Here is a 136,435-nt window from a genome sequence, read left to right as displayed (position 1 = left end):
ATCCTGCAAAGGAAGCAGACTTTGACCCAAGAGAGAAATTAGAGAGAGAGAAATTAGGAACTAACTTTTACCTGCAGTTCCAGATACTTGTCTGAAAACCTTTGCATCCTGTGATCGATACTCCCAAGGTAAATCATGCACTTTTATATTTATGCTAAGAAATGAGGTTAGTAGAGGGGAATGTCAGACATGATTTGCTGAGTTGTAGACTAGTTGAATTTGGTTGCTAAGCTAGGATATTGCATAATGTGCTTTCGTGATTGAGACTTTTTAGATGTGGTTTGCGAAATTGTAGAGGTGATGATTTCTATGTTTTATATCTATAAGTTGCTACTGTTTTCAAACCTCTTTCAGAGAGGCTGCCTGTTTGTTTTGCTGGAGGACAAGCAAAAGGGTAAGTCTGGGGGAGTTGATATACCATGGATTTGATCCATTTTTACCCATGGTATATAAGTATTTTACTATCTATATACTATATATTCTATCCTATTAGGTATGTTTTTAGGTTCAGAAGTATCTTGGAGTAAAGTGATGATTATGGAGCATTTAGGAGCTTAAATGAGATTTCATCCGAGCTGACCACTAGAGGTCGATACGAAGAACAAACAATCGATCGATGCACATCCAGTGTCGTCGATCGATACAGAAGAGAAGCCTCGAAGATTGAAGATTATGATCGATCGATATACATCCTGTACCATTGATCGATGTCGAGACGCGGAAGCACGACTTGGTTCCAGCCGACTTTAAACCCAAGACTTCACCAAATTACAAGATTAACCCTGACGAGTTTTTAACCTAATAGTTATATACTTGCCTAAGTGTTAGGAGGCAAGAGAGCTTTTGGCCACCTTTGTATTCTTATTTTCAGCAGAGAGTTTTAGGAGAGAAGATCATAGAGAGATTTGTGATTGGAACTCCATTGATTCATCTATTCTATTCTATGCACTTTTTATCTATATTTTGTGTCATGAATTGCTTAGCTATGTCTGAGTATTTTACTTGTTAGATTCAGGGTTCAAATAGGTTAGAGGGATTAGCCCCAACTATAGAATTGCTAAGTTGTGGTATTCATTGATTGATTGTTCTTAATGCTTGTTCTAGATTATCTAACTAGAATATTGAACCTAGGAATCTGCATGAGTCAAGCATCCTTGACCATCCAGTCCTGAATCTAATCTGTCATACTAGGACTGCTAGAAAAAGGCTAACCGCTGAATTAGACAGCTAGTGAGCATTACCAACCTGCGCCTAGGGCTTAACTAGAAGCATCGATCGATATTGTCTTCTGACAATCGATCGATATTTGTGAAAGGTGTATCGATCGATATCCCTATAGGACCATCGATCGACACTTTCTTGTGATCAACAGATGACAGTTGAGATCCAAGATCTAGTTAGTTAACCAGTGAAACATTGCCATCGCTGATCACTGTGTTTAAAGGGTTGAACTCTAATATATCATGCATGCAACTGATAGGCATCTATAGGATTATAATCTCCAACACCTTAATAGAAACCATGCATCTAATACCTTTCCAATAAGTTACACCTCCAATCATCTTGTTAGTCGAGCAATAGACTTGCTCAATTAGGATTTCTATTTACTTATAAACCATAAAACAATAGACACTTAGAATTAATAAATTACTAGATTTAATAGGTTCCCTAACTCTTTGTGCCTCTTATTTGAGAGAGCAATTCACTCATTAGGATAATTTGAGTGGTATCAATACCAAGAAGAAGGACTATCCAACATGAAGACTCCCCTCCAAAGGGTCACAACATGATGGTTCTGGTAAGACCACATCGCTGTGACAATTCTTTTTCTCACAACCTATAAAAACGACAGAAAAAAACGAGAGTTGGGGGGGGGGGGGTGGGTGGTGTCCAAGCTTCATATATCAAAGATATACCTATTTTATACTCAAATACATTTGTACTCAGTTAATTGTATCAAAATCCATTATCAATAAGATATACTTTTCACCTTGAAATCATTAACAAGTACTTGATTTATTCATCACTCGCTAGATATATTAGACAAAACTCTAACCCTAATTTATGAGTGGATCATGTCATCATTTGGCGCTAGAATATGGGAAGAGGAGGGGGGAGTGATTAAAGATTAAATAACTCTCTGAAGATTCAGGTGAAAGACACGTTCCAATGACATGAGTAAACGCATCTGGTCAGCAAGAGCATGAAACCACTCAGGTTCCACTCCGCAGGATGTGCTGTAGTTCAACCCTTCCACCACCAGCAGCACAAACCACACAGGTTACAACGTTTGAAGCAAATCACCCAAATCTAGGCTGACCAGTATGTTCAAATCAACTCCCTAATTGGCCCGTTGCCATGAAGCCCGCAAGATCCAGTCCTAGGAGTACAAACAAAATCAACGGATAATAATAAATCCTGCAGAAACAACCATGAATCCATTGCATACGATGAAACACAAGGCCCGGAAAATGAGATAGGCATCCTCAACGATAGCCCGAGCTACAATCGAGAATCCCGGACCTACCAGCTCGGCCCCTGAAGCCGATAAGATCATCGAAGAAACACAAAAGACGTCATTCACAGATTACATCGTCACGATCCAATCTCAAACATCAATCTAAAGATCCTTTCATACGATGGGAAAACAGATCCACTCCTCAAATAACAGCTTTCTACATCGCAATCGGACTAACACTCTTCAACGACGGAGAGCAAGATGTCGGATACTACCGATTTTGTCAAAATATGGCAAGAGGAGCCCTCAACTTGTTCTCTCGACTGGAGGCTAACTTGTTCGACAACTTTAACCAAATATCTACAATATTCTAAAACATTACTCAATGTCCATTGAAAATGGTCATTCATTGGAAGGTTTCAGGAAGTCCTCTCCAATATTGTCGTAAACAACGACAAAGCATGGATAACATCATTTAAAAAATCTTAGTGGCAAGAATCATATTCCCATGAAGATCTCATACTCGATAAACCTGTCACTCTCAAAGAAGCTCTCCACCGAGCTTCAAGATATATGGATATGGAAGGGGAGAAGAAATCATTCCTTGAAAAATGGTCCGACATCAAGACCGAGTGATAGAACCCGCAAAGAAAATGAAGACCAATGAAGAGGATGTAGAGGACTGAGAGAAGACGGAGGCTCTTCCAAAGATCGAACATGTAAGGTTAGTGAATGAGGAAAGACCAAGAGCAAAACAGAAAATATACTATAAAACTCGATCAAGCAGACCAAGATCAAATACTTGGAACAAAGAAAAAACTTGAAAAATACAACTCCAAAAACTACTATAAATTCCATAAGTCTCATGGACATACTCCTAGAGAATTTTACGGATTCCGAGCTTACTTGTTCTCAAAATACCAAGAAGAAGGACTATCCCAACATGAAGACTCCCCTCCAAAGAGTCACAACAATACAGAAACCCGAAAACAAGATCGTGAAGGAACTTATACGTCATAAGGCCCCCGACCTCATGTAAGAGAGTTAACATGATAATAGAAGGAACCCCTACTGCGACGACTCCGTGCGAGTGATCAAAGGATACGACAGGTGGGTAAATTTGGTAACTACATGATCCCGAGAGGTGTTAGATGACAATGTGATTCTAAAATTCAAGAACAAGAATCATAGAACCTGGATTGGCTGCATAACGATGCATTGGTTCTCGAGATAATCCGAGCATTAATTGAGACCGGCAGCTTGGTAAACGTGATCTACAAGGAAACACTTGAAAAGTGGAGCTCCGTAATCTTTAGATCAGGCCATCTAAGCAACCTAAAACATTCTTCAACAGAGCATCGCAAACAACCGTTGAAACTGTGACACTTCCTCAACATCTACAACGTCATCCTCATAACGCCTTGTATCCATGCCATACGAGCTGTCCTATACATATCACCAGTGCCTCAAATTTTTGACATTAAAAGAGTAATCACTATCCACGGGAGCCAAAGGTGTTGGATAATTCCAAGCTTGTGGAAACTTAACATATTATTAGATGTTTAATATGTTAAGATACACACAATAAGGAAACCTAGAAATAGGAAAAGAAAGTTTCTATTTGGGTTAGGTTTGTGTTTTCCATATCACACATGTTAAAGTGAATTGTCTTTCATATAAATATATAAGATCAATGGAGAGGTGTTCCATAAGATCTAAGAGTGAAACATTGAGAACTTTAGTTTTGAGTAGTTTCTAAAGCTAATAAGAAAAGTTGTTCTTATAAATTCTTTGTTTCCTAAAAGATTTGAATTGGTATCAGAGCCAGGTTGAGATGTTGCCATCATTAAATAGCCTCATGTTGGAGACTCAATCTAAGCTTAAGGTGAAGCTTAGATCTTGGCAACAGGAGGAGATATCACGAAAGCAGATGGCCGACGTGGCTACAGCTGCGCCTCGCATCAAAGACTTTGGATCCGCATCCATCCATTGTTCGATGTTTTCATTGACAAACTTCCAGGTTTGGTCGATGAGGATGAAGGAGTTACTGCATGGAGATTTGTGTGGACAAATCACACCACCAACGCCAGCAAGTAACCATGAGGCTTTCTATCAGTTCAAAAGAGTTTGCATCGATAGAGGATGAGAGTTTGCCTCAGCTGAATTCAATCTATTCTGTGAAGAGAATAGAGTTGAAGCTATGGCAGTCGAGGTGGATTCTATCACAAGAAACAAGACGTGTGAGCTTGTGGATAGATCGGCTGGTGTTAAACATACTCGGGTATGTGACACACGGATGGAAGCGTGTAACACAATTCACTTAGGTGTTAAACATACAAGTGTACGTGACACAAAGATGGAAGCGTATAACACAGTTCACGTACCAGTGGAGTCAAGGTTAAAGATTTCAAAGGCTGAAGACGAACCAGAGACACATGCGCCGGGTGTTGAGCAGAAGGTCGACATCCCTACCAGAGCTGACGTACGCAAGATGGTGGACGTGACCAAAGCTCTTGTCGCAGTGAGCTTCAACCACAAGACTCATCGCAACTTAAGTGAAGAGGCCAAGAGAAGGTTTTACAAGAACTGGACCCATTCTAAGAATAGGTGGTACGGAAACGAGTAGAGCATCCAGTCTAACCTTGAGAAAGATGTGAATCCAATGGGTAGATTCGCACACCATGGTGTGGTGAAGGAGGATTACTTGATGATTATGTTCAAGCAAATGAGGAGCTTAATCGGAGTTCAAGAAATTGATCTCCCTAACTCATGTTTGAATTAAGGGGGTGAATGTTGGATAATTCCAAGCTTGTGGAAACTTAACATATTATTAGATGTTTAATATGTTAAGATAAACACAATAAGGAAACCTAGATTATGAAAAAAAGTTTCTATTTAGATTAGATTTGTGTTTTCCATATCGCACATGTTAAAATGAATTGTCTTTAATATAAATATAAGATTGAAATATGATTTAAGAGTGAAACATTGAAAACTTTAGTTTTGAGTAGTTTCTAAACCTAATAAAAAAAATTGTTCTTATAAATTTTTTGTTCCTAACAGATTTGAATTGGAGTCAAAGGGTGGCTAGATTATTCTTTATAAACAAAACAAGCATCGACATGCTAATAATTATTTGAATTGGAGTCAAAGGGTGGCTAGATTATTCTTTATAAACAAAACAAGCATCGACATGCTAATAATTAGCAATTACATAGACCCAGGCCAGGCCAATGAGCTCAATAATAAGAAAAATATAGAATGCAAGGAAACGACAAACAATATCTAAAGAAGACCAAATGAGAGAGAGATACGAAAAAGAAAATCACAGGCGATAAAGGAACTAGGTAACAGAACAAACACCTAGGATCTTTCGGCGAGAATAAACCAAGAAATCAACAACTTCTCGACATAGCCGCGGATTTCTAGATCTACAAGCACTTACTTAACTAGGAATACTCTTTAAAGAACCCAGTCTATCAAAAGACGAGCTAATAAAAACACGGTTCATTGAACCATACACTTTGTAAAGTAAACTATGGCAAGACTTGATCTCATTCAGGATACGTAGGCAACCCAATGAGTCTTGCTATTATTAAAATAAAAATTTATTTTTCCAAATAACCGAGCTCTTTAGTTCACTTTACAAGCTCTTTGGCTACAAGAGGAGCACACATGGACCAGAATTCAATTTTTGGTGTTTTTTTAAAACACGGCTTCCGGATACTTCCTCCATTAAACGTGGAATTATACTCTCGTATTTAGAACAAAATTTAGGGGTCGTTTCTATAACTGGATAACTAGAAGTTCTAGTGGGCATATCGGTTTAGTTTCGGGTTCGGTTTGAGTTCGGTTTGGTTTGGTTAATTTGAGTTTTATAAAACTCAACCCAATTAAAACCAAAATAGCTTTGGTTTGGGTTCGATTTGGGTTTAGTTTAGTTCGATTTAGTTCGGTTTGGTTTAGATTTAGTTTGGTTTTCTTTAAAAATCTATGAAACAAAAAACAATTTAAAGCTCGATGACAAAACTCTTAACCACGTCGAAGGAAAAAATACATAATAAGCAAAAAGCGGACTATTTGTAATCTAATTAGCGTAACAAAGACTTGTAAGCATTCAAAAACCTATTAACTAAAAGACTATGTGCATCTACCTTTTTGTTTTTATTGATCCTATAATAACTTTGTTACATAATTTAGAGAATGAAAATTGGAGAATATGAACGAAACGAGATGGCTACGATTTAGATGCTTATAGTTTTTAGGTTTTGTTTTCAGTACAATTTTTAGGTATTAGGATTATTTGAATCACATTTGGATTTTTTTTAAAAATATATGAAAGTTAAGAAAAAATGAAAAACGAAATTTTAACTAAAATTTACAATATGTTAACACACACACACACACATATATATATATATATATATATATATATTTATAGATAAAATATATTGGATTATTGGTTTGGTTCGGTTTGGTTCGGTTTGAATCCAAACCAAACCAAACCAAATCATTCGGGTTGAGTAAAACATGAACTAATTGGGTTATGTAAAGAACACGGTTTGGTTTGGATCGGTTTAACTTCGGTTGGTTTGGTTTGGATCGGTTCGGTTTGGGTTTTTTGCTTACCCCTAACTAGAACTGTCATATATGTATCTGACCAAAGACCTTTTTAGAGAAAGTGAACTCCCTCGAAAAGTGTAAATGGCAAATCTAATCCGAAGTCTTTAAGTTGAACTTGGAAAACCCTATCCCATTGCCGATGGAGAATCTGCTTTTGGGTTGTGACTCTGCTGCCTCTAGCGCATGGATAACTAGAACTGCCATATATGTATCCCACCAAAGACCTTTTTGGAGAAGGTGACCTCCCTCGAAAAGTGTAAATGGCAAATCTAATTTGAAGTCTTTAAGTAGAACTTGAAAAAACCCTAAACCATTGCCGCTGGAGAATCTGCTTTTGGGTTGTGGCTCTACTGCCGCTAGCGCACGGATCCAGTCAATAGAGTAGAAACTTAATAAATTAATATTTGATAAATTAATAAACACGCTAAACTAATAAATATTTTTGGTTTCGATTAAACCGGTTCAAAATATAACACAAATCAACAAAATAATAAAATAATCCTATGTAAATGTATAGTTCCACAAAAATCATAAATTAATAATTTATATATATAATATTTATATAAGTACTAACAAAATATTTTTTTTTATATTCACAATGAAGTTCATCTTCTTTTGCTTGACACTTCAATGTATTTTGTTAAAAAAAAATTTTGTCAGTATTTTGTTAATATTTAGTAAAATTATATCTAAAACTATAATTAAATTTTATAAAATATATTTTATATACACCAAATAGTAAAAATGATACAGATGTTGAATTTCTAAAATTTAATTAATATACATAAGACAAAATTAACTATTTTCTTATTTTTTTTAAAAAAAATAATTATTATAAGATTGAGAAATTAAAAAAAAAAATTGTAAATTAAACACTCTATAAATTAATAAAATTTCATTGTTTAACATTATTAATTTGTAAAAAATTTACTTACCAGTAGTTTATTTCAAAATTTAGTTATGTACTTGTTTCACCAATTATATGCATGCTAAAAGTATCCTTATTTTTGGAAAAAACAGCACATCCCAAGTAGATTCGTGTCATAACCTCCCTCTACACGTGTCAAAATCTTGTCATCCTACATCCTAATAATAGAAACCAAACTTAAAATAAAGTAAAAAATTCAAACTCTATGTCTAAACGAGTAAACAAGATTGGGCCATGTGTCCTGCGTCTCGTAGCCTTAGGTTACACGTATACTGGCAAATTACAGACATATGTGTCCGTTACCTTTAATCGCACCGCAACTAATAGCCACTCCTCGCTCTGCGATTGGCCGTCACGCCCTCGTACCGAGTCCTTTGTGTGACCCCAAAGTTTCAACCGCAAGACGCCACGTCTCTCTCCTATCGTCCAATCACAGGGTTGCGCTGTTCAGCCTGTTGTCTCGCACGTGGCTGTTTCTCCAAACGTGTCGACGTAACAGTTTTCTCTTTATATACGTACCGGCGAGCTTCACGTTAATTCAGCATCTTCATTTCATTTGCTTTAAAAGTAAAATTTCGCAGAAAAAATCCCTTAAAAATGAATTTCCGGGGAGGCTGTTGTATAGCGAGATACGGAGGCAGTGGTGGTGATATGTCAAAGGTGGATAGGATTATGCTCCGGTACCGTCCGATTGCTCCGAGACCAGATTCCGGCGGATCTTCTTCGCCGCCGTTGGATTCCGTATCGCCCAAGTCGCGGAGAGGAAAGAGAAAATATTCGAAAGAGAACAGTAGCAGCAGCGTCAACGGCGGGGGATCTGTTAACAGTAACGGCAACAGTAAACGGAGGAGAAACGAAGAGGCTAAGAACGGATCTGAGACTGTGACGTTGCCTCTTCTTCCCGAGACTCCTGAGAGGAGGAAGGAACCGCCTAGGGTTTTGGTGCCTGCGCCGGAGTTCGGTGCGGCGGCGTCTTCGTGGTTGAGTTTCGGAGATGACGGACGTTATAAAGCGGCAAAGAAGAGTTTAGATCTGACGGAGGGATTACTAACGGCGAGAACGGAAACAGTTGTGTCGTCGTTGTTAACGGTAGAGTGCGTAACGGAGGGGGAGTACGAGATAGGGTGTACGGACGAGGAGAAGAAGATGAATCTGGAGAGAGACACGTGTCCTGGTTTTATATCGGACGGTTTAGGGAGAGTCGTTTGGACGAATGGTTCGTACAGAGATTTGGTGATTGGGAAGGACAAGTGTTGCAGTAAGATGAGTGTGTGGCTGGTGATGAAGGAGAAGCCTTTGCTAACGAAACGGACGTTCACATGTAGAATGAGACTGCAGTACACGTGTCGTGATAACGAAGTGAGTTCGATTATTTCGCCTTGTGATGGTTGGAAGATGAATGACGGTGGCTTCGCGTGGCGGCTTGACGTTAACGCTGCACTTTTTCTTGGCCGGTGAGTTTTGGCCGTTTGATTTGCAGGATCGAATATCTACCGTTAGATTGACATGATGAGGAGAGAAGGCTTAGTTAACTAGAGGCTAGAGCCATGCAGTTCGAGATCTTTGATATTTTCACTTAGGAATGTACATATTTGCAGTTTTATTTTCTGTTTTGGAGCTTTTGTGTTTCTTATTTTTTTTTGGTCGAAGTTTGTTTGGTAATCGATTTAGGTGCTTTTCGTACTTCGATGAATGGCAGGTAGCTTATGTTAATAATAATAATGCATGCAGCTCAAGCAGTTATAAATTCTCGACTTATCAATGGGCGATAACAGTTGTCTTCCATTGATATAATCCGGCCACGTGACATAAGGGAAAGGGATTTTTCGCCGTTGCCGGAGACTCGCAGTTTCATCATTTCTTCAATGTTTCTCTTTAGCACTACCTGAAGACTTCAAATCATACTTCTGTCACATCCAGTTTATCACAAATCGCTTTAGCTTGTACCGATGATCTTCAATCAACATCTTCTTCTTTTTTTGCGCTAGAGAGCTTGAAAGATCAAAAGGTGGATCATATGTGAGACGTCTATCATAGTAGACCTTAACTTTGCTTAATCTAAATTCGATTCTACCAAAAATCTTCCATCTGTTCAATACGCAACTAAAAGAATATGAAACCCACTTTATTGGTCATAAAGTATGGAGATTTATAATCAAATGGAAGGATCAAGCAAGAAAAAGAAATAACACGACACATAACGGTTAGGGATTATAATTAAAGCAAATGAAGAGTCCGGTCAAAGTTGGAATAGAAGCAGTCTCTTTGATTTCACCTTTCTCTGTTTAAACTAAAATTCATTAGCTGGAGCGAGCAGCCATGAACTCCAATCGAGAGATGGTGGGAGAGCTTTGCTAAAAACAACAATTAAACTGCTGGACATGAATTTTGATGATGATGAAGTTCTGAGTCTGGTGGAGAAATATGGTATCGAAGAGACAGAAGATGCTATAAAGAAGATTCCTCCCTCCAAATTTATGAATATATTTTCACCAATGCAGAACGAAAATTTTCTCAAAGATATTTTCAATTTGAATAAAGACACCCAAGAATACCTTGACTCTCGTGGATTAAGCATAGCTTTGAGGAGTCTCGGATTCGTTTTCTCGGAAGTGAATGCGCACAACTATAATGTCAAATGGTCGGTCCATGGTCCAAATGGGCATGACCAAGTTGGAGCATTTCAGTTATGGACACTAATGGGGGGTCTATATTGGACAATGCTCCAAACAAATGTCCAAGACTAATAGAGACTATGTTCAAATGGGCATGCCCATGGACACCCAATAAAATTTATAATTATTTTTTAATTATTAGTTTAGATCTTATTTCTAAAGTTTTAAAATTATGTTTACTTTCCAAAATTATAAAAGTATTTTTTTCTTGTCAAAACTGTAAAACTAAGTTTTCCTTTCAAAATCGAGAAATTTCATTTTTCCGTCGAAACCGAGAAATTGCGTTTTTCCGCCAAAAGCAGAAATTACATTTTCCTGCCAAAACCGAAAATTGCGTTTTCCCGCCAAAACCGAGAAATTATGCTTTCCCACCGAAACCGAGAAATTGTGTTTTCTCGCCAAAACAGAGAAATTGTGTTTTCCCGCCAAAACCAAAAATTACGTTTTTCCGCCAAAACCGAAAAATTGTGTTTTCCCACCGAAACCGAGAAATTGTGTTTTCCCGCCAAAACCGAGAAATTGCGTTTTCCCGCCAAAACCGAGAAATTGCCGAAAATTGCGTTTTCCCGCCAAAACCGAGAAATTGCGTTTTCCCGCCAAAACCGAGAAATGGCGTTTTCACGCCAAAACCGAAAAATTGCGTTTTCCCGCCAAAAAACCGAGAAATTATGTTTTCCCGCCAAAATCGAGAAATTGCGTTTTCCCGCTAAAACCGTGAAATGACGTTTTCACGCCAAAACCGAAAAATTGCATTTTTGCCAAAACCGAGAAATTGCATTTTCCCGCCAAATTAATGAAATACATTTTTCCGTCAAAATTGTGAAATTATGTTTTCTGTCAAAATCGTGAATTTTTTATTTTAACGATAAAACTATTGTTTTGGGTTAAATTGTAAAGTTATGTTTTCTTTTGTTAAACTCATAAAAACATGTTTTAGGAAGCCCATGGACACCTATTGTCCATTTGGTCTTCGCCCAATTGGACCATATGTACCAATTAGTCTTTTGTCCAGTTGGACAATTTATTAATTGGGCACGTCCATAGCCCGCCCAAAATAAATTGGACTGGGCTAGCCCATGGTCAGGCCGCCCAGTTGACACCTCTACGCACAACCTCGCACACGGCCTCATTGGGTCTGGAAGTGCTTTTGGTTTTAACTACCGTATCCGGCTGTCTTTAAGATCTTTCTGCGAAATAGCATGTCTTGCTTGCATCCACATGAATGTGGTTAGGGAAGTTCCCGTTGGTACCGTACGTGTTGGATCATGGGATGACATTGTTTTGTGCCTCCACACTGTCATAGGCGCAATGATGGTGGCTATGGTTGGGTTCTTACCCAAGCCAAGTCCAAGCCCAACGGTGAGCGCAAGCAGCAACAACACTGCTTCTCCTATTCCGCCCCTTCTTCCAGTCATATACAACAAGACAAGAATCTGGGAAGCATTGTTTTGATGTCCTTACTATGTCTTTACCCTTTTTATGGGCAGGTATATAGTCATATTCCTGTCCAAACTGAACTTTGATGTCCTTATAATATATACTTTTGCATTGTATGTGCAAGGTACCTTCATCAACAGTCGACAGTGTTGTTGCTGCTTGCGCTCACCGTTGGGCTTGGACTTGGCTTGGGTAAGAACCTAACCATAGCCACCATCATTGCGCCTATGACAGTGTGGAGGCACAAAACAATGTCATCCCATGATCCAACACGTACGGTACCAACGGGAACTTCCCTAACCACATTCATGTGGATGCAAGCAAGACATGCTATTTTGCAGAAAGATCTTAGACAGCCGGACACGGTAGTTAAAACCAAAAGCACTTCCAGACCCAGTGAGGCGGTGTGCGAGGTTATGCACACTCACTTCCGAGAAAACGAATCCGAGACTCACTCAAAGCTATGCTTAATCCACGAGAGTCGAGGTATTCATGGGTGCCTTTATTCAAATTGAAAATATGTTTGAGAAAATTTTAGTTTTGCATTGGTGAAAATATATTCATAAATTTGGAGCGAGGAATCTTCTTTATAGCATCTTCTGTCTCTTCGATACCATATTTCTCCACCAGAGCAGCCATGAACACACCAATCGAGAGATGGTCGGAGAAAGCTGGCCAAAACATGAGTAAAAGATCAAACAAAACAAAAAAAACAAAAAAAAGAAGCTTTTTCGTCTTCCATATCTCTGTGAAAGTTTTGGAGAGAGAACAGAGATGAGAGAGAAAGTTAGGAATATAAACCGTTGAACCTCTCTTGTTAAACATTTATGAATTCACTAAAAATTTTTATCACGTACACGTTTTTTTCTTGGTTAAACTGCTCTGAATTGTATACATATTTTCAAATATTATTAGTTTCTTGCAATGAGAATTAATAAGATGTAAAGTAATAAATAGGAAAAATCGCATTTTAAATTTTGAAGTTGTCAAAAGTTTGCACATTAAACCTTAGAGTTCAACAGATAACATTTTAAACAATGAAAATAGTTTTAATAACCTATTAAACATTGAAGCGAACTTACTTGTTCGCCTCGTCAAAATTATGACCGGTACTATTCGTTATCCGATCAAAATGATGACATGACAGTTACTTAAAAACTATTTTATTATTTTAATCAACATAAATGATTGAAATAAATAAAAATAATATTAAAATTGAGGAAATTATAATTTTTCAAACGAGACAAACTTTCAAAGTTAGAAATTTTTTACTTTAAATATTTTATAAAATATAGAAAACAAAAAAATATTATAAAATTTCAAAAATCAAAGATTCATAATTTGTCATATGCTTGATTTTTATTGAGCTTTAAATTTTTAAATTTCTTAAAATTTGTATATGCTCCTTTTTTTACAATCTGAATTTTTTAAGCTTTAAATTTCTAAATTTCTTAAAATTTGTATTTGCTTCCATTTCAAAATTATGCTTAAATGTTTATATAAAATTTAAAATTTAAGGCTTCGAAAATTTGAGCATATGACAAATTATAATTTTTTATTTTTTTAATTTATAATATTTTTTTATTTTCTATATTTTATAATATTTTTAAATCAAAAGTTTATAGTTTTGAAAATTTTGATCATTAAAAATTATAATTTTGTTAGCTGTTGAGCTCTAACGTTTAAAATGTAAACTTTTGCCAACTTAGCCAAGTTATTGTAAAAAATGTAAATAGTTTGATACACTATTTTTTACTAAACTATAAAATTAAATTTGAAGTAAATATACACACCAAATAATAAAAGTTAATTGATTAATTTTGCAATATATTTCAGTAAGGATGAGCGTTTGGATACCCGTTTCGGTTTGGGTATTCGGGGTATTTGGATATTTAAGTATAGGGGTATAAAATCCGTTCGGGTATTTTTAAACCTCGGGTCATGTTTGGGTATTTGTTAATCGGGTTCAGGTAATTTGGGTCGGGTTCAGTTATTTAAAGTTACTTTAAGAAAAAAAGATCGGGATAAAAATAGATCATGAATAAAAAAAAAAAAATTGAATTTAGGAGTAATGCGTACGTTGTAAGATAAAACAATATAATACTAAGCAAACAACAACAAAGTAGATTGTTAACTAAATAGCGGGACATCAAGTACTCAGAGATGAAGAAAAATAATTCACCAAATAAAGTTTAGAAAATAGTGTATCTTTCAGTAAAATTGAAAGGTGCAGAGAAATCAAAAACAAAACCATTAAGTCCACGGTGGAGACGGAGTTAGAGCAAGAGCATCAGTGAACCTCCCTTGGGGTTCATCTTTTAAATTTTTATTATTAAATTTTTTTTCTTTTTCTTTCTGATTTAAATAAAAAAAAAAAAACTAGACCAATCGCGGGTCGCCACGACACGTGGGGCCCGCGCTACAGTGTTGAACTTTAGGAGAGAGGTTCAGCCGAGAGAGGTTCAGCCGAGAGAGCTTTAGGAGAGAGAGGTTCATGTGATTGAGTTATTATTATTTTTTTTTCTTGATTTCTGTGTGAACTCCCCCCCCATAAACCCTCAATGCGGGTGCTCTTAGGTTTAGCATGAACTATCAGTAGGAAATAAATGAGTCTAAACTATTAAAGATTTATAGTTAATATATATATTTCGGATATCCGTTTGCATATCGAATACTACCCAATGGAATTCGGATATCCAATCTCCTCTAACTAAATATCCGTTTGAATATTTTTATAGATCGGATCAGGTTGGAATTCGAATTTTTCGGATCAGTTTTGGGTTCGGTTTCGGATATCGGATAAAATTTCCAGGTTTATATTTCAGTTTTAAAAAACAGTATTATTAAGAGAAATTTTAAATTACTGATAATTAATACATATATATATATATATATATATAATACTTTTTTACAAATATGATTGTGTGTTATTAGGGGGTGGCCACTTCGGTTTTTTTCTCGATTCAGTTCGGGTTTGGTTCGGTGTGGTTAGTTCGGTTTTAGTATTTTTCCAACTGAAGTTAACCATAGTTAGTTTGGTTCGGTTTATATTCGGTTTAGTTTGTATTTGGTTCGGTTTGTATTCGGTTTGGTTTGGTTTGATTTGTTTTTGGATCGGTTTAATTAGATTCTTCTTAGTTTAATTATTCTAAGAGAAATTATGTTTTAAAACATAAATTATTAAACATAAACTATGTGAACTAAATTCTATATAAAACTGAAGCAAAAACCTTTAAGAAGTCACAAAAAGTATATAAGAATTAAAACAAATGAAAGTTAACTAAAGTAAAAAAAACAACATCATTAGTAATGTCTCTTATAGCATTAAAATTAAAAAGCCTGCAATGAATTATCTTCCATGTGATATCATCAAAAACACTGCAATAAATCAATAACTAGTATATGTTATACACAAATACAAGTATGTATTTATATCTTTGCTACTCTAAACACATGATTCCTTTATCATAGACCTAGTATATTCTTTTCACTTACTAGAATTGCAAACAGAACATTTCAAACTAGAATTACATATTAGGTTAGAAGAATATATGTTAATGAATGAAAAATGAAAAATATGTGGTTTACTATTAGAATTTTAGTATATTTGTATTACTAATATTTTTAATTTAAATAATTACAAAAACACATCGGTTTCTTGATTCGGTTTGGTTTAAAACCGAACCGAACTAAACCATCCGGGTTGGGAAAATCTTCAACCGAATGGTTTGAAATAGACTTTGGTTCGATTTGAATCGGTTTCATTTCGGTTGGTTCGGTTTGACTCGGTTCGGTTCGGTTTTTTTTTTCCACCCCTACGTGTTATAATACGGTTAGCACCTTACATATATTTGACATTTCAAAAAAAAATATTTTTATTTATAAATTTTAAATTGAAATCTAAATTTCTCCTGAAACTTCTTCTAGTTAGTAGCGATGAATTAGAATGAGAGAATCTAGGTGTAATAATAATTATTTTCTATTAAAATTTAAATAACTGAATTAGAATAAAAATTTACACATGGCATATGTCTGAATTCTGCCAAAAACTTAGTTCACTGAAAAAAGCTAATATAAATTTTATACGCACATTTTAAATATGAATCATATGTACAAAACATAAAACAGATAAACTATTTATAAAATTAATTTTTTATTTGATAAAATCTGATCAACTAAACAAATACTCTTAATAAAAGCATGGATCAAAATATATTATACATAAAGAAGGATTACAAACATTTCGTGAATTGTTTTTGAAGTGTATAGTCAGGAGCTACTTTGAAGCTTATAGGAGTACCTTTTATCTTTTGGTGTGGATATATTATATTACTTATTAAAATATATTGGTTAATTCATTCAAGATTGATATGAACGGCATCATGTCAATAGGAGCTAGGGTATGAAGTCGCGCCTGTGTCTGTTTGAGGCTCGACCACACAACAAAGCATTTTTAGGCAAAGGATATTCATCTCTGGTAGAGTTAGCCGGAGAGTGAACTCGGAAGTAGAATTGTTGACCTAAGTATTGTCTTGCCCAAAACTCACTTCTGAAATTCCACATCCCCACATTATCTAAAGCCACATATATAGCTGTCCAAGATTTTGGATAGACCTATAATAATATACACATTTCCAACATTAATTAAGAACCAAGTGAATAATTCCAGTCTTGTGGTACTATTTAGGAATACCAAAAGGGTCTGCTGCTTAGATCCTCTAATGTGAATTTCAGCTGGGAGGGTACATGCCCCACGGGGAATTGTATGAGTTTGCATAAAATCTATTGACAACAAATTCCAAAAATGTATAGATATATGGAGAGAGTTCACGTCACCTGAGTAGTGGAGCGAGAAATAGCATCCCTGAGGTTATACCCTCCTCTGCTCGCCTGTGACCATGTAGACCATCGATTACCAATCCTGTTGAGAAGTCACATACGTCAATGACCTTCAAGGCTTAATATGATTACCATACTGTATGATTAAGTTATTGTTCTCACCCGACAACCCAGAAGTTGTATCCATCGAGATGGTAAGTCTGGACGAACTTCTCGCGGTTTTGAAAGACGATCTCAAGAAAATCCTTGTGGTTTACTCCCATCACTGCTGTTTCTAGTCTGATCCCTGCTCTTCCAGGCTTATCTGGGATGCTTCCTACTTTGAAAACACCTTTGATCTTAAAGTAATCTGCTAGCTTCAGTGGAGTATCAGCAGGAACGAATGATACGCCATTTATGGCATATCGTTGCTTCCTGTTCACAACGCCTGCTGAGCTTTCAAGTATTAATGTCCTGGAAATCTTGATTCGACCATAATGGTATGAGCCCTGAGCATCTTGCCTTTGCCTGGAGGCAGTCAGGTTAGTCTTAATGGACCGAGCCTGTTTAATCGAAAAGTCTATGTCATTGTCAGGTTGTCTATTAGGGACAAATTTAGAGCTTTTGGAGTTGGAGTAGTGAAGAATAATTATATTCGTAGATCGTGTGTCAGTGAATCTCGTCCCCACGACAATCGAATAGTTTTGGGGAGGCTGGTCCATGGTGACCAGGACAGAGTAAGATTGACCAACGTGAATGTCGAGTGAAGTGAACTTGGTTTGGATTGTGTAGGTTCCCTCGACCTCAACGAGCTTCAACATATGACCTAATATTTCGAAGTTTAGGGACAGTTGAAGCCCCACATTTGATATTCTGAATCTGTACGTTTTACCTGTTAAAAGTGATGAGATCGCGAAAATGCTCTTCTTTGTAACAAACATATTAGAGTTTGGAGTTTTAAAGATTAACCTTTGTCGACAGTTAAAGAAGTAGAGGCGGTGTCTCCATTGCCATTGGTCAAAACACTAGAAGGCCTAGGTATCATGCGTCCTCCATCCAAACGTGCCTTTAAATCCTACGTGTGGGATTAGTAATACTTTTAAAAAACAAACATTATTTAATAAAAAGGTCTAGAAATCCAATGTGAATCCAAAAATAAAATTAAAAATCGCCATGTAAACCCACAATAATCTTGAGGCAGCCGTTGTGCTAAGCAAACATGATAAGTTAATAATTAAGATATAAACCTTGTGGTCTTTCCCAGTATACCAATCCCCGATGAGGAGGGTGAAGTCTCCGGCTGGTTGCGGGAAAGGGACGGGAATGCCAGGGCGACTGAGGATACGGATGGCACCAAAACCACCGGCGGCTTTTTGAACGGCCAGCGAAGGGAAGTAGAAGAAACTTCCGATCTGGTCTCCGAGATGGAAGGCATAAGTGTAATTCTTTCCAGGTGGGATTGGACAAGTCGTCCCATACACTCCATCTTGGTAAGAGTTTCTCTTTAGATGCAAGCCGTTCCTCCATTTATGAAAACATTTTTGGTGTTTATTATATTTATGATATATTTTTTTTGATACTTTAATTAGGATGAAACATTGACGTCTAATATTACCCAACAAAAATAAAAAGACTGGGAAGAAACGACAACATATGCAAATGGCCTTCTTCTAACATAACTTATAAGTTCTATACATGCATATATATATATATATATATATATATATACATATATATATATAATAAAATTGCATTGCTTTTTAAATGAATGTAGAAATATTTCATATGAATCGGGTTCAAATTATGTTTACGAAAAGGTGAAACTAAAGATGTAAAGAAATAGATACCAAGACAAAAGAAAAGGCTCGTCTAGATCATTGTGAACATTGATGATCAAATTATCATTGGTGACTACGTAAAGCTCCGGTCCGGGAAATTTTCCGTTTATTAGAATTACCTGCATGTCGATATGCATGTGTATTTTAAATAAATAAATTTTACATTCATTCAAAAATAAATAAATAAATACACACACATATATACTACGAACACAGAAGTAGCCATATTGTTGAAAATGTACCCGTGTTGGAGGAACGTACTTATTCACAGAGACATTGCCGTAAGTGACCCTCAAGTCGAAGAAGCGGTTGGAATCTTCGGCTTGAACAAAAGAAATGATGGTCATCATCATCATCATAAAAAAACCGCCGTCAGGCCACCACGCCATAGTCGATCTCGTAGCTGCCTTAGATCCTGATGAAACTTTGGTAGCGAGAAAGGACAAGAAACAAACGTTGGAAGAAATAGCTTGAAGTTTGTAACAACCCAACTAAAGGATTCGGTGACGTATTGAAAGTCTGAAATCTTTCCAATAAGCTAATTCCGTAATTCATTCAACTAGCTTATTCTCATGCTTTTTTTTTTTATCATCTAGAAATTTCATCAAACCTTATTCTCATGCTATGAATAGTTTATTTTTTTGTAAACTAAAGACAAAGAAAATACAAATAGGATTTAATCAAAAGCCATTTAAACTATCCATGTCAGATTAAGTATTCAAAGTTAATGAGAAGAGCCAGCTCAGCTTAGTTGCCATGTAATCTTATTCTTTTTTTCTTTGGAACTTACTTTCACTACTCATCAACTTGTTTCAACAAAATAGGTAGAGGGAGTTATCCATCTTCTTTGATAAAAACCATAAACTACAACAACATAAGATACAAAGGATACTTCTTCAAAAGAAGTTGACATCAAATTCGAGAAAGAGCTTGAATGCGTCAATATAGTCTTCACGACGGAGTTGGACAACAGAAAGATAGTCACAAAATGTGACGTTGAAAACCAGGTTTCACTAACGAGAAAAACATAAATATTCTCGATTTCGATTTCCTCTTCCGGCCCCACAGAGACCTTTACACAAGAAGACAAAAAGGCAATGGAGCTAAAGTCAAAGCTCGGCAACGAGTCCGAGGAAACATCTCCTTTCATTGAAAAAGGTGTGGTGGTGAAATCCACTCATCGGTAGAGAATGATGATAAACAGGTAGACAAAGAGAGAGACCCAGTGAACCCACCGAGAAATTAGTTGAGCATGTATGCACCCAAGGATAAATTAGAGAGACCAACTCATTTACTGCATTCCATCTTATATGGTCTAGCTTTATTCGAAATTGAAATTCTATTGTGCAATATTAGAGTTTTTGTTGATTTGACCTTAAGTGCTACAGTAAACTTTTTATTTGAGAGCGTATCCTGAAGAATAATTTGAGCATATATATATATATATATAAACATAGTTTTGGTCTATATATTAAATTTTAGATATATGCTTATTTGAAAACTTAATATAACTAATATTTTAGATATATAATATAATTTAGGTAACATGGCCTTTTTTTAAATATTATTTTATTATAATAGAAAGTTACATGCTATGACCGTAGTCATATACTCTTTCTGATTTTGCAAACCATTTAGAAACATGATTGGGAATTGTTACCTTAGGGGTAGCCCTGGGACGGATCCGGATATCCGGGAAATTTAGGGTATCCGGATCCGGATCCGTCGGATCCGTGGATTTAATATCCGGATCCGGATTCTTGGTTTCCGGATATCCGGGTTATCCGTCTCGATATTCTATTATCCGCGGATATCCGGATCCGTCAAAATAATTAAAAATAAATTTTTTAACAAAAAATACTAATTTTTTTAATATAATACATAAATTAAATATTTATAAATATATTTATATATGTTTATAATATTGTAAAATCTAAAATATAATATTATAAGATTAATTCATGTATAAATATTAATATATCAAATATAAATATTAATAAAATTTTAAAATTTAATGTATTTTAAAAACACGGATCCGGATCCGGATATCCGGACCTAAAAATTATGATATCCAGATCCGGATTCGGTTTGCACGGATCCAAAATTTTACTATCCGGATTCGGATCCGGGCACCCCGAATATCTTATTTTCGGAACGGATCCGGAGCGGATCTCGGATCGAATCCGGATCTCGGATAATAAGTCTCAGGCCTACTTAGGGGTACCATTTTCCATGTACTCCGGCATAGTTACTCAAGGTTCCTGGACTTCGGGTTCAGTCGAGCAGTCCAAGGAAAGCGTTTCTTATCAGTTGGATATGTTGCAGTAGTTGGTGGAATAGCGTGCGCACGTGGTCTTCTTTTTGTATATATATTTTGCAGCTATGTGACTCTTCCGTGCAGTTTTTTATTTTGTTTTTTTTTTTTTTTTTAACCAGGTGTTGACCTTGCGGCCCACCACCTAGGCCCGGCGCCAGCCTTTGTCTGTACCTTCTTACGGGCCCTGGACACGCCTCCCCCTCCCCGCGAGTCGAACCGGTCACCTCCCCTCCCCAAGGAGGATACCACTGGACTACGAGGTCCTGGGTGTTTTTTATTTTGTTTCTATCTAGTTTTAGTTTTTTCAGATATATATATATAGAAACATTAACCATTTGGGTATTTAATTTGATGTCCAGATTGAATTTCCATATTTCTAATGATGAAAATGATGATATACATAGTTGAGCATTTATGTCTTCTCTTTCGTTGACATATAAATGAAATTCCCTCAAGCGTCAGTCATTGGTGATATGTGTAACTTAAGCGGACAGTTTGAAACATAATTCCTTACAAACCCGAAAACTATTAAGATATCAGAAATATGATAGTCCACCAAAACTGTCACAGCCAACCAACCTTATGCATCCATAAATAGTATGATGATTATGATGTACATAATTGTGTCTGCATGCTTTCTCCTTTGTTGACATATAAATAAAATATCCTTAAACACCAATCCTTTGCGATATGTGTAACTTAAAGCGGCAGACTGACCGACTGAAAACATAGTTCCAATAAAAACATGGCAAGCTATACTATATCAGAAACAGTATAGTCCACCTAAAAATATTGCATAATTTAACATTCAAATGTGATGAGTTGTATATGTCATGTAAATTACTTAGTACAGCACCTACATTACTATACTGTATTATACGTAGTACCAAAAACATTCACCCAAACTATAATGCAATGTGTATACGATTCAATACATTGGTCAATATACAAAACATATAGAACATGTCAATCAATACATAGTGCTCACCATTTCAATAAAACATGAAGGGTTAAAAAGAAGATATGTAGCCTTTAATGCTGACATTGAAATGCTTAACGTCAACAAAAATAACTTCAGTGATAAATAGATACTTTAGTTTCAGTCATCAGTACATGGGGTGGGAAAAGAGTTAAACATACATTATATAGTAGCAAATGATAAGTATAATACAACAAAGAGAAAATCATAGCATCTATATATGAGGAAACTGGATGCACTATATCGATTACGGCAGCATCAGTTGATGATCGTGGTTGAAGGTAGAGAACGCCTTAACTATTTTTCGATGAGATGCAATTCCAAAGTAGTCGTATAGAAAGCAGATTATATACTGTATAAACTACTTGTGAAAACATTAATCACAAGCATAAAACATAATTCATATGGCTTCACAAAAAAATAATATGCTCCTTATATGGTATACTATATTCAAATTTACAAAGACGTTAAGGTTCCTTATGAATCACTGATTCAAAGATGTCTAATCAAACGTTGAAGATAAATAAAATATACATGAGTAAGACTATTTTGGTCTTACTGCACTATAATATATAACATATAGTAACATTTTATTTTATGTGTAAATGGTTAATATATATTTTTTGTATTACATAATGTAATTCCTCAAATAACATTCGTTTTAAAAAAATACTTTAATCAACTTCGAAATACTAAATCCTATTAATCTAAATGTAATATAAAATTTGTATAATTTACTATTTTACATACTTTAAAAGAATAATTTTAAAAAGTTATGGACTTTGTGGAAGTTTTAGTTCCAATGGTTTGACTAAGGGTTCATTAATACTTCTACACCAGCAGGTCCAGTTTTCAATTCCCGGAAAAAACAATTTATTAAACAATTATGCAAAGTACGGAGGAAAGACTTACAAGAGATATTTAACATAATCTTTTTCATAATTGTAATATCATAATAAATCTAACGTTTACAAAAAAAAATTCTTCTTAAGAATGTTTTTATATTTTATTCTATTTGTCCTTGAAAATAACTAAACAAGTCGCAACAATCATATACTTCCTCTTTCCTTAAAATACAGTATGTTTTAGGCTGTGAGCAACATTTAATGAAAATTAAAGAGGCAAACATCGTTTTACAGCTCGTTGTGTGCATATCTCTCCCTCTCTCTCGTCGTTGTGCCTAGGCCTTGAGGGGAAGCCACAGAATCATTGGCTTCCGGCCTTCTATATTATTAACAAATATCGGCCTTTATTTCAATGAACCATCTTTAGTGTAGTGGTTTACTTAACAGTGTATTAAGGGGCTTATGTTCGATTCATGGTGGCAGCCTATTTTTTCTTATTTTGCTTCCAGCCTTGTGAAAGTCAAGACAGGTGCTGTGCCTACATAATGTCTTTGGCAGGATCTTAGGTCTAGAAAAGGTTACAAGTTACGGTTTACTGCACTGCACCAACATACATTCAAACAAAACTCCATACAGCTACATGACCTTACCATTTCACAAACAGTTCTACAACACCAAAAGCAGATAACAGACGTACAAAGTCAATCAAAAAGAAAGTGTTTGAAACCAGCTTCTGATTGACTCTACACAGAAGTACGTAGGTCGATAAGTTCATGTGTTGGCTATTCGAGGCCTTGTAAAATGCGGAGCTAGTTTCTTCTCGAGCTCAACCAAGCTGGATGATGCGTAAAACAAACATTAGTATAACCTTCAAATGAATGGTTAAATAAGTTTATGTTTACTACACAGAAAGTGTTGAGAAATCCGACTCAAATCCATTTCTCTTTGTTTATGTCAGGAGCATCAGTTGATGATCGTGGTTGAAGGTAGAGAACGCCTTAACTATCTTTCGATGAGCTGCAATTCCAAAGTAGTCGTATAGAAAGCAGATTATATACTGTATAAACTACTTGTGAACACATTAATCACAAGCATAAAACATAATTCATACGGCTTCACAAAAAAATAATATGCTCCTCATATGGTATACTATATTCAAATCTACAGACGTTAAGGTTCCTTACGAATCACTGATTCAAAGATGTCTAATCAAACGTTTAAGATAAATAAAATATACATGAGTAAGAATCTTTTGGTCTTACTGCACTATAATATATACCATATAGGGGGTGACTGGTTGTGGCTGCAGATGTTATGCCGTAGAAAACCAAAATTTAGTTTAAAGCGATGCATGTCAACCAATCATGTTTTTCTTTCTTTTAAAAAGCTACATCAAAAATATCTTTGAAAATCCAAAAAAAAAAGCTGTAGAGAACTTTATTTCTAGAACAAAAAAAATAGTGTTTTACAAAGTTACATCAAAAATAGTTACAGCAAATAAATCTACAGCTATTATTCTAAAGCCAAAAAATAAAAGTCACAGCACTTACCAATCAACCCTATAGTAACACTTTATTTTATGTGTAAATGGTTAATATATATTTTTTGTATTACATAATGTAATTCCTGAAATAACATTTGTTTTAAAAAATTACTTTAATCAACGTCGAAATATTAAATCCTATTAATCTAAATGTAATATATATTTTGTATAAATTTACTATTTTACATACTTTAAAAGAATTTTTTAAAAAAGGTATGGACTTTGTTTCTAATATAATATAATTAATATATATATTTAAAGATATAAGTATATATGTTTAAATTCTTCTTAAGAATGTTTTTTATATTTTATTCTATTTGTCTTTCAAAAATAACTAAACGAGTCGCAACAGTCATATATACTTTTCCTCTTTCCTTCAAGCTTCCTCTTTCCTTAAAACACAGTATGTTTTTTTAGGCTGTGAACAACATTTAATGAAAATTAAAGAGGCAAACATCGTTTTACAGCTCATTGTGAGCATATCTCTCCCTCTCCTCTCTCTCTCTCTCTCTCGTCGTTGTGCCTATATAATGTCTTTGGCAGGATCTTAGGTCTAAAAAAGGTTACAAGTTACGGTTTACTGAACTGCACCAACATACATTCAAACAAAACTCCATACAGCTACATGACCTTAACATTTCATTAACAGTTCTACAAGACCAAAAGCAGATAACAGACGTACAAAGTCAATCAAAAGGAAGTGTTCGAAACCAGCTTCTGACTGACTCTACAAAGAAGTAGGTAGATAAGTTCATGTGTTGGGTATCCGAGGCCTTGAAAAATGCGGAGCTAGTTTCTTCTCGAGCTCGACCAAGCTGGATGATGCGTAAAACAAACATTAGTATAACCTTAAAATGAGTTGGCTGTTTATTACACAGAAAGTGTTGAGAAATCCGACTCACATCTCGAATCTGCGTTTAGCTTCTTTAAGTTTTGTACGGTAGAGGTCACTGTCTTTTGGTATATTGCTCATGGGATCAGCTAAAACATTAAGAATGACACTACATCACTAACAAAGAGCCCTTTGAATCTAAAACAATCATAAATAAAACAATTACAGAAAGCGTTTCTATACCAGAAAGTGTGGCATTATGGTGTTTCTCCCCAAATTCTTTGTGAACCTCCATTGCAGTTTCTCTACTAAGGCGGATCAATCCCTGATTCAAATGCAAGCAAGTCGAAAACAGATGAAAAACAAATGAAGAAAATTGCAAAGAGAGTTTTGCTTTTTACCTTCTTCTCCTTTCTTTTAAGTATCTTGAGATGGCATTTTTTGACATAATGAGTCAAATGATAACGAGAATGCCTCGAAGACAGCTCTTCTTTGACCTCTGGATTCGCATCGAGCCACTCAGAGATATCCTTCGATTTCACCAGCTCTCCACTATCCAGAGATTCTAACCACGAATACACTGGTAACCACTGGTCAGTCCTCTGAAACCGAGCCGGATGTTGATCAGCTTGGCTCTCTAGCTGTTTCGTTAAGAAGAAGAACAAACATCAGATAAATCATAAACACATTCCAATTCATCAAGAAGAGACACGTACCTCGTTCTGTTCAGATGCTGTTTGTCTCATGTACTGTTGCATGGAGAGGAAACGGTCGACGAGGTCGGAGAGGGGCCTCTGACGGAGATCCGCCGGCAGGGATTCGAAGTTGGAGCCGATCCAAGTCTCGACTTCACTGGCGCTTACCACGGACTTGGCCTCGGGGAAGGCGGCGACCCAGGCTTGAGCCATGGTCTCCCATTCCTGAGACGGCTCTGTTCGTTGATTATTACAGATTTTGCCATCGGATTGCCCTTTTTCATCTTCCAGGGTTTCGTTTGACATCTTTATTTTTTCTTGGTCAGGAGTTCTATCAGATTTTGTTTTCTTTTCTTCTAGTAAATACCACTTCCTTGAAACATTTAACAAAAAAAATTAAACAAATTAGAAGAAATCCAACTTTATTATGAAGCCCATGATTGGCCCAGCAACATTTAGGATTAATTAGTTTTCAGTATACAGACACTTGATAACATCTAGAAAGCACTCTTGCATATTACAAAAACAAAACTCCTTTTTATCACAAAATTACACAAAAAATAAATAAAATAGAATTTTTGAGAACTGGCATGAAATAATCCTATTACAATTTTTTTTTCACAAACTAGCACTCAAGAATCAAATTGACCAAATTTTTATTAATGTACATGACAATGATGTTATTGCTCGATTAATGTATAAAACAAAGTAGTTTTGATTTTTTTTTTTTTTTTGAAACTGTTCTTAGAATTTTTTTCGATAACTTCTTCTTGTAAAGACAATTTTTCTTACAAGATATTTAGAAAGAGTTTCATGAATATATATACAATGTCTTCCTGAATTTGAGTTTACAAAACCTTAACTATATATAATATTTTCATAAAATCTTAAAAACTTTCATAAATATGTATTTAAAAGACATTCTTAAATATGTATTGAGTAAGATATTCATAAATATATATTTATGAATATCAACTGAAGTTGAATTAGAAGTATGTTTAGTAAGATATTCTTAAATATGTATAATATTTTTTTAGGGTATGAATGGTGACCAGAGAACGGCGAGGAATAATGCATTCTCTAATGTTCATAAAAATATCACCATTCACAAGGAATAAATTTTTCTTCTCATTCTCTACCATTCTTTTTTTTGTAAAGAAATAAAGAACAAAAATATTCCTTGTTAAATTTGAGAAGGAACAACCATTCCTTTTCATTCCTGCAATTTTATTCATTTACGTTCTTTTTCTATTAGTTCCTCTTGTTTCTAGAATGGTCTCCAGTCGAACCCTTAGAGTTTTCGGAATACCTTCCTAAATTCAGTATCTATATTTTATAAAGATACTATACGTACAAGAGTCTAAATAAATTTTCGAAAGATGTGAACCATAAAGTTTATGTGGATTTAATCTTTAAACAATACAGTGATCCTCTTAATTGAGAGAATATCTTGAAAGTTAATTTGATCATACAGGTGAAATCATGTCAGCCACAATTTTTTGAGATTTATCATTGTTACTACAATGGCCAAGGAAAGCAAACCAAATTTTCGTATGAAGTATACGATTTTAACTCTGGTTTATGGAGGAAGTGATGCACTCTACACGATGTATAGAAAGTGTTGACCATAGAGTTTCTCTCAAATGAAACGCTTACTGATGGGCTACAGAAAGGAACTGATACGTGGGACACAATCCATCCTCCTCTTATGTTTCAGTACAAGCGCAAAGCCCACAAAGCCTGAGCGGAGCGACTGACATTTGGCCCAGAAGTGTTAGAATGGATGGGCAGGTTCTAGAAGAAGAATAAAGAGCTGATGACCTGTACAAACGGTTACGAGCTGCACATGGGGTGTCGTCTCATGCGTAAGCAAGTTGCGTGGGGTAGTGGCTTATAAATAAGGAATAAGGTTGTTAGAGAAGATTATCAAGTTGTTTAATCATCTTTTGCATGGGAAGAGAGAGAAACTCCTAATAAAAACTCACTTTGTAATCGTTTTGATCAATAACAACGTACTCTTTTCTTTGATTCCATTGTTCTTTTATCTTTGATACCTAAAACGTATCAATTTGGTATCAGAGCCTTGCGATCCGAGGGAAATGGCACCAAAAAAATTCGATCCGAAGGTGAATATAGAGCAGATCCAACAGCAGATGAGCAAACTCGTAGTGACGGAGATGGAGCAGACTCGAGGACGGGTTGACTCCATCGAACAGACACTACAGACGATGCAGACCCAGATGACCAACGTGTTTGGCCGTTGGGAGGCGAAGATGAAGGAGAAGGAAGACGCGAAGCAGAGGTTACTCGAGAAGGCTCGCGGGAAGCAGATCGTGGGTGACGATGAACGCACGGAGGGTTCGATCGCGCGAAAGGGTGATCCAGAGACCGGCGAGCTGAGTCAGTTGGTGGATCAGTCGCCGATCACCGCGCGAGAGGAGCGTTCTGAAAACCGACGATCCTCGCGTCGCAGATCTGAGTACTCGGAGGGAACGTACGGAGGGCGAGATCGATCGCTAACTCGGAGGTTGGAGTTACCCGTGTTCGAAGGCGAAAGAGCGGATATTTGGGTATTGAAGGTGGAGCAGTACTTTGAGGTGGCGGAATACTCGGAGGAGGAGAAGCTGCGTCACGTCAGAACTTGTTTTGACGGTGACACCTTGTTGTGGTATAGTTGGGAGCGAGAACGAAACCCTTTTCGGAGTTGGAGTCAGATGAAGCTCCGGGTGTTAGAACAATACTCCACCAACCGAGACACATCGGCGGGGGAAAGGTTGTTGACACTCCGGCAGACTGGATCTGTTCGAGATTACTGTCGCGATTTCAAAAACTTAGCCATGAACGCCCCGGAGTTGAGCGAAGAGGTGTTGGAGCTGGCATTTATGGTGGGATTGAAGTCGAAGATTCGAGCTGGAGTGAAGATGTTTGAGCCACGGGGGCTCCAGGAGATGATGGAGATGGCCAAGAAGGTGGAGGACTGGTCCACCGAGGAGGAACCGGCAACGGGTAAGGGTAGCAAACCCAATAACGGGGGCCAATCTGGTGTCACGATGAAGCCCAGTTATGGAGGTTTTGGCCCAAATAAGCCCAAGCCCATTCCGGCCCAGACAAACCCTAATGCGAAAGGGGCTGGAAAGGGTACGACGACTCACGGGAGATTGAAACCGCCTTTCCGACGCTTAACACCGGAGGAGGTGGAGAAATGGATCACTGAAGGTCTCTGTTTCAAGTGCGATGAGAAGTTTCATCGCAATCATCTTTGCGCGAAACCAGAGTTCACTGTTTTGGTGACTCACGCGAATGGAACAGAAACGGAGTTGACTGAGGAGCCGCGCGAGTTGGTAGAGGAGGTGGTTGAGGACGAAGTCGAGGCGGTAGTGGCGGAGGTGTCGATCAATTCGGTGGTGGGCTTGACCTCTCCGCGCAAAATGAAGTTACGAGGGAGTATTGGTGATGAAACGGTGGTGGTGCTTATCGATAGTGGCGCTTCCCACAACTTCCTCTCAGAGAAGTTAGTGGCGAAGTTGGGGCTGTCCACTAACGATACATCACGCTACGAAGTGTTGGTAGCTGGAGGAATGAAGGTTCATGGGCGTGGTATTATCGAAGGGGTGGAGCTGAAACTACCTACTTGCGACATTGAGACGAGTTTCTTGCCATTGGAGCTTGGCATCTCCGACATCATTTTGGGGCTACAATGGCTTGATACTTTGGGGGAGATGCGGGTTAACTGGAAGTTGCAGCAAATGAAGGTTTGGTTGGATGAGAGGTGGGTTCTCATACAAGGGGAATTTGATCTCCACTCCGCCAATGTCTCGCTTAAATCTCTGTGGAAGGCAATTGGGAAGGAGGGAGAAGGTATGATAGTGGAGTTTGGGGGACTACAGAAGGACGAGATCGCCTTGTCAGTACAACTTCAGGGGCCTATGGAGGACCTGTTGTCTCAGTACTCACGGGTCTTTGAAGAACCGACGGGGTTACCTCCTTCACGAGGGAAGGAGCATGGCATTGTGCTCGAGGAGGGAGCAAAACCTGTCAGCGTCAGGCCCTTTCGCTACCCTCAGATACAAAAGGCGGAGATCGAGAAGCAAATTGGGTCAATGTTGGCTGCGGGAATCATTCAAGAGAGTGGGAGTCCCTTCTCAAGTCCGGTGTTGCTAGTAAAGAAGAAAGATGGCAGCTGGAGATTCTGTGTTGATTATCGAACATTGAACCGAGTCACCGTGGCAGACAAGTTTCCGATTCCCATGATAGACCAACTCTTGGATGAACTTCACGGAGCACAAGTCTTTTCTAAACTCGACCTATGTTCCGGTTATCATCAGATCTTGGTGAAGAAGGAGGATGTTCCCAAGACGGCTTTCTGCACTCACGACGGGCATTACGAGTTCCTTGTAATGCCTTTTGGTCTCTCCAATGCGCCAGCCACATTCCAGTCGCTCATGAACCAAGTGTTTCGTCCTTTCCTGCGGCGGTTCGTCTTGGTGTTTTTGACGACATCTTGGTCTATAGCAAGACGGAAGAGGAGCACAAGGATCATTTGGAGCAGGCGTTACGCGTGTTGGCTGAGCAGAAGTTGTATGCTAACCGCAAGAAGTGCCAATTTGGCAGTAGACAAGTGGAGTATTTGGGGCACGTCATCTCAGGCTCGGGCGTTGCAGTAGATGGCGAGAAGGTGCGAGCGATGCTGGACTGGCCTGAGCCTAGAACGGTCAAGGAGCTACGGGGTTTCCTTGGTCTTACTGGTTATTACCGTAAGTTCGTTAAACACTACGAGAGTATAGCCAGACCACTTACATGGTTGCTGCAAAAGGATCAATTCTTGTGGAGTAAGGAGGCCACTGCCGCATTTCAATCCTTGCAGACAGCTATGACGACCGTTCCGGTGCTAGCCATGCCGGATTTTGATGTGCAGTTTGTGGTTGAATCAGACGCATCGGGGATAGGGTTGGGAGCGGTGCTGATGCAGAACCAACGACCCATCGCATACTTCAGTCAAGCACTCACTGACAGACAACGCCTCAAATCAGTTTAGGAGCGCGAGTTGATGGCCATTGTCTTTGCGATCCAGAAATGGCGTCACTACCTCTTGGGGTGTAAATTTGTGGTTCAGACTGATCAAAAGAGCCTGTGTTTTCTCATGGAGCAGAGAGAAGTGAATCTTAAGTATCAACGCTGGCTTACTAAGCTTTTGGGTTTTCGACATTGTCTACAAACCGGGACTAGACAACAAGGCAGCTGATGCTCTCTCTCGAAAGGTTGAAGTGAAAGAGTTATACGTTGTCTCTGTATCTACCGCGTTGCAATTGGAAGAAATTTCCAGTGAAGTTGATAAGGATCCGGAGTTGCAGGAGATCATTCACGTGTGGAAACAAGATCCTCAATCACAGCCAGAGTTCTCAGTGGTACAAGGGAGGTTGCTGAGAAACGGGAAGTTAGTAATTCCAAAAGGATCTTCGTTGGTGGGTGTTATCATGCGAGAGTATCATGACGGTAAGATGGGAGGTCATGGTGGAGTGGTTAAAACACAGAAGAGGATTGCAGAGTTATTTTATTGGGTGGGTATGATGACTGATATTCGGAGGTTCATCGCTTCTTGTCAAATCTGCCAACGACAGAAGTATTCAACCTTAGCTCCGGGAGGGTTGATGCAACCTTTACATATTCCGGAGAAGGTGTGGGAGGACATCTCGATGGATTTTGTCGAAGGCCTTCCACGATCGAAGGGAGTGAACTCGGTGCTGGTGGTTGTGGACAGGTTGACTAAGTACAGCCACTTTGTGGGGCTCAGTCACCCTTATACTGCTACGGATGTTGCGGTGATTTTCATACAGGAGATCGTCAAGCTCCACGGGTTCCCTCGTACTATTGTATCTGACAGAGATAAGGTCTTTACAAGCCTCTTTTGGAAGGATTTGTTCCGCTTGTCAGGAACGCGTCTCTGCTTTAGTACCGCCTATCATCCTCAATCTGATGGCCAAACGGAGGTGACTAATCGCGGCATGGAGACCTATTTGAGGTGCTTTGCGAGTGAGAAGCCCAAGACATGGGCGTCGTATTTAGCTTGGGCAGAACTCAGCTACAATTCATCATATCACTCTACGCTGAAGATGACCCCATTTCGTGCTCTCTACGGGCGCGATCCACCCTCGCTTATCAAGTATGAAAATGGGTCGACTGTCAACGCTGAACTGGAGAATCAGTTAAAAGACAGAGATGCCATTTTACACTTGCTAAAGGAGCACTTGCACCATGCGCAGCAGGTTATGAAACAGAGGGCCGACAAGAGTCGTAGAGAGATTGAGTTTAACGTGGGGGAGTTGGTGTATGTCAAGCTTCGTCCGTACAGACAGAAGCCGTTGGCAAGGAGGTTGAATGAGAAACTGTGTGCACGATTCTACGGACAGTTTGAGATTGAGGCTCGCATTGGTAAGGTGGCCTATCGCTTCAAGTTACCAGAGGACTCTAAGATCCATGCCACTTTTCACATCTCGCAGTTGAAGAAATCAGTGGGGGAACCTGAGGATTTCATTCCGATCCCACCACAACTTACAAGTGAAGGTGAGATGTTGGTGGAACCTGAGCGCGTCTTGTCGAATCGAACTAACACCAGTTCAGGTCAAGAAGAGCTTCTGATCAAATGGAAGGGGCTACCTCAACATGAAAGTACTTGGAAGTGGAAGTCAGCGATCAAGGAGCGTTTTGACCTTGAGGACAAGGTCAATTTCGATGAGGCGGGTATTGATATGTGGGACACAATCCATCCTCCTCTTATGTTTCAGTACAAGCGCAAGGCCTACAAGGCCTGAGCGGAGCGACTGACATTTGGCCCAGAAGTGTTGGAATGGATGGGCAGGTTCTAGAAGAAGAATAATGAGCTGATGACCTGTACAAACGGTTACGAGCTGCACATGGGGTGTCGTCTAAGCAAGTTGTGTGGGGGTAATGGCTTATAAATAAGGAATGAGGTTGTTAGAGAAAATTATCAAGTTGTTTGATCATTTTTTGCATGGAGAGAGAGAAACTCCTGAGAAAAACTCACTTTGTACTCGTTTTGATCAATAACAACGTACTCTTTTCTTTGATTCCATTGTTCTCTTACATTTGATACCTAAAACGTATCAGGAACTCAGTCGAAGGATGCAATGATCTGGTTCTGCGTCTGCCGTCCAGATACTTGGATGGCTTGTGACTCTATCTGATGTTAAAGAAGTGAAGCTTGCGGCTTTATAACGACAGAACGAGGTATATGGATGTTTGTTTGACATATGGATATATGGTTCATCTGACATATGGACATGACAACATTGACAAGAGTCGCACCCTATAGGCTATATTATAACTGTTTAAGAAGTGTGGGAAAAAAATGTATAGTTTTTTCTCTAGTTTGGGTAAACTATGTTTGCTTTTAGTTAGGTTCGTTTGATTTAAGGATGCTATGGTTAAATTTCGACTAAGGTCATTTGGTTCAGATTCCGTCTAAACTAAATTCGGTTTAGATACCAACAGTCCTCATACAAGTTACAAAATCAAAAGCAAAAGTGAAGACTCTAAATGTTGAAACGATGATCTAAGGAAAAATTCTCCAGTAGTAAAGGCAGCGGTGGAAAAGAACAATTTTATAGTGACTCAAGTCTTTAAAATGCAAATTTCAAACTTTTATTGCTTGAAGAGAGACAAAAACGATACATTTGGATTGAGACAACTTTATGTAATATGTATCACTTGTCGAGAAACCGAGGCTCTTTCTTCTATCGATTCACACTGTTATCTCCACACCATCATGGAAAAAAATAAAAATGGAAAAAAGTATCCAAAATCGGATTTCTCTAACTAAATACGACTCAACTAGAATAAGAGAACAATGGAATGTGGGAATAAAACAAGTTCGTAAGAAAAAAATGTATGCTTTACTTATTCATCTTCTGCTATGAAGTTTGGTTCTTCCCCTCGACATAGGTACTCATCGCACATAGAAGACGTCCCCCAATCTTTCCTTAGCCTCAAGATATCCTCCGTGAACGTCGATCCAGAGGCTCCAATGAAGACGCTGGACATGGCACATATTGTTTTATCCAGCATTGCATCCACCTACGCATTTACAATAAAAAAATTACCGGTCTATGACTCATGAAGATGGTAACATGCAAAGTTTGATACATCATTAGGCATTGTCTAGTCTTCTATAATAAACATTTTAGTTCACTTACCAAATTCAGACCGCACAGAACCAAGTTTAAAGCGAACAGCATTTCAAGAGTTATGGTTTTTTTAACCGTAGACAAATTGTAGAAACAGTGAGATTCATACCTGAGAGTCATCCTCTATACCATGCCGATATAACAATGCGTCCCATTTCTCAGCTGAATTACGCGGTGGACGTTTGACAAGTGGCACAATTTTTCCATCGACCACAACAAGTGACTGAAGGAGACTTGTTTCACTTTCTGCAGCATCTGTTGAAAGATAGATTACTGCACCGTTGGATCTTTCGACCATCCTCGCAATACACTCCGCAGCTTGTGGAATCGGATAGAAGCAACTTGGCGCTTTTGCATTGCTGCGAATGAAATATATTTTCAATTTTAAATATGACTAACCTGCAATGCCCCCTTATAAGCAAAGATGAAAAAGCCATACCAAAATTTGAGGAACCCATGTCGACGGAAATGAAGCGCGATGAAATTGTTTCCCAAGAAGGTCTGTATGAATCGCTGTGCGGTCAGCAAAATAAGCTTATTGGGTTCAATCAACGTCTTGCATTTGTGGTTAATAGGTCCACCTGGCTGCATCACCCAATCCTGCTCCATATCAGCATAGAAAACATCCCCAATTGCGATCACATCATCATCAGACTTGAAACTTCTCTGCACCTCATCCACATTTCTCTTGCTAGGTTTCTTTATATCTTCGCTCCAAGGAGACTCGAGCTTCCGCTCGACTGAAACCCCCAAACCTTTCAGCTTCTTGATATGCTCATCATCTACATAGCAAAGCTGCGGCGATGAGAAGTAACAAATGAAACGGTCGATACGAGGAGGACGACTCTTTTTAAACTGATCGAAAGAAACGACAACGTTTCTTCCCAAGCAAGTATTAATCCGCTCAATGTCAATCACTCTGTCGTACTGGTAATCAAACTTGGAGCTGGGGATCACAAGAACCCGATCCAGCAACGCGGCGAAGAACATGTGCTTCTCTAGGCAAATCAAGTGGTTGCTCATTTGTCCCGAGAGGCATATAGCGAACAGAAACTTGTCCGATCTCGGTTTCCACTCTACTGTTTTCCGATCTGACAACTTCTGATCCACCTTCACGCATCTCTCGTACAAGTACAAGTTAGCCACCGAGCCGGAGTAGTTCCCGGTTTTGTGTGGCGACAGAAGCGCCTCTTGGATCTCCTTATTCAGTGAGATCTGCTTCGCGACGGCGACTCTCACAGAAGAGTTCGCACTCGTCGTACCGTTCCAGATAGAGAGAAGCTCGACCTGTTGCTGCCTGAGGAGATAGAGCGCGCGGAGCTCGGATTCTTTGACGCGACTCCAGAGCGGATCTACCTTGAAACTGGAGAATTGCTGACGGAGATCAGTGAATAAGAAGATGAGACCGATCGAGATAGTTAGCGAGACGGCGGCGAGGAGGTAACGCTTGTTGAGCGAGATCTTCCTCCGCGACAGAATGTCTTCGATCTGGAAAGATGATCCGCCGTTTGTGGCGGAGGAGGAGGAGGAGGATGGCGGATCTTCTAGGTGGCGGCTGCGAGTGTCGTTCTGAGGGATCAAATGCTCGTCGTCGTCTGAGGAGTTACGCTCCATTGCAGATAGACTGAGGTCGTGAGATTCTGCTCCTTGCTTTCAGGAGAAATCAACTACATTGAGTAATGAAGTAGTGAGATTGGAACGTGAAGGAGAAGATATAATAATTTCGTCGGTTGATGTGGCCAGTGGGTGGGTGGAGGAGAACGACTCAGTACGAGTCATACCGGGTTTTATTCTGTATTAGTGTTTGATTAGATGATTTGATGATTGACATGTTTCACTTGTACTGCTCATTGTAAATTTTGTAATCTTACTCTTTTGAAATAGAGTGTGACTAAATGGGGATTGACCTATAGGGACCAGATCGGATTGACCTATACGGATAGTATGGAGATTGAACAATTTGGACTGCAAAGCTGTTGCAAAAACCTTTCGGCTCTCCATGCTAAGATGGGAGGATTACTATGGACAATATCATGCTTACCGAATTTATAGATTACTATTGTCCAAACATAAATATATGGCTAAAATTTTATGGAAATGACTGTTAACTTAGTTGTCTGGCCGGTCTTTTCTTCCGAACTAGTTCATTCCGGATTATACGAGAAGGTTTCTCTGGATTTAGCATTGCTCATATCCCCATGGCTAGGAATCTGGTGAATGACATCAGTTATTTATCATTGCTCATTGCTAGGTTTTCTCCGAATTAATTCATTAAATTTTCATTTTCTTAAACCAGTTAAAAATACAGGTGAATGACATCAGTTATTTGGGTTTCTAAATAGGTTCTCAAAGGATCTGGTGAATGATTGTTGTGAAATTTCACCGGCGTATCCAAATTTGAGTAAAATACCTTTGCTAGATGCAACATGATTATTAGCTTTCTGATAGGGAGATCTTTGAATTTGTTTTTGAGAAATTTGGTTATTGGTTCCTATAACTGGTGAATAATGAAATTCTTTGGCTATATCCAGAGAAATCCATCTAGGATAGATTTTCAACTTCATCATAAGCCTAATATGAGAGGGATCTATTTTGCTTGCAAATCTTATCAAAGAAATGGAACATTTTACACCTTAGTATCTTGTCTAATTAGATCATGCATATATACTAACTCGTGTAAGAAAATAAGTATAGTGCACACTCTTCAATCGATGGTATTTTTTGTCGTAGTGTATGTAACTTTAGGAACATTAATTTATCATAGTTGAGAGGTAAGAATGTTTAAGGTTTTGCGAAACTTTAAAATGTTTTAGATGTTCCTATCCATGTGTGTATCACAAAGGTTGTAACGAAGAACGTAGAGACTAATTGGAGGAAACATCATTACACTAGTAAAAAATATTGCCATGTTAAATCGTTAAAAGCTAAAAACAAGGGATAGAAAAACTCTAGAACTACAATGAATAACTCTACCATGAATGAGTGAAGTCATGTAAAGCAATATGCCAGTCATGTAAAAGCTATTCGAATAAGAGACAAGTCCAATGAGATTATGAAGAAGGAAAAATGATATCGATGACTGTGCTTACATTCATTTATAGAAAATCTGATTTTCTATAACTGTCGAAAATCGACCATGGTCATTCTGCAGCAACAAAAAAATTGCTTCATAAGAAATCGTAGATGAATAACAACCAAAGAGCTTAAGTAATTCCATGTAGTGATTATGTCCTTACTGAACCATAAAACTTTAAAACAAATAAAAGTATACTATTAGCCAGCTATTATAATTTAGTATAAATATTAATGTCCTTGCTTATGCAAGGGTGAATCACCTAATTATGTATATGGGGGAAAAAATGTAATTAGCATAGAGACAAAACACAACAGTTGATGTTACCTCCAACTTTCCCCTACTAATATTGATATACAATAAACATATAATTTTCATGGCTGATACAACGTGTATACATGTGCTTGTTTGAATATGAGGATTCTGCTCAGTGAACGTTCCATAAACTACTAAATTAAGATGAAAAATTAAATATCCCAGCATCTGAAAAAACTTCACGTGATCAGATCTCAAAAAGTCTCACGAACAATACAAAGCAAACAACCTTTACAACTTGTCTTTCTCTTTAATTATATAAAACGTCTCTACTCAAAAATTCCTCATAAAAAATTGACCAAAAATAGAAATTACCAATGAAGAGATTACATCCATCAAGATCGGTCTCAGTAGCTCTGCTTCTGATTTTGCTAGCTTTCTTTAGCAGCAAGTTTCACACAGAAGGACACATAGATTTGCGGATAAGCATGGAGAAATCTATTGGAGGTAGCTTACGAAGAATCCCAAGAAGTCGATACAGTCCTATACAGAACAAGTAAGTGAAATCGAAACACTACACAATCAAAATTTCATTCGATATTTATCCACACCCAAATCTCTTTTAGATGTATTTTGACATCAAGATTGTGTATTTCTGTACCAGGAGAGATCCAAGTAGGAAACAGAAGATCACTTCAAGAGAACCATAGATCTCTCTCTCTCACTCTCTCTCTTTTAAGTTAGATCTTCTGAGGTTTTTTGTTTGTTTGGGTTGCAGAATAGTATGCATACACTTGTTTGTGAATGCCGCAGTGTAGAGTTTGATACATTTACTGTTTTAACTAGTTTACTCTGCCACTGTTTTTGAGTCAGGACTCATTGTTTAATGTTTAGACCTCTATAAGTAGTGTTTACTGGGATTTGTAGATTCTGAAACATCTTCGAGTTTCTATTTATTTACTTGAATTCAATATGGATTTTTAAATATCCATGGTATATTTCTTTTTCCTTTTATTTTAGAAAATTTCAAGGATTTGAATGTTTATTGCATATTCTGTAGAAATCCTGGAGCAAGTTTAGCTACTCATCACTAGAATAACTGAATTCACATACCGATCAAACAAATAATTTTTTAATCTTTGTTTAACATTTACGTGTACTTCAGGATCCACTTCTAAAATCGCCTAAAATGGGAAATTTAAATACAGCAGTAACAAACTAAAACTCCATCGAAGCTAGAAGGTTTACTCTTTTTCATTTACAAAAATGCTTGGCTATAAACAAATACTTGGACAGATTTTAAGAGATACCCCATCATGGACTCGAGATACTTTATGTCTCTCTACATTATCAAAATCTGTTTTTAGTTTTGTAAATTGGTAAATCAAATTCTCATTTTTTTTGCCTTGTCTTTCACCCTGACACAAGTTGCAAGAAGAGTTGAAGTCCAAGATGATTTGTGTCGCTGGGATAATCCATTGTCTTCTTCGTCATGATTGTTCTTACTGTTCGTTCTTAGAATAATTAACTAGAAATTTGATTTTAGGATAATTGGAATAAAAATAAAATGTGACTAATTTTCTGATCTGAATTCTACAGAGCAAGGTTTCTATACACAACAAGAGTTGTCCTAAATAACTTAGTGAACATATCTAAATGAATTTTAATGGATGTCTAGGAAAATTGGTCGCGCTATGAAAGTTGGCCTTCGAAGATGTAGACTTAGACAGTTCGTCGCGGCGAGAGTTACACAACTGATAACTGAATTCGAATTCTAGGATTGAACTTAATAAACCCTTAGCAACAATTGATCTGAGTTTTGATTGCATGTTTGAGATCTCTGATTCTAGCATTTTTCCTATATGTCTACGAAGCGATATCTTTGTTCTGTTTGATTTACTGCTTTTTATTTCTTTTATAGCTTTACCAATAATTGTAAGTCTATTGTGTTATCCATGCTCCTTGTGAATTTGATCCCCAAGTATTGCAATTGACATTTTATTTGAGAGAGTGCTTTCGGGGTAATTTGAGCATATCATGTATCTACAACAAGCATTCTCCACGTTGATGAAATACATCATGAAGTTCAATCTGTCCAAGTGCTCCTTCGGGGTAAATTCCTGGAAATTTCTAGGGTACATAGTCACACATCGTGGTATCGAGGCTAATTCAGAACAAATAAGAGAAATCCATGTGATCACTTCACCAAAGAGCCCAAAATAGGTTCATAAACTATCATTAAGAATGGAAGCCCTAAGTAGATTCATCTCACCACTATCAGACAAATCTCACGCGTTCTTCAAAGCCCTCAAGAGGCCAAAATAATTCAACTGGGTTGAGAAGTGTGAAAACGGTCTCACTAAGTTAAAGGAGTACCTTACTATGCCCCCCTGCTATCAAAACTCTATAATGGAGAAATATTGTTGCCCTATTTGGCGGTATCAGAGTATGCAGTGAGTGCCATCCTAGTGCGAGAAAAAGAAAATAGACAATACCAGATGTACTACGTCATGAGCAAATCATTCCTTGATGCAGAAAAATGATACAATCACCTTGAAAAGTTGGCTCTAGCCCTGGTCGTAGCATCAAGGAAACTACACCCCTATTTTCGGGCTCAACTTGTTTTCGTGGTAACATCTCTACCCTTTAAAGCAATACTCCACAAGCCAGAAGTATCATGCCGGTTGTCCAAATGGGCAGTATAACTCGGGAATATGCCATAATATTCAGACCCGCAACAACAATCAAGTCGCAAGTACTAGCCGACTTCATGGCTAAATTCTCCTCAACTATTCTCCCTGCAGTGGAGGAAGAGGTAAACATCCATAAAGATAATAATCAAGTAGGGGAATGGAAACTCCGCCTAGACGGATCCAAAAACGTGAGAGGGGCATGAGTAGGCATCATACTCATCTTCCCATCAGAAGACACGTCATCAAGAGCCGTAAGATGCAACTCCAAAACGACCAATAATAAAAGCGAGTATAAGGCTTTAAAAGTTAGACTCACCCTAACTAGAAAAAATGGGAGCAGAAAACCTTCAGGTATACAACGACTTGCAACTAATTGCTAACCAAACGCAGAGAGAATATCTGGCAAAAGAAGCAGTATGGCTAGATATTTAGTGCTAGCCAAACACATGATCGACAAGTCCAGAGTTGCAAGCTAACACAAATCCTAAAGGAACAAAACTCCCAGGCCCGATGCCTTAGAAAATCTTGGCTTCGCCTTGGAAACCAAAAGTCAGCCAAGTATCTCCTTGTTCGTGCTTTAGTGGGAAGCAACGAATGAGTAATATTTGCCATCAAAGAATTTCGAGGCTAGGATGATGGTGCTGTACGGATGAGTTTTGGAATGATAAATATTTATTCTATCGGCAAGGTTGTTTAGTACACTTGATGGATGTGAAGGTTTAATGGGAGCAAGAAATACAAAAGGTAGTCAATCACCCTTGTATGCGCAATTTGAGGCTTTAATCTGAATGATGAAATGTATAAAAATTATGCGACAAATCCAAGTAAATTTAATTTTACAACATATTGTTCTCAGTTAGAAAATATGGTTTTGGAATAAGAAGAATGATCTGTTCTTACAACTTATTTGAAAGAAATACAACAAATAAAAGAAAATTTCAGAATGTCCGTAATATCTTACAGTTGGCAGAAACAGAAGCAATCCTATGGAATGAAGCACAAGTGACAATGCCACAAATGGACACACAATTATCATCCAATACAGATGATACTAGAAAAATCTCCCCAAAGTTAGGAAGATAGTGCTTTACGGATAAGTCTTGGAAAGATAAATGTTGGTTTAGTACACTTGAAAGATTTGAAAGTTTAATGTGGACTAGAAATACAAGAGGTAATCAATCACTCTTGCATGCGGAATTTGAGGCCTTAATCTGGGCGATGGAATGTATGAAATTTTTCGACTATTTCAAGTGACTTTTGCGACAGGTTATTCTCATTTGGTAAATATGATTTCAAAATCAGAAGAATGGTCTGCTTTTGTGACTTACTTGAAAGAAATATAACAGAAAAAGGAAAGTTTCAGCATGTTCGTGATCACACACGTACCCTGGACTCAAAATACAAGAGTTGTTTGGATTCAACCGTCCTATTTTGCTCACATGTACACGGTTTCCAGCTTTCTTAGCAAAGTCTTGACTGAGTCTTTTTATGTTGATGACAAAAAAAATTTAATTTTTATTTAAAATTTTACTTAATAGTTTATTAAATATAGAAAATAAATAAATATTAAAAATTCAAAAATAATAAAATCAAAAATATTTTTTTGATTTTTGCCAATATTGTTTTCAAAAGAAATTCAGATTTTTTTTTTGCTTTTTTTTTTAAAACGGTTTTTCTTAAAATAAATTAAAGCAGACCTTTATGAATGTGTACGATATTTTCTTGAATTTGTAAAAAAAAAAAATACTGAATTCAGTAATGCATTCATAAATGTGTAACTATGTAATTTGTATGTATATTTAGGAAGATCTTCTTACATGTGTATGCATCTTTCGAAATACTAGAATTTTGTTTCTTAAGTATATATTTACAAGCTTGATATTAATTTATCCAACAATTACAAATGTTTTCCTATATTTTATAAAGATATTACATATTTAAAAATATCTTCATATATTTTAGAAAGATGTTATATATTCAATGATATTCCTAAATAGGCATACAAGTTAAATTCACCAAGATATCATACAAATTTAAGAATATTTTCCTACAACTTTAAGAATAGTTTATACATATTCAAAAATATCTTACTAAATATATCTAATTCAAATTTAGTAACGTATTATTAAATATATATGCATGAAAGTTTTCCTAACACACATTTAAAATGTATTTTAAATATACATTTATGATTTTTACCAAAATTGTATGAAAATATTACAAATATTTATCAACATTTTCCTAAATCTTAGGACGATATTATATACATTCATTAATATTTTCTTAAATATGAATATAATTCAAATTTAGGAAGAAATCACACATTTCAGGAAAGTCTTCTTAAACTTCTTTTTAAATAAAAAATTGCCATTCAAAATGAAAGAAAATTTTGAAAATAAAATTCAAAACGTTTCAATTTGTTAAAAAATATTTTTTTTCTTTAAATAAATGGATATAATTGTTATTTACCTTTAATAAATATTAGATTGGTCATTTTGAACCTTGTATATTAGTTAGGGGATGAAACATGTTTTAGAGTTATTTAAGACAATTTTATTATATTTTTGAAACCAAACAATTTTGTGTTAATTTATCATAAAAATAAAAATTAAATTGGTTTACAAATAAACAAAAGCCAAAATCTAATATTTTTGTTTCATAAAATTTAATTTTGTACAAAATATAATGGTGAGAATCTAATATATTTTTATATAGTTTGAAAATAAAATGTTAATTATGATCATAAATGTTATTTTAGGCATATTAGTAAAGTAAGATAAAGAACAAAAAAAAAAACATGAAAAGATGATCGATTATCAATAACCAAAAAAAAAAGTCAAAAGGTTACAGAGACAGACTGCTGGCAAAATTAGACATTTTCTGATTTAAGATTTAAAAACTAAAAAAAGAGGCAGAGCAGTTATCGAGCAGCATGATTCTCAACTTCCACAGCATCAACGTCCTCGTCACCTACGCCGATCGCCGCAGCCCCAACCCACAGATCTAACGGGGCACATTCCATCTTATGCTTCACTCTCCAATCTAACGCCTGACATCCTCTCGAACAGTAGTTCACTTTCCCACAGACCGAACATCGCCGGAATTCATGCGACCTAGTCTCCGGCCTTCCGCAACCGCCGTGAGAACACATCCTCAACCCCTCCGCCAAAACAACCCGACCCGAATCAAACCAATCCTTCAAAAACCGGTTTACTGGACGAATCTCATGAACCGGTAATCCGTTGAGTTCGGTTAGCGTCTCGTCCCCGGATTTGAGAGAGAGGTAAGAGCGTAGAGAACCCGCGAGCTCCCTCGCGTTCGCTTGAATCAAAAGCCGACGACCTTCGGCGACGTCGCGAGGAACGCCGTAACCGTCTTGCAGGCAGTGACCGAGCTCTCGGAGCGCGTCGACGTGGCCGAGGTAAGCGGAACGCGCGCAGAGAGCGACTCCGGCGCGTAGATTCTTGTCGGATTTGTTACCGCCGCTCCCGTTAAACTGAATCACCGACAACGAGTAAAGCGCCGGCGCGTGAGACTTAATCGCCGCTCTGGCCATTAAAGAAGCGCCGCTCACTGGGTTTTGAAGACAGTAAAATCGGATCTGCGCAAAAAAAAAAAACAAAAAATCAACACCAGAGAGAGAGAGAGAGGGAAGATTGAAGACGAACCATTCCGAGAGCGTAGCAAGCGTCAATGTTTCCAGCATTAATACAGAGTTTGAGTTCCCGCTCTGGATAAAACCAGAGGATGCAAACCCAGTCGATTCAGTCTCTTGCATCTGAAACGACAAAAGAGAGTTCATCAAAATAAAGAATCGGGTGGCTTAAGGAAAAGGCCTGACTGACTTACGTGATGAGAACGTTGAAGAAATCGGCGGGACAAGAAGCGGAGGAACTGAGTTTGCGGAGGATAGAGAAGACGAGATCGTCAGGTAAGTCGTCGATGTGGTTGACCGTGAGGTTCTTCTCTAACCTGGGTTTTTTGTTGAGATGCGTCATCGGAAATGATAAAAATCGTTGGAGGAGAACGAAGATGAGAGGATTTGTTTCTTTTGTTGGTTAATGTTAATCTTGAGAGTGGAGAGAAAGATGCCAGAGAAGGAGGAAGAAGAAGATGTGCGTTACATTTATACACAGAAACACGCTCGTGATTATTAAATAAAACTGTTTTTTTTTTTTGGCGTCAAGGCCTTGTGCCCTCGTGGCTCTTTCTTTCTCGTTACTTTTTTTTTTGGCTTTAACGTCTATCGAAAAATCAGGATCAAACGGTGAGTGTGTAATTAAGATTAAGGTGGATAGTGATTAAACGCGAGAAATTATAAATACTGATATTTTTAACTATCTTCCAAACTATCAACCAGACCTTGTTTTGTGTATAAATAATTAAATACCAAGTTAATGAATATATGAATAAATCAAACAGTTTCGAATGTATTTGTTAAACCAAGCTATTTGTCTGTTCTTCATCCCATCCCATTACTGGCAATGTTCTTGCTTCATATATTGAATGGTGAATATATTGTGATAACATAGTTTACAAAAAACAAAATATTTTTTTGATAACATTAAATATGTAAACAGTAATCTCAGAGATTATTTCCTATATAAAATCGGAATCTTTTTGTTTATTTATAATGTATCTAGCAAGCTGTTAAGAATTCTTTTTATTTTAGCATCATTTACAATAGTTTAAAACAATAATTTATACATAGATACAGAAAATTTTAGTTCTTAAATTTAAAATATATCTTGTTGTAAAAAAGTAAAAAAAAAATGTCCAAATTAAAGATAATTTTACTATACATATTAGATTTTAACTATTAATATATTTTATACATAGATAATAGTATATGATAAGTAGATGATGATAAATAAAATTTGAATTGAATTCATGTAAGAAAATATAATTTTAGATTAAGAATTTTTCATTATTAAATGTTAAAAGAAGTGTTATATATTTTAAACATTTGTAAGATTGATTGTAAACTTCGTATTTAATGGCTAAATAGTTTATATTTTATATACCAAAGATGAAGTTTTATATGGTTGCTTATGAATATGCAAAATAAAAGATCTTATCATTTTTTATTTCGGGTCATCACATTAAAAAAAAACAGAATCAACTCTAAGATTATTTATCCAATTTGATGCAAAACCTATAATGCTTTATTTTGGCACAAATTTTACATTAGTGTATCCCCAGAAACACATCGTTCTGAGTTGACCTCTATAACAAGTGAGGTCGCATAGAGGAATAACGAATCACGGCTTTACTCCGCGAAATCGAACCAACGAACTTCCTAGGCAAGTTGCAATATTCGTGGAGTTGTATTTTGAGTCGGCCACAGGTAAGGAGGTCAAGATCATTTATGCTTTTGGAAGCTCGATGTCGGCGAGACTGGGACATAGAATCAGCTCAATTTTGTTTCAACAGTACCGATATTTGTGCTAACGAGGATGGATGCAGTTTCGAAATTAAGAATCGAGCAACAAGAAAAGGGAGAAGATATCGGAGGAGGCTAACGATTATAAATAGTGTATAATAAGGGGAGGAGAACGGAAAAGAGGGGGACACAGACATATTCATTCCCGCTTACACACCTATATAATCACCTTTATGAAGATGTATATTTTGTATCAGTTCGTGAAGTACTGCATGAGGTAGTACATGCGTGTGTCATGAAGATGGGCTTGGTTGAAGTTCGTATGTTGTGATGTCCGTAGGTTTGTTAAGCCTGGAGAAGAAACAATATGTTTATTGGAAGATTTACATTAAGTGTAATGGATATTACTTGAAGAGAAAAATACAAGAGAGTTATTCTTTGGGAAAAAAAGAAAAGTCGCTTAAATTGCTTTTGGAAAAACTTGAAGAACAAGTTCTGGTTATGTATACATGGAGGACGTGCCTCTATGAAGAGATCAGTCTCTGGAAAAAGAAAAAATCGAGAGATCACTGTTTTGTGCTTGTGTAATCAAGCCTTTGGTGTCACTGCACTGCGCTAGGTGCTGACATAGTTGGTGAAGTACTTCCGAAGAGTTGGAAGATTGAAGTCTAGATTCAGGGGGAGTTTAGCTCGGGTCGGAAAGATTATGATAAACAAAAGTCTAGGTTCTAGGATGAATTTTAGCTTAGGATTGGGGTAATCCTAAAGAATTCTTGTAATAGAAAAGATTGGTGTAAGACTTTCTTGTTCTAGTGAATTCAAAAAGAGAAAAACTTGTGTCTTGTTTATTTATGCATTTTACTCTGGCATCACTGCATTAACACTTTACCTCGAGCTTTAGTTCCCTCAACGCTTCGAACTTGTTTTAGATCTTGTTCTTCATTAGACTAGTCTTATTTTATTCAAAAACACTTGTAAACTCGTTAATATCATTATACAAATCTATTTTATTCTAAGGATAATATTACCCAAAAGATCTTGTTCTCTAATTTACAAATAATATTCTAAAATATCTAGTGTGGGTTTTAAGACTCACAACTGTCAAAGCCGTTCAGAACCTAAACAATGAGAATATGCAACCATCCTTATTTCGGTTTATTTCAGAATATGTAGAGACTGACTTAATTTGGTCAAAATTTTACAACCCGATTTAGCTTAATGCAGAGGGAGATATCAATAAGCAAAGACTGAGAGGGAGACATAAGTACGGAAGACCATAAATCATGTGGCCGTCACATACGAACACATATGGTTTAATTGTAAGCGAAGTTACTAAACACGTTTTCATTTGTCGTTTTTCCCCCAACAATTATCTAGTTTTGGAGTGAATTTGTAGAAAAGGGCATCTTAATCATTACATATGGATGTAGACTAAGAAAACAATATCAACCTTCAAGAAATGTTATCTCTTCAGATAAGAATATGGAATATAATATCCCTATATTTATGTCTTATAAAATGTAAATATATTAGTCAGCGTTAAGGGTTCAAATAGTCTAAACCTATGGATTAGGACATAAACTTCAAGATTATAAATGTATAATGCTAAATATAGCATACTTAAATAATTACTAGCATCAGACTATAACTTGATCTTTTAACTATCAAATAGAAGGAATTCCAAGATTGTAGTACACTTAAAACTTTTTAAATCAGATTTATGATACATTTGTTAGTTTTTTTATGTAAGCAAGAAATTCTGGACCTTTAATATGTACTGTATGGACCAAAGACCAGCTTCTAATAGTAATCAGATCCGGTGAACTTTAAGACCCCTCTAACTAGTTGAGCAAACCACATTTGTAGAATACCTTTGTAAGTTAGTATATTTAAGTCTGGAACCAACTTTTATTAAATCGTAAATTTCATAATCCTTATCTAAAACACGCATAGTCCAAGTTGAGAGACGAGCAGTGGAAAAAAGAGTTTTGGAAAACAAGTTACCAATAAGCTAAGCACATGAAAATGATTACAATATATATGTATATATATTCGTTTTCTAATAATAAATAGATGATAACAATAAAAGATATTTGTTAAATTGATTGCCATAAAACTAGATGAAAATGACCAGATTAAGGATTGCATGTGGATAAGATTTGAAGGATGAAAATCGCAGATTGGAGTAGGTGGAAGACTCATCCTTTTCACGACCACCAGAAATGTGAGAAGCTGAAATAAAATGATTTTTTCTTCTAATAAAAATATATTCTCTTTTTATTTTCTTTGAAGGGTCGACGAGTTTGGTTGATAATGAGTGTCGCATTTTGTTCCCACACTGTACCATTTGCATGCCATCATCATCTTTTCTTCAAACTCTTTTCTTAAGTAGAATAAATTAATTATACACAAAAAGGTTTGCTTGCAAGGACTGCAATGAACATAATTGCATGTGGGATCAACTTTGGTTTAGTTCGCTGAGTATGAACGATACGCATTCTATATTTAGTGTTTAAAATGGCTTAACGCATAATTATATGGTAGGACTACATTTGCGTCTCATTGTGCTTTACTTTAATAAAGTTAATTATAAGTTAAATAGAAAAAAAAGAAAAACACTCTAAAAGCATAGTAAAACAATCTACATTTCGTTAGATCCAAAAATTAGTATTTGGAAAAACGAATCACGAACAGGCTCTGCTGGTTGATCCAATCGGAAATCATAGTAAAGACAAGACTTAACTCGTCTTCATGTAGGTACTACCGACTTTGTCACCTCGCTCCAGGAGGTGCATAAATTGGTTGGTCGGAACTTGGAGACTTCGGCCCTCGCCTATAAGGAATGAGCACACAAGCGCAAATGTGAGTTACTCTTTCAGCCTGGTGATCAGGTTTGAGTCGTAATGACGAAGGATAGAATTCCTTCACATGAGTATAATAAGCTCATATTGCGAAAGATAGGTCATGTGTAGGTTTTGGAACGCATAAATGCCAATGGCGTATCGGGTACAACTTCCCCCTCGTATCAATACATCCAATGTCTTCAGTGTTAAGTGCATGTCTTTGTTCCGTGGTGACAATGAGGTTCCAGATTCAGGGAAGAATCTTCTCCTACCCGGGGAGACCTGATGCAGTGCATCTAACCTTTAAACCGACGTGCTGGCTATAACTTTTTTTTTTGTATCCATCGAACCTGTTTGGTTTTATTTCTTTATAAATATGTTTGGGATTATTATAGTGGCGTCTCAATGAAATCCTCCGCCACAAGTTTCTAAATTAGTTTGATCTACATTCAAGATGAGTCCAGTTTTTCAGTCGTGAACAAAATGAAAGAAAAAAAAAAGAGAAAGAAACAAATGAATACGATTACATAAACATAACGTGCGAATTGTTGAAAACAGCAAAGCTCTAGCTTTCATTTCTCAAAACTAGTTTTTGCCTTTCTCCCATTTTGTTCTTTGCTCCCTGAAAACACACCAAACAAAAAGACTTAGAAGAGTAGTTCCCAAAGTAAAACCAAACAACAGTTTTCACATCATCAGGTACTGAAAACAAAAATTTCTTCCTCACAACCAAACAACTAGGGTTTCTATCTAATTTATCAATTTCTTATTGAATTTGAAGTGCTTCAGACTCAGAAACTGAATTTACCAACACCATATATAAGCTTTCTCCAAACCGAAATCAGAACAAAATGATAGAAACCAAAATATAAAAAATTAAAATTTTCACAAAAGTAGCAACTGAAAGAATTACAAGTAGGTTTCTCACATTCGTAATCTCATGCTAATTTTCAATCTGATCAAACCCTTTTTATAAATCAATCACAGGAGAGGCATGATGGGACAATGAAACACAAACAAGGACTAATGCTCTGATCCAATCAACTTAACTATTGTGATGAATAGGAAAATCATCATCATTCACATAACTAAGTGGCACCGACGATTATGTTGTTGATTGGAATAAAGATGAGCTTCACAAAGAAGCCAACGAATCCCATCACAACGAACCCAATCGCTGTACGAACAGCAACTTTCGTGAATTCTACAAAAACAACCGCAAAATCAAAACCATCGTCAGAAAGCCAAACACACAGATCTAGCAAGATATCATGAAGAATCAAAAGTATGGTACCTTTGCGATCTGGTTTGTGACAACGCTTAACGAGACGAATGCTATCCTTAGCGAAGTCTCTGAGAGGATCCACGACGGAATCAATGGCGTCCATGGCTTTGCTTTCGATGATCTCTCAATCTCAATCTCACAGCTCTTTTTGTGCTTCCTTTGAAAGAAACGTCACAGAGTTTCTGATAACCAATCACAACGCTAGGAACAATAACAGGTGGACATAATTGCCGCGTCAGCTGACATTTCAGATTTAGTATTGGGCTTTTATTATTTGTGGGCCCATATCCATTAATGCTAGCTTTCATCTCTTTTTAAAAACAAACAAATGAGTAGATACCGTAAAAGTAACGGAAAAGTCTATCTTTATTCATAACATAGAAGTTCTTTATATAGGAGATTACACCGCCATAGATAAATGAAAAGATTACAAATCATAATATAATCTCTTGGTTATGAGCCATCCACAATCTGATTCATAACACTACCCCTTTGATGCGATAACAATTTAGAACTTGTAATGTGCTTTAATGTTGCCTCATTAAAACCTTACCAGGAAAACCCAATTGGGACAAAACCATGGTGAAGGAAAAAGAGTACAACACACATTACTTCCTCTGATTTGGACATTACTGAAGGTTGGACCTCTCCAATTTTCTGCAATCCGTGGGTGATGAAGATCTTGGGCATAATATGCTTTGTCCTCGAACATGATAGTTGGTTCTTCTTTACCATCGGCCATGCCACAATCTGATCGAACATATTGAGTCATCGACCTCAAATACACACACAAAATCTTGGATGATGTTGCTGTGATATGCGTGTACCACCATGTGTAAAACATAACCTGTCTGAAAAACAAATCAACAAAACCAAATAACTCCTCTTTGGGCTTATAAAATAAACCAAAATCAAAGGATTTTTTCATCGTCCTTCTTATGGACCAATCAGATCAGTGTCTAAAACAAGACTTCTGCATCGTCTATCTCAGGACTAAATGGACTTCTTTATCGTCCACCTTTGGACTGAATGGATCAGTGTCCAAAACAAGTGATCTCACGCCCATGTACTAGATAATGGGTGAGACTGGTCCATATTAAATCTCTTGAGTACCATTTTCTGTATATACTATTTGATGCACAATGATTTCATTGTTAATGTACTCAAGCTGTAATCCCAAACAAAACTTTGTTTTCCAAGATCTTTCATCTCAAACTCTTTCTTGAGATATTCAACTGTTTGGGAAATTGTATCCAGAGGTTCCTAGGATATTCAGATCATATACTTTGATGATTATCAATATTGTTCTCGAGAACTTGTTGTACTTTCAGCTCAATACCCTCTAGTACTTTCATTATCCAGTGGACCATATAAATATGCAGTCACTACATCAACTTGCTCTCTCTTATATAGCTAGACTTATGAGAAATCTAAAAGTAGTTGCATCCACCACATAGAAGTATGTCTCCTCATAATCTATTACTGGTCTTTGTGAGAATCCTTGTGCAACATCAGCTTTATATCTCACGATTTCTATTCCTCACAAGACCCATTTATATCCACTGGTTTTAACATCATATGGCGTCTTAATCATATGGCCAAATACGCCTTTCTTCTTTAAACTATTTAACCTCACGTTTCCATTCAATCCAATCTGTTCTACGAGTGTGCACTCTTATATTGACGTGGGTTCATGATCCTCGCTCCTATTCATAAATTCAAGTGCTACCGTGTATGCAAATAAATCATCTTATGTCGACATTCCTTATTGGTTCCATTATGTTCCAGACATGATATAATCGATTGAGATTCATTATTATCAGGACCTTTAATACTTTGCAGCTTGGCGTCCCAAGCTACATTGTTTAGTACCTGTACCTTAGAGCCGGCCGGTCTTATCTCCATGTCTGGGATGGTTTCCTTAGTAACCTCGGATTTGGATTTTGACTATCATTCTCTGCACCTTTCTTTTGTTTCCGAGGATTCTTATCTTTTGGAACCTATTGGTCTACCACGTTTCATACGTTGTCTAGACTCTGTAGCAATTTGACTGTGTCTCTTGGACATCAAATTCGTTGGTGCTTTACAATCTGGTTTATATATGGCATAGTCATTCTTTTTCGGGTCAGCAAATGTGTCTGGCATTTGATTAGCTAGCTTTGTAAATGTATAATCTTTGGACATCTATTTCACATTCTTTAATCCAAGGATCTTGCCAAGACATTGATGGTTGATTCCATTCTATTTATTTTACCATTCTTTTACCAGCTTTATTATTTTTCTCCTCCTGGTCTTAAAATAATCTGTGTACCTGGCCTCAAATATAATCACCCATAGTTGGCTCAAAGTACTTTATTATTGTGGGAGAATCATATCCAACATATATTCTCATCCTCCTTTTGAGGTCCCATCTTAGTTCTCTGTGGTGGAGGAATTAGTACATAGACAGCACATCCAAATGTCTTATGATGGGGTATGTCTGGCTCTTGACCCGTTAATAATTGTGATAGGGGATATCTATGCTCACTAAATGGCCTGATGCGTATTAACTTAGGTGCATGTAAATTTCGTGTGGCCCAAGCTGTGAATGGGAGTTTTGACCTCATAAGTTATGGTCTATCAATCAACTATTTGCGTTTTAAAAGATTTCGGCCAAGCCATTCTTGGTATGGACATGTATCACAGAATTGTCCACACTTACCCCCATGGACATACCATAATCATTTAAACGCTTGGGACATGTATTCACCAGTATTATCTAGACATATAGTCTTTATTATGAAAAAGGGGCTCGTAGTCGTTTCACTGGTGATGGCCTAATGAGTTTCCCTTGTGTACATGCTACACACGTGAGATTCTTTGGGATAACTCTTCTTATCTTTTAATGTGTGTCTTTTGAATATCAATTTTTGCATCATGTTTGGACCCATATGGCCAATCCGGTCGTTCCATAAAGTGTATATTTTCGCAGGCTTTTAGCCTCTATCATACTGATCTATGCATAGTCTAGGTCAGTAGATAATGCAGGTATAATGTTTAAGACTTATTATGGCCTTGGGCGATTTTATACATATATCTGAAGGAACTCTTTGTTTCCTTCGCCCATTGTTTCAATATGGAAACTATTCATTCTTATATCTTTAAAACTCAATAGGCTGCTCTTGCTTTTAGAGCTGGGTGAATATAAGGCATCACTGATTTCTAGATGCATACCCTTAGGCAATAATATATTAGCCTAGTCATAGTCTTCTTTCAGACTAACGATACCTGTTTTAGTACTTATATTGGCGTTTTTCAGTGTACTCATATAGAAAAATCATTTATTCATTTAATCTAAGCAGACAATGTAATAGAAATAAATTCAAGGAGATAAAAATCAGAGAAAGCATACAAGCAAAGCAATCACACAAGTTTGATGCCGAAATCAGATTATCAACTTGATTCTTTTCACCATCTTTATAGACCAAGTGGGTTTCAGGATTCTTCCCTTTCAGACTCTCTTTGGGAGTCCTTCATATCTTAGCCCAATGGTTCCCCATTCCACATCTATGGCACACTGATTTGGTCGAGCTTTGTGGTTTAAAGGATATACCACAGCCACTGCCTTGACCATGGCTCAAATTGGGTTGATACCCACGGCCTCTGCCATAGTGATTTCCACGGCCAAATGTGTTATAGTGGCCATGGCCACGTCCTTTCCACCCTCCACGGTCATGGCCGTGTGGTCTATCATTCTGAACGTAGTTACCTTTTTTTTTTCTGCGGCCTTATTGGTATCAGGTAATGGAGTTAATCCAGGAGATCTCAATTCACTGTTTCTCATCAGTAATCCATTATTATGTCCAGCTAGCAATAGACTCATCCACAGACTTATAGTCCTGGATTCTGGGATTCCTCCAATCAAATAGGGCCTTTGATAATAACACCGTTCTTTGGTGATCATATCTCGATTTTTAACTCTGTCCAAAGGTCTAGAGGATTCTCTATAGTCAGATACTGATCTTTGAGACTCTTAATAAGATGATGGCTAATAATTAATATTGCCCTGTATCAATCTTTCTCATTGGCATTATTGCCATCTATGATACATTCACCAAGTCTTTTTGACTTTAGGATAATCTTTGTATCCAATGTCCACCGTAAATAATTATCTCCAGAGAGATTTAGGGCAACAAAATCCAGGTTGATTTTCGACATCTCAAATCATATATCACTCAATATTTATGTATAATTTTTATGCGGCCTTACTCTTAAAAACGATCAATTCGGATTTCAATCTTGTGAGGACAATGAGACTATCAATCTTAAAGGCATTTAATCAATCAGTCAATTTCTAGCAAGTCTCAGCAATAATATTTCTATGTGCTCATAATATTATGGTTTATCAAGACTAGCAAAAACGGATTCAATTAATCATGAAATTAGGGTTTAACAATCAATGGATTTTATCAAGACTAGTAAAAAGATTTATTAATCACTCAATCAGTTTCAAAGCTGATTTTAGTAATACTAGAATATAGATTTCAAACATGAATTTCAATGAATCAGTTTCAAGGCTGATTTTAGCAATACTAGAATATAGATTTCAAGCATGAATTTCAATGAATCAGTTTCAAGGTTGATTGGTATTTAGCATAAACCATGTGTAAATAATTTATCTAGTATCCGAATTTATCAAACCTCAAAAACATATAATCAGATCAATCAATTTAATCGAACTTAGCATACAATTTTAAACCTCAAGACATTAGATTTTATCATGAATCTATCAACCTAGCATACGGATTCTCGATTCTCAAAGACATCCAAATCAGATCAATATAACCTATCATATGGATTATTTAGGGTTTCTATTTAAAACAGATCAGATTACAAAACTATCAATCCTAGCAGATGATATTAAACCTCAAGAATCATGCAATCAGATCATTCGGATTTTAAACAAGTAAACCTCAATCAATCTATCAACCTATCAGATTATATAAGCAAAGCAAGGTAGCAACCTATCGGATTCAATCAATGTTTTAACAGGCTAGTCAGTTTAAACAATTTTAAATCAGATGAACAATTAACCAAGCAGGACGAGAAAATAAATCTATCAATTTAACGGTCAAACAATTCTAGCAACATAGCATCAGATTCAATCAGATTTAAAACCTCAATGATCAAAACCGAAAACAGTTTTGATTTCAAAATATTCGATTAGGGTTTTAATATGTGATTTGATAATTATAGTATAATTAATTCTGATACATATTTTATTTAGGGTTTATAGATATAGGGTTAGGGTTTATCGGATTTTAACTTGTAAAAACCGATTTGGGGTTTTAATCATGTAGGAACATGATATAGGGTTTGGAGTATCGAACTTTTAGAGCTTCGATTTACTCAATTAGGATTTTTGATATATTACCCTATGGTTTTGATTCATAAAGATTATGGTTTTAGGGTTTCATTCTTTATCAATCAATCCAAATTCGATTATAGGTTCTTAGGTTTCGAATTACCTTTAACTTAGATGATTGTTGAAACTGGACCACCAAAGATTATGAACCGCGAGCTGCAACACAAACGGGAATGAACGCGAGCTATGGGCGAGCTAGACACGAGCTGATCGGGTACGCCTTGATCGTCGGGAACGCGAACGGTATGCTTGCGCGCCAATCGCTATCGGCTTGCGGACGTCTGATCGGGAACGCGAGCTGTCCGGGATGCGGGCTGAGGCTGAGATCGGGCTGAGATCGTCTGAAGCTGAGACGGGGACGCGAGCTGGAACAGACGCGAGAACAAGAGGCGCGATCGGATTAGGGTTCGTCGGTTCGCCGGCTAGGGTTAGGGTTTTAGGGTTTTGTTCTTTTGGTTTCTTAGCTTAGAGATTTTAGAGTTTCGTGCTGATAACGTGTTGTAAAAGTAATGGAAAAGTTTGTCTTTATTCATAACATAGAGGTTCCTTATATAGGAGATTACACCGTCATAGATAAATAAAAAGATTACAAATCATAATATCTTGGTTATGAGCCATCCACAATCTGATTCATAATAGTAAACATATTTTATTTTGATTTGTGTCAAACCATATTTACATGAAAGAAATAAACTCCAAAAGAAAATTCAAATTCCCAACAAAAACAGCTACAAAAACCCTAAAACCAAAATCCATACATTTCAATTTTCGTCGCTTTCGCCACCCCCATCCTCCCGTCACCACCATTAACCGCCAGCCAAGGACTCGGCCCCAACTATGGCTCGTACATTCCACTTCCATCCATTACCACTGGGTAATAATACTGCATGCAGGCCCGTCTCCTGGCATGTGCCCAATGCACATTTGCATATGGTCCATAATGTTTTTGTAAATTTTAGTTAAGATTTAGGGTCCTCTGCAAAAAATTGGCCCTAATATTTTTTGCAGATTATATGTATTTTTTCATAAATTGCGCATGGCCTAGCAAATGATTGAGACGGGCCTGACTGCATGCCACTTTGGGATGAGGCATTTCCATGTAAGCCGGATCAGCATCGAGAGATTCAGCTTTGGGGACGACGCCGAGATGGAAATCAAAGGCGAATGTGTGTGCCACCATGGCGGAGATACGATTTATGAAGTGTACAGCGTTTTTTCTCGTCGGTATTGGAGCCATGAGTGCATCGTTAAATCAACTATGAACATCTCGCAAGTCTTGGCAAACACCATCGTAGTCTTGGCGGATATCATATGGACATTGCGATCTGATTTCATAATTTTCTTAATCCAAGCCGAAGGAAGCTGATGAGTACTGAATTCTCCACAGCATCTGCTGGTACGATAAATTCTTTAACTGCTCGTTCACTTCCTGTGAAACTGGGTTGAATGTCGCCGTCTGTGGCGGTGGTTGGTGGTTGGGCATGATGTTTTTGTTGTTCTCCATCTTTCTGTTTATGCTTTCCGTTTTTTTTTTTGGATAATTCAGCTTTCCATTTTTTATATTTCAATTCCTAAGAGGATGATTGGTTGGTTCTATAGTTTTAGATTTTACGCTTTAGAAATTATTTGTTGTGAGTATTTTGGCCATGGTTTTAATTTGTTTGCTATAGAAATATTTTCAAATACATTGAAAGCACTAAATAAAAGCCGTAGATAAATAGACTTCTAGAGTTAAGATATCTCTTTTTCTAATTTTTTTTTGCCTTAGATTTATTTTTTAAAAGTTAAAGCATGATTGCTTTACAAAATAACTTTTAAAATAGAGATGGCTGTCAACAACATCTAGAGCACTTGCCAATCAGCCCCTAAGTATCTGGATTTTGGGACATGAGATTTTGATCGGAGTTAAAGAGTATATTCATACGGTGGTTTACAAAGCATGTAATATTTTCTTAATCTATGTGCCTACTCTCTAGCTTATCTTAGCAATTCTTTGTTCTAACGTATTTAATATTATTATTTGTATTATATGTTGGAGTTACTAGTTTTGCCAAATTATTCTATTAACATTAAATAAAAATCAAATAAAAATCTTAGTTTTTTAATAAAAAATTACTAGTCAAGTATATATCGTTATCTGGATAAATTAAGGGTCTGGATGGTTGAATGCCAATTTTGGATATGGTTGTGGGAGTTTGCAGATGTGGATAGATGTGGTTTCAAGCGTTATTAAGTTGTACGATTGGTACAACAGTTAAGAATTGATGCGTTTGCGAAATACTTATGACTGGTTGATTATGAGATGATGCAATAGTTTAACAATAAATTGTCAAAATTAACACATTATAACGTTATAAATATGTCAAAACAAATTATTATGATAAAAATAAAATTCTTAATTTAATATAATTAATAATATTATTATGTTTTTATTTTTTATTTTTAGTTTAGATGAAAGTTATAATTTCAAAAACAATTATGAAGATTTATATTAGACTTTCAAAAAAAAAATTGGTTTCTATATGTATATATATTATTGTTTAAAAATTATAGTGAATATTTTTGGTTTAAAGTTTTTATAATGCAAAATAATAATAATGTTAGTGGATATAAGCTAAAATATAAAATGTATTTATATACATTTCATTTATAATATCTTAATATTTATTTTTTGAATATTTCATTTTCAATATTACGTAGCGGAAACCAACTGTTGATTTTAATAAGTTTAAAACGATTTAAAGTGATTTATAGTGTTTTGTGATTGTTACAAAACGTTAACAACCACTACCACCCGCAAATACAGTATTTGCGGGTGCTAACAGCAAAACCAGCCAAGCCTTATGTAATGCAAATGTTATTACTATTTCTACTTTGATGGAGAAACTACTTTCAAAATGATATAAGGTAAAATCAAAGTCTCATTCCTAAAAGATAACATTGCTTCAAGATACAATCATGTTCCTAGGAACATCTATCAACTTTTGAAAACGAAATAAAAGGCAGAGATAAAGTCACTGAATCAGTATCACACTGATACTAACTCAGCTTCATTGTAGTTTATTATATCAAGTCTAGAAAGAAAACGGGATTTCTTGAGAGAATTGGTCTTCACTGTTTTTTTCTTCCCTTGTTGACATGAGGGACAGTTGTTGATGAAGACGCCTTTCGTTTTCTTTCTCCTCCGCTAACTCTGAATGATGGAGGAGGAGGTTGTACCATCTGTTCATTAGACATGTTCGGTTTAGGTGCCGACAAAACCACGGGAACAAATAACGAGCTCCGGAGCTGTCGCTCTCTTAATTGAAGCTGGTCACGGCGCCTCATGTCATAAAGTTTCTTGCCCTTTTCATTGCACAAGAATTTCCAGGAGTCAGAAAATATCTTGTTTGCTTTATAAGTGCCAACGAGAGACTCGCCATCGTCCATGGTCATGTCCAGAAACAGTTTTCTGTAACGTTTCTGGATTGTTGGAACATCCTCGGTCGGGTAAGCCCCTAAAACAGCGTACCAGTCAACACTACCGTTGAATTTCTTATCATACCCGATCAGCACCTGAAGAACGGCATTGAGACGGCGAAGACCAGGAAGCTCGGGAAAGAAATAACTAGCGACGTATGCTTTATCTTTGGCTCTACCAAACCTGCCCGCTTTGTAGCACTCCATAGCGGCCTCTTTATTTACTCTAGCTGCGTTTCTAAGGCCTTCCGATTGCAACATTTCTTCCTCAAAATATATCCTCAAAATATATCCTTTTAGGTCTTTTAGTTCAATTCCTGCAAACACAGAGACTATAAGTTTCAATTCATGAATAATTCTTAAACATAGACCAAGAATAGCTTTGCCAAACATTGATCCTAAACTCTTTAACAGAAAATGCGATCTCAAAGCATAAAAGATATTTGTATAGATGCTTTTTCTGCCAAAGTTTGTTAAATATCAAGCAGTTAGATCCAAAGCTCTATTTGTTCCTCTCAATTATATGTTTCCTTAACATGTATTAAACCTTAGATGTTCAGATATTGAAGTCTTAGATTAATAACAAACTTCTTAAAAGTAATAACAAACAACTCAAGAGTCAAGATCGAATCCTCAGTATTTAGATAAAGTTTTTGACTATGAAAATCATTTCAATTTGTGAAGAATAAACAAATCTATTGTTTCTCCACAATCAAACTCATTAAAATGTATAATCTAAATCAGATAATTTATGCCAAATTGCCCGTTCATAATACGAGTTAAAAAACACAAAGTCAAAAGTGCAGATAGCAAAATAATACATAGAGAAGATGATGTTGAGTACCGGAAGGTAAATGTTTACCTCTGTGTGGAGAGAATCAGAACGAGCAGCTTCAAATTACTAGATGACGGATTATCAAATATATATATTTGTATGTAATGTAAGAAACCTCAAGATAAACTTTATATAGAACGTCACCGCACAGTGATGAACACGTCAAGGATTAGTACAAAACTGGTATGCCAGTTTGTATTTTCCTAAAATCCACAAATGTGCTAGGTCAAACTTATATCCTCAATTTCAAATTATTTCCATGCATATCCAATATCCAAAATAGAAGTAAATCATTTTTTACGTCTGCATTTTATTTCCTTCTTTGTTTGATGAAGACAATACTTTGAACGAAGACCTTGTTTTAAGTCTCCAATTAATAGCAAAATGTTTTGGATTTTGTTTGTCCTATGACTTAGGAGGAGTCCTAGAGATTTTTAAAAAAAAATTAGGAGAGAAAGTGTGTAAAAGTCTTAAACTTTTAGCTTTAAAAAAAATGATAAATGATTTCATTGGTTTTAAGAAAATAAAAAATAAAAAAAAATTATAATATTTTTATTTTTATTTATTTTAGAAACTTACATAATTTTTTTTACTGATGGAGGTGCTTTTTTTATTGCCGTTTGGGTATTATTGTTTTGAATGTTTAAAAAATAAGAAAGATAAGTGTGAATCAAGGAGTGTGGACCATTCTCACATAAAGAAAGATTTTATTTTCTTTCCTAACAGTTGAAAGATATTTTCTGTCTATAGATTATTTAGGTGGAGATATTTGTTTAAAAATTTTGGCTCCTACTTTCACAATTCTAACTTTAATCATTTTCAGAATCGATTTACATGTTACACACTTGTTTTCCACACCGATTTTCATGAAGTTAGACTATGTTATAAGGCCATTTAAGCGTTCGGGGAGATCTAGACAGCATTTGAATGTTGAGATAAATTGTGGACTTAAGTGTGTAAGAATATAGGTCGAAGAATTTTTGTTATCTTAGGGAAATTTCTTAATATTAGTTTTGAACTCTAGTTTGACCCCAAAAAAAAAAGATTTGAACTCCAGTAATACTTAGCAGATGCCTGTTCATTTGTACATCTCTCATCTTCGTCTAGATGATTTATCCAAATGATTCATCCAAATGACCCAAATGATCCATCTGGATATTGTTCTAGACTATTCATTTCTATTTTTCTCATTTCTATTTAATGTAGATGATTTTAATAAACAAATGACTTATATACTTTTGTTTTGGTAAGAAAATGATTTTGCGATTTTGACAGAAAATGCATTTTGGTTGATTTGGCGGAAAAAATGTTTTCACAGTTTTGCTGGGAAAATATGTTTTCACGGTTTTGGCGGGAATATGCGTTTTATGGTTTTAAATTTTGGCGAGAAAATGCATTTTTACAGTTTGGCGGGAAAATGAATTTTATGGTTTGGCGGGAAAATACGTTTTATAGTTAAGGCGGAAAATGTGTTTGCCATTTTTTGCTGGAAAATGTAATTCCTGGAAAATATATTTTTTACTGTTTACGTAAATGCGTTTTTGTGATGGCGGGGAAATGTGTTTTACGGTTTTGGCGGAAATTATGTTTCACGGTTTAGGCAGAAAAATATGTTTTTATTATTTTGGCGGAAAAATGTGTTTTTGTAATTTTGGCGAAAAAATACGGTTTTTCGATTTTGGTGCGAAATGCGTTTTTGTTGTTTTGGTGGAAAAATGCGTTTTGTGGTTTTTCTAAGAAAATGCGTTTTTTTGGTTTTGGCAGGATTCATTTAAAATCAAGTTTTATGTCATTTTTGGTAATTTTCCCTACAAATATCATAAAACCACATGACTCTTACGATATGAGTATGAAACCTCATTTAATAGTTAGTCATATTAAAAGTATACTATATTTCTATATTAATATCATTTAAATTTATTTATCTACCATATAAAAGAGAAATTTTCATGTTTACCACATTCATGATATCATTATTCATCTTTATCACCACTAAAAGAATATTTTCAAAAATATATTCTTCGTTAATTGGAAAAAGACATACCTTTGTTCTCTATATATATAATAAATAATTATTTAAATAAAAAAATAAAAGAAATTTTATTTTATGTTTTCGAATAATAATTTTTCAAATTCAAAATTTTTATAAAAATAACTTTTGATTTTATTTTTTTTTTCAAAATTTCTTTTTGAAAATCGAAAATTATGCTTGAAACTATTTTTTAATTTTTTCAAATTTTTTAAGTATTTATTTTTATAGTCACTAAAATACTAAATTTCACATTTCAAAAATCCTAACTCCACCCCTCAAATCTAAACCATAAATCTAGATTAGTTAACCCAAGGATTATAAATGTTTTTTACCCTTTATTAAAAGTGATTGGTAAAATTGGTTAGTGTAAACTTGAAAAGTGATACTATGAATGTGGTATTTTTGACAATTTTCTCATATAAAATAGATAAATTAATTGATTTTGATTTATTTACCAAAAATGACTGTAATAAACAAGAGTGAATATTTTACTCTATATAATAGTTACTGATTTATCAAATTTTCAATAAATATTTATTATTTTTTATAGTATAACGCAAAATAAATAATAATAATACAAAAAATAATGTTATATATAGAAGGTTATTTCCGCGAAAGGTGCAGATCTTAACTTTGTTAATATATTAAAGGACAATTTTCTCAAATAGCCATTTTTAAGTTTTTTTCACAAAAATAACCTTTTTTATTTTGAAATTTTTAATATTTATTTTTTATTTTTTAAAAGTTGAAACCATATCCCCAAAACCACACCTCTTAACTCTAAACCCTAAGTCTATATTAGTTAACCATAGGGTAAAAATACGTTAAGGGCTATTTTTACCTTTTAATAAAACTTGTTTTTGTCATTTTTTCATTAAGGGCTATTTTTATGACAAAAACTTAAAAAATGATATCCTATGGAATTTTTCTATATTAAACTACACACAAAATATCACATTACACTATAAAAGTATTTGCGTAATGTTCTCATATAAGATCAACTAGTGTTTCTTAATCTAGTTTTAAAATATTTTAAATCTTATTTTAAAGTTTTTATTTAATTTTATGTGTTACATTTTAATTTATGAAAACAAATTTGAAATATTTATCAGATAGAAAATTTTAAAGAATTAAAACGATAAACAAAAAATATTTAATAATACACATAAATATCAAAATGCAAATGAACACTTCAAATATGAAGTTTCACTATTTAAAACTATTTTGAAGTTTCACTATTTAAAACTATTTTGAAGTTTTTTTTTAGAGCAAACATCATATTTGAAGTTAATAAAATGTCTTTTCGAGATGCTCTAGACGGTAGAAAAAAATAAAACGTGTAAAATTTCACTATTTAAAACTATTTTGAAGTTTTTTTTTAGAGCAAACATCATATTTGAAGTTAATAAAATGTCTTTTCGAGATGCTCTAGACGGTAGAAAAAAATAAAACGTGTACATTACTAACTCTTTAGGGTAATCTTTTTAACATTACAAGTGGACTCTAGTAAGATTTTGTCGAATTTAAACCAAATTGTAGAATTGCTAACATATTTCTTACAAAAGGCCAAGAGAACAACATTTGGCACGTTAAAAAGGTCCACAGTCCACATTATCTTCAAGTCTTGGACACTCGATGAAGTCTCAAGTAAAACGTCCTTGTCCTATAAACAACACTCAGACTCAGCAGCATAGCCATTAAACACACCACGGACATGAGACCACACGTAACCGAATAACACACTGATCCTGTGCAAGTAAGTGACTCAGTCTCTGGGGAGGTCCCGGCTTGCTTCCTGGCGTAGTAGTCATATATGTTACTTGCAATCACACCTGAGAACACAAACGACCCAATAGGCAATGCTGTAATCTGGAAATTGTAGAGAGAACCGAAGCATTTTAGTCCAAAAATGTCAGAGACTGAAGCAGGAGCGATTGCCCAATGAGCGCCATAACCCATTCCTATTACAATGGTGACTACATAGATCTTCCCAGGCCAGTCTATGGCATAGTAGATTAGCCCTAACGACATTATCGCCTGAACTGCAGACATTGCCATTGTTCTTGGAAGTGAGAGTTTTCTTGTAAAGACGAAGAAAGTGCTGATTATTTTCAGTAAAAAAAAAACAATTTGACTATAAACGTTTATGTATGAATGTCTAAGTGAAATGGTACCTTATGATTAGCTCAGAGAAGTAACCACCAGCAACACGGCCAAGAAAAATGGAGATGCTGATTAGTGAGACGAATACTTTGGCGTTGCTATAGGCAAGGGAATAACAGATCTGACCAAGATTGTCTATAACTGTTATCCCCGAACCTACACCTAGAACCAGAGACATAAATATAAGCCAGAAGTCGAATTGTCCCAAAGCCTGTAACAATGTGAAATCTTCTCCTATGCACGGGGCTCTTCTTTTTTCCGGCGATATGTCACTCCTCTCAATCAAAGTTTTAATCTCATTCAGATCCACACTGGTGGTTTCTTCTCCGGTCTTTGCCAAGGCGGCGTTATTAATACCTAAGAGGAAAACCGATGCAGAAGGGACAAGAACCGGAGCAACCATCAAAACGACAAGAATAGCTCCAGAGGCTGTGGTAACTGTTTGAGTTATATCTACGAGACTCCGGAGTACCAACACTCCTAATAGATACACTGCGAGGACAACACAGAAGCCGTAAATAGCCAAGAAACGTAAATCATCAGACCGCGAGCTCGCTCTGCAACTTCTTTCCACGGGTCTAACAACAAATAGTAGAGCAAGAACAACCAGTGGTGGTCCAAGAGCAACCATGAGGATAACAGAAGAGTCATGAGAGGGGTTGAACATCAAGTAAACCTGAGTCAAGATTGCTCCGCTCAAGCCAGAGAACCCTTTCAAGATTCCAACAACAGGACCACGGCTCTCTGGGAAGTTATGAATGCATGAGACTAAGGATGCTGTATTGTAGTAGGTTTCTCCATTCGTTCCCACGAAAATAGCTACGAACAACTGCATTAACAAAACTTATGTAAGAAAACATTAAAAAAAAAAAACATAAAAGAAAGCATAAAAAAAACAAAAAAACAGGAGTCTTGTTCGGATGTTAGTTATACATCATGTAATAAAAAGAAATCATGTATACAAAATACGAATTGAAAAATTCATCTCACAATCCAAAGAGGAAGATTAGGCAATTGACCGGTGACGACGAGCCAGACAACACCGTAGCCGACGAAATTCTGAGCAGCACCGACGAGTAGAACCGTCCAAGACGGTGATACGTCCGATAAAGCACCGGAGACGAATCCGATAGCGTCGCCGAGGTTCTTAGCGACGCCGAGAAGACCGATCTGTTTCTGGTTGTAACCAAGGGAAGTCTTGATCGCCGGGGACATTGAGCCACCGAATAAATAACCGACGCCGGCGACGGACTGGATCCACATGGCACACACGAACACCAGCCATCGGTCGTTGGTTAGAGTCTCCAGTTTCTGACGCCACAAAGCCATAGTCAATGGGCTTGATTTTATCTAATGAATTAATCATTTGGAATAAACTTTTATAAATTTAAATAGAGTGCGAAAATATCCAAAGTTCCGAAGTGTTTTAAACCCGACCGGGACGGTGGACCAGACAACTTCCCAATGGATTATTGGATCGACCGCAAATGAACTATGAGTTAATAAATTAATTAACTTTTTCTATAATATTATATTAACTATTGAAAAATACAATAAAAAATTTATGTCTTAAAAAATATGTAGCGGTAGTTTTTTTTATTTTTATTTTCATTTAACATACAAAATATAAAAAAGAATTAAATTATTTAACATTTTTTATAAGAAGTTAAGAGTTATTACATATAATAAAAATAAAGTAATTGCACGCTATGTCTATGTTTCAAACATTATTTATGTGGATGGTCATAGCAAAGAAACAAACTGTACGGTTTCTGTTTTAACCCAAAATTGCCTCTGTAACGAACTCTTTAACGTCTGGTTTTGTTTTTTTTCTTACCCTATTATTTATAAACCATGGGATTAAGAGGGACTGAACCCAAGTTATGTTTCAAGTTTCAACTATCTTGTACCATATCCTTTTATATGTAATCTTTTTATGTATGAATAGTGAAGTTATCCATATAAAGTATTACAGTGCTTATAAATAAAAAATAGAGTTTAGAGTTTCGAATTTCTATTTGGGTTTATGGTTTAGAATATAGAGGTTTTATTTGGATTTTGGGTTTAAAATTTTTATTTGGGTTTAGAGTTTAGAGTTTTTATTTAGATTTAGAGTTTCTATTTGGGTTTAGGGTTTATGATTTAGAATTTAGAGTTATTATTTAGGTTTAGGGTTTAGAGTTTCTATTTGGGTTTAGGATTTAAAATTTAAAATTTCTATTTGGGTTTAGGGTTTAGAGTTTATGGTATTTATTTGGATTTATAATTTATGGTTTACAATTTAGAGTTTCTATTTGGATTTTGGTTTTAAAACTTTTTATTTAGAGTTTTGGACTATTACCATATCCCTTTAATCAATTTGATTATATTATTTATGTTTAACCAAAAACATAACCAGTTTTACAGTTAATGTGAACGCACATCTCTAAAGGGACAACAATGTAACTTTGTTTTCGTTGTTTTATCCATATAGCTAATTAATTTTTTTTTTGCATGGTTGCCTAAATAGCTTTTGTTTCATGGTTTTCTACGCGAATGACTCATAAAAATATATTCAGATTTAAAATCATTAAGTATCTAAATGTGTAATTTGAATAATAAAATTAGACTTTAAATCCTAAATAAGCCAAAAGTAAAATATAAAATTGTAATTGAATATCAATAACAAAAATAAATTAAATCAAATCACAAAAATTAGCTAGTTTTGTTTAGATTCATAATCCAGAAGATCGTATGATCTTTTTTTTTTTTAAATTAAAAACTAAATTCTTAATTAGAATACATAGTCATCGTTGTCTAACTCTATCGCAAGGAAAATTGCGAAGAGTGTCCTCGGAGATGGTCGCTTTCAATCGTATCTGGCGTTAGGAGGTCCAGCGTGGTTACATCAGCAAATATTCAGAGAAGCCGCTTTGATACGCTCGTAGATCTTTAGATTAAGGTTGAACGTATGAATGTTTCTCTGTTTTTTTTTCATTCGTCACTTATCCTTTGTAATGGGTTTTACCCAATTTGCAGACGTTAAAAAAAAATAATTAGAATACATAACAAATTTTAATAAACTAACTGACAAAATCCAAAAAAAATAATAATTAAAAGTTACGTATTGGTTCAACTGGTAGCCGGGTTCAAGACTTTGACGGGATTTTGTAGTTTTACCAGGGTTTTAAATAATACTAGCTTTTTTCTATTACCAAACCAGATTACATACTTGATCATCATATTTACCGGTTCGACCGCAGATCGAGATCGGGTTTCAAAACACTACCAAATCAAATAGAAAATGTCACTCCAAATATGGACAGAAATTTAAAAGTAAGGTAATGAATTTGAATTAACAAAACAAAACCAAACCCTCTCTGTATCCTATCTAAAATCTATATAAAGAACGAGAGTGATCTATCTATCTTTTTTTTTCTAACTTGAGACTATGATTCCGATCAAGCATAAAACATGTCGATGTATTCCTTTCCGTTTATGTGGATAATACGTTCCAGTGTATTCAGATTTTGAATTTTTAGATTTAGTCTCTTTTTTATCTCTGTTTTAATTTTGCGTCAAAATCATAAAATCAAGTTTTTTCATCAACTGAGCAAAATCGAGTTTTCACGCCAAATAATCAAAATCAAGTTTTCTAGTCAAATGAACAAAATTAGTTTTTTTTTGCCAAAATTGCAAAATAAAATTTTCTTTCTGAACCGTAAAATTGTATATCTCGCCAAAAAAAATAAAATTGTGTTTTTCCACCAAAACCGAAAAATTGTGTGTTTTCACCAAAATCGCAAAATTGAATTTTATTGTCAAAACTGAAAAATCGATTTTTTTTCACCAAAACCATAAAATTATGTTTTTCCGCCAGAACAACAAAGTTGTGTTTCCCTGCCAAAAACCGCACAATCAAAATTTTCCGCTAAAATCATAAAATTGAATTTTCCGCCAAAATTGTAAAAGAAAATTTTCCTGCCAAAACTACAAAACCGCAAATCGAGTTTTTCCAAAACCACATAACCAAATTTTTCGCCAAAACAACATATTTGATTTTTTCCTTCAAAACTGCAAATTAAGTTTTCTTGTCAAATCACAAAATTAATTATTTCACCAAAACCTCGAATTGACTTTTTTTTCCCATAACTGTAAAATTGATTTTTTTTGCCAAAACTGCATAATTGACTTTCACCGCCCACTACAAGAAAACACACCGAATTCCGACGGAGGTTCCGACGGACACCAATGTCGTCGGACATTTGTGACGGAATACTGACAAATTTCCGACCAAATCCAAAAAAATTAAGTCGTCGGAATTCCGTCGGCCATTTCCGACGGAATTCTGACGAAACATGGTTCGTCAGAATTTTCCGACGACTTTTCGACGACATTCCGATAAAAAATGTAATCGTTGTAGTCGTCGGAAGTTCGTCGGTATATTCCGACGATTTTCCGACGACATTCCGATTAACAGCAAAGTCGTCGGAATTCCGTCGGTATTGTTCGACGGAATTCCGACGAACCATGTGACCGTTGCCGACAAATATATATGACCGTTGTATAGCCGTTTGAGATTGGACAATACCGACGGAATTCCGACGGACTGCTTTACATCCGTCGGAATTTCGTCGGAAAGTCGTCGGAGGTCCGTAAGCAATTTCCTATAAATACAACCCCTCCTCATTCAACTCATTCACACTTCATTCTCTCTTCATTCTCTTTAGTCATAACAATTCCGTGAAAATCATGTCTTCAGAAGTTTATTATCGTTCGTGGATGGATAAACCTCATTTGGATCCGAACACCAATTTGCTAATGGAAGAATACGTTCAAGGGATTGGAGAATTCATGAGGCTTGTTCAACAGCAACCGGATGCAAAAAGTGGTATGTTAAGATGTCCCTGCTCTTCTTGCAATAATAATAAGGTTATAAAAGAATTTGATGTTTGGACTCATTTGTATATGAAAGGGTTTTCACGTAATTATAAAGTTTGGTACCTTCATGGGGAAACTGGTTATGAATATGGTAGTACTAGCGAACCTCAGCCTGTTAGTGAACCTCAGCCTGATATTAGGTTAGAAGAATCTAGAATGGATATAGATTATGGTGTAGGTACTGAGCAGATGGTACATGATCATTATAGAGGGGAAGAACCAAACCCCGAATCTAGGAGATTTTTTGACATGTTGGATGCAGGAAAACAACCTTGGTATCAAAATTGTAGAGATGGTCATTCAGTCTTATCATCTGCAACTAGATTAATGGGTATTAAGACAGACTATAATTTGGCTGAAGAATGTATGGATGCGATTACTGATTTTGTCAAAAGTATTCTACCTGAGGATAACCTTGCACCGGGTTCATACTACGAGGTTCAGAAACTTGTTGCAGTTCTTCAACTACCGTATGAAGTGATAGATGTATGTATTGACAACTGCATGATCTACTGGAGAGCGGATGAGACACGAAATGTATGCAAATTTTGTGGGAAACCTCGTTATCAGGAGACGAGGGAAAGAGTTCCGATCCCATTCAAAAGAATGTGGTATTTGCCTTTGACGGAAAGATTGAAGAGGTTGTATCTGTGTGAGCGCACAGCAAAAGCAATGAGATGGCATGCAGAGCATTCCACAAATGGTGAGATTAGACATCCTTCAGATGCAAAGACTTGGAAACATTTCCAGTCAACATATCCAGAATTTGCGGAAGAGAGAAGAAATGTTTATCTTGGATTATCTACTGATGGTTTCAGCCCATTTGGAAAGCATGGAAGACAGTATTCTCTATGGCCAGTTATTGTGACACCGTACAACTTACGGCCGAGCTTGTGCATGCGACGAGAGTTTTTGTTTCTCTCAATTCTCGTCCCCGGGCCAGATCATCCTAAAAGATCACTAGATGTGTTTCTTCAACCACTAGTATATGAGTTGCAACAACTATGGGCGCATGGTTTTGAGACATACGATGTTTCGCGCAAAGAAAACTTTCAGATGCGGGCAGTATTTATGTGGACAATAAGTGACTTTCCAGCATATGGTATGTTATCTGGATGGACAACACATGGGAAGCTATCATGTCCATATTGTCAAGATGACACAGATGCTTTCCAACTAAAGAACGGAAGGAAAACGTGTTGGTTTGACTGTCACAGACGATTTCTACCACCTGATCATCCATACCGCAGGAGTAAGACTTCGTTTACGAAGAACAAGCAGGTGTTTGATGGTCCACCTGAGGAAGTTAGTGGGAAAGATTTGTTGAAGCAGTTTAGGTATTTTGATGCAGAAAGGACGCCAGATGTAGGTGGACATGAAAACATTCGAGTCAATGCGGTTGGAGAGCTACATAACTGGCACAAAAAGAGTATTTTCTGGGATCTGCCATATTGGGAGAGTCATCTATTGCGGCATAATTTAGATGTCATGCATATTGAGAAGAACTTCTTCGATAATCTGATGAACACAGTCCTTAACATCCAAGGTAAAATGAAGGATAATTTGAAGTCAAGGTTGGATTTAGTCGATATTTGTGATCGTTCTGAACTTCACGTTGATGAGAACGGTACGACCCCTTTTCCCATTTATCGGCTAGATGGTGCTAGAAAAGAAGAGTTCTTTGATTGGATTACAGATAAAGTGAAATTTCCTGACGGATATGCATCAAATTTGGGGAACTGCGTTGATAAAAGCGAAGGAAAGTTTACTGGCTTGAAGAGTCATGATTGTCATGTAATTATGCAGCGCCTCCTTCCGTTTGCTTTTTCAGCATTATTGCCACGTAATGTTCATGAAGCAATTACAGGTATATTATATTTTTACAATTTAATTTATTTTTATATTTAACAATTATGCTTATAAAAAGTTAATACTTACGAAAATTATGTCTTTTATCTATGTAGGGATTAGTGTTTTCTTCCGCGACTTATGCAGCAGAGTAGTGACTGAAGAGGGTATTAATAATTTGAAGACAAACGCACCAGTCAGCATGTGCAACCTTGAGAAGATATTTCCTCCATCATTCTTTGATGTAATGGAACATCTTGCTATTCATCTTGCAAGAGAATTAGAATTTGGTGGTCCTGTGCAGTACAGATGGATGTATATTTTTGAGCGTTATATGCATCATCTGAAGAAGATGGTTAAAAATCAAAGCAGGGTGGAAGGATCTATAGTGGCACAGGTGATCAATGAAGAAACTGCAATCTTTGCTGAAAATTATTTTCCACCAGAAGTGCATACAAAACACCGAAGACCTGCTCGGCATGATGATAGAGGGGAGAGAGCAACATATCATGTTACTGTCCCAAGCATGTTCAAGGAAATAGGACGACTTAGTGGAAAATTCACGAAGCGGAGACTTACGGACACTGAGCACGCTCATTTGCAAACATATTTGCTCACCAACTGTGAAGATGTTTTACAATATGAGAGGTGAAAATATTTATTTATTTATTGTTAGATTAATATTCAATAAATTTATTTCATATTGATAATATTTTTGTATATAGTGTATATATGGCGGAGTTGCGTATGACTCACAGGCATGCAACAGAAGATGAGCTTCGACAACTTAGAGATAACGGATTTGCTGCGTGGCTTCGTAGTTATGTGAGTCATATATCATATTACCCTATGCAAATGATTAGTTTAAATTTAATATATATAAACTAATTAACTTTTCAATCATATATGTTTTTAATTTATAGGTGAATGATGGTATGGCCAGAGGTCTTGTGTTCGATGATTGGATACGCGAATTTGTGCAGGGACCAAACTATGTGGTCAAATCATATCCTAAATTTTGTACGCGAGGATATGCATTCACAAAGAAAGGTCATTCTAAGACAACATATGATGCTGGTGTTTCATCTTCTTCTGGTGACGATGTCTACTACGGCAGCATAAAAGAAATATTGGAAATCCAATTTCCTGGAATGGTTGGATTGTGTTGTGTAGTATTCTATTGTGATTGGTATGACTGATACTCCGTGTTTTTAACGGTTTTAAACTCGTTTTGGAGCAATCAAATGGTCGGTTTTAATTAATGTTTTGGTCTATTTGATGCGTTTTGGTGTTCTTAAGTGTAATATGCAGGTTACTAGATAGCTTGAAAGAAAAGAACGCATTCGGGATTTATTCAGAAGCAAGATAGACCGAACAATGGACCGAATGAAGTATTGATCGCACAGGACGTGGGATCGACCGATCCGGTCAATGTGGATCGACCGATCCTATGCCTTCATGCACTAGATCGACCGATCCGGTCTATGTGGATCGACCGATCTAAGGCTCTACGGGCTCCACACGCACAAACGAGCTTTTCACTCCTTTTTACCCACTCCCCTCAATAATTCAGAGAAGAACTCGACCTTTGAGACTCAGAAAAGACCAGGGGCGACCAAGGAGGAGATTTACAAGTTCTAGAGAGAAGATTTGAGTGTTTTGTACTTGTTTTGGTGTGATTTGTGAAGATTTGTAAAGGAGTTCATCTCAAAACCATTTGGAGAAGATCTTCTGAACCTTTACTCTGTTTTAATACAATCTTATCATGTTTTCTTCATCAAAATCGTTTTGTTCTTGCTTAGTTATGTGTGAGTAGTCATCTAGTTGGGTTTAGGGGTTCTCATAGGGAATTTCTTGATGTTTTGATCCATAAAACGTGTGTAGACTAAGGGATTACGTTTTGGTTCTTCATCTAATGGATTTCTTACCGCTTGAACTGAATTGATCACTTAGTTCATGATTTCAGATTGTTTGATGCACCGAAAGTGATTGTTTGAACTTCCGAAAATACTTTAGATGAGCAAAGTGTCCTTAACCCTCGGAAGTTGATGTTATTGCGCTTTGTGAACATATTGAACCTGTTCTTAATGCTTGTTTAGAAATTGAAACTCAGCGGAAGTTAGTGTGGAGATTTCTATAACATAGAGAATTAGCACTACGGAAGTAGGTTAATTCTAATATCGTGTTTGAGTTCTAGACGGTTCTTAATATATCCCTGTGTCTTCCATTAATTGTATCTTGATTAAAAAGAAATCCCTGAGAATTCCCAATGCCCAACGTTTGTTTTAAAATAGTTTTCAAATCGTTTAAATCATCTTTTTACATGCTTGTTTATGTTTTGTGACACTAAGAAAATTAAATAAAAACCATCAAAAATATATCTTGATTCGCTGTAGCTATTAACTTGTCTGCAACTCTACGTGTGATCATCGGTCCCTGTGGATTCGATCCCGCATTACTACTGCGTACTTTACTGTGCACTTGCAGTTAGATAATCGGGTTAAAACTCGAGACATCAAGTTTTTGGCGCCGTTGCCGGGGACCATTTGGTCACCCTAGAGTTAATGATCAGTTTAAGACTATAGCATTTTCTTTATTTTGTCTAATGTTTCTGTCTTTCTCTTTCTGTTTGTGTTTTCAGGTGAATGAGCGGATTTCATACTAGAAGCAAAGGATCATCGAATTTAATACCTTTGGAGTTAGAGCTCGGCCGCCTAGAGAGACAAGTGAAAAAGAAAAGACTTGAGTCCGCTGAAGAGGTTGAAATGGCTGAACACCAAGAAGACCAATTTCAGGACAACCCGCAAAATCCAATTCCTGTAAATGAACGAGAAGGCAACAATGCTGGTGATAATCAGCAGGCTGGTGTAGCTGCAAGACAACAGGCTGGAGACTATGGCATGCCTAGGATGACGCTTGCACATTATGATACACCAGATGCATTCTATGCCGATCGTTCTGGGATTCGCCCACCTCCCATTGAGAGAAGAGACTTTGAGATCAAGACTGGTCTCATTAATTTGGTGGAGAAAAATCCGTTTCATGGAAACCCGTCTGAGGACCCGATGTATCACTTGGAGCATTTTGAGCGAGTCTGTGACACCAGCAGACATAATGGAGTTCCTCAAGGCGCTTTGAAATGCAGGTTGTTCCCGTTTTCCTTAGCTGATAAAGCTATCAGATGGTTAAAGTCCATCCCTCCAGGATCTCTTACTACATGGGAAGAGACAAGAGCTGCTTTTCTACAGCATTTCTTCACCAAGTCAAGGTCCACATATCTGAGAAGCAGAATTGGAAGCTTTCAGCAACTTGATTCAGAAAGCTTTCATGAGGCTTGGGAGCGTTTCAAGGAGTACACACAGGACTGCCCTCACCATGGCTACACTGATGTGAGTTTGCTGAACATTTTCTATAATGGAGTTCATGAAGAGAGTCAAGATGCCATGGACACAGCAAGTAATGGTGATTTCATGACCAAGACTGTTGAAGAAGCTTACACCTTGTTGAACAACCTGTCATCCAGCAAAGCAAACCGCAAGTCAAGGTTTGATACCAGCCAGAAGGGTGTTGGTTATGAATCCAAGAAGATAGATGAGTTGAATGCCAAGATTGAGATGCTTCTCAAGAGAGATCAGAAATCTGTGAAATTTGTGGAGGAGCAAGGCTATCGTTCCTCACAAGAAGCTGTTGGTGATGATTCAAGTGATATGCAGGCTGATGTGAACTACATTGGTGGTCAAGGAAACTACAACAGAGGCTACAATCAGAACCTTGGGTGGAATCAAAATCAGCAAAATAATCTGTCTTACCGGAGCAACAATGTGGAGAATCCACAACATCAGTCCTACCCTCAGGCAGGAAACAGGCAGAACCAGAATCAGAACCAGAGTGTGTTCAACCAAGGATTTCAGAACAGAAATCAATATCAGGGGAACAACTCGGGCAACTCAGGATTTCAGCAAAGGCAGCAGTACAACAACTATCAGAATCAAGGAAATGCCTCTTCGTCACAGCCTTCTCAGGATAACGAAATTAAGAAGATGCTGCAAATGGTGCTAGAAGGTCAGAAGAATAGCACTGCAGAGATAAACACCAAGGTGGATAACATGTATGGAGAGCTTAATGGGAAGTTCGAAGCTTTGAACACCCATTTGAAAGTTTTGGAAAAGCAAGTTGCTCAAACCGCCTCCAGCAGCAGAACAGCACCTGGATTTCTACCAGGGAAGTCAGAGACGAATCCCAAGGAGTTTGTGAATGCTATAACACTTAGGAGTGGAAAAACGATTGAGGAATCGAAAGAGAAAGAGATCGACCGATCTCAAGAACAGATCGACCGATCCAAGGGGAAGGAGATCGACCGATCCGGTCCATCTGGATCGACCGATCCCGTGTCGACGAAGCCAAATTCCTCTGAACCTGAAGAGGTGTATGTGGCGCCTCCTGCTTATGTTCCTAAGGCTCCATACCCATCCAGACCAAGGCAGAAGATCAAAGAACGTGAGTACGAGAAGCTAAAGAACCTTGTTGGGGAGTTACATGTGAGATTGCCATTTGTTGAAGCGGTGAAGATGGTACCTTCTCTTAAAAGGTACATGAAGGAGATTCTTACCGATAAGATGAGCCTAGAGCGGGGTGTGTTGATGCTCAATGAGGAGTGTAGCGCAGTTCTACAAAATGTCATGCCTAAAAAGCGTGAAGATCCCGGAGCATTTGTTCTACCATGCCGCATTGGATCACTTACTTTTGAGAAGAGTCTCTGCGATCTGGGTTCAGGAGTGAGCCTAATGCCTTTCTCTGTCTCTGAGAGGCTAGGCATGACGAACTACAAACCTACAAGGATCTCCTTGGTCCTTGCTGACCGATCAGTGCGAAGACCAGTCGGTGTACTAGAGAACATCCCTGTTGGTGTTGGAAAGGGATACGTGCTTACCGATTTTGTAGTTCTGGAGCTGGAAGAGGAACCTAAAGATCCTCTCATTTTGGGCAGACCGTTTTTAGCTACTGCTGGAGCCATGATTGATGTACAGAATGGGCATATAGACTTACGTCTAGGAGACATGGCGATGAGATACAATGTGGAGAAGGTGCTGAAAAATCCGACTATTGATGGACAGACTTTCTGGGTTGATACATTGACTGAACTGGTGGAGGAAATGGATGAAGAGTTGCACACTGATGATCCTCTACAAGTCGCATTGACCCAAAAGGAGAGTGAGTTCGGGTTCATGAACCAAGAAGTGGTTGGATTTTCTGAGATTTTGGATTCAGCCTCACCGATTGAGAAGCATGTCGCCTATGTCAGCCTTGAAGACTCAGGCACCGATAAAACCGTCAAACCGTCATCCTCCCAACCAGATTGGAGTGAGGAGAATGCTCCAAAGGTGGAACTTAAAGCCCTCCCAGCTGGGCTGAGGTATGCATTCTTGGGACCGAATTCCACATATCCTGTTATTATTTGTGCTAACCTGAATAATGTGGAGACCGCTTTGCTTCTTTCAAAATTGCGAAAGTATAGAAAAGCATTGGGGTACTCTTTGGATGATATTACAGGTATTTCTCCAGATCTTTGCATGCACAAGATTCACTTGGAGGATGAGTCAAAGACGTCCATAGAGCACCAGCGAAGACTGAATCCCAAACTGATGGAAGTTGTGAAAAAGGAGATTCTAAAGCTGTTGAGTGCAGGGGTGATCTACCCAATTTCAGACAGCACTTGGGTGAGCCCGGTTCATGTGGTTCCTAAGAAGGGTGGCATCACTGTCATCACAAATGAGAAGCTGAGCTGATTCCTACCAGAACAGTCACAGGGCATAGGATGTGCATTGACTACAGGAAGCTAAACTCAGCCACAAGGAAGGACCACTTCCCACTTCCTTTCATTGACCAGATGCTGGAAAGACTAGCCAACCACCCCTACTACTGTTTTCTCGATGGCTACTCCGGGTTCTTTCAGATACCCATTCATCCAGACGACCAAGAGAAGACAACATTCACCTGCCCATACGGTACTTTTGCCTACAGGAGAATGCCTTTCGGATTGTGCAATGCTCCTGCCACTTTCCAGAGATGCATGATGTCGATCTTTACTGATCTTATTGAGGACATTATGGAGGTTTTTATGGACGATTTCTCAGTCTACGGTTCTTCATTTAGCGACTGCCTTGCTAATCTGTGCAAGGTGCTGGAAAGATGTGAGGAGAAGAACTTGGTGTTAAATTGGGAGAAGTGTCATTTCATGGTGAAAGATGGCATTGTTTTGGGTCACAGGATATCAGAGCAGGGTATCGAGGTTGACAAAGCAAAGATTGAAGTTATGACCAGCCTACAGCCTCCCAGGACAGTGAGGGATATTCGGAGTTTTCTGGGACATGCCGGTTTCTACAGGAGGTTTATCAAAGACTTCTCTATGATAGCGAGGCCACTCACCCGTCTGCTGTGCAAAGAAGCGAAGTTTGTTTTTGATGCTGACTGCCTCGCTGCGTTTCAGATTCTCAAGAAGTCTCTAGTCAGTGCTCCCATTGTGCAGCCACCAGATTGGGACTTGCCATTTGAAATAATGTGTGACGCAAGTGATTACGCGATTGGAGCTGTTTTGGGGCAGAGAAAAGACAAGAAACTCCATGTGATCTATTATGCCAGCCGAACGCTTGATGATGCTCAAATCAAGTATGCTACCACTGAGAAGGAGTTGCTGGCAGTAGTTTATGCTTTCGAGAAGTTCAGGTCCTATTTGGTGGGCTCGAAAGTAATTGTGCACACAGATCATGCAGCCTTGAAGTACCTGATGACGAAAAAAGATGCTAAACCGAGACTCTTAAGGTGGATCTTACTCCTACAGGAGTTTGATATTGAGATCAGAGACAAGAGAGGAGCAGAAAATGGAGTGGCAGATCATCTTTCCCGAATGAGAGTGGAAGCTGAAACACCACTGGATGATACATTACCCGAGGAGAATGTCTATGTGATCACCTTGCTGGAGGATGAGTATTTGGATCAGGCTGATTGCTGTGCCATGAGACAAATTCAGGATGATCTCCCATGGTTTGCAGACTTTGCAAACTACCTATGTGCTGGAATTGAACCACCGAACCTGAAGGGATATGAGAGGAAGAAGTTCATGAGAGATGTGAACCACTATTACTGGGATGATCCCTTCCTCTACAAGAGATGCTCAGATGGTTTATTCAGGAGATGCGTTCTGGAGAATGAGATGCAAGGGATTCTTTTCCACTGCCACAGCTCAGAATACGCAGGCCATTTTGCAACATTCAAGACGGTTTCTAAGGTCCTGCAGGCTGGTTACTGGTGGCCTACACTTTTCAGAGACGCCCATGAGTTTGTCTCAAAGTGTGATGCATGTCAGCGGAAGGGTAACATCAGTAAGAGAAATGAGATGCCCCAAAATTTCATCCTTGAAGTTGAAGTTTTTGATGTATGGGGAATTGATTTTATGGGCCCTTTCCCATCTTCTTATGGAAATGAGTACATCTTGGTTGCGGTTGATTATGTCTCCAAGTGGGTGGAAGCAGTAGCCAGCAAGACAAATGACTCTAGTGTTGTCAAGAAAATGTTCAAGACAGTCATTTTTCCAAGATTCGGGATCCCGAGAGTGGTTATTAGTGATGGAGGCTCTCACTTCATCAACAAGACGTTCGATAAACTGCTGAAGAAACATGGAGTAAAGCATAAGGTAGCTACACCTTATCATCCTCAGACAAGTGGGCAGGTTGAAATATCGAACCGAGAAATCAAAGGGATTTTGGAGAAGGCTGTAGGCAAAACAAGGAAAGACTGGGCTGTGAAGCTTGATGACGCCTTATGGGCGTATAGAACCGCCTACAAGACTCCCTTGGGCACCACTCCTTTTAATCTGGTCTATGGAAAGTCTTGTCACCTACCTGTGGAATTGGAGTACAGTGGTTTTTGGGCAACGAAGTTGATGAACTTCGACATTAAAACCGCTGCAGAAAGGAGGATGGTTCAGTTGAACGAGCTGGACGAGATTCGGTTGAACGCCTATGAGAACACCAAAATCTACAAGGAAAGAACTAAGGCGTGGCATGACAGAAAGATAATCCCGAGAGACTTCGCTGCTGGAGACAAAGTCCTTCTGTTCAACTCTAGACTCAAGCTATTTCCTGGAAAGCTTAAGTCTCGTTGGTCCGGACCTTTCACCATCACAGACGTTAGACCTTATGGAGCTGTTGTCTTGGAAGACAATGGGAGGAAGTTCACAGTCAATGGGCAGAGGCTAAAACCTTACTTCACAGATGCAAAACCCGAAGAAGGAACCAACATTCCTTTATCGGAACCCGATCTCGCCTAAGGACAACATAATAGTCAGGCTCGCGACTTTAAACAAGCGCTGACTGGGAGGCAACCCACATGGTTTGATTTTCTTTCTCTTTTTGTGATTATGTTTTCTTGTGTGAATTGATTTTTGGTTGTGTTTTTAGATGATTTTTAGGCATGTATCACGATCAGGCATAGATCGATCCGAAAGAAACAGGACGGCGATCCAGGTAAGGGATCGGTCGATCCGGTACACGCAGATCGGTCGATCCATGCATAAGATCGGTCGATCCACAATTATGGGATCGGTCGATCCAAGGTAAGGCATGTCCGGTTTGATTTCACTCAAATTAAACCGGAAAACACCCATACAAACACCCACATCTCGAAAATGTCGATCAAAATTGATGAAATTTCATCTTCCTCTCCTCTCAAACTCTCTCAAACCTCTCAAGAACACCAAATTCGATTTCCATCATCTCTCATCCGATTTTTGTAATTCTTGGTGCTAAACTCATTAGTTTTTCAAGCTCTAACCATTTCTACCATCAGTTTTCATCAAGACACAGGTATGACTCTCTAAATTGGGAATCTAAAATCGCCCTAGGGTTTGATGATGGGGAATCTCCGAATTTTAAATAGAATGACACATCTAGGATGGTTTATTTGTGATGATTATACTCATGGGTTACCTTGATTGCCAATTTATGGGATGAATTGCGATTTAAAAAAAAAAAAAAAAATTTAATTTTGGAGTTTAATTGAAAAACGAAAATTGGAATGGAGTGTGATGTGTTATTTTGAGTTTAGAGAAGAGATGTGTGCTAAATTTTTACATGTTTAGGAGGTTGATCAGAAATGATTATATAAGAGTGTTTTTCTATATGTCTCTTACTTGGGTTTTGATGAATTAATTTTGCAGATAATGCCTAAGAGACAGAAGAAGCAGAGTGAGTGTGGGGATTCCTCGGTACAGACTGCTAGGCTCAGCACAAAGGGCAAGTTCCGAAAGACGGATAGGTCTCATCCTGCGAATCGAGAGATAACCCAGCAGTGGGATATACATGATGATGATTTCTATGAGCAGATGAGGGGAGTGGAAATATGTCTGTCGCGCTTCGCTCACAGAGACACTACAGATGCATTGGGGATAACCGAGGATATTGAAGCCTTGTTCGAGAAGATTGGCCTGGGATACATCTTCGATCTCCACTGTGATTGCTATGCTGACTTGACCAAGCAGTTCCTCGCTTCAGCCCGCCTCTACCATCCTGACGAGGACAACCCAGTTGCTGATAAGGCGATGTTCTCCTTCATTGTGAACAGGCAGTTCCACTCCATGACCATCTTTCAGCTGTGCGACGTCTTTGGGTTCGGGAAAGGACGTCAATCTTGTGTTCCTGACTTCCCGGAACACAATGATTTCTGGACATTCATCGCTTCAGGAAACTTCATCTCTCGAGAGGCCAAGCAAGCTAGGATTCGTAGCCCTGTTCTGCGATATGCAGTGAGAGTGATCAGTAGTGTTATCTATGGGAAGACGGAACCCGCTGCAGTGACAAAAGATGAGCTAGCTCTTCTGTTCATCGGGGCTGGACACCTATGGCCTCAAGGCGCGGACATTACCTATGTTAGCGGGAAGGACATAAACATAGGAGCTGTGATCGCGGAGAAGCTTGCGTACTTCAAAGTTTCAGATACGAAGAGATGTGGGTTTGGAGCTGTTATCACACAGATCTTAAGGCATTGTGGAGTGTTTCTTCCACCTGTTGACAGAGTGGTGGATAAGAAGGGGATGTATCAGAACTTTTTCGACATGAGAGCACTCATTAGCAGCCACTACCTCACCGGCCCTTGGCGAGGAAGCATCGACAAGTCCGCCCCTCATATCTACCAGTTCCAGAACCAACAAGGGAGAGAGCAATTTGTCAAGCTACCCGATACCGCCATCACCGAGCTGACTGATCCAGGTGCTATCATATTTCTACCACCGCCTGCATCTCTCTGCACCAGACCCGCGACACTGAAGAAGAAAGGAGTCGCATCATCATCGACACACCAGCAGACACCACATGATGATATAGAGGAGGAACCTGAAGATGAGGAAAGTCTTTTCCCCACGGATTTCACTCCGTATATGCTGCCACCAGCACCTCCCGCTACTGCATCCGCTGCTGAGATCAACGCTTGGTCGATCAAGAGCCATCAAACCAACAACTCCATACTGCTGAAGATGTGGAAGGGAATCTGCAACATTAAGAAGGGATGCGCATCACAGCCAGCTGTTTCTGGAGATAGCGATGACGACTCAGGCGCTCACGACACCGCTGCTGGACCTGAGGCAGCAGAGGACTCTGATGATGATGGGGCCTTGGAGAGGCGCTCCAAGAGGCGCACTGACCGCAACGCCTGATCGGTAATCTCTCTTGGAATTATTTTCACACCGAGACGGTGTGAAGTAAGTCTGGGGGAGGATGCTACTTATGTACCATATTGCTTTTATTTCTTTTATTTTCTTAGTTTATCGGATTTGATTGTGTTTAAAAAAAAAAAAAAAAAAAAAAAAAAACTCTCTACGTATTTTTCTCAGACCCTGTGATGATTATTAGACTATTTCCTTGTGTGTTGTGCATTACATTTCATATTGACCATTTTTCAGGACTGTTAGCGCAGACAAACCGAGGAACCACTTGACCAAGCAACCTCTCCTTAAATCTTTTATCAAGTCTCGGTGAATTGTAATCGACTCAAATATTTTTGACCATTAATGAATTTAATTTCTTTTGACCAGGAATCAACATCAGGAAACGGTACACCATATACACATTCAGGATTTTCTTTACCACATTTTACCACTCTTTAATAATCCTGAATGGCCAGACTCATCAATAGTTTGGTACCACACCTACACCGTACACTTTTATTTCATCTCCATGCATTCTTACACACTGATTATATGTGCATACATGTGCAAAAACAATGGAGAGATTAGGGTAGACATGGTTCATCCGACTGCTTAGGTAGGATCGGAACATTTAGGTGGTTAGACACGGACCTGTGTGTCTAGAGGTGTAAATGGAAAAATTGGGTGTTGTAAGTGTGATTGCATCGCAGTATATATATTCGATTTCGGTTTGTATATGTTTTCTTCAAAAAAAAAAAAAAAAAAAAAAAAAAGATATGATTCGATCAATTACCACAAAACATTTGCAAGTAATCGGTTCAAAAAAAAAAAAAAAAAAGTTCATGTTTATATCTCATTCAATATATTTGATTTAGACATTTTATTTTTATTTTATGTACTAGAGATGATGCTTTGTTTAAATTTGGGGTTAGAGTTTGAGATTTGTTGGGTTTTGATCATTTGAGACTTGAGCAGTTCGAAAACATGGTTATCAATATACTCGGTCTCTCCAGCGATTTTGCATAATGTTTTGCATTTTTTTTTTTTTTGTTATCGCTGATACCCACAAACACTTGAGCCTCACCTAATTAAACACTAAAACAGCCTCCCATACACCGAGCCCGTTATACCTGATGGAGATATCTTTGGTGGAAAGGTCACGCCATTTTTAATGAATGTAAAGAGTTGATTACTTGAAACTGAGACTTGCAGGTCTGAAATATGGGAAGGTTTGCGAGGTCTTGGTAGGGATTTGGAATGAAAGCCTTGACAGTCTCTGATTCAAGTGGTTAGCGAAATCACAAGGTAAGGTCTACTGAGGGTTAGTGAGCTCCCAAATTTTAATCCTCTTTACTTGAGGACAAGCAAAGATTCAAGTCTGGGGGAGTTGATATTCCGTGTTTTTAACGGTTTTAAACTCGTTTTGGAGCAATCAAATGGTCGGTTTTAATTAATGTTTTGGTCTATTTGATGCATTTTGGTGTTCTTAAGTGTAATATGCAGGTTACTAGATAGCTTGAAAGAAAAGAACGCATTCGGGATTTATTCAGAAGCAAGATAGACCGAACAATGGACCGAATGAAGTATTGATCGCACAGGACGTGGGATCGACCGATCCGGTCAATGTGGATCGACCGATCCTATGCTTTCATGCACTAGATCGACCGATCCGGTCTATGTGGATCGACCGATCTAAGGCTCTACGGGCTCCACACGCACAAACGAGCTTTTCACTCCTTTTTACCCACTCCCCTCAATAATTCAGAGAAGAACTCGACCTTTGAGACTCAGAAAAGACCAGGGGCAACCAAGGAGGAGATTTACAAGTTCTAGAGAGAAGATTTGAGTGTTTTGTACTTGTTTTGGTGTGATTTGTGAAGATTTCTAAAGGAGTTCATCTCAAAACCATTTGGAGAAGATCTTCTGAACCTTTACTCTGTTTTAATACAATCTTATCATGTTTTCTTCATCAAAATCGTTTTGTTCTTGCTTAGTTATGTGTGAGTAGTCATCTAGTTGGGTTTAGGGGTTCTCATAGGGAATTTCTTGATGTTTTGATCCATAAAACGTGTGTAGACTAAGGGATTACGTTTTGGTTCTTCATCTAATGGATTTCTTACCGCTTGAACTGAATTGATCACTTAGTTCATGATTTCAGATTGTTTGATGCACCGAAAGTGATTGTTTGAACTTCCGAAAATACTTTAGATGAGCAAAGTGTCCTTAACCCTCGGAAGTTGATGTTATTGCGCTTTGTGAACATATTGAACCTGTTCTTAAGGCTTGTTTAGAAATTGAAACTCAGCGGAAGTTAGTGTGGAGATTTCTATAACATAGAGAATTAGCACTACGGAAGTAGGTTAATTCTAATATCGTGTTTGAGTTCTAGACGGTTTTTAATATATCCCTGTGTCTTCCATTAATTGTATCTTGATTAAAAAGAAATCCCTGAGAATTCCCAATGCCCAACGTTTGTTTTAAAATAGTTTTCAAATCGTTTAAATCATCTTTTTACATGCTTGTTTATGTTTTGTGACACCTAAGAAAATTAAATAAAAATCATCAAAAATATATCTTGATTCGCTGTAGCTATTAACTTGTCTGCAACTCTACGTGTGATCATCGGTCCCTGTGGATTCGATCCCGCATTACTACTGCGTACTTTACTGTGCACTTGCAGTTAGATAATCGGGTTAAAACTCGAGACATCAATGACACCACCCCAGATAGAGGAGTGAAGATTGATGCGTTTGGTGTTACATCAGTTGATTCGCGGCGGAAACTTCAATATTATGATCCCTTCATTCTTGGTTCGCAAGCTGATTAGGTATGTCAATCTATTCATAATTTTTTACCAATATAATTAATTAATGTTATATATATTACTAATACTTGTATAATTGATATGTATAGGTGTGCTACATCAGTTACCCTCGGGTGGCGTACAGAGACGATCCATGGGTTACTGTAACGCAAATCAACCCAAGAGGACGAGTGGATGGAACTTCTGATGATGATGAACCATTGCAACCAGAGTCTACCAGCAACGCCCAGGCAGTTGAAGATTTGGAAAATGTTCAACTCGTTGAGAATTTGACTGTGTTTGGACATGATGCTGTCGTACATTCAGAGCCGGAAGCCGAGGTTGGGGAGTTTGATGAAGATTCAGAAGATTCTGATTAGTTTTTTTTTTTTTTTATTGGTCCGTCAGAAATCCCTCGCAATATACCGACGACATAGCGACGACAATGGGTTTCATTGAAAATTGGAAAGGTCGTCGGTATTTTCCGACGAAATACCGACGACATGTGTTTCTATAAAGTTTCAATCATAAAAATCTATAAATTTAGATGCCAAAACTATGAAAATAACACATAATAAGTGTTTAGTATAGTATTAGATCGCAACCGTTCAAATATAACAACTCATTAAAATATTTATGTATGCATATCATTGTTTTCATAACATCTCATCTTAACATTATATACTTATACAATCATATTTATATAAGCTTACACTACAAAAAATGTTATTGTGTAAAATCGTGTTATAAAACATTTTTATTGTTAAATCTTTATGCAAATACTATATATATTACCAAAGATTTGGATTTTGCATTTAGAAACTTGAAATCAACATCCTAAACACTAAGTCGTCGGAATTCCGTCGGAATTTCAATTTGCCTGGGAGAACCAAACCGCTTGAAATTTTTCGCGAATTGGCATTTGGTATATTTTAATTATACCGACGGAATACCGACGAACCCGTGTCCGTCGGAATCGTCTGATATAATAACCCTCCTCCTTCTTCTTTCTTCGTTATCTCCGCATCTCTCTCTCTAAATTCCTCTCTCCACCGGCGATTCACCGGCGATTCCTCTCTCTACACCGGCGATTCCTCCCTCTACACCGGCGATTCCTCCCCCAAACCCTAAATCATGCAAGAATCATCCCAAACCTTCTTTAATCTCAATTGTTTAGGGTTTTGGATGTTAGATCTCGGATTTTAGGTTGTTTGATTGATAGTTTAGGATATATAAGTTAGGATTGTTGTTTGGATTGTTGTTTTAGTTTTTTTTGGAACATTTTTTGATTTTTAAAAACGTTTTTTGATTTTTAAAAACGTTTTTGATTTTTTAAAACGTTTTTTTTTTATTTTTAAAAACGTTTTTCAAGTTTCCAGTAATGAAATATATATAAAAAAACGTTTTTAAAATTTTTTAAAAATATTTAACAACATTTTTCTATATTTATAAATTTTTTATAATTTTGTATACATATATATATATATGTAAATCATGTATAATAAAAATTTTAAAATTTGTTATAATTTTTTATAAGTTTCCACTAATAAACTATGTATAATAAAACGTTTTTTTTTTAAAATATAAATATTTAACAACATTTTTCTTCATTTATAAATTTTTAACAACATTTTTATATATTTATAAATTTTTTATAATTTTGTATACATATATATATATATATATATAAAAGGTTTAATAGTTTTTTTTAAAACGTTTATAAAACCTTTTGTAAATATATAAATGAAAACATTAAAAATAGAAATGATTTGAAAATATGTTTGATGTATTAATTTTTTTTTTTAGGGCCGAGGATGAAGCCCGCCCCGCAGCCCGTCTTCGACGTAGTTCGGTGAGCAGTTCCCGTGCATCGGGATCGTCTCATGACTCGGTTCCCGCATATATTCCCGCTCCAGCTCCCTCTGCCCCTCACGCTGCCCCTCACGCTGCCCCTCACGCTGCTGCTCAACAGGATCCGGGGGTCATGCCGGTTCATCTATTGGTTCAACAACCAGGTCGAGAGCATCTCCCGTTTCTCCAACCCAACCCACGACAAGGCCATAGCACTTGGTTAGTATTTTTTTTATTTGTACCGTTATATTTTTTCCTTTAATTAACTTGCTAACTTGTATTTTTTTAAAAGGTTCACCAAGTCGAAAAATGGCATTAGCCGGAGCATCAACCAGATGATGTACTCCATGCTCCGTTTTGGATATCCAAAGTGGAGTGTGATCCCTTCCGACGAACGAGAGTTGTGGTTTCGTCAATTTGTGGTATAGTAACTCTTCATTTTTTTAAAGTTTTTACATTTTTTTAAATATATTTACTTATTAAATTGTGTTTGTTTTGTAGCAAGAGTTCAACTGGCACTCCGATCTTACGGAAACAGTCCGTAAGAAATTCAACGAAAAGGCCATGGACTCTTACACAAAGCAGATAAACGCGTGGAAGACAGTTTGGCAGAAGAACAAGAAGCCACGGTTCATCAACGGGACGGTGTGGGAGCAGTTGATAGCTCATTGGGAGAAGGAAGAAACTGCAGAGACGTCTTCCCGGAACTCCAGGAACCGGAAGAGCGATCGTGGCGGGAAAGGTATGTATGTGCACAACCTCGGCGCTTGCTCTATGTCTACTAAGGAGGATGAACTTGTAAGTTTTTTATTATTATTTATCTTTATATTTTTTAAATAAATATTTTATATATTTCTTGGCTAATAATGGCGGATTTTTTAGATCGAAGCAAATGATACGGTAATCCCGTTGATCGTCTCCAACTCATTAAGGTGGCTCACACTAACAAGACGACGGGTCAAATTCAGGACCCCGTGATCAAAGGTGTAGTTGATTTGGTGGAAGCTGAAATAGTTTCTCAATCTCAGCCTCTCTCTGATGACGGCGACTCTACGGGAGCTTCAACCAACCTGTCTCTATTGCAAATAAATGAGATGGTTGAAAAGGTAATTTTTTTTATTAATATATTTTTTTATAATGTCGATTACTTACTTGTCCCTATTTACTTACTTTAAATATTTTTGTAGGCGGTTCCTAAAAGGAAAGGAGGCCGTTTACTTGGGTTGGCCCGTCGTGCTTCTTCGTATCCGGCATCTTCTTCGCAAGCTCCGTATGCCGATCCCATGATTCTCGAGGAGCTACATGATAAAGATGAACGGATTGGGGCATTGGAGGAGCAGAACACCACTATCCTTTCGGAGAATGCCACTATCCGTTCGGAGAATGCCACTATCCTTGCTGAGTTGGCATCCCAGAAGAAGTTCAACACCGAGATTATGCAGAAGCTAGATCGTTTCATGTCTTCGAGTTCATCTTAGTTTATTTCGGCTTTTTAAAACTTTCGGAATGTTTTTTTTTCTATTTCGGTTTGTATGAATTTTAAACTTTCTGAATGTTTTTTTCCTATTTCGGTTTGTATGAATTTAAATTATATAATATTATTAGTTTTAAATTTCTGATTTTTTTAATTTAATAATATCAAAAAATATATAAAAATGCAAAATCAATTCGTTTTTAAAATTGGTATATACCGACGGACAGGGTCGTCGGAATATACCGACGGATATATATCCGTCGGAATGTACCGACGAACCACATTTCGTCGGAATATACCGACGAACTAGGTTCGTTGGTATATTCCAACGACAATTGTCCGTCGGTATATTCCGACGACCAATGTTCGTCGGAATACACCGAGGAACACCCTACGTCGGAATTGTCCGAGGAACGTTGTCCGTCGGTACGTAGTTTTTCCGATGAACTCTGGTCTCGTGTGTCCGCATCGTAATATCGTCGGAAGTTCGTCAGAATGACGTTTCTCGGTATTCGTCAGAAAGTCGTCGGAAGTACTGACGAAATTCCGATGAATTTTTTTTTTCCGACGAAGCGATACCGACGGACGGGTTCGTCGGAAATTCGTCGGAATCGGGCTATTCCGACGAATTTCCGACGATTTCGGCCATCAGAATCCCCCTGTTTTCTTGTAGTGGCCAAAACAACAAAATCGTTTTTCCATCAAATTCGCAAAATCAGATTTTTTTGTCAAATGACAAAGTCATGATTTCCGTCAAAATCACAAAATCAGAACTTTTGTCAAAATGGCAAAATCATGTTTTCCGTCAAAAACTCAAAATCAGATTTTTGTCAAAATGGCAAAATCGTAATTTTCATTAAAATTCTAAAATCAAGTTTTCTACCACAATCTCAAAATTGTATTTTATTTTGTTGCAAACATAATTTTAAATATATTTTTTGAATATTATAATTAGTTCATTATTAATAAAAGAAATCATGCATTTTTTGTCTTTTTAGTTATTAGTATTCATATATTATTACAAAATAGAAAACAAACAACTTAACCTCTAGATATGGTATCTAGATGCAAATACTAACTACAAAGTTAAACAAAGTTTGGATACAACATCTGTTTAGATGTTGACTATTGAACCTATAAAACTAAATCGTCAAACAAAATGCAACGTCTATAAAAAACAAAATACAATATGTTCGCTTCTCGGAGTACTTTACGTATTTTCTGGTTATCCATTTCTTAAAACGGGAATGCGAACCAATTTACAGGACTGGTCTTGGGCAAAGCCAAATAAATCTTTTGCCTCTAGTCTCCAATTTTTTTTTGAAGAAAATCACGTAAACTTAAACTCCCAAATTTGTAAGACATAGACCCCAAATTTATAATTAAAAGAAATATTAAAATTTTTAGAACATCTACTACGTTCTCTAAAATCTCAGGACCGGCCATAGAAACTAGAATTCTTTCTCTTTTTCTCATTTAGTTCCAAACCCTAAATTATGTTTGGTTGATGTTACGGTTTTCCCAAGGTTATGTTATTGTACAATAATTGGTAGCAAGTGCAACTCTTATACGAGAAAACATGAAGCTTCGTACTCACACAGTCGCACTCTTTTTAAAAATTGGCACATTAAAATTACACATAACAGCCTAAGTCTAATTTGAAAGCTGGTCAATCCAAATCTTAGACAACAGATAGATATGATTTCGTTTTTTAATTATATTCCTGACTGCAGAGCAAGACAAAGCAAAAGAGAGTCTCCACGACTGAGCCGACAGATCAAAGGTGATGGATAGTACTATCAAACTATTCCGGATTGATTATGGAACCGAGCATCTTGTGCATTGATCAGACAAACCCGTGACTGAGTAGAGACAAGAAGAGAAAATGTGTGGTCCCTTATCTGATATGGTTCTCCACATAACAATCAAGCAAGATAAAACTTCATTGTGAATAGAATAGCCTAGTGGTAACACTAGAGTGAACTGGATCCCAAGGCACCTGGGTTCGAGTCTTCTGGGAATCCGGAGACTGCCCGTGACCAAAAAAAAAAAAAAAGATAAAACTTCATTGAACTTCTGAACGTCACTCAAATCATCCAATATAAAAACATCAGTGTGAATACAAATAAACGTTTACTTATTTATATACAAAAAAATGTGTCAAGGTTAAAAAAAAAACCAAAAAAATAGAATGAGTAACTAGATAAAAAAAAAAAGGACACGAATAAATGAGAATAGTTAATACTTTCCCAAGTCATATGCGTACGCATTGGTTGGCAAAAGCATCCACCTTTGTACCTCGCCAAAAAAAATGAATCAGTTAATTTGAATGGCGCTTAAGGTATACCAAAACCCCAAGTCCAGCGGCAAGAGCAGCCCCGGCAGCAACTGTCTTGTAAGCGACTGCCCATGATTTTGATTTATCGTACTCCATATCCTCTGTGCTTACACCTCTCCTATGCCCTCTCGCTTCCACGTAGTCCAAGTGCAATTTCAAACCCTGCACCAATTTTAAAATACATTTTCTTTACCTCAAAAACCAACTTAAGCATCAGAGCATAAATATCCCTAAGGTTGAAATGATTTTACTATTTGAATCGAAACCAAAGTCAAGGAAAGTACCATAACGATTCTTTAAACCGATCCAAGTATGGATTAGGGTTTTGTACTTTGGCTACCATATTTCTAGAACCCAAACCAAAACAAGATTGATTGACAAAATGAATGATGTAAGTATTTTTTTTAGTTACCTTCCAGTCTATTGATTTAGCGTGCTCTACGGCAGCTACAAGATCACCATCTGATGCCAAAATGACTTTGTCATTGTCTTCATCTTCATACTACACAACACAGAAAGAACATGTCCAGAAAAAGAAAACATAGTTTTCCTCTTTTTATTATTTCTAAAGCTTTCAAACAAAGACAAACCATTATCTGGGGCAAGTTGTCAGGCTCAATGTCATCCCCCATCCGTTGTAGTATTGCAGTTATCAGAGTTGCCAAACTATGTGTCTCTATCATTATGATTTAAAAACAGTTATGAAGTGTCTGTGCATAAGTACAAATGGTGTTATGATTAAACGTACCACACATAAACCTATGCATTCGTCCCTTTTTATCTTGTAGTTTGAAAGTAAATGTGTTGGGATATGAGAATGACTTTGTTCCTTCTATCTCCGAAGGTAGTTTAATTGATGATTCGTCTTCACTGCAAAATTAATGATCATCCAACACCAACAGTTTGAGGGACCTAGCTAGTAGTCAAAAGCTAAATGATTTTAAGGAAATTAAGTAAGAACCTCCTCGTTGTTTCATCTCCATCTTCGTTAGGAGACAAAGCCATAGCGGCATCCCAAAAGTTTTGCATCATTGAGTTTGCTGTCTCATTATTTATTCCAGCTGTACTTCCAGCCTGTCCAAAAAGATGTGAGGGCTTAACCAAAACACAACACTTAAACAAATTTTGCCCTTCTTACATATCTTTCTACTCTAAGATTCTATTTACCAACTTTATTTAAAAGAGAAAAACAAAAAAATGTACCGTGGTAACAGCAGCATGAGTTATGTGGATTACATCAATCACAGTGACAACATCTCCCTCTGTGTGAAAGCATTAACATTAGACCCAAATGCTGAAATTACGATGCACGTACTTAGATTGGTCATAGTCAGGGTTTGGAAGATTTTGCTACCTTTATCTAAAACAGGAAGATGAAGAAATTTTCCATTATGCATGATATGCAAAGCTTCAACAATTGCCATATCAACAGTTGCAGACTCTGGATTTTGTGTCATAACCTATAGAATAATGGTAGGAAATAAGCAAACTAAGACTAGGAAAGAACATTGATTTCAGGAAGAACTGAAATAATAACTCCTCACATATTCTAATGTAGTAACAACTGAAAAAGCTACCACAAACCCAGTTACTAATGGAGAAAAATTACCTTCTCCACAGCAGTTGTCTCTGGAGGAAGATTTTGGGCAATCACCCGCATTAAGATGTCCTTTGAACTAACAAAAACAATTAAAAACCAAGATAAAAGCTCCATTACAAAAGTTGGAATATGATGTTTTAGTTTATCCAGGGACATATTTTCTTAACCAGAGAAACTAAAACCAAGCATATTTTCTCCAGATAAATAGAAATAAAAGCCAACCATGAGAGACTTACGTGAGAATCCCTACTAATTTGTTCTCAGCCATCACCATGGCTGAGCTAGACTCATATTCCACCATCTTCATGGTTACTGCTAACACCGTCTCTTCCAATCCAACCTTTAAAACTCTGAATGTTTTCATTCCCAACTTTACTCGTTAAAGCTTTGCATTACTTTTAACAGAAACAAGTATTCAGATCAAAATGATATGAAATATGATAATATAGAGTTAAAGGAGATATACCCACTTTGTATCATCTGGAATTATAGTCGAAAGCAAAGGCTTGAATATCCGTTCTGTAAGTGTTTCCATAAAAGTGTTTGGACCTGTATTTCAACAAAACACCATCAGCGTCAGTCATTTCTATTTAAACACAAGCCAGACAATTTTCAAGCCAGCAGAGAATCGAAATCTGTTTGAGACAATATTTGTAACATATATACCAGCGATAGATGTCCCCCAATTCTTTTCAACACCTTCAACAGCTGCAGCGATGGCCTTACCCTTCTCAACTGATCTTTCCATACGAGCAATTGCATCGTATAAACACTTTGCTATATCAAGAAGTGCAATAACTTCTCCATTCTCTACCACTGGCAGATGTCTAAACTTGCCTACAGTTTCACATTTCAAGAATTAGATAAAAGAAATGAGAGAGTAAAAAGAAAAAGAAAAAGAAAAAGAAAAAGAAAAATGTGTGGTTTCTAATTAAGAAGTTAAAAACCTTGCACCATCTTCTGAAGAGCTTCCACAGCGATCGTGTTAGACAAAACAAAGACAGGGTTCTTGGTCATAACTTTAGAAACAGGAGTTTCTTCAAGGTTGAGTTCTTTAGCAATAACTCTTGTTGCTATGTCCTTTAACCAATAGAGAGGAACGGATCAATTCAAGCAAAAAAAAAAGCAGACAATATTTTGAAGCGAAAATAGTAGTAAAAAGTATACCCTGTCTGTAAGGATCCCACAAAGTAAAGCATTAGAATTAGTGAGCAGTAAGGCATCAACACGACGTGCAGCCATCCTCCGACATGCTTCATGTAAAGTTGTGCTATCGGGTACGGTAAGTGCCTTACACAACCTAAGTCGCTTTACAGTTCTCTCTCCACTCCTTTCGCCACTCAAGCTTCTACAACGACATGTACAAAACACAACAAAAAGAATAAAAAAACGAGCAAAAAAATAAAAATAAATACCAAGAAGCTTTAGCTAACACGAGTCTTAAGATTCAGTAATGAAATTTAACATTTATAACAATGTGTCATATGACGAAACATTAAATGATAAGTTGGCTTGAGGGGGTGATTACATGGAAGAACGAGAAGAAGTGAGAGATCTCCGTGGGAGGTCAGAGCTTCCTCCTTCATTGTTTTCAGAAGGTTTCTTCTTCCCTTGAAATGAATGACCAGAGAAGGATAGACTTTTCCTTGACGAACCACCTTGATTAGCCATCTCCAATGATCTGACTCTTCTCTTTCAATTTCTGAAACAAGAAAAAAAAAAACAAGAATACTCAAAGCATCATCCACAAGAATACTCAAAGATTCCCGTTGAACATATATACACAATGAGTGATGATCATTTCATAAATAATCGAACCAAAGAGCGATATGTTAAGGATACGAAGATAACAAAATCAGCTACATAATAATCGTACGGATGCTATCTCTGAGCAAGGACGCGATCAACAATTTTTGAATTTCCTTATGCTTTGAGCCAGAGAAACAAGACAATCAGCCTCAAAATGCCGTTCAACGAAACTGATAATTTCAGGTGAATCAATCAATGAGCACCTGGAGAGAGAGAAAAAAGTCGAAAGAGAGGGAAAGCCAGAGCCAGAGGAAATGAAATAAATTAATTATAAAAAACGAAAAGAAAAATAAAAAGGATTGTTAATCAAAGCAGAGATGGGATCAAGGAAGCTCCCAAGCAAGAACCTTTGCCAATAGCCTCTCATCTTATTTGGCTCCTCCCCTTACTACTCATCTTTTACTAATATTGTAATTTTGAAGTTTTCACATACTTTAAAATAAAATTTCTGAAAATAACCATAATATGGTGAATAATTAAAAAAAAAAAATTATTACATGTAGTATGTAGTAACTGTCTTAATTAATATTGACAAAATGGGTAAATAAATTATAAAATTGTAGCGAAAACACAAAACTACAATATATATAAAACAAATAAAACTCTCAAAACTAAAATCTTCGTGGATTAGAGATAGTACAGTTACTACTACTCCCTCCGTTCTATAATGTTATATATTTTAAGACTTCTTACACATGTGAAAAATGATTAGTGTATATCAATAAACATCTTGATTTATGTGTAGAAAAATTTATATAATTTTAAACCAATAGTTTTAATAAAAAAATTTCAATTTTACCAATTTATTCTTTTTAACTTATTAAATCTGTATTGAAATTCTAAAAAAATCCATCTTTGCAAAACAATTTTTTTTTGTCAAAAAACATATGTTTGGAAAGAGAGTGTACCATTTTGCATTGTTAAATAATTTAAAACAATTGTAAAGTGACTTATTGACAACAAACGAAAGCGTCTCCATTGATTATATATATCTTACCCATGTTTCCCTTGGTGGCCTTCACGTCCTTTGTTTATGGAATACTAGAAATCTTGTCCGGGCTAGACCGGATTTATACAAATAATTATATTTAATATATATTACACATATATTACATATATTTTTTTCATCATATTAAATCTATAGTATAACAATATAAATAATGAATTGAATTAAATAAAACTCACGAATTTATTGTTTTACTATCTAAATATGTATGAGATGGTAAGAAAATGTGAAATAAATAAAGAATTTCTTAAACCTTTGGTTAATATCCAAAGAATTAAGCACTTGGTTTGTAGCTAATTATGTTACTTGTTTTTTTTTTGTTTTCTTAACAAATTTGAGCTATATGTTACATGTGTAGAAATTATAAGGGAGATATATTGGATTAAGAATTTTAGGTTTTTCTTTAAAATCCTCTGTTATTCAACTAATGATTTCCAAATATCAGTTCAAATCATCTGTTATTGAATATAAAATTTATGTAAAATTATTAAAAGTCACTTGAAATCTCCTGTCATCCAATCAATAGTTTATAAAACCTATAGAAAATCCGCTATTATTCAAAACAAATCATTTTTCAAGAGTTTATTAAAAATAAGATTTTAGAAGACTTTGCACCATTCTTTTACTCAAAAATAGGCATAGTGAAATCTCACCTCAACAGATGTTATCTTTTTATGATTAAATCTGATTCGTTCTTCTTTCTTGTTATTAATATTTCTCATTCCTTTTCAAAAAAAAAATATTTCTCATTCTCAGATTCCCCCTCAATTCTTTCTGTATTTGATTAATTCACATGGAGAATGTATAATGTGGAACATGGATTGCTGTCGATGATGGCTGCGAAAATATTGTGAGAAGACAAATCCGATGATTCAAAGGTTACTGCTCGTGTCCATTTCGTCTTTATGTCCGATGAGAAATCCCATGATTCTCATTTGCATCTGATTTTATCATTTTAAGTTTATAAATCTGATGAGAAAGTGTGTATTATATATAAGAGATATAACTTATGCTTGTTTTGTTGGTAAGATTAATCTGTATATTCATATTGGAGATTATGAAAGATTCACTTTTACTTTTCCAGAAAAAACAAATTTCCAGAATTTTTTAATATGTTTTTAACTTTTTAGTTAACGATTCACCTCACCAGAATTTCACCTTCAGAAGAATATAGTGGTTTTCCAAATCACCCAAAACACTCTGAAACTTAAATACATTTTCTTACAAAATCACCTATTTTTTAAAAAATCCAAACAAAATTACAGAGCTATCTCCTAAATTCACTTTAAATCCCAATAATTGTAAAATCCACCAAAGCATTCTAAAATCATTAGTTCAATACACCGCCCTTAAAAGATGAAGTCTAGTTTATTACCCGGTACTTTCTTTTATGTTCAAAGTTCGTTTTTGTAACATAGCTGTACCTAAATTTATAAGAAAAATAATTTACAGAATTAAGTTGAATACTAATTTGATCTGAAATATTTGGTTTAAAATTTCATATAAGTGATATATTTCATAAATAAATTTAGGTAATCTATCTTTCACATAATATGTGGGTATAGCATTATATTGACTACAGATTAGCATTAATTTTACTATTACTACTGGAATATACAATCTTATGTTTATTGGACTGATTGACTTATATTTAAGCTTTAAATATTGATAAGAAAATCAAGAGGAATACTATATTTTTTTAATAATTCTATTTTTTATTATTTATAAGAAAGAGTTTGTAATTTCCATTCATTATTATTTTTATCATAGATAATAGAAAACAAATTTGTTCCTCACTAAATTTGATAAAGAATAATTATCTTGAAATTTTATTCTTCTCCGTTTCTTTTCTTGTTCGTTCATAATGTTTTTGTGATGGTTACCGTTTAGAAACTTAGTGACCATGGGTGAAATATTTTTGAAGGTACCTTATTTTTTAGTGATAGTTTTTTTGTTTCATGAAATCTACAAATATTTTGGATTACGTTATAGACAATAATAGTAGAATGTAAAATGATTAAAGTTTTCATAAATTAGAAAAATACATCTGATTATGAGAGTTAATGGTGTTATTATTCAATTCGAGGAAAAATGAGAAATATGCTTTCAAGTTATGTAGTGTGTAATTTTATAAGAACTTTGCGATTTCTTAGGCTACACCTAATTTTTTATTCATAAATTATGTATATATTTTTGGGACAAGATTTTTTTTATTCATAAATTATGCATGTATATTTATTCATAATTATGTATACTTTAATTTGAGAGAAACATTATTATAATAATGTTTATAATTTTATCAGTGTTCAATTTACTCCATTGAGATGGATTGTGGTTTTGGTGTTTCTGATTAGATTGTAAAGATTTTTGGTGGGTTTAACGAGACTTTTAATTTGTGAACAGTATCGTACTTCTCTTTTATAAAGAATTTATCTCTGTCTCTGTTTCCATCATTCTCCTCTACCTCCAACAGTTCATCTTCTTCCTCCAACGAAGACCTTTTTTACCTAAAGTTCGTTTCTAGTTTCTTTTTACTTAGATCACGGCCAATCTTAGTCCCGGAAGCATCTTTACTTCCATCTTTGCTGCTTCGTGGGGCTTCAAGTCAACATAGTTCTTCATTAAGGTGCATCACAATAAATTGTCTCAACATCACATCGAAACTTTATACAATATACACCACATTTACTAAACGATTACTACAACAGCATGATAATGTTGATCCTATAAACCTTTGCCACATCCTGAGCAAGTGAAATAATCTTGATTTTCCATACATTTTTTGTTACCTGAATCAAATCAATGTCTTAAGCAATGGGATGCCTTACCATTATGGAAGGCAGAAGAAAATGTGGAAGAAGCTCCTAAAGCCTTAGATGAAGCATGAGCGCAACGTCGAAGAGAAAGAATGCTCTTTCTCGTTTCTTTTCTTGTGGCCGTAAATGATCAAAGGTACCAAAAAAAAGGGAAGTTAATAAAATGTTTTATAATTGTCTGAAAGCTGTAAACTCAGTGGGCGAGGGAGAGATCACCTTGTGTTGAAATATTGATGTTGATGTGTTTGGTGAAGGAAGCAGTATCGTGTTTTAAATATCCTATATGTCTGATGTGTACTTTGGAGCTTCAAACAAAGAGGTCACAACTGAATAACCTGTTATAATTGAGAGATAGTAAGACAGACATGGTGCAATTCTATTAAAAGATGTTAATAACCAGAACTCAAATTAAGGTTAATTAGCTCTTATTACCTGTTGCAGGATGTACGATGCTAGCTGCAACACCAAAGGCAAGATTCTTTTGTTCAGTGTGTGGAAAGGAACCACCGACTGGGATATATGACCATCCATGTAGTTTATCCTAGAATTAACAATGACCTTTGACCAACATAAGTTTTTCATTGTTGTTCAACAAAGTCAATCTCTAATTTTTTTCTTGCATTGTGTAGATTTATCTCTTCGTTAGTCTTTAGAATTCGGATTCCGAAGGTATCTAATCTTAACATGAGCTTCTTTTTAAGCAAATCAAAGGACATGGCATCTTTTGAGGCCAGGTATGGCTTCTGCAAGTGAATCAAATGAAGTGATTCCAGCTGATGAGAGCCAAACTTTTTGTGATAACGATTAATAGTAGAAGGGAACCTCACAGAATACTCTTGTCTTAGTCACCAGGATGGCGTACAGAAACTTCGAAATGACTCAGGTACTACGCTCCGAACTTTCTTCTTCATATAATCTCTGGAGTCCATGTAAACCATCTGCTCGGGCTGAAACCAAAAACTAAGATTTAGTCATTATTAGTTTAAGAAGAAAAAAAAAAGTTTTACCATGGTGGTATGTTCCTGCTTTTTGCTGCCTTTACCACTCGTTGTTGCTATTAGTGTTATGAAAAGGGAAAATCTGAAATCAATCTCTAGATTGCAGACAATAACTAATCAAACTCAATAGAGATGAAAGTCTCAGAGAGATATTTAATTTTAATCTATGAATGTCCTAACCTTTTCAAAAGTATCCGCTCGAAACTGGACCTGACCGTGGATAGCTTCGCAGGACACACAGCTCAGTCACCCGGCGGAAACCTGCTGTGAGGATAAGTCTTAACTCTGGAAGGAGTGGAAGACAGCATTGATTCATGACGAAAATTAATTTGATCCGTCTGGATTTGAGGCAATGGCTTCAACTGGTACAAAAAGAACTAAAATCGCAAGCGGCGTAAAAAACATAGCAGGCTCATCTACAAAAGGATTTATATAAGAGGAGGATAAATAAAAGGGAGGTGGAAGGATAGCATGGCTCATCAAGATAGGAGTAAAGAACTGGATTGAATTATTAAGAGTAGATCATAATAACCCAAAAAAAAAAACGGTGATTTGCAGAATCGGCAACTACGATGGTGAGGTGGAAGAGTGGAAAAGGCAAAACGATATCGTCTGTATTTGGGCTGATTTATATTGGCTATGACAAATTATTAGAAGCCCAGTGAGTATTTTCGCCCAAATCTATTCTATTAAAATAGGAGTGTGATATGGTCCAACTATTATTTCTTTTATCTTTATCATTATTTAGAATATTATTTATTATGCTTTATGCCATTAGATCTATATTTAAATTACCAATTGAAAAGATATAAAAAGATGTAAAACAAAAAATATACCCGCTTTTTTTTAAGGACGGGTCAGAATCTAGTCTATTCTATTAAAACATCAGTTGTGACCTATTGATAAAAAGTTATGTCCAACTAATTATTTTATAACTGCATCTAAATAATTATCTAAATATATTAAATAGAGAAAAAGATAAAAATAGCACTAAATCAAGTTTTTGTTCCCAAACTAGCACTCAAAGTCAAAAGTCACAAAAATAGCACTTAATGTTTTATCAAAAATCACAAACTTAAGGTTTAGAGTTAAAGGGTGGGGTTTAGAATTTAGGGTTTAGGGTTTAGGGTTTAGGGTTTAGAGTTTAGGGTTTAGGGTTTAGGGTTTAGGGTTTAGGGTTTAGAGTTTAGGGTTTAAGGTTTAGAGTTTAGGGTTTAGGGTTTATGGTTTAGAATTGAGAAATGAGGTTTTGGGGATAAGATATAAACTTAGAAAGGTGCTATTTTGGTCATTTTAGTTTTTGAGTGCTATTTTTGTGATATAAACTTAGAAAGATGTTATTTTGGACATTTGCCCTGTTAAATAACCATCTTCTAAATAATATTATTAAAATCCACATTGTTGTTGTCTACCAAAACAGTTACTTTTCTTCTTTGGAATTATGGATTTATAGACAGGTCTGTGTTTGGAAAATAAACTAAGTACCATTTCCGACAATCGGTTAATGATTCATTAATAATGAAGCATCATGAATTCTTGGAACCTCGATTGAACCTGCAAATACAAGTGTTTTATCATTATTTGAAAACCAAAAAACTGCAACACGATATGGTACTCTGTTTAAAAGATCAAGGCCGAGTTATTCATTCAAAAACTTGAGGAGCTTATGGGTCTAGGTTTCTGTTCAGCAAAACGGTGTGCTTGTGTTAGTTTCCGATGGGGCTCAACTACAATAACAAAATATGATAATATATACAATTCACGGTTTCGCTGGAAGTGAAGAGATAAGATTTGGTTAAATGTGTTTAAATTTTTTTTTTTTGGTGAAATAGGTTGTACGAGCGAGAACGATGATTCAGGTTTTCTTGAATAATCACAGGGCCATTAGTTAATTTTTTACTCACCAACGAACCCAAATAATATCTTATAGAAACCCAAATAGAATATATCTGTCTTTTAAACCTAAACTTATCACATTTATATTTATGGAACCAAAATATGTTTTCATTTGGAAAAAGATTGATACTATATTGTCAATATTTATTGCATTAAAAAAATTAATAACTGTTTAGAAATAAATTATAAAATTAATGGTGAAATGGTTACAACACAAATCTATAGTTATGCATTATTACAAATTCAATATAATTATCAAAAACTTTTACTAATAATTTTTTAAAAATATTTTACCCAAATATGATTACAAAAAAAAACATAAATATAAAAATTTATTTTTTCTAAAAAAGTATGTAAAACAAAAAATATACCTGCCCTTTTAAGGGTGAGTCAAAATCTAGTTCTATCTAGTTAAAGCAGCTATGACGTGGCAAACTAAACTTCAATTACTGGTTGGTTGATTTTTTAATCCTATGTGGACAGGTTCTCCGTTGATCATATCTCCATTTTAGTATTGTTAGATTATTTGTTTGGGCAATGGCTATTTGTCGGTTATTACTACGACCGTTCATGTTCTCCCTCTTGATAAGATAGTTGTTTCCAACTTCGATGTTGGAGTGAAGCAGCTACTGCATAGTCCGTCTCCTTGTTGGTAGTTATCGACCGCTACGATCAGGGCTGATTTTAGGCCAAGCCGGACAAAATATTTGTTTCAAACCCACAAAATTTTTGAAAAATATATATATATAGATTCCAAAATTTTTATAAAAAAATTTCAGTCCCAAAATTATTAAAATCACTATTAACATCTATAGCCCCAAAATTTTAGGGCCGGCCCTGACTACGATGAAAAACTAAAGTTTAGAAAGGAGATCACTTTGTTGGAATCTCATCTGTGATTAATCTTCCAAATGATAAAATGCAGAAAACATAGAAAATAAGGAGAAGCGACAAGAAAAGGGAGTTGTGTATAATTTACTGTTGATTTATATAGTTAGACCATCACAATATTCCATTTTAGTAGAATCTCGATGGATTTGGTTGCCATAGATAATTGTAAAGCTCGTCGGATTTGGTTGGAGGTAGAGATCTGGAGAGCTCGTGAGAGAAATAAATTAGCTCTAGGTTTAATTAAATAGAGACAAAATTGTATTTTTCCTATTTAAAACAAAAGGTAAATGTGGTTAATTTTGAAAGAATGTATTTTTGTAAAGTGGCACTAAGAATGTTGTTGTTTAACTAATTTCTCAAAAAAAAATTATACTTGCAATTGTATCATTTTGAAACTTTAACAATAAAATGTATATAATTTACACACACACACACAGATATATATACATATATATAGGATCAAATTGTTATTATTTCACTTTAGAAATTTAACAAGAAAAGAAAAACTTTATTATTGAGATTGAATATGTCATAATAAGAGAATCTCATGTCACAATTTTCACTAAGCCTTGTCAAATATTTTTTTGAGAAGTGGAAATGTTCATGTGTCATGCGTAGAAATAATAATTTTGAGTATAATATTCTTTTTATTTCAAAATAAAATTTTAGTTTATTTTTGACTTTATTTTTTTATTTTAACTTTATTGGTTTGAAAAAAAAATACATTTATTTTGCATTTTTATTTGGTTTATGAATTTCACTTTGATTTTATTTAAATTTCATTAGAGTTGAGATAACATTTTATAAAAAATAAATTTTGGTTTAAGTTATATTATATATCATTTAATGGATTATTTATTTTAAATATGTCAATATTTAGATATAATAAACTTTAGATTTTTGTTTTTTTAGTTTAAATACGTTAAATGTAAAATTTAAAAATTTAATTATTATAATAAACCTATAAATTTAAATAAAATTTTAATCATTTAATTATATAAAGAATTACTTGATTAGTGTTGCTCTAGTTTTGTATTTCTGGTACGTTTCAACCAATTAAAGTATAAGTCCCAACGGATCTCTACATGCAATTTGCTCACTTCGGGAAGAGCGGACGCAAGCAAAGGGGAGGCCTTTGTTCTATCTGCTTCTTCCTCTTCCGAGGAATGACCAATTAGATGAAATGATTTTCTTATTGTTTATAGATAGATAATCTTATATATCTATTATTTAGAAAAATAATAAAATAAAGCAAGCCGATTCTCTGCCCTGTCTTAATAAGAACCTGGCTCTCCCACCTAACAACAATAAGGACATAGAACATATAACAACAGCGTATTAACAACAACATACTGCTAGACATAATCCCTTCTTTCAAAGTCACTAGAAAGATAATAAAAGAATCAAAAGGTCTAATGAGCTAACCAATCCTCCTATCCTGAATATATATATGCATATATTAAAATATATGATATGTAAGGTGATGTAAAACATATATTTTTAACTATATTCAGTTTATTTTCTTATTAATGTAATATATATATATATACATATATTAATTTTATGGTAATTTATGTTTTATTAATTATTAATTTATTTAAATAGTTTTGCCAGATTAAAATTTTTTAAAAAATTACATTAATGGTGATATACGAGTTAATAGCTATGTTCTAAAACTCGACCGCTTAGCTGAGTTAGCGGCTGGGAAATCGCTATCCGGTGAGCTACCGTGGGGGATTGAGGGCGTGCGCTCTAAAAATCGGATTTAAAAAAAAACTGCATTTTTTACTTATTTAAACTTGTAAATCTAATAATCTATGTTATATCTATGAAGTATTATAAAAAAAATAAGAAATCCGCTCTCTTCGATTCAAACTCGGGGTGCCTGGACATGTGAAACAGAATTTACCACTACACCATGATATATTGCTTGTACTTTGTTACAATTATTTATATAACCTAAAAAAATCGCCGATTAATCCATGAGTAATCTCCGATTAATTGATTCGGCGCTAGGCCCTACCTGACCGCATGCGTAACGCCCGCCGAGTTTCCGAACAGAGGTTAATAGTAATTACATACTTAAAAATCTTGTTATTAATAAAGAAAAGTTAAACATGTCATAATTATGATGTCATGTCATCATTTTTTAAAAATTATGTTATCATTTTTTTGTTGAGATCGAATATAGCGATGACACATATTCAAATCAATTGAAAAATAATGTTTAGGGGATGAATGCGGTAATAACATGTAAGCATATTTAAAAAATTCCATTTTGAAATAGTTTTTAAGAGATTTTGTATTTTCAGAGACTATTTGTGTAACTGTAATTTTAAAAGGTAATACCCATCATCACCCAGAAATAATCCTGTAGGAAACAAATGGTCTTTTTTTTTCTAAGAATATTATTATGGGAAATTTTCATGTTTACTATTTTCTTGGGAATTTTCATGAGTTCATAAGTATATGTCGTTACTCAAAGTGAATCTTCCCACTTTCGTGAAAAAATCAATAAATGGTGACAATTCAATAGCTTAAAAGCAAAATATTGAAGAAATTCTGAGGGTGTTACTGATGGAATTGATGGATAATTAATGCTGGATCATATCTTGAGAGAGGATAAATCTCCTTGAACATACTTATGTAATCATTACATATACTTATGAACTCATGATCATTTTTGCTGTGTGGAGGAATCCAAGAAGTGAGCTGATATGATTTTAAGACAACATACGTTTCGCAGAGGCGATGAAAGCATTAACGAGGCGGAACCATGCCCGATGCAAAGGACAATCAAAGTACATAAGTGCAGCAATGCCTATCAGTGCAGCCACATAAGTTGAAGATGTACTCCAATAGAAGACGGACATGTCAATAGTATCTTCATCATCTTCTTCTTCTCCCTTTGTCCCATTATCTGGTTCCTTTGAGCTAGTGTTGTTCCCTGATCTATTGAAAGAAGTAGGAAACTGCAGCAGCGGATTTCCGAGAAAAGATGCTTTCTCAAACGTTGAAAGTTGTCCCGTCACTGGTATCACACCAGAAACGAGAGGGTTGTAGGAGATGTTGAACGTACTCAGCTCATTCAAGTCATTCAAGCTCTTGGGAAAGGCTCCTGAGAAATTGTTCCAAGACAGATCAAGATTCCGCAGGCACTTAAGATTTCCGACTTCTTGGGGAAGCTGGCCTGAAAAATTATTATGGGTAAGGTTGAGGAAAGAAAGCGGCAATTTCCCTATCTCTGGAGGCAATCTCCCTTCAAACTCGTTGAAACCCAAATGAAGCATACTCAACCTCTTCATCAGAGAGATGCTTGCAGGTATCTCACCTGATATCTTATTCCCACTGAGCTGAAGATATGCTGGTATTTCAAGTGTGTGCGCCATGAGACCAGCAGCGCAGCCAGGAAAGAGGCCCTCCCCTTCAAGAATATGGCGCCATAGGCTTCTACAATTCTTTTTCGTAAGAATTGCGTATATAAACAAGAAGGGAGGGAACTTTACAGGAATCCATCTCGTCAATTCCATGCATTCCCCAGTTGCAGCAATAATTATGCTGTCATTGCTCTGCCTATTCACTTCAAAGGTTGGGAAAGGATTGCTACCCATATTAGTCAATTTAGGATGAAATCCGCCAGAGAGCTTGTTGTTTGCCACGTTAAACCACAGAAGGCTCGTGCAGTTTCCAATCTCTTGAGGGATTTCTCCTGACAGAGAGTTACTGTCAAGCATTAACCACAGAAGAGATGTCAACTTTCCAAATGAAGCTGGTATCGAACCGGTCAGCCTGTTAAAGGAGAGATCAAGTACTTGAAGCGCCAACATGTTTCCATACTCCTGTGGTATGCCACCGCTGAAGTTATTGTAAGCAAGAATCAAGAACTTTAAACTCTTGATCTGGGAAATTTCAGCAGGCAACGTGCCAGAAAAGCTGTTGAAGCTAAGATCTAGCCTGAAAAGATTATGTAACATGAAAATCTTGGAAGAATAGATTCCTCCAACGTATGAGTTTCCATGCAGAACTAGATACTTTACTTGAGTGAAACTCCCGAATATTTTTTGTATATCTCCTCCAAACCCATTTCTACTCAAATCAAGAAACACCAAGTTGCTCAACTTCAGGAGAGTTTCGGGTATGTCTCGAGAAAATTGATTGTTCCCCAAGTACAAACCTCTGAGAGAGGAGATGGACCCTATCTCAGCTGGTATGCTCCCGGTGAAGTTGTTTCCCCACAGATTCAATTCACTTAGATCATGACAGTCTGAAACTTGTCCTGGAAATTCCCCACCAAAACCATTCTCAGACAAATCCAACACTCGCAAAAGTGCAGTTTCCCCTGAACATTGAAGCTGAGATGTTCCCGGAGAGAACATTCTCAGAAACTGAAAACTCCACCAGCTCTCCCAAACGCGACCCTATCTCTCCACTGAATCTATTGGTACTGAAGTCAACGTACTTCAGATACCGGCATCCACTAAAGATGTTATCGATTCTACCCGTTAATTTGTTTGTCGACAGATTTGCAACAACCAAGCTGTTGCAGACCAACGGGAAGCTAGAGTGAATACTGCCCGCAATCCTATTCACTGATAGATCAAGAACCTCAAGATTTGATAATCCCGTTAAGTTAAGCTCCCCTTCAATGATATTATGAGAAAGATTCAGATGCTTTAGCTTTTGACAACGGCTCAGGTCATATGGTATTGAACCTTCGATAGTGTTCCTCGATAAATCGAGATATGTGAGCTGAGTTAAAGCCGAGAAATTCCCAAATAGACCACCGGCGATGAGGGACTCGCTTAGATGGATCCCTATGACTCTACTTCTCTGAGGCGTACATGTGATGCCTGGCCATTGACACACATCTTGCTCCTCGGTTTTCCACGCGGTGTACATTCCTCCGTTGGTTGGGTTATGAGATTCGAGGTACACTTTTAGCTCTATTAAGACTTCTCTATCACTGTCCAGAGAACCTCCCGCCACCGCTATGGCTGCCACCCAAGAAATAAAAGCACATAAAGAAAGAAGCAAATTCTTTAGATAGCTATAGAAATGCAAAAACAATCATAAAAGATGTCATCCTGGTTTCTATAGAATGTCTAAATGTCGTTGACATGTTCGTCAAGCAAAGGGAAAACTGAGGCTATATTCATAATGTTTTTAAAACTGGACTTGAAACTAAACCGAATAGCTATTTTAAGTACTGATTTAATATACTCCGACCGGGTGAATACTATTTTACAAAATATAAATTAGTTATATTTCAGATAACAGTATAATTTTATAAGTAAATATTATACATAATTATAATATATATAATAAAAGCACTACAAATATTGGATTAGATAAAAAATTGAAATAACTTATATTTTGACATATTTGCCTACAAAAAATGTATCCAATAAATATAAAAATAACCAAAATTATCTAATTGTAATAATATTTAAAACCTTAATTATAATGAATAATTGTCTAATTTTTTGTTTTTAAAAAATTAAAATTTTGATTATTTTTGTTATTTGGATTTTGGTTGGTTCTTCTTTTAGAAATATAAATATATTTTTAGTAAGATTATGTATGACATAATACTATTTTTAGAATTAAATAGACAAAATAAACTAAAGTATCGATTGACTAAAATTACATAAATGAATATAAAGATAATATTTTGAAATCTCATGCACATATATTTTACAAAATAAATAAATTTTAAAATTAATTAACATTTTTATTTGCTAATATTTTATTGAGATGTCTTGCAATTTATATGAATAAAATAAGTAAAATATTGCTATAAAAATATATATTTTTAATCAGACCGTTGATTTTGGTTATTAAAAATTAGTCTAATCCAGTTACTCATTTTGTCGGTATATTGAGTTATTTTTCAAATTGAAGTATAGTTATTTTATATTCTTATCAATCAAATCAGATTAGTTTTATTTATTACATGTGTTCAGTTCTTCATCTTAGATTTGTAACTACAATTTCATATTATTTTTAATAATATTATATATTTTTATTTTTCAAAATTGTTTTAATAAAAATAAAGTTATCATCAATAGAAAGTTGCATAAAGGAAAATAACCAATAAAATTTTGAAAGTTTAAGAGTGCATATTGATATTTATAATAATTAAAGTATTTTGTAAATTTTCCGTAATTTATACCTTAGATCTATAAAAGCTAAACAGAACATTATTTTAAATAACCTTAAACATAATAATTTAGTTTTTCTTAGGTACTTTTATTATGAGTATATTGAACTGTACAAATATATATAAAAAAAAGAAAATTAGATATTAAGTAAAAACAATTAATTGTGGTAAAATATAACATTTTTAGTTCATTAAAATATCTAATCCTACTTTAGAATTGTTTTAATTATTTGGTGAAAATATAATTATGGAAAAGTACATTAGTTTCTTTTTTAATACAAATTATCTTGCTTAAAACTAGTTCAAATGAAAACATGTTTTGTGATTTTTTTTGATAGATCATGTTATACAAGTAAAATATTGTATAGATATTTTGTTGTAATTAAAAATAATTTTCAATTAAAGATCATGGAAAAGGAATAAACATCTCAATAATACTAATTATAAGTATTTTTAGACAACTAAAGATATTTTAGTTATGTTTTTTTAATGTAATTATATAAGAATATATATATATATATATATATATATATATTAAAATATTTGTATTTCTTTGAAAATATAATTTATGTTGTGTAACAAGATAAGATTATGTTTTAAATAGAACATTATTTTTTGTTAATATCAAGAATATTTTTGTTAACCATTTTTATGATATCACATTATATATAATTATTGTTTTTTAAAATGTCTTTTTAAAATTTATAAATGTTTCTTTTTATTAAATATGTTTTTTGGAAAAAAAGAAACTAAATTGAAATCTAATTAACAAAAACTACTAAATAAAAAGAAAAATAAATTTAATAATAGTAACTAGATGTAATATTTCATAATTCATTAAGGGTAGCTTGTAATTAATCATCATAAGAGTTAACATAAGAGCGAGACGTAGAAAACTGACTTCTCAAATAATATTATAGAGATTTTCATATTTATAGAAAATAAAATATAACAAATTACACATTTACAAAACTAAAACAACAACCAAACATAATCTAATCAAAAAAATAAAATTAATTTTACTTATTTAAAATTTACAATAGCTGTATATTAACTCAGAAAGATAACTGCAATCCAAAATATGCTAAAAATAAACTGTTCAAATTTTATATATAAACTTTTATGTATTTTTAAGAAAAAAAATAGTATTTATAATAATTTTACTTCTTATATATATCAGTTATAAATTAAGATAAATTTTACAAATAAATGAAAATAAAATAATAATTAATAACTATAGTTTAGTTATTTTGTACATATTTATATGCGCATGAGAACGAAAAAAATCACATAGTGAATAATAATTTGTTGTGTTTGATTATATATTTCAAATTTGGCTAGATATACCAACATAATATGACAACTACAAGATTTTTTTCTAAAATGTTTTTGTTTAAAATTTGATTTCTAAATTTTGTTTGTACCCATTAAAATACTTTTCTGAAAGACCATCTGATATAGGAATCAAATTTAGGAATCAAATTTTAAACAAAAACATTTTAGAAGAAAATCTTGAAAAAACGTTTTGGTAGCAACTGAATCTGTTCTTGGAAATATTTTTGAATCACTTTTGAAAAATATTTTCTTATTTTAAATAAACATATGTTTATTATTGATATATTTATTTCATTTTTAATAAATATTTATTTTCCATTTTATTTATTTTGTAATTTAATTTTTGTTTAATGAATGTTATATTGTAATTCGCTATGTGTTATTTTGTGATAACTTTTGTCTTAATATGCTATAATTGTTGGTGCTACCTAAAGATAATTCTTTTTTTCTTTTGTTAATTAAATTTTGAAATTCATCTTTCATATGATTTAATTGTATTATTTTGTGTATATAAAATCTGTTTTATAAAATTTTAGCTTGGTTTAAATATAATTTGACTAATTATTAGCAAAATATATTGAAGCGTTAAGAAAATATAGAGATAATTATATTCTAATTATAAAGCAAACAATACAATTGTTATAATATGCATATTTAAATAAATTCTTAATTTATAATTTAATTTTAACAGAAACATATATTTACATAGAATTTTCTAAAAAATTGTTATCTTATTATCTTATCGATATTTGTGACATATGTTAAACCGGACCAATTCAGAATCGGATAAATTTATTAATTTATAGTTTTTATTTATGGAATATTAGTTTATAGAATTTTACTATAATTTTTTCATTACTCTATTTTTATTCCAAAATTGAATAGGGTTAAACTAAAAACTAACTCCCTGATCTTAGAACGTGAGTCAACCGTTCGTTTGGTTCAGCATGTTCATAGGTTTTTAACAGGTTTTTTGTTGTTTTTTATCAGGTTTGAAAATTTTAAGTTTTGAGTGAAACCTAATCCGGTCACATGTGGTCCGACAGCTGGGATGGTCGGACTTAAAAAGCATGTATTGTTAAACCAAGAATTACGAGACTTTAACTTCATCACCTCGGTCACTTCAAGTACGCAACACCAATCTAGAAACATAATGAAGTAAACATGAAAGAAACAGATACCAGAAGAGAAGAAGCAGATACCAGGATATGAACAAAATAACTAAAAGAAAGTGAAGAATTACCGGTGATCAAAATAAAGAGTAGGAAAGAAACCAAGCTAAGTGATTCACAATCCTGATCTGCTATTATCAAACGGGTTACTATCTTCATTATCTTTCAGTTTGGTATATTGTCTCAGCAAGAACTAATTGTATATATAATGCTTGGGAGAGAGGAAGAAATTTCATACCAAAAAAAAAAAAAAGAGAGGAAGAAATTACGAGAGACATCTCTCTGAGAAAAATACTTTAAAATATTGTCTAGTCTCTACATCTCGGTGTCTAATATTTATTGGTTATAGTGTTTTTATTTTATTTTAAACTTAAACACAAAAAAAATTATATTAATACTATAATCTATAGATACTCTTGCAAGAGCATCGGCTTATACAATACTCTACTTTTTTTTTTTGTGATATCAAAAGACCATTATATTACTTAAACAATAAAGTACAGAAAGGTAGACTAAAATAGAATAACCAACACAACAAAGTTTTATATGAAAAGATTTCGTAGTCCTATTTAAAGAATTAATAACTGTATTTTGGTCTTGCGGTATATACGTAGGATGTCATGGATTAATTTTTTTTTTGTAGAGTAAATATTTCTTTCATCTTTATCGAAAATTTTGGCAAGACATGCGGTTCCTTTATTGCGGCGATCAAATCTTTGCAGTTCGATCCAAAGTTTTTGGTATATACAGTGACATAGCATACTTTCTTCTCAACCAAATGCGTCTATCTCCGAAGGCAATGATGACTCCATTCTTCTCAGGTTTTTTGTACTCGTAAGTTAATTTTCTCCGGACATGTCTTTCCAAACCATCAACAACTATTAAATTGTGATATAGAATATCAAGAGCCATCCACCAAACATATATTTTGTAAGCATACAACTTGTGAAACAATAATATCTGGTGTTTGCGCTGCTATAGTTTTCTGTTGCATTCGCGACAACTAAATTTGGCATTTTCCTTCTGCATATCTGATCAGTTCTAGTGAATCCATATATGTTTCTTTGAATAATTTATCATTTCTAACTTTGGATGAATGCCAAATTATCAATAGATAATAATCTTTTTCCAATTCCAGATTTTTAGTGCTTTCCGCAATATTCTCTATTTGGTTTTCTGTTGCATTCGCGACAACCAAATTTGGCATTTTCCTTCTACATATCTGATCAGTTCTAGTGAATCCATATATGTTTTTTTGAATAATTTATCATTTCTAACTTTAGATGGATGCCAAATTATCAATAGATAATAATCTTTCTCCAGTTCCAGATTTTTAGTGCTTTCTGCAATATTCTCTATTTGGTTTAACTGAATAGAAATGCGGAGACACCGAAAATAATACAATTCATAAGTTATAAAAGGCTAATTTGTTTTTGGTCAAAAAGGCTAAATTCTTGTATATGTCCGAAATAGAGAGGAGTAGACCATGTGCACGTGCCGCCTGACAGTTTGACGTTGTGTTTCAGATTTTTGGTTAATAATTTCTGGGACAATACAATTTTTTTTTTTGTCAACGGGACAATACAAAATTTATGTTTGACGTTTTTTATGTTTTTTTTATGTTTTTCTAAATAAAAAAATGTTATGTTAAAAATGAATGATCTTTACCATAAATTTTTTTTTTTGAAACTGAAACAGAACTATGTAATGAGGTTGGGTATTATGTAATGTCCATGTGCGTGTCTTTTTGCGGATCAAACCGCTCTCATCTGCTTTTTATAAAGGAAATTTGCATTTTATAACATACAAAAAAATATAATTCATCAATACATATAAGAATCTAATAGTTAGAATATGATATATCTTAGTCATAAATCAGACCAAAATACCTTTTTTCACTGTCTCTCAAGACTATAGATGATGTGATTGACTTGTCCTTAGCCGATGATGTCGGGTTTCAGAAATGACAGCAAATTCGTTGGCGCATAATAACGACAGGAAATTTTTATTTCAGTTATACAAAAACTAAAATTGATCATAGCTAAGAATACAAAGAAGAAGAAAAGAAAAGAATCAATGAAGATGTGAAGGAAGATAAGAGGTATAAGCGTTTTGTAAATTGGAGAAAATGAACAGTGTTCGTAATATCGTATGATCTATTCTATATTTACTGTTTGTAACAAATAGAATAGAAAAATCTATACTTTGTCAAAAAAAAAATAGAATAGAAAATAAAATATCATGTTGATATAAAAAGTTGCATAAATTTGTTATAAATTGAGTAGTCTAGATTTTATAAAGAACAAAACACAGCAACATAATTTCTCTCATATTTCTTTGTTGTTCTCCTCCAACAAACAATATATAATCATTTATAAGATATTGCAAATATTATATTATAAATTTTATTTAATAAAAAATAGTATAGTCTGCTATAATATTTACTTCTCTTTCTTCTCTTTTTTCTCTTTTTCCTCATATTCTTTCTTAATTTTCTCATTCTTCTTCGTGTCCGTCTCTTCATCGTCCTCTTTTTTCATCTCATCCAAAAAATACTATATTACTAGATAATAATTCGCAAACAAATCTTTTATTACTAGATAATAATCTGCGCTCTGCGTGGAATAAAATATTTGTTAAATAAATATGTCTTTAAAATATTTTTTAAAATAACAACAAAATATACTTAAATATACATTAATTGATTTGATTAAGTTCAATTTTTCCAAATAGACAGTTTTTAAGTTTTTCTCACAAAAAGCCATCAAGGAAAAAAATCACCAAAATAGATTTCATTAAAGAGTAAAAAAAACCTTCTACCCCTTGCTTTATATATATAAATAATATAAATAAATACAAACTAAAAAATTTAAAAAAATTATAGTTTTGAATTATATGTTTTCAAATTTAAACTTTTTCTAAATTTTTTGAATCTTTTTTCAATTTTTTTTTGAAATTCGAAAAAGTTTTTTGAAACAATTAAAAAAAAAATAAAAAACTTTTAAGATTTATTTTCAATTTCTTAAAATTATAAAACCCACCACAAAACTCCACCTATAAACCCTAAGGTCTATATTAGTTGATCCTAGAGGTATAAGTGTATATTTACCAATTTAATGAAATATTTTGGTCATTTTAATCCTTATAAGCTATATTTGAGACAAACTTTTAGGGCTATTTTAGTGTATTTCTCTTTGATTAATTGTAAAATTCAATTCAATTTAAGTATGCGATTGTTTATAAAATTTTGAAATTATAATATTTAACGATTTTTAAAATGTTAGATAATTTAATTTAAACAATATTACTATATATATACATTTTAAATTTTAAATCTATCAAATGACGTTTCGTACTCATATATTTTATGATCATTCAAACATTTTCACAACAAAATTTTTAAATCACTCATCACAAAATTTTTAATGTGAGATTTTAATATTTTTAGTAATTTCTAATCACATTTAAAAATTCAAAATAAAAAAATACGAAAAATTCTGAATTTTTATTATATTATTAGCATGCTTGTTTAATTTATTTTAGTATTAAAATATTAAACAAAAATGATATAGGATTTAAAGAATTGTTATCAAATTATTATTAGTATTAAGTATTATCAATTAACATATATAATTTAAATCACATTAGATAATTTCGTATATTTTATTTAAGAAAAAAGAAAATTATTTAATGTGTTATGTGAGAATGCTTATATTGAGGACGTGTCAGTATTTTTGTAAAAAATATTGTGGTTATGATACGTCAGTTTTTTTGTGAGAAATATTGCGATGACCATACGTCATCATTGCACTCTCAAAATGTTTCTCGAATAATATATAAAGGATATGATTACATTGTTAATTTTTTTTTTTTTTTTAACACTGGTTTTGATTATATATAAAAAGTTACAGATATGGACCCTCTCAAAGGGAGGGAACGATACAACATCGAACTACAGCACCAACAAACCCCATCCCAAAACAACTAGAAATCTTGATCTCTCCAAACTTCAACCCCAAGACAATCAAGATTACAAAAACCTGCTCTCATTCACGAACAACTCAAAAAGCCAACAAGGAGGACCCGAAGCCACATAGGATTGGTGACGATTTTCTCTGGTTACACTTGTAGCAATGAGGGATGCACATCTATTAGAATTTCGATAAACTACCAATAGTTGAGCATCCTTCACCGCCAGTAAAGCCTTTGAGATCTCCCCGCTCTGAAACGCATACAATGGCCAGTCCATAGGTTTCATCACCGCTTCAAATTCCTCCTTAAATTGACCTGCAAAAACCACCTTGCTAAGTTTGAGACTAGCCATACTCTCCACTGCCCATAGAATGGCTTGAAGTCTAGCCTCTTCCTTGTTTGGGATTTGAGCAAAGGAACTTCTACTGTGAAATAAGACCACCCCTCTGTGGTTCCTTACTACCCAGGCCACACCCAAGATTCGAGAATGTTTGTTCCAATCATATCCAATATTGCACATGGTCCAGTCCTTTGGTGGAGGACTCCATTTCAAGTTTTCTCTCTTCTCCTGAGTAGGCTCTGCTTGTGTTATTTCTTCCTCCATAGTCTGAGCCAAAAACCACTCTTCCGAATCCTCAAAGGCCTTTTGAGCTATCTCCTTTGCAGACCACTCATACCCTTTGAATAGAAATTCATTCCTGCTCTTCCAAATCCTCCATATTATCCAAGGCCAAGCTCTTTTGTTCTCATTCACTTCCAACCGTCTCTTTTTCAAGTCCACTAGGTACGAGATGTTCTGGTAGATAGACGTTTCATGAAAGCCAAATTCAGGTTGTGGAATGCCTGCTTCAGCCCACACTTGACGAGAAAGGGTGCACTGAAACAACAAGTGATTAATCGATTCTCCCTCATTCCCACAAATTTGACATCGACTATCCATCTTCACCCCTCTCGAGCTGAGCAAATCCGCTACTGAGATTGCATCACTCAAGGATTTCCATATGAAGATCCTAATTTTCGGAGCAGTGAGTACCTTCCATATAGAGTCCTTGAGAGGGTTCAAAGAGGGAAGAGCTAGCATCTCTGGGCAATTCTCCCTGGTCTTGGTATCACATGCGAGCCAGTAAGCTGATTTCACAGAGAATTTTCCTGATTTATTGAATTTCCAAGCATAGAAATCCTCTCTGTTTACAGCCGGCTGGTTCCTCAAAAGGATTTCTATGTCTCCTATCGCAAAGACCTGAAGTAGAGCCTCCACATTTCACCTCTTCGAAGTGTTATCAATAAGAGAAGCTACCTTATGATTAACCTCAAAGTGATTGTTCATCATCCAAGGAGATCTCAGCCCCTCAACCGGGTCATTCACCCATCGGTCCGTCCATACACAAGTGTTCTCACCGTTGCCAATTCTCTTTTGCAATCCCTTGATCAGCAAGGCCCTTCCATGTAATAGACTACGCCAGCCAAAAGAAGGTCTAATCCCTTCTGCTGCATATAGAAAATCACCAGTTGGGAAGTACCTGCTCTTTAGAAAGGACTGCAAGAGTCCTTCCGGTTGAGTGATCATATTCCATCCCTGTTTGGCTAACATGGCCTGGTTGAAACATTCAAGCTCTCTGAACCCCATTCCCCCCAGATTCTTTGGTAGGCATAACTTCTCCCATGATACCCAATGGATTTTCCTTTGGTTAGGGTCTGAGCTCCACCATAAATTTGCCATGATGCTCGCTAGTTTTTTGAGAAGAGTTTTGGGGAGCCGGAAGCTAGCCATAGCAAAACTTGGAATAGCTGAGGCTGTGGATTTGATGAGTACCTCCTTTCCACCTTGTGATAGATTCCTTATATACCAAGCTTCCAGTCTGTTTTGTGTTCTGTCCTTGAGGTACTCCAGAAGGTCCACCTTCGAGCCTGAGAAGCATTCTGGCAATCCAAGGTATTTACTAGCTCCACCTTCTTGATAAATACCAAAGATCCGTTTGAGGCTCATCTTTGTCAACTCTGGAATGTTATTACCAAAGGTTAACGAAGATTTCTGCAGGTTTATTACTTGGCCCGTAGCTTCACCATAGTAGTTTAGGATGCGCTTCAGATTTCTTCCTTGTGAGCAGGAGGCTTTGCATATAAAGAGGCTATCGTCGGCGAAGAATAGGTGATGGATAGATGGCCCAGCTTCATGAAATTTCATACCTTCCAGGAAGCCATTTCTCTCCGCCACTTCCAAAAGGTGGGATAAACCTTCAGAGCATAAGACAAACAAGAAAGGGGACAGAGGGTCACCCTGTCTTATGCCTCGTTTAGGAGAGATCAAACCAAATGGTTGGTCGTTGATGAGGACAGCATAAGTCACAGTAGAGATACACATCATTATGAGGTTCACCCATACACTGTCGAAGCCCATCGCCTTCAGAAGGGAACAAATGTAGGACCATTCCACTCTATCGTACGTTTTCGACATGTCCGTTTTTATAGCCATGTACTCCTTTGAGGTCTTAGTGTGAGTTCTCAACGCATGAACCGCTTCATGTGCAATCAGTATATTGTCAGTGATTGAGCGATCACTCACAAACGCAGACTGATTGGGTGAAACTAAGTCTTTGATATATATATATATATATATATGTTCTTCTTTTTATTATTCATTATTCACAGTTAGTAAAACGATCCTGTTTTTAATAAACTATTGGAACGAATGGATTATTATACACTATTTATCTAACACGTTCCATATGGTATAATATAGTTTCAATCAAGAACGGACATACGTGCAGGAGAAATTGGTTCACTTTCGCCTAAAATTATCACATCACATGACCATTTTTTTTTTGATCAAACGAAATTGCATTACTAAGGCGGTTTTACACTCCAATATTGGAGTTCATTACATACAGGGCGAGAGCTGATTTTGCCACGGTATCAGCTTCCGCATTAAAATTGCGAGAAATGAAATCAAAGGAAATAACATCAAAGTACTTGATAAAATGATAGATATCAAACATGATACCGAACAGTTCAGGTTGTGTCCCTCCCCTTTTCAAGAGCTTGATCAGAGATAGAGAATCAGAGAGAACCGCCAGGGATCGGACGTTTGAGTAGACAGCAAGGGCAACCGCCCGATGTACAGCAATAGCTTCCGCCATTAATGCTGAGGAGACATGACTGTAAGCTTCCGAAACGTTTGACAAGTTCCGATCGTTAGAGCCACAGAAGATTCCACCAATACCACATCCTCCAGAGGAAGCATCCCAGGCCGCATCAACTTTACACACAAGTATCGTAGCTGGGAGTGACGGAGGTGGGACTGTCGAGTTGCAGTGAGGTCGAGCCGGCGAGGGGTTGTCTTGGGGATGAGATTTACCTCCAGGTTGTGCGTCATTCCATTCCTTTGCATCTGTGATACTTTTGAGAACAGTTTCCTGAGCTGAAAAGGCTCTATTCTCAAAGACCAACTTGTTCCTTGCTTTCCATAAATTCCACATCACCCATGGCCATAATGGAGCGTTTAAACCCGTCGGTGGCAGTGGGACATATTGTTTTCCCTGCTTTATGAGTTCGGGGACAGAAGATATGGAGCTTCCAGGTCCTTGTGTTATCGGAATGAGGCTCCAAACTTCCTCTGCAATAGAGCATGATAGAAAGACATGCATGTCATCCTCATACCCGCCACACTTCTTGCAGTTGAATCGTGGAACACCTCTCCTCTCTAAGTTGGAACTGACCGGGATAGCTTTTTTCACAACTCGCCAGATAAAGTCCTTCAATTTGGGGCTAGTGTTGACGTTCCAGATATCCTTCAGCCAGTGGACTGGTTCATTTGCAACCAGCGTAGGTCTGTCCACCACCATTCCCAAACCGTATCCAGTTTTAGTAGAATACTCCCCTGATTTTTCCTTGAGCCAAACCATTGTATTCGGAGACTGTGTTGAGCTTGTCTTAATGCGCAGTATAAAGTCCTCATACTGAGGGATGATTCTTCTTATTTCTTCCAAGTTCCATTTGTTGGTGAGAGGACATAACAGCTCCTTAACCAATAGAGATTGAGTAGCCATATGAGCCGGCCCCATCGGTCGCAGGGGGGTATCCAAGGAGAGCCATGGGTCATCCCAGATTTGAATTGATTCGCCATCACCTACAGCCCAACTCAGCCCTTTCCGCAAGATCTCTCTTCCAGCTAGGATGCTTTTCCAGCCATGGGAGGCTGTTGTCGGTATTGGACAGTCCAGGAAAGATTGGTACCGAGAATATTTTCCCATCAAAACCTGAGCTAGCAAAGACTGTGGCTCCTTGATTAATCTCCAACCGATCTTTGCCAGTAAAGCGTCATTAAACGTTTCAATATCCCGGAAGCCGAGTCCTCCCGCGAATTTCGGTAAGGCCATTGTTTCCCAAGAGACCCAGCACATCTTTTTCTTGTCCGGATTCGAGTCCCACCAGAACCGTGTGAGGAGGGACTGAATTTGTCTACACAGAGACACCGGAAGTTTGAAACACGACATGGCATAGCACGGCATTGCCGCAAGGACTGACTTAAGCATCACTTGTTTTCCTGCCCCGGATAGAAACTTTGCAGTCCAGCTGTGTGCTTTTTGCCTGATCCTATCCAGTATAGAGGCAAAAATGTCTCGCTTCTTGCGTCCAAACTGCTCAGGTAAACCGAGATATTTTCCCACTCCACCTTCCAAGGAAATCTCCATTGTTTCCTTTACTCTTGCACGGATTGGTGCTGGTGTTTTTGCAGAGAAAGTAATGGCCGATTTCCGAGGGTTGATCTTCTGGCCCGAGACAGCTTCGTAGGTCGACAAGATGTTCATTAAGGCAGAGACACATGATGGTTTAGATTGACAAAAGAACATGGTGTCATCGGCAAAGAGGAGGTGATTAATTGCCGGACTACCCCGAGCCACTTTCACCCCCGGTAAAGTTTCATTCGCTTGGCCTTTTGCACACAAAGCTGAGAGGACCTCCGTACACAAGATGAAGACATACAGTGATAATGGATCGCTTTGCCTGAGCCCACGCGAGGGTCGGATGGATCCCTGGGGTGTTCCATTGATCAGGAAAGAATAGGATACCGATTCTATACAGCTCATTATCCAGGAGATCCATCTTGCATCAAACCCGAGCATGCCTAGAACTTCCTTTACAAAGCTCCACTTTATTCTATCGTATGCATTGCTCATGTCTGTTTTCACAGCCATCGAGCATCGTTTTGTTGCTTCTGAAGTCCGTAGAAAGTGGAGGGTTTCATGTGTGATGAGAACGTTGTCCGCGATAGCTCTACCCGCTACAAAAGCTGATTGTGTTTTGGAGATGAGTAGAGGTAGTAGCGGCTTCAGTCTCCTGGTAAGAATCTTGGCAATAATTTTGTAATGTGTATTACATAAAGCAATTGGCCGATACTCAGTAACTGATCGAGCTCCTGTCACCTTCGGGATGAGTGTAATGTGGGTTTCGTTTTGCCGCGGGTGCAGGTGATTCGTAATGAAGAACTCCCTTACGTCCTTAATCACATCATCTCCGACTATATGCCAATAGGACTGGTAGAATGTAGCTGAGAAACCATCCGGTCCAGGGGCTTTGTTCCCGTTTATAGACTTAACTGCATCTCGGATTTCCGAATCACTCGGTATAGTTGTCAACATAGCATTCATCTCCGGGGTAACCTTCCTGGTTAATAGCCCCTGAATTTGGGAGAAAGAGTTGTTGCCATTTGAGGTAAAGATATGAGTGAAATAATCAGAGATCACTCGAGCTATGTCTGACTCGTCATAGACCACTCCCCCTTGAGCATCTTCTATAACCGGGATCGAGTTAATGATTCTTCTGGTTCTTGTTGCAGCTTGGAAAAACCCGGTGTTCCGGTCCCCTTGCCTGAGCCACTGTATCTGACTCCATTGATGCCAGAATTGTTCCTCTGCTAGGTAAGAACGTCGTAGTTCAGCATTTAGTCCCTCGATGATAGTGGCGTCTGGACTATCACTTGAGAGAGCAGCCTCCAGTAGCTCTTGGTGACAGCTTGTCTTGTGGGAAGGCTGTTAAAGGGTGAGGTCGGGGGTTCGAATCTTACCAACAACCTAATTATGGGGCAGGTAGTTCCCATAATGGAGGGGTTGGGGTCGGTGCGCTGCAGCGCTGTCAGCCTGGGTCCCACGGGGCGGGTTGTTGGTAAGGGGACCCAGTCTTGGGTAATACTCTTCACTATTCAGGATGGTTACTTGTGAAAAGGGTGATGGTAACTATGGAGAGTTACCAGCACTTGATCAGACCGTTGAGAGAAGGATAAGACCGCGGCTTGACAGGCTGTATGCAGCTGGAAAGGAAAAGCAACCTTATCCATTCATCCCACACATGTGGAGTCTCCCATTGGCTTAGTTTGAAACCGGCGCCTAGCTCTTCCTTGACTTCACATGCTTTGCTTACTTTACCTTTAGGAAAACCCTTGTATCTTCTCCTATATATTTGTAAACTCTTCATTAATGATAATCAGACAGTTCTTGACACTAAAACAATCTCTTAGACTCAAAGGCTCTCAATCATGATCATACACTAAACTCTTAGCTAAACTCGTCCTAAATAACCTCTAGACTCTTTCTAATCTCTTTCTTTCCTTATATCAAACTCAGATTCTCTAAAACTTATATGGTATCAGAGCCAGGTTCATCATAATCTGGGTTTGAGTACTAGAACACTCAAGAACACATCAGCCGCTTAGCTTTCATCCGAGTGATTCTGAAATGGAAAGCAACAAGGCAGTGGTTCCGGTTACTCTCAAGGGGGGTAACTACCTTTTGTGGTCTCGTTTGGTGAAGACAGCAGTGGGGAGTAAGGGTTTATGGGGACACATCACACAGAGTGAATCCCCAAAGCTCATTACTTATGAAGGCGACAAGGAGATCGTCGAGTGCGATGAAGAGAAGTGGGAGCAAGATGATCAGATGGTGATGTCCATACTCCAACGGTCTCTTGAAGTGTCTATCCTGGAGGCATACAGCTACTGTGAGACAGGAAAGGATCTTTGGGACACGCTAAAGAAGGTTTATGGTAACATCTCAAACTTGAGCCGTGTGTTTGAAGTGAAACGTGCTATCAACAGCTTGACACAGGAGGACATGGAGTTTACTAAGCACCTTGGGAGGTTCAGAGCCTTGTGGTCTGAACTGGAGAGGCTGAGGCCAGGCACAACCAACCTAGATGAGCTGGCTGAGAGACGTGAGCAAGACAAGGTGTTTGGGTTGCTACTCACATTGAATCCAAGCTACAACAGCCTCATCAAACACATCATGAGGTCCGGGAAGTTACCTGATCTTGAGGACGTGTGTGCACAAGTTCAGAAGGAGGAAGGTTCTATTGGTCTCTTTGGAGTATAAGGAGAGATCACACTTGCAAACCAAGCTGAGGTTCCGCAAGCAAACCGTGCAAGCTCTAACCAGTATGATGCAAAGAAGTTCACGGGAAATTGTGATCATTGCAAGAGACAAGGTCACAAGAAGAACCAGTGCTGGATCTTGCATCCTCATCTGAAGCCGGCCAAGTTCTCAAGAGAAAAAGATGGGAGAGCCAATGTCTCGTATGCTGGAAGTGATCCAGGAAGTTCAAGTGTTGCTGGGAGCTCAGGCCAAGCTGGAGAGGGCGGGACACGTGAGCCTGGAGATAGCAAGGCCCTGGTGACTTACACACCTCAGCCAAGCCTTCAGAACAACCGTGAGAACGAGTACCTAAGGAGATCAGACATTGACTCCCTCATCAAAATGCTAAAGGAGAATGGTAACACACTTGGTACTCTTGGTTACTCCTTTGGTGCATCATATGAATCGTGTAGTATCGCTAGAGAACCTGATCATTCAAGCATTGCTTATAAACCTACTAGCATACTAGGACAGTCTCATATTGCACACAATCTGTTTAAACCATTGGTAGTTGATTCAGGAGCTTCTCATCATATGATTAGTGATACTAGTTTGATTAGAGACATTGAACCTACAAATGGACATGTCATGATTGCAAATGGAGATAATATCCCAATTAGAGGAATTGGCAAGCTAAAATTGTTTGATAAAGACTCTAAAGCATTTTATATGCCTGACTTCACATCAAATCTATTATCTGTAAAGAAGTGTACTACAGATCTTAATTGCAATGTTATATTTAGTCCTAATGATGTGAAGTTTCAGGATATTGAGAGCAGCCAATTGATTGGAAAAGGAGTTACCAAGGGAGATTTATATTTACTTGAAGAACTAGCTCCTGTTTCTGATTACTTATGCTTAAACACTTTTGTGTTTTAAGAGTATGATTCAAACAATCAGAGATAATCAGATCAAGATATCAAAGAGATTAAGAGATTTTAGAGAATAGAGAGAGAGAGGCTCAAAACTCCATTAATTAATATCTGATGAGGTTTACAAGTATTAATAGAGAGAGCAACAAGGGTTTTCGAAATGTATAAGCATGTGAAGTCAATGGACAGGCTGGAACTCCTTTTGAATCACTTGGCTGTGCTTTCTCACATGCTTGCACTAGTAAAAAGCATCCTCTCCTTTCCAGCATCATACAGGCTGTCAAAGTAACCCCTTATCCCTTCCTTATCCTCTTCCCACGTCCTTCTTAAGATAAGAATGTTGAGATGAGATCACTTTGAGATGAGATCATGAGATGAAGTGTTGAGTAATGTATGTGAGGAGAGAGTATGAAGTGGTGAAGCATTAGGAAGAAAGGGATTGAGGAGGCTTAGTCCGTACAATCAGTACAGGCCGTACATGAGGAGTGGCCGTACAAGTCTTGGGTAATACTCTTCACTATTCAGGATGGTTACTTGTGAAAAGGGTGATGGTAACTATGGAGAGTTACCAGCACTTGATCAGACCGTTGAGAGAAGGATAAGACCGCGGCTTGACAGGCTGTATGCAGCTGGAAAGGAAAAGCAACCTTATCCATTCATCCCACACATGTGGAGTCTCCCATTGGCTTAGTTTGAAACCGGCGCCTAGCTCTTCCTTGACTTCACATGCTTTGCTTACTTTACCTTTAGGAAAACCCTTGTATCTTCTCCTATATATTTGTAAACTCTTCATTAATGATAATCAGACAGTTCTTGACACTAAAACAATCTCTTAGACTCAAAGGCTCTCAATCATGATCATACACTAAACTCTTAGCTAAACTCGTCCTAAATAACCTCTAGACTCTTTCTAATCTCTTTCTTTCCTTATATCAAACTCAGATTCTCTAAAACTTATATGGTATCAGAGCCAGGTTCATCATAATCTGGGTTTGAGTACTAGAAAACTCAAGAACACATCAGCCGCTTAGCTTTCATCCGAGTGATTCTGAAATGGAAAGCAACAAGGCAGTGGTTCCGGTTACTCTCAAGGGGGGTAACTACCTTTTGTGGTCTCGTTTGGTGAAGACAGCAGTGGGGAGTAAGGGTTTATGGGGACACATCACACAGAGTGAAGCCCCAAAGCTCATTACTTATGAAGGCGACAAGGAGATCGTCGAGTGCGATGAAGAGAAGTGGGAGCAAGATGATCAGCTGGTGATGTCCATACTCCAACGGTCTCTTGAAGTGTCTATCCTGGAGGCATACAGCTACTGTGAGACAGCAAAGGATCTTTGGGACACGCTAAAGAAGGTTTATGGTAACATCTCAAACTTGAGCCGTGTGTTTGAAGTGAAACGTGCTATCAACAGCTTGACACAGGAGGACATGGAGTTTACTAAGCACCTTGGGAGGTTCAGAGCCTTGTGGTCTGAACTGGAGATGCTGAGGCCAGGCACAACCAACCTAGATGAGCTGGCTGAGAGACGTGAGCAAGACAAGGTGTTTGGGTTGCTACTCACATTGAATCCAAGCTACAACAGCCTCATCAAACACATCCTGAGGTCCGGGAAGTCACCTGATCTTGAGGACGTGTGTGCACAAGTTCAGAAGGAGGAAGGTTCTATTGGTCTCTTTGGAGGAAAAGGAGAGATCACACTTGCAAACCAAGCTGAGGTTCCGCAAGCAAACCGTGCAAGCTCTAACCAGTATGATGCAAAGAAGTTCACGGGAAATTGTGATCATTGCAAGAGACAAGGTCACAAGAAGAACCAGTGCTGGATCTTGCATCCTCATCTGAAGCCGGCCAAGTTCTCAAGAGAAAAAGATGGGAGAGCCAATGTCTCGTATGCTGGAAGTGATCCGGGAAGTTCAAGTGTTGCTGGGAGCTCAGTTCAATTGGTGACAGCTTGTCTTGTGGGAAGGCTGTTAAAGGGTGAGGTCGGGGGTTCGAATCTTACCAACAACCTAATTATGGGGCAGGTAGTTCCCATAATGGAGGGGTTGGGGTCGGTGCGCTGCAGCGCTGTCAGCCTGGGTCCCACGGGGCGGGTTGTTACACAATCATTTACAAATTGATCGTGAATTTCAATGACAACACTTTAAGTCGTGAGGATCCTTCATCGTTTACTTTGAATACTTTGAATCGTATCACACTTGGTTAGGCTTAGGCATACAAAGCCAAAGTCTTTCCCGATCCCTATTATTTATAATCGTTTGAAATGTCATGACTCATGATCCGTCTTTTACTTCGACCCAATAGCCATATATAGTAGGAAATTGCTTACTAGAAAACAAATAAGCTGAGGAAAGAACCACATATTTCTATACCACGAAACTATTCAATATATAAAGTGAAACTTTTGGAATCTGCCGAACACACTTGAATAGAAAAATAAAAATGTACAAGGAAGAAAAGACAGAAACTTACACAGAAAGGGGTTGCTTGATATCAATCAATAAGATTAAAAAAGGACGTTGGACACGTTAAAATTTTGTGGAAGTGCAAGATGCAACACAATAAAATGACATGTAATGTAAATAGAAATAATGGATATAAATAAATACTTTTTGTTTAATTAAAAATCATTTAAAAATATTTACAAAAAAAAAATAGTTTTACACAATTCTTGTGAACACCCTAACAATTAATAATGAAAGATTCTTTAAGTTATCATTACTTCGTCGCTTGATACGTCGACATCTACCTCATGATGAACCAACAACAATTCCAAGAGATTCTCACTTTTCTTTTATAAATCAGTTTTAAGTATTTTGTTGATTCTTCATGGACCTCTTGGCTATTTTATAGTAATCTACGTTCCCAAAATCCAATGATCTTCAAGGAAACCATAATATGAAAAATTTCCATATTAACAAGTACAACTTTTTTTTTATTGAAAATGCGCTTATTCCTTTTCTTCAAAGGTATAAAGCCATAAATCTTCTCTTCAAGTTTATATTTTTACATTTTCTTCTAGGCGTTAACTTTCTCTTCGAGTTTACTCTAATCCAGCTCAGCATCGTACATCCACATGATTCTACCACTATACATACTTCTTAGAACACTGTGATGGTCGTTTAGGCTGCCGGATTTACTGCGTGTATGAGTTGTGGTTTGGAAATGACACAAAACTGTGGTTTCTCATTCTACATCTCATCTATGGTAATAAGCGCCAAATCGCTCTCTCCCAAATGACTATATAAGGAATGTTGTATATTTCATCATGTACAAGGTTTACAATATATAGAGATTACAGTAAGGTTTACCTTATTAGTAATTACAACATTAGTTCTTAATCTATTGTATATGTCTTATACCAAGATGGAGGCAGTGCTTTGACTCCAACCTTGTTCTTCAGCTCAATAAAACGTGGACGAGGCACCGGTTTGGTGAGCGAGTCTGCTAGTTGATCTTTGATGCTGACATATTGAACTCGCAGAGCACCTGTTTGTATGTTTCCACGAACAAAATGGTAGTCTAGAGAGTAGTGAGCATATCCAGCGAAGCTCTGAAGCTGTGTTAGCTACTGCTCGATACCCAGCCTCTGTAGACGAGCGCGCGACACTTCGTTGCTTCTGAGAGGACCATGAAATATGGCTGCTCCCAACATATATTACATACGCATTGGTTGAGATGAAGTCATCAACGTCATGGGCCCAATCTGCATCCGAGAAAGTATGGACAGTAAGAGTAGTTTGGGAGCTTAAGAATATACCATGCGATGATGTCCCTGCAAGGTAACGTAAGATTCGCTTGATGGCTTGCCAATGAAGATCGGTGGGGCGATGCATGTACTGAGAGAGGTGATTCACAACAAAAGCAATATCTGGCCGGGTGAGAGACAAGTACTGAAGACTCCCTAGTACCATTCGATATTCCTTTGGGTCTTTTAAAGCTGTTCCAGACAAGAGTGCGAGCTTCGGCGTTGCTTGCATAGGCGTGGCAACTGGCTTGGCTGAGCTCATGTTTAGCTTAGTAAGAAGGTCTGTGATGTACTTTCTCTGCATCAGATGTAGGCCAGATGGTGTTCTTATAGCTTCAATACCCTAAAAATAACTGAGTTCACCAAGATCCTTCAGTGAAAATCGATCAGTTATAGCAGCATTGAAGTCTGCAACAAGGGAAGCATTGCCGGCAACAAGTATTCCATCCACATATACGAGAACATAAATCATGTGAGAACCTCTGTTGTGAATGACGAGGAGAACATAAATCATGTGAGAACATAAAGACGTGTCTGCGAGTGCGTTTAAGAAACCCATGGCGAGGAGATACTGTCTCAGCTCAGTATACCAAGCACGTGGGGTTTGTTTTAGCCTGTAAAGTGCTTTGTTCAGGCGACATACGTAATGAGGAAGATCTTTATCCACGAAGCCAGGCGGTTGAGATACATAATCCTCATCTTCTAGTGTCCCATGTAGAAACGCATTGTTGATGTCTAGCTGGTGAATGCGCCAATTCTTCTTCACAGCAACATCAAGAACCAGTCTAATGGTTATTAGCCTGATTACTGCACCGAAGGTCTCCGAGCAGTCCAAGCCATATTTCTGGTTGAAACCTCTTGCGACTAGTCTGGCTTTGTACCTTTCAACAGAACCTTCAGCACGATATTTAACTGTAAAAATCCACTTACATGTGACCAAGTTTTGCGCTCCATTTGGAGGAACAAGATCCCAAGTGCGATGTTTGAGTTGAGCATGAATCTCATCAATCATTGCTTGGCGCCAGTTGGGATCTTTGAGGGCCTCTGCCACCGAGGTTGGTATCTTGATAGGTTGGTGAGTGGTTTGAGCCATAAGGTTGAGTTTTGTGTTTGGTTTTTGGATTTTGTTCTTGGCTCTTGTTTTCATCAGGTGGATATATTGTGCTTCAGTAGGTTGAACAGGTATGGGATCATTCGGTTGTGAGGTGTTTTGTGGGGAAGAATGAGGTGATGTTTCAGTGGGTGGAGGTGTGGGATCAGTATGTTGGGAAGTGGAAGAAGTTGTAGCTGGGGTAGAGATATCTTGAGGTACTGGTTGTTGGGACTGTGGCAATGGCAGAGGTGCTGTCTCTGCTGTCGGTGCTGTCTCAGTAGACGGTGGTGACGGAGTCTCAGAGCACGGGGGAGCTGAGGAATGAGCTGTGAAGGCAGAATTGTATGAAGAGGCACATGACTTGGGTTAACATCCATCTCTGAACTTTGTATCTCAGTTGCTCGTGAAGCAGCACTGTATGGGAACTCAGCTTCATTAAACTTCACATGTCTTGAAGTATACATCCGGCCTGTCTTGGTGTCATAACAAAGATAAGCACTCTGTGTAAGTGAATATCCCATAAACACACATCTTGTCGAGCGATCATCGAGCTTATGTGTGGTGTATGGATGCAGCCAAGGGTAAAAGGAACATCCAAACACTCGTAGCTTCATGTAGTTTGGAGACTGATTGAATAGCTTCATGTACGGAGACGATCCAGCTAAGGCGTCTGTTGGCATGCGATTTATAAAGTACATAGCAGCGGCAACAGCAAACTAAAGCGCCCTAACCCAAACACTTGATCCAGTGAGGTTCCTAAGGTTCGGCCCAGACTTAAGCAGGCCGGCCAGTCAGTTTTAAGTCCTTAGTTTTTAAACATTCAGTTCAGTCAATTCTGTGATTCATTAATTAGAGTCTATATGCGGAAGTTTTAGAGTCAATATGCAATAGGATAAACTGATTTCTTTATTTATGTGACAAAAGATTTGTTTACAAAGAGAGATTGCGTATATCCTATTACAATATACAACAATCCTAAACCAGTCTATCAAACCACCCATCCGTCCTTGGCTTCTAGTCTTGATATACCATGGATTTTACCCACTTTTAGCCATGGTATTGATGTTAAGAGTTTTCAAGGCTCCTAAGACAAATGATGTAGTATAAAAGATTGTCGAACCAATTCTAAGGGATTTCAAAGCACTGAGAATGCAAGTACTCACTTAATCTAAGTGCAACCGGTGATTTAAAAGATATCTAAACTAATGATTAATGCTAATGCAGTTGCAGAATAATAAAAGCGATAAATGAAGTAACATTCTTGACTAACGGAAAACAGAACTCATGGGCATAGGGATTAGACCTTGGGTGATCAAGTTTCGAACTAAGGATGGCAAACGATCAATCAAACTATCAACCTTAAGCTTAGACACAGTTCTAAACAAGCTCTATGTCTAGATGAATGTTCATTTACTAACACATTTCAAACATCAAATGTCTTTGGTTGAATAATATGAAAGCAATCATTACTAACAAGTCTAATGGCTATCTTAGCACCTCTAACAACAAATGTCTTTGGCAAAGTATGCTAAAAGCTTAGAAGAGTTGTCTCAGGCATTTCATCAAACACCTTTTGGGTGGAAAATGCCTAAAGATCAACTTTTGAGAGGCCAACTCAGAAGATGCATTATGAATACTCTACTAGCAAGGACTATGAATGATCTACACTAAAACATCCTAGCTCTAACCTAATCACCCTTAATCTTCCTAACCCATGAATTCAAAAGGTAATTACTCACTAATCTCCATGATTCCTCTTAAACCTATATTGGATTTCAGATTTATCATGTAGAGAAATACAGAGAATCGATATGAAAACAACAGGATTGCAATAACAAAAATGATCAATTGAATCAAAGAGATGAACTTTCCAAGAGGTTTTTGGTGGTTTTTCTTAGGATAAAAGATAATCAGCCTCCAATGGCTTACAAAAGCTACTTAAACATAGGTTTAGAAAGTGTAAAACGTGCATAACAAATGATCAAAAGGCCCTTGATTAATCATATGTTCGACCAAATAATTGAAGCGCAGCGACCTCGGCACGTCGCTCCGGAAGGTCGCTCTGGGTGTTGGGAGCGACCTCAGGTAGTCGCTGTGGGACGTCGCTCCCGGCTTGTTCTTCGTGTCTCAAATCGATACAAACCCGAGCGACCTCGGGGTGTCGCTGTGCTGACCTCGGTCTGGAGCTGGAGCGACTTCATGTCGTCGCTCTAGGAGGTCGCTCCGGGTCTATTTTTGCACTCCAAAACGACGAAATGGCGAGCGACCTCGTGAGGTCGCTCTGGTAAGGTCGCTCTGAGAGGTAAGACACAGCGAGTTCATGGCGTCGCTCCGGTAGGGTCGTTCCCATGCACTGCTCGTCCAATGATCACCTTTATCACCTCTTTTGAGCTCCAAATGCACCCAAATGTCTCCAAGAACTCCATGTGGTACTCCAATACCTAATAAAGACTCATGTATGCAAAATGCAAGCTAAACATGGCTAAATCCTAGTCTATATGATCAAAATGCACATGGGTGAATGGATAACACAATGGAAATATGCAAGATATCAACTCCCCCAAACTTGTTCTTTTACTTATCCACAAGTGAACTTTCTAGAACTCATAGGGAGAGAGGTTTGAAGGTTGGAGCTCATAGCCAAAAGAAACACATCTTGCACTCAATTCAACATCTAAATCCAACATGAGCACACTCTCTTATTATACTCTAGGTTCTCTAGGCCTATCTCAACTTCTTTTACCCTTACAATCATCATCAAGCATCCACACATTCAAATCAACCAACTCTCACATTCATTAAGCAATAAACATCAGGTGAACTCTTGCAAATGGTCAATTGGTCCAAATCATTTGGTTGGGTAAGGGAAGGCTTTTTATCCAAGTGAGTCAAGAGGTTCAAGATACATGATCTTTAAGGTGGTTTACTCTCGAGACAAGTAACCTTGACATTGCACATAATATATCTAAGAAAGGGATCAACTCATGCATACAATGCTCAATCTCCATTGTTCTACCCTTTTCCCAAACATACAAGTTACACAATCATTTCCCAATGTCAAACCCAACTCACATCTCTCACCAAAAGATCCTAAGAACATTTTCACATAAAACTCTTTCTCTTTGAAATCTACAAGAGATTTTTTTTTTTTTTGGGCCAAGACTTTTCATAAACTTGAGCTAGATGTTTATCTATTTATCTCAATAAGACTATTCACTTAAACACAAAGAGTCTATTCTTTTCCTTCAAACTTTTTATGCTCCTAAATCATAATCACAACACTCACCCCTCACCTATAGCTAGACAATAGAGTGCCTACTCTAGCAAGAATGAAGATCAAGCATTGTCGTTACCGATACTCTCAACATTATGCACATGTAAGACTTTCCGAAAAAAGCCTCACTCATCAAAAAATGAAACCTTAAAAGGAGGAAAGGGTTTTGGGAGTGGTCTACCACTCGAGTTTGTCAAAAAGATTGGCGAAAAGGATGTGACAACTCAAGTGTGTATAGCCATGACTAAGTACACAAGGGACCATGAGCAAGAAGCATTAAGTTCGTTCAGTTCAAATAAAGTTGTAGTTGGCTTCAAAGATTGAGTTTCAGCAACTAATGAGATTCAAGAAGAGTTTTCAAGGCTCGAAACATACAAGGCTTTTTGAAAGATGCAATAGCTATTCGAGAGCGAGGTAGTGTTCTTTACAAGGCATTTTAAATCATTGCTCCCAATGCAAGTGAATGCAACCTATATGCTCTAGACTCCTAAAAATGCAAGTGATGTAATCTATATGTTTTTTTTTATGAAAAAAGGTATGTATGCAAGACTCAATGCAAAATCATCAAAGCAAACATGATCAAATACTTGGTACCTCCCCCAAACTTAATTTACACAGTCTCTGTGTTGTCAAGTAGAGAGAGATACCCAAAAGAAAGCTAATATGCAAAAAATGAAATGGTATATACAAGGGAAAGTAATGAAGTACCTTCTACGGATAGTGAGTAGGGGTAGATGCCCCAACATCGTCGTCGTCAGGTGGGAATGTGGTGTAGTAACCACCTGGTGCTGAGCTGTAGCCTCCAAACCATGGTGCTGAGAAGAGGGCAGGTTTAGGGTGGGTGGGTTCCTCCACTTGCGCTGGAGCTGTCTAGCAGTGAGGGGGAAACCAAGATCCGCAGGCTGAAGTGGAGGCTGGGGGACTGATGTGTTCGCGAAGGCGAAGTCTGCTGAGCTACATCCAGCTATTTCTCCCCTGGTCAAGACATCAGCTACTTTCTTCATGAACTTGGCTGAAGTCTTTGCTTGCTTCTTCACAGTCTTGCTAAGCGCCTTGCACTTGTCTTTCAGCTTTTCTATCGTCCTATCTTGTGCTTTGTTCCATCTCTGAAGTCGACCAATATGCTCATGAGCATCACGAAGCGCACCAGGAGGAAGAACTCCAGCATATGGCTTGAAGTAGTAGTGTGGAGGTCCATAGATTGGTTCAGATGCTTCCGCAGCAGGTTCGTCATGTCTCGTCGGAGCACTCCTTTTCCTTGGTGCAGCAATGGGACCGAGAGACCCGTGCTCTCCCAGAAAGTCTTCCTGAGAAATGTTGAAGCTGATAGCTCTAGGTCTCTCTAAGCTCGTCAGGTTCTTGTTTTGAAGAACCACTTCAACAGGCTTGCCTTTTCAAGTAGTAGTAGACGTAGTTCTTCCCATACATCTCACTGAAATAAGTGGCAATCCTCAAGTAAGTGCCATCAATAAATCTAGGTCCTGCTACGTCTTTTCCCAAGGGAACATTCATAGATTGAAGCAGTGGTGTGATCAACCCGCCAATTCCAACCTTCGGGCGCGAATCAGAGGTGTACCATGCTCAGTCTCTGTAGTGCTCGAGACGACTCACGAAGAAACTGACCATCCCAAAGGTAGCATAGATGTCGGTGCTTGGAAGAGGCAACACTCCAGGGGCGGCGTAGGGTCGGATAGCCGGGCAGAGCAGTCGCATATCTTCCTCAGTGACATTACCTGCTTCCTTCCGTTGATAGAATGCATGGACGAGCATCCTACGGAGGTAGCGCACAGACGGATGCCGGATATGTGAGTTCTTGTCAGTCCCGGTAGAGTGCCTGTTTCCGGTGATCAACTTCCAAAGCTCGGTGGGGAGATTTTCTCATTTGGGAAGAGAGGAGTCTTCCAAGTCTTGGAACCCCCATGACTCTCCCAATGTCCTTGAAGTTCATGTTGTAGTCTCTCCCATTGACCTTGAACTTGATCTTGCCCCATCCTTGTCTCACATGCGGAGTGTTATGGTAAGTGACCTCAAGGGAAGACAAGAACTGACAGGAGACATCCTTGTAGACAGGGTAAGCCATGGTGAGGAGTTTTGGCATCTTCAAATGTCCCAGCATCGCCTCAATATCAGAATCAAGACCCAACTCCTTCAGCAAATCAAGGTTGGCGAACTTTGTTGGAGTCCAAGTGACCCCATTCAGCAAGTGTTCATACAGCTCTTCCACATATGGAGTTTTCTCCCTGTCCCTATCAACAGCAACCGCCTTCCCTTTTGACATCTTGGCTTTCTTTGTAGGAGCCTGCTCATCCTCACTTTCATCGTCACTCTCCTCATTAGTGGGAACTGCTACACTTTTCTCTGCCCTCTTCTCTTGCTCTTTTGATTTTTTTGCAGCTAAGGTTTGCTGTCGAGAAGTCCTTGGTGTCCCAGAGCCAGCTGGCTTGGAGGCTAAGGCTCAGCACCAGGTGGTTACTACACCACATTAATATCGAGGGTTGTGGAGTAGGTTTAGGGTCGTCTGGTTTGGTTTAGGTGGGAAGGGACCAGTCCAATTAAGTTGAAACTGGGATTAGATCGAAAACCACTTACCTGAACCGGTCGTGGAGCGACCTGAGGTAGTCGCTGTGGGACGTCGCTCTCAAATCGACACAAACCGAGCGACCTCGGCGTGTCACTGTGGTGACCTCGCTCTGGAGCTGGAGCGACTTTGTGTCGTCGCTCTAGGAGGTCGCTCCGAGAGTATTTTTCGAGCCCCAAAACGCCTTAAAGCCGAGCGACTTGTTACACTCGCTGTGGTGACGTCGCTCCCACGCCTGATTCTTTGCTCAAACCGGATCGATCAAGCACCTGCACACAACTTCAATTCTTTTTTTTTTTTAGAAATATGATGAAAATGAAAATACTAATGCAATATGTACAAGGATATATATGAGACTTCCTCCCAAGTGAGCTTGTTTTAAGTCTCTACCTTGACTTTGCCTCCCTTTAGATTAGGCCGGGGTAGGATCAGAAAGTGGAGTTGAAACCCCATCTTCCTCTGGTGCAGTCACCATGTAGAGCTTAACCCTTTGCCCATTGACTGTGAGGTCTCTTCTATCAGTACTCCACAAAACTATTGCCCCATATGGCCTAACCTCCTTGACCTTGAAAAGACCGGACACCCTTGACTTAAGCTTTCCTGGAAATAACTTCAGCCTAGAGTTATAGAGAAGAACTTGATCTCCTTCTTTAAACTCTCTCTTCAGGATATTCTTGTCATGGAAAGCTTTAGTCTTCTCCTTGTAGATCCTTGAGTTTTCAAAAGCATCCATTTTTATCTCATCAAGCTCATGTAGCTGTAGAAGTCTTTTCTCCTTGGCACTCTTGATGTCAAAGTTCAGCAACTTTACTGCCCATAGTGCCTTATACTCAAGCTCCACTGGCAGATGTCAAGCTTTCCCGTACACTAGGTTGAAAGGTGTGGTCCCCAGAGGTGTCTTGTAAGCTGTCCTATAAGCCCAAAGCGCGTCATCAAGCTTAATGGACCAATCCTTCCTTGTAATCCCCACAATCTTCTCCAAAATGGACTTGATCTCTCTGTTAGAAATCTCAACTTGACCACTTGTTTGAGAACGGTAAGGAGTTGCTACCTTGTGTTTTACACCGTTCTTCTTGAGAAGTCCCTCAAGCAGTGTGGAAACCGAAATTCGCACTGTCGATTTCCGTTTAAATTAGGAAAGTAGGAGAACCCTAATTTCACAGAGGTCCCGGATATCTACTAATACCACACGCCAACCAATCAGAACACGAAACGAGAACAGTAATAAAATAAGAAATCGAAAAAGAGAGCAAGATAGTTCTTATTCCGAATCTGCGTTTGAGCGTTTACAACAAGGTAAGTGCCTGGGCTACGAGAGCTGTCGGCGAGATTCCTAGTTCTAAAACCCTAAGACGGCAAAAACCTAATTGAGTCGCAGCTCGAATAACAAAAACGGAAAATTGCCTAAAATCGCTCTAAGTGCTAAGTTTGCTGTGAAAAGTCCTCCCCCAATGCCTCTCGCCTAGGACTCCTTATATACTGGCTCCAAGGTCGGTTTACGCTTTTCCCCTTCTGTCCTTAAGCCGCCATAGAATAAAAATGGAGATATTCTGTTTTTTCCGTTCTTCGTAATTATCTTCAAAATTTCGTATTTAACCGCGGAAACTTGACATTTATCTTTCCTCGCGAACCAAGCGTAAACCGTCATGCGGCTTACGGGCTGTTGGTTAAGAAATCGTAAGTTGGGCCTCGAGTCATGTCTTAGGTCCCTTTGGGCCGTCTTTCGACTCGAAGCGTTTATTACGGCTTCTTTCTATAAAGAACGAACTTTTCTCGGTTTTTACGGTAAAGTTTGATCGATAACTTAGAATGGCGGGGAACGTGAAATGGGTTCGCTAGGGTCTTTGGGAGATAGCATCGAAGGGTAGACGAGAATGCATGGACTAATATCGTATTGACGTTTCGGAAGAGCTCGGTCACTACGTAGCGAACGAGCGCTCGATCGCTACGTAGCGACCGAACTTCGGTTTGAGCTCGGTCGCTACGGCTAGCGATCGAGCTCCGGATCGAGCTCGGTTGCTACGTAGCGACCGAGCGGAATGGACGTTCGGTAGCTACGTAGCGACCAAACTTTGGCTCGAACTCGGTCGCTACGTAGCGCCGAGCGGAGCACGTGTTCGGTCGCTGCGTATCGATCCTTTTTGAGCTCTTGTCCGATGACTCGCGTTTCCTCCGCAAAGCTTTTCGTAAAGAAGAATCTATTTCGAAAAAGTATTTGTCGAAGAAGGTTTCTACGTTTTTTTCTTCGGGGATTTGGACGTTAACTTCGTTGTAACCGTTTTCGACCCCAACAGTTAGCCCCCCAGCTCGTTAGAGTCGAGACTCTAGCGGGCGGTTTGACGATTTTGGCAAAGCTAGGCATATTGAACGAAGTTTACTTCAAACTCCGTGGAAGAGAATTCTCGAGAAAGTGTTTATTAAAAAAAAGAAAATTCCGAGCCCATACTTCTATAAGTAGTGAGTTCTTGTCATTCATTTGCTCCACACCTTCCTTTCTTCAAACCTCCAAAACCTCTCTAGCTCCAAATCTCTTGTTTTTAACATGTCTTCTTCCCATGGTGACAAGCGAAGTTCCGATGTGGAGATGGACGAGGCCACCTCTCCGGCGCCGATTCCGACTTCTCTGGTCGAAGCGCCGGCTTGCGTTTCCGACCATCTCTCCTTTCGAGAGAAATTAGTTCGTCGCCAAGCCGAGAAAGAACTGGTTCGAGCCGGCGCCGAGTTACCGCCCTCTTCTGCACTGGCCGTTGCTCCGTGTCATGGGACCGAGGGCGTAACTCCGCGAGATACGGGAACTCTCGCAGGCTCGGTCATTCCGGATGCTTCGGCTTTACCTGCTGGATCGTCCACGACTCCGATTCTCGTCGAAGATAAGGAGAGAGCTGCTGACTCTATGCCTCCTCCTCCGGCCAGGAAGGAGATCGTTCTAGCGCTGCACGCTCCTAGTGTTGTTCCGGTTGCTCAGCCTAAGGGCCAGAAGAGGAAGTTTACCAAGGGGGGTGACGGGGAATCTTCGCAGCAAGGAGACTCGAGCATAGCGTCGGGGCTTCGCGGAAAGGTTCGTCGCTCGCTTACTTTCTTGATTGCTACATATTTCTCTAAAAGACAAAGAATCCCTAACTTTCTTCTCGTTTCGCAGTTCATGTCGTTGATCGACGGGATGATCAGCGAGTGCGGTTCTGAGACCAGTCGTCTTACCGGGGAGTTGTTGGCGCTGCAGGGTAGATGGTCTGAAACCGAGGCCATGCTGACGGCTGTCAAGGATTCTCACTCCGTGAAAGTGTCAAAACTTGAGGTCGCGATAGGGGAGCTCGAGAGGGACCTCGGGAACTTGAGGTCGCGATAGGGGACCGGTGATTTTATGCGGTGACTAGCCGGCTATCGATTTATCCGTCGTGATTTTAACCTGATTCGTACCGATTTAAAGTCCGCGATAGGTTCTCGGCTTATATGACTTGTTAGATATGAATCGAGCATCTCTCCGGAGACAATTTTTAAGCCAACCGGAAGTGCTGGACCAAAATTTCGGGTTTCTTTTATAGTGCTATTATCCTTGTGTCGAATGTACGAGAGTCATCGTCGTGAGATTGCTATGTCTGTTTAGGACATTCAAGAGTTCGATGTGATCAGCACCGAACTTGGCGGCAGATGACGTCGTTTATAGTTTTTGCGCAAGATATGTGTTAAAATGTTCATCATTTTTTACGGAGTGTCCGTTTTCGTCGTTCGGAAGAAGTAACCCTCGAGGCATCTCTCACGACGTCTCGCGATGCCAAAGGCTGCTTCTCCCTAGCGGCTGATTTATTTTCGAATATCGAAAATGTTTTACGGATAAAAGATAATTTGCTTGGTTAAGATATGTCAGAAACATCGAAGGCGCGGTCGGATGTTTTCGAGTTTGAGAGTATACGAGTATACGTATCCACTCCCCCCCTTTTTAACGAGGGGGGACAGCTGAATTTGCCTTTCGACAAACTGCCTACGTACTCCTTATGGAGATCAAGCCGTCTCGTAGTTCGGTCATTGTGAGTTAGTTTGTTTAGTGATAGTATTTTTTGAGATGCATCGCATTCCAGGTCCTTGGAATTTTCATGCCTTGCATGTTGGCTGTTTCGTAGGAGCCCGGTCGGACGACTTTTTCGATTTTATAGGGTCCTTCCCAGTTTTCTCCGAGTTTTCCCGCGTTTCGTTCAGCGGTGTTTTGGAAGACTTTGCGAAGGACTAGATCTCCCTGATTAAATCTGCGATTCTGTACGTTGGAATTGTAGTA

The 136,435-nt window shown here is 36.9% G+C and overlaps 9 protein-coding genes, 1 long non-coding RNA gene, 1 other non-coding gene and 1 pseudogene across 17 annotated transcripts; 3 read left to right on the top strand and 9 right to left on the bottom strand.

Moving 5' to 3' along the window:
* The first annotated feature begins 6,928 nt into the window (after positions 1–6,928).
* On the top strand, positions 6,929–8,505 carry LOC111206804. The gene is given in 2 exon segments (XM_048748206.1): positions 6,929–8,363; positions 8,366–8,505. Coding segments are annotated over 2 exon segments (204 nt in total). The 5' UTR covers positions 6,929–8,299.
* On the top strand, positions 8,436–9,743 carry LOC106349930. The gene has a single exon (XM_013789887.3). It carries the CDS (start codon positions 8,607–8,609, stop codon positions 9,465–9,467), a length of 861 nt encoding a protein of 286 aa, XP_013645341.3. The 5' UTR covers positions 8,436–8,606; the 3' UTR covers positions 9,468–9,743.
* Positions 9,744–16,255: 6,512 nt separating this feature from the next.
* Positions 16,256–19,265, bottom strand: LOC106351469 (L-ascorbate oxidase homolog). Its single transcript, XM_013791265.3, has 7 exons — positions 19,020–19,265; positions 18,787–18,896; positions 18,187–18,460; positions 17,909–18,014; positions 17,123–17,831; positions 16,958–17,042; positions 16,256–16,735 (listed from the first exon to the last, which is right to left on the bottom strand). Exons 1-7 carry the CDS (start codon positions 19,164–19,166, stop codon positions 16,517–16,519), a joined length of 1,650 nt encoding a protein of 549 aa, XP_013646719.2. The 5' UTR covers positions 19,167–19,265; the 3' UTR covers positions 16,256–16,516.
* A 4,248-nt stretch (positions 19,266–23,513) lies between these two features.
* On the bottom strand, positions 23,514–26,348 carry BNAC02G16110D. Of its 2 annotated transcripts, none has more exons than XM_022705342.2 (5): positions 26,010–26,348; positions 25,695–25,934; positions 25,537–25,618; positions 25,364–25,442; positions 23,514–23,753 (listed from the first exon to the last, which is right to left on the bottom strand). In XM_022705342.2, exons 1-5 carry the CDS (start codon positions 26,292–26,294, stop codon positions 23,690–23,692), a joined length of 750 nt encoding a protein of 249 aa, XP_022561063.1. In that variant the 5' UTR covers positions 26,295–26,348; the 3' UTR covers positions 23,514–23,689. The 2 variants fall into 2 exon arrangements, with proteins under 2 accessions (XP_022561063.1, XP_013641951.1); XM_013786497.3 differs by lacking the exon at positions 23,514–23,753 and adding an exon at positions 25,038–25,276 and having other exon boundaries at positions 26,010–26,346.
* A 7,276-nt stretch (positions 26,349–33,624) lies between these two features.
* On the bottom strand, positions 33,625–36,103 carry BNAC02G16100D (O-fucosyltransferase 36). Its single transcript, XM_013786498.3, has 3 exons — positions 34,629–36,103; positions 34,299–34,548; positions 33,625–34,079 (listed from the first exon to the last, which is right to left on the bottom strand). The coding sequence occupies exons 1-3, from the start codon at positions 35,801–35,803 to the stop codon at positions 33,903–33,905; spliced, it is 1,602 nt and encodes a 533-aa protein (XP_013641952.1). The 5' UTR covers positions 35,804–36,103; the 3' UTR covers positions 33,625–33,902.
* Positions 36,104–36,234: 131 nt separating this feature from the next.
* Positions 36,235–38,565, top strand: LOC125581944. Its single transcript, XM_048748205.1, has 2 exons — positions 36,235–38,073; positions 38,182–38,565. The coding sequence occupies exons 1-2, from the start codon at positions 37,895–37,897 to the stop codon at positions 38,225–38,227; spliced, it is 225 nt and encodes a 74-aa protein (XP_048604162.1). The 5' UTR covers positions 36,235–37,894; the 3' UTR covers positions 38,228–38,565.
* Positions 38,566–43,004: 4,439 nt separating this feature from the next.
* LOC106347010 lies at positions 43,005–44,354 on the bottom strand (annotated as a pseudogene).
* Positions 44,355–48,847: 4,493 nt separating this feature from the next.
* On the bottom strand, positions 48,848–49,941 carry LOC106347011 (protein transport protein Sec61 subunit gamma-1). 2 transcript variants are annotated; one of them, XM_022703952.2, is made up of 3 exons: positions 49,731–49,941; positions 49,487–49,640; positions 48,848–49,058 (listed from the first exon to the last, which is right to left on the bottom strand). In XM_022703952.2, exons 1-2 carry the CDS (start codon positions 49,822–49,824, stop codon positions 49,525–49,527), a joined length of 210 nt encoding a protein of 69 aa, XP_022559673.1. In that variant the 5' UTR covers positions 49,825–49,941; the 3' UTR covers positions 48,848–49,058; positions 49,487–49,524. The 2 variants fall into 2 exon arrangements, with proteins under 2 accessions (XP_022559673.1, XP_013641955.1); XM_013786501.3 differs by having other exon boundaries at positions 49,525–49,640; positions 49,731–49,916.
* A 12,946-nt stretch (positions 49,942–62,887) lies between these two features.
* LOC106347012 (protein NUCLEAR FUSION DEFECTIVE 4) lies at positions 62,888–64,987 on the bottom strand. Its single transcript, XM_013786502.3, has 3 exons — positions 64,605–64,987; positions 63,626–64,443; positions 62,888–63,531 (listed from the first exon to the last, which is right to left on the bottom strand). Exons 1-3 carry the CDS (start codon positions 64,941–64,943, stop codon positions 63,069–63,071), a joined length of 1,620 nt encoding a protein of 539 aa, XP_013641956.1. The 5' UTR covers positions 64,944–64,987; the 3' UTR covers positions 62,888–63,068.
* An 8,670-nt stretch (positions 64,988–73,657) lies between these two features.
* Positions 73,658–73,764, bottom strand: LOC125582729. Its single transcript, XR_007320184.1, has one exon. It is a non-coding gene; the product is annotated as a small nucleolar RNA R71 (small nucleolar RNA).
* A 15,491-nt stretch (positions 73,765–89,255) lies between these two features.
* Positions 89,256–93,366, bottom strand: LOC106347015 (CBS domain-containing protein CBSCBSPB5). 2 transcript variants are annotated; one of them, XM_022704789.2, is made up of 15 exons: positions 93,021–93,366; positions 92,673–92,846; positions 92,312–92,489; positions 92,092–92,224; positions 91,811–91,981; positions 91,615–91,693; positions 91,381–91,494; positions 91,154–91,220; positions 90,899–91,004; positions 90,748–90,806; positions 90,506–90,618; positions 90,293–90,414; positions 90,135–90,220; positions 89,957–90,046; positions 89,256–89,706 (listed from the first exon to the last, which is right to left on the bottom strand). In XM_022704789.2, the coding sequence occupies exons 2-15, from the start codon at positions 92,813–92,815 to the stop codon at positions 89,527–89,529; spliced, it is 1,641 nt and encodes a 546-aa protein (XP_022560510.1). In that variant the 5' UTR covers positions 92,816–92,846; positions 93,021–93,366; the 3' UTR covers positions 89,256–89,526. The 2 variants fall into 2 exon arrangements, with proteins under 2 accessions (XP_022560510.1, XP_013641958.1); XM_013786504.3 differs by having other exon boundaries at positions 92,312–92,492; positions 93,021–93,356.
* Positions 93,367–96,558: 3,192 nt separating this feature from the next.
* On the bottom strand, positions 96,559–98,566 carry LOC106347017. Of its 4 annotated transcripts, none has more exons than XR_007319731.1 (5): positions 97,954–98,566; positions 97,783–97,829; positions 97,208–97,722; positions 96,788–97,110; positions 96,559–96,703 (listed from the first exon to the last, which is right to left on the bottom strand). It is a non-coding gene; the product is annotated as an uncharacterized LOC106347017 (long non-coding RNA). The 4 variants fall into 4 exon arrangements; XR_007319730.1 differs by having other exon boundaries at positions 96,559–96,888; positions 96,992–97,110; positions 97,954–98,560; XR_007319729.1 differs by having other exon boundaries at positions 96,559–96,883; positions 96,992–97,110; positions 97,954–98,556.
* Between the last annotated feature and the right edge of the window lie 37,869 nt (positions 98,567–136,435).

The sequence above is a fragment of the Brassica napus genome, chromosome C2, assembly GCF_020379485.1.
Source record: "Brassica napus cultivar Da-Ae chromosome C2, Da-Ae, whole genome shotgun sequence".
NCBI lineage: Eukaryota > Viridiplantae > Streptophyta > Magnoliopsida > Brassicales > Brassicaceae > Brassica > Brassica napus.
This window is presented reverse-complemented; position numbering and strand designations above follow the sequence as displayed.

Excerpts from the sequence above, each read along its gene's own strand:
- LOC106349930 (XM_013789887.3), top strand. The coding sequence starts at position 8,607 with ATGAATTTCCGGGGAGGCTGTTGTATAGCGAGATACGGAGGCAGTGGT.
- LOC106351469 (XM_013791265.3), bottom strand. The coding sequence starts at position 19,166 with ATGGCGTGGTGGCCTGACGGCGGTTTTTTTATGATGATGATGATGACC. Across the intron at positions 17,832-17,908 it reads TTCTTTAACTGTCGACAAAG|GTAAAACGTACAGATTCAGA; the intron begins GTTAATCTTTAA and ends CACTTTTAACAG. Across the intron at positions 17,043-17,122 it reads TACAACTTCTGGGTTGTCGG|GATTGGTAATCGATGGTCTA; the intron begins GTGAGAACAATA and ends ACTTCTCAACAG.
- BNAC02G16110D (XM_022705342.2), bottom strand. The coding sequence starts at position 26,294 with ATGTCAAACGAAACCCTGGAAGATGAAAAAGGGCAATCCGATGGCAAA. Across the intron at positions 25,935-26,009 it reads CAGCATCTGAACAGAACGAG|CTAGAGAGCCAAGCTGATCA; the intron begins GTACGTGTCTCT and ends TTAACGAAACAG. Across the intron at positions 25,619-25,694 it reads TTAAAAGAAAGGAGAAGAAG|GGATTGATCCGCCTTAGTAG; the intron begins GTAAAAAGCAAA and ends CATTTGAATCAG.
- BNAC02G16100D (XM_013786498.3), bottom strand. The coding sequence starts at position 35,803 with ATGGAGCGTAACTCCTCAGACGACGACGAGCATTTGATCCCTCAGAAC. Across the intron at positions 34,549-34,628 it reads CATGGGTTCCTCAAATTTTG|CAATGCAAAAGCGCCAAGTT; the intron begins GTATGGCTTTTT and ends TTTCATTCGCAG. Across the intron at positions 34,080-34,298 it reads GTATAGAGGATGACTCTCAG|GTGGATGCAATGCTGGATAA; the intron begins GTATGAATCTCA and ends GTAAATGCGTAG.
- LOC125581944 (XM_048748205.1), top strand. The coding sequence starts at position 37,895 with ATGAAGAGATTACATCCATCAAGATCGGTCTCAGTAGCTCTGCTTCTG. Across the intron at positions 38,074-38,181 it reads TACAGTCCTATACAGAACAA|GAGAGATCCAAGTAGGAAAC; the intron begins GTAAGTGAAATC and ends TTTCTGTACCAG.
- LOC106347011 (XM_022703952.2), bottom strand. The coding sequence starts at position 49,824 with ATGGACGCCATTGATTCCGTCGTGGATCCTCTCAGAGACTTCGCTAAG. Across the intron at positions 49,641-49,730 it reads TCACAAACCAGATCGCAAAG|AATTCACGAAAGTTGCTGTT; the intron begins GTACCATACTTT and ends TTGTTTTTGTAG.
- LOC106347012 (XM_013786502.3), bottom strand. The coding sequence starts at position 64,943 with ATGGCTTTGTGGCGTCAGAAACTGGAGACTCTAACCAACGACCGATGG. Across the intron at positions 64,444-64,604 it reads CTAATCTTCCTCTTTGGATT|TTGTTCGTAGCTATTTTCGT; the intron begins GTGAGATGAATT and ends TTGTTAATGCAG. Across the intron at positions 63,532-63,625 it reads TTCTCTGAGCTAATCATAAG|AAAACTCTCACTTCCAAGAA; the intron begins GTACCATTTCAC and ends CGTCTTTACAAG.
- LOC106347015 (XM_013786504.3), bottom strand. The coding sequence starts at position 92,815 with ATGGCTAATCAAGGTGGTTCGTCAAGGAAAAGTCTATCCTTCTCTGGT. Across the intron at positions 90,807-90,898 it reads TCTTCCTGTTTTAGATAAAG|AGGGAGATGTTGTCACTGTG; the intron begins GTAGCAAAATCT and ends GCTTTCACACAG. Across the intron at positions 90,221-90,292 it reads AATGCATAGGTTTATGTGTG|AGACACATAGTTTGGCAACT; the intron begins GTACGTTTAATC and ends TCATAATGATAG.